The following is a 144,179-nucleotide window of genomic DNA, read 5'->3' on the forward strand; positions in this document are numbered from 1 at the left end:
ACTGTTTTTGATATTACATGTTAGAGTTGTGATATTACGTGTTACAGTTGTGACCTTATGTGTTACAGTTGCGATATTATGTGTCATAGTTTCGATATTATGTGTTACAGTTGCAATATTATGTGTTACAATTGTGATCTTATGTGTTACAGTTGCGATATTACATGTTGCGGTTGTGATATTACGTGTTACAGTTGCGATGTGTTATAGTTGTGATATTACATGTTACAGTTGTGACAGTTGTACGAGTCCTATGCCTATGGCAATACAATGATATGGACAATAAAATATAGATGTGATTGCGTGTTAATTCATTAGTTGAAAGCAGTTGTGAAAACAAATTTGTTTGGTAAAAGTAATAAAAATATTTCAAATTCTAATTTTCTCGCACACTTAAGTTAGAACTATATGAGAACAAAAATGTCCATCTTCAAATTAAAAATCCAAACTATAAATCAAATAAAACAAATATACTAGCAAACAAGAAAACAAAACAAAACACACCTACTGGCAGTGGAGAGAGGGGGATGCTGGTTTGGGGACTTAATTTACCCACGGAAAAGCTCTTATGAGGGAAGTTCAATGATTTTGAAAACTATTCTTAAAGAAAACCATTTCCGCTTACTTGAATCATCCCACTTGTCATTCTGTGATTTGGCGATAAGGTGTTTACCTTTAATGTTGCTCATAATGTAGATTTCCCCTCTAATGCTGGGGACATTTTCATAAGAGTAAGCTGTGCTTAATTGTTTATATTAAAATCGGTCATAAACCCAAAGGATCTTTTTTCTTTCTAGTTCTCTACAGATCTAAGTTGATAATTCCCCTTCTGAAATATGGTTACCACACTTAACAAGATATTTTGAATTTTCACTGCCCCCTGCAGAGCATGTTATCCCCTCATGTAACCTTGATCGCGTTCTTCATCAGAAGAGCATTTTAAATGTGTGCCAGCTGCATGGCTTTGTTGGGTTCACTGAAAAACATAAGCCATTCTCCCATGACTGGTGGTTTGGAAAATTTTTCTCATCAGGGATTCATGGGATAGATGTTTTAACCTGAATATATTTTTAATGTTATTTATAAAGTGGTAATTCAGTCTAGGGATATGATTTAAAATTTTAATTTTATCATCTATTACCTGTGACTTATTTCATACTTTTGTGTTAATTAAAAATATGAAAAATCTTCTTTACACTCAGTCAATATTTTTAAAGATCTAAATCTCATTTCCCTACTTTAGACATTCCAAACGCTCTTGCGTATTTTCTGTCTCAGTAAAAAATATTCTTCTCACATGTTTCCCAAATATTGTCACTTCAGTAGTTTCTCTCCAAATTTACACCACTCTGTAAACTGTGATTGTGAATACGGTGTAATATACAACCCAAGGAGAAATGAGGTTCGGAAGACAGTTGCTCTTAATGTAACCAGTCCTGTTTCGACAGGTCACACACGGTATTGTACGTTCTCAGAGTCCTACAATTTAAACATCTGCTCTAGAATTTCAACAAAGACCAATATTAAACGGGTCGACTGTGAGCTCGGAAGGCATTGTGTCATATGATAATTCACTTCAAGCAATAAGGTGGCTGGTAGTCACTGTACGCATTTCAGGAGCCCCAGAGGCACTGGGATCGATTAGGTCGGTGTCGGGCTGCTAAGGACAAAATGGGCCGCTCACACTCAGGAGCAGCTCCTCAAGAGAGGGAGGAGGTGGGCTCTTTCTGAAGAGATCTCACAGGCTCAGAGACGCTCGGTCAGGTTGATGAGGCAAATGGACGGATGGCATTGCATTTGATTTCAGAGATTTTAAACTTTGTGGAACTCTCATCTCTTTAATTTCTCCAAAAATTAAGGCAGGGACTCTAAAAGTATATCTAAAAAATGGTTTTAAATCTCAGAGATTTAAGATTCAAAGAACTGTACAGAATTTCAGTGCAGAGGAATATAAACTCATAAAATGTCTATACCCACAATTAGCATTCAGTGTGAATTGAAAATCTTTGAACATTGTCAGGGGGCTTGAATTCTGGCCTAGATGAATTCTTTGAAAGTGAGAACTTTACATTACTCATTTTGGAATTATCAGTGTCCAACTCAGTGTCCCGTATGTAGCAGCTGCTTAGTAAAAGCTTATTTAATAAATGGAATGTAACTCCTTTGGATTCAGGGATAACCTTCTTTAAAGCATATTAAGCATTATTAGCTTTTTTCCATTTATTAGGTCTTAATACTTTTGCTATTTATCCTTTCGCCCTGTGGTCACTGAAGTTCATTCTCTTTTATTTAAAAAAAAATCATCCTCTATTGAAAACACCCAAATGGAGAATTTGGATGGAATGACACTCAAGCACAACTAGTTGTGTCTCTCCACAATGTCAGTGTATAGTTTGCAATTTTCTCAATAAACCAAAGATTTTGCTGGAAACATTGAGTGCAAATCACCAACACTATTATGGGAATATATACAAACTCACTGGGCAGAAAAGGAGGTAGGAGTAGAAACAAAAGTCTGGTAGTATGGTTGAAGGTGGGAAGGAGTCGATACGATGGGTGATGACAGGTACATTGGCCTCAGACCACAGAGTACAGAGAAGAGGCTAGTGTCAAAGCTGCTGGAGAAGGTGACTTGGAGAACAGGCTCAGTATAAGGTGGACAAGCCTTGAATGAGATGCTGCTGCCAACTGCTCTTTCTGTTTCAATGTCTCATTTGCTCCACAACACTCAGGAGGCCTGAGCACCGATGGCCCTGGCACCTGGGTGCATACAGCTGAGTCCCACCATTGTATCAGTTCTACCAGACAATACTTGTCAATGTCTCCATAGGTTCGTGTCCTTCTGAAGTTATCAATAAAGGACTTTCTTTTCACTACCTCAGTTTGCAAATATGTGTTTGCATGTTTTTCTCTTTCTGTGAATTTTTTTAAAATACGGTAAGAATCTTGCTATAGACAACCCATGTCCCAAAGTCCAGCATAGATCACTCAATGGATGCACTGCCAGTCATTTTCTCTGTGAAGAAGTTGTATTTTTCCCCCTATTCTGTAAAAAAGTTATGTTTTTCCCCTATTTTGAACTAGCAATATCTCTGAAGTGTTGAACAAAAAAGGAATAGATGAATAAAAATTAGATTTAAGTTCAAATACTGCCTGGCACTTAATGAAAAACTCGTCAAATTATGGCTGTGTAGGACATACTCATATATTCCAGCACCGCTACACTTCCCTTGGAAAGCATTTCTCTTCTCCAGTGTAATACAGCATGCAGCACTTAGAACATGTGCGTGTTAAAGGGAAATGTTTCCAGAATACAGTTTAACAGTGAATAACTAACCTAAAACTAATACCTACTTCTACTTTTCTTTCTCTCTTTAAAATCATTCCCCCCAATAGTTTTACTGATAAAAATTCATGTATTATACACTTCCAAATTAAATTGCTTTTAAAAGATTATATATATACATATATGTATATATATATCCTCACAATCAGTTCTAGTGCACCCTCCCCAAATAATGTCTTGTATTAATTATTTGCTCCTAATTCCTCTTAACCTTATCCCTAATCCATATCCCCAATAAGCTATTACACCAATATTGTCTTTATACATCAGTTTCTTTCATGTATTATAAATTGGGTAATAAATAAATGAACTGGCACATAATAGAAACAATAAAAAACAAATACACAACAAAACAGGGGTGTATGTGAAGAAATAAAAGATCGACAGCAATACTCAAAAAAAATGAACCAAAAAAATATTTCTGTTGAGGAACAAGTGAGAAATATTTAAACCTAGAGCAAATTCAGGATGGGTCAAGGGACATCAACTGATGAGGCATCATATCATAGCATGGTTCCACCCACCATACTCACATTTCCAATCATCTCTGTGTGACAGTAAGGCTGCTCAGTTGTGGCCAGAGGGAAGTGGCCAGAGGCATAATCCAAATAGATACTGTGCAGATAGATTTGGGGCTCTCATTGTCCTCTGCAGTCTTTAACAAATTTGGTGTTCATAGAACTAATACCTACTTCTTATGGGTTGGATTGTGTGATCCTAAAACTTGTTTTGGACTCTTAACCCCGATGCTTAAGTCTGCAGTTGTTCTTGGGAATATGATTTTTTTTCTGGTGAGGAGGCCAGATCTGTGTCTGTGTGTCTCAAATCTAACTATCTCTATTTAGAGAAAAAGCACCCAAGACCCCAAAACAAACAGAAAGGGTAGGAGATAAATTCTATCTGATGACCACTGATTGGAAGAATTTATAACCTCTCAGGGGCCCTCAAGCTTGCTGGCAACTAGAAATGAAGTAGACAAAGAAGGGCTTCCCGCAGGAGCCACCGTCTGAATTCAGAATTCCCTCCTTCTAAATGGGGAAAACATAAATTTCTGTTCTTTAAAGCCACTCACTTGGAGCATTACGGTTAGAGAAACACTGGCAAAATTAAGACACTGTTCTATATCGATTTTCCTAATAGCATAATGGAATTCCCAAACATGGTTGAAACTGTGTCAGGCGTTGCATTAGGCAGCAGGGACACAACAATAAAGACTAGGTATTGGGCCCCTGGGCAGCATTTTATTCCGTTGCACATGAGGTCGCCCTGACTCAGGAGCTAACAGTGACAAGAAGCGAGGGTGGAAACCAGCACAGTTAGTATGAATTTACTATGGAAACTCTTGTATTTGAAGTGCCACACGTACATAGAAAAGGGTTACTTCTGAATGAGGTTATTGTATGCAACCATGATAGAAAAAAAGGAATTTTGTTTAGATTGAAGGAAGATTGAAGAATGACCAACTGAAAAATATATGTAGAAAAGGAATTATAGACTGAGGGAAAAGCAAGAAAAAAAACTAACAGTCAATGGTGAGGCTGAGGGTTTAATATAGACTGAGAAAAGGTGATCTCTTTGGTTCAGTATATTAGAAGGAAATACTAAACTAATAAACGCAACTCCAAACTCACCATCATCGAGTCAGTTTTAACTCATAGTGACCGTGGTGGCATGGTGGATTCCCATTGGACACCCAGGAGAAGGTCAAAACAAATCCCTCCTCAGGAGAAAGATGGAGCTTTCTGCTCCTGTAAAGATTTAGTCTTGGAAACTCAATGGGAAGTCCTACCTTGTCCTAGAGAGTTGCTATGAGTCACAATCAAGTTGATGGCATTGAGTTTGGGCTTCAAAGCCATGGTCTGGTCAATTGCCTCATATGCTTGAGAAAGCTGGACAATGATTAAGGAAGACTGCAGACGAAATGATTAAAGAATGGTGTAGGCAAAGAACATCGCAGACAGCACAGAGAACAAAAATCTCTCTAAAGAAGCCACCATGTTGCCTAGAAGTGTAGGTGGTAAGACTTTATTGTGTACTTTGCACCTGCTATCAGGATGTACCAATTCATGAGGAGGACCTCATGTTTCATAAAAACAGAGGATCGGCTTTAAAAAGCCCCATCACTGAGATGAGTTGACACAGTGGCTGCAACAATGGTCTAAAATGTAGGAATTAGTAAGAAGAAGATGGTGCAGGACTAGCCAGTGTTTGCTTCTCTGGTACATAGGTGTCCAGCATCAAAGCCAACTTGATGATATCTAACAATAAAAAGGAAAATCTTTATGTAAGCAGCTCACCATATATTTCTCTTGAGGAGCAGATGAGGAATTTTAATTGCTGACCTTGTGGTTAGTAGCCTAATATCTAACTCACAGCCCCTACCTTGCCAAAGCCCTTTCTACTCTGACTAGTCTAAAACCAAAACCAAACCCATGGCCACCAAGTCATTCTAACTTATAAGGCTACTACAGGACACAGAAGAACTGTACCCTTGGATTTCTGAGATTGTATGTCCCTTTGGGAGCAGAAAGTCTCAGCATTCGCCAGGAGAACAGCTGGAGGATTTAAACTGCCGATGTTGTGGTTAGTAGTCCACTGTGTTACCCTGCAACTGTGGCTCCTTACGTTCTGATTAAGCCCAAATGACACACTACCTTAAAATCGTTCTGACTAGGGAGTCAAAAATGTCTCAAAGATGAAAGAGTTACCCAGATTATGAAACCTTGTTGTTGATTTGCCATGAAAAAGGAGCCTGAGCAATGCTTATATAATAACCAAAATAAGAAAAGCAAACTCATGTGGTAGAGATAATTGATGGCTTACCCTAAAACACAGTTTCTAGGATGACTTTGTTTCTCTTTCTGGAAACTGACTGCACATCGATGACTCTTCAGAAATGTACAACGCCTAAGGCAAAATAGTTTTTACTAAACTCTTCATTAGACTAAGCTCTGGTGGTGTAGGGAGTTATAAATTAGCATGCTAACCACAGAGTCTGTGGTTCAAACCTACCAGCCACTTTGCAGGAGAGTAGAGACTTTCTGCTCCCTGACAGGTGTAAAGCCTCAGAAGGCCTATCCTATAGCAGCAGCTCTACTCTGTCCTCCAGGATAGCTGTGAGTCCGAATTGACTCAATGGGTTCGAGTTATTTATTAGACTATTATTTGACTCAAAGGTAACTTTAGGAACCTGTTGACCCAAGGCTCTAGGTTCAAAAGTGAATCCCCTCAACTCCAAGAACCTCAGAAATCTGGATTCCAAAATTAACTGCTTCTCAAATTGTAATGGTAGCTTGAAGAAAGGGCAGATTTGGATCCAGTTTATGAAGTCTAGCTTGTTGTTAAAGTATAGACTCAACAACAAAAAAGGAAGACCCTCAATGACATGGGTCGATACAGGGGCTACAGGAGTGAGTTCACACGCAACATCTGTGATAATGGAGCCACCCAGGGAGTGGTCACTTCCGTTGTCCATGTATGAATTGAAACAGACTTAACAGCCCCTTGCAACAATCACCACGTGCATTGTACACTAAGGAATTCAAAATTTTAGTCTGTAAACAGTAAGAACTCACCAACTATTCTGACGTAGTCAAAAGTAATAACATCTACCATGCTTTAAAATACAAAAAGACAGATTTTAGTTGATTGCAAGGATAGCTTTTAAGAACAAAACTGAATAAATATGGCATTGAAGAGAAAGAAGTTTTAAATGCTTACTAGTTTTCTTTACAGATTATTTGTTTCACCCATGAAGAAATTGTTCAAATAGAAAAAAGTTATGATCAATAGCAAGAAGGAAATCAGATTTGAGGACAAAATTAAGATTTGATTCTGTTTGTAGTAATCTACGGACCTGAGATGTGTCAAGCTCTTACAATGTCTAGATGTTACTGCCCAGGCTCTAGTTCAGTAGCCCGCTGATGGGAAGATTATGTCAATGGAAAGATGCGGAAGAACCTGGATTTCGAGCACCTCTTCATCGGGGAAAGAAATCATTTCCATTGGAATTGTTGTGGCGGCTGTTAATAATTTCAAAGGAAATAGAAAAAACAGTGAATATTCATACTCTTGAATATTAAGAGTTGGAGTTCACTAGTCACTATGCTATTCTCTTTGCTGTAAAATTCTGGAATTAGAACAATTAGGAACTAGTACAATTATTCTGCACCCACGCTAAAGGTCAAAATATGTGTGCCTTTGTGAGTGTGTGTGTGTGTTTGTGTATGTTTATGTTGAATAGGACAATTGGCCAGAATCAAGAATTATGTTTTAGATAACTGAACTTGTTACTTAGATTCTAAAGACAAAACCATTCGATCAGGTAGGTATTTATTGAAGAGCAGGGAAAGTCAAATGAGGAAAGAGTACCTTCCCTTGAGGTCATATCAGTTGTTCTAGTGGAAAGGAGATCTCGAATTTGCACATATTCCATATAAACTAACTTACGTATTGCACCTTAAACAAGAAAAAGGTAAGGGGAAAGACAATCATCCTAGGATGAAGGACGCAATCAGCATGGTGCCCAGATGGAGTCCAGTTAATTCATGGTCATGGGACTAATTATATATAATGGAAAACAAGGAAATATGGTCACAAAATCATGATTGCAATGAGATGACTTCATCACTGTCACACATGGGTCTGCAATGGCAGAGAAAAGATGATGATTGGGATTTATACACAATTGCAGACATAAATGGTTTATGAGCTTGGTTCTGGGGTTTCAATCACCTGACTATGTGGGAGTCAGGGTATGATCATTCATCAGTGAGTCATAGCCCCTGGTAGCTCAACTTTTAGAAGACAAGCATCTATAAATCATGAAGGACATGCTCAGGCAAGTTTCCTGAGGGCAAGAATGCCCCTCCCAGGACTGGGCTGGAGAGTTAAAATCTGCTTTCAAATATACTCTGCTTAAGGATAAAGTTCCCACTTTCCTGATAATGGTCAGAAAAGAAACAAAAATCCATAAAAAATGGAGTTAGAGACTTAGTGACCAATGTATTAGTAGTGTTTCCCAAAGTAGGCAATATTTTCCCCTAAAGGGGTGCCAGAATTTTGTAGGGGGGCCTACAAAAGCAGATGCCCACACTTTATCCCAAATTGTGGACTATAGTACTTTTCTTCTTTTATTGCCGGGGGTGGAGGGTGGGTGGGGGACTCTGAGTAATTGTTTTCTGTAAAGGGGTTTTCTGTAGGTTAAATAATTTTGAGAACTTATGTATTAGAGTTTAAATTGTGAGCACTGGTTTGTGAAAGGCTAAGAACGTTCACATAGATTCAGCCTTCATTGAATTCTTACATATAATTGACCAGCAATGTAAAAAGCTTTTCCCTCAGGCAGAATTTAGTTGCTACCAGGTTTCTAGTCAGTCCAGAATAACCCTCAGGAACTTGCCTAAGTAGGCCCTAGATGGAAATGGGGGTGCTGGGGTCACAGGGTTATGAGATACACCCTTACCACCTTGATCAGAGAGGTATGAACTAATCTTATGAATATTCTAATCGGGTCCTTTCTGTCATCCTGCCTGCTAATCTGATCAATTTTTCTGGCATCAGTCATGACTTTATGACTGTTTCCTTTGTTTTCAATGTCCTTCTTAAGGAGCCCTGGTGGCAATGTCAGGTAAGCATTGGACCACAAGTTCAGTGGTTCAAACCCACAAGCTTCTCTAAAAGGGGAAAGATGAGGTTACATACTCCCATAAAGATCTATAGTCTCAGAAACTCTGTACAATGTCATTATGAGTCTAGATCAATTCCATGACAGTGGGGTTTATTTTGGTTGGGATTTAACTTGCTGAAGGCACTGAAGTCTTGGAAATCTATTTTGTCCTCATACTGATGGTCTCCCTTATCCTCACAATTTGTTTTTGTCCCTGTTTTGTCTTTGTTCTTTTTAAGACTTAATAAGTGAATCTCTATAAAATATATCTGATTTGGGGTCTCCTCAGGTCCTCACCCCCACCAGAATAGTAAGTGCTTTACAATTAAGCTCCAATGGAAATAGGTTTCAGAAAGTGTGTGTGAGGAGAGGAGCCAGTCAGGATGCAGTGTAGCAACAATGAAACATACAACTTTCCTCTAGTTCCTAAATGCTTCCTCGTCCCCACTATCATAATCCCAATTCTACCTTACAAATTCGGCTAGACCAGAGGATGTACATTGGTACAGATAGGAACTGGAAACACAGGGAATTCAGGGCAGATGATCCATTCAGGACCAGTGCTGAGAGTGGCAGTACTGGAGGGGGTAGAGGGAGGGTAGGTTGGAAAGGGGAAACTGATTACAAGGATCTACATGTGACCTCCTCCCTGGTGGATGGACAACAGAGAAGTGGGTGAAGGGAGACGTCGGACAGTGCAAGATAAGACAAAATAATAATTCATAAATTTTCAAGGGCTCATGAGGGAGAGGGAAGCGGGGAGGGAGGGGAAAAATGAGAAGCTGATGCCAGGAGCCTACGTGGAGAGCAAATGTTTTGAGAATGACGAGGGCAATGAATGTACAAACGTGATTTACACAATTGATGTATGTGTGGATTGTGATAAGAGTTGTATGAGCCCCTAACAAAATGATATTTTTAAAAAGAAAGTGTGTGGAAAAGACTGGATTAAAGTATAATGTAATGTTTCCACAAATTCTCTGAGGTCCTGTAATCTATAGAGATACATATAACTATTTACTGAAGATCCATGAAGAGAGTCCCTTCTCTCAAGGAGATACTGAGCTGAAGGAAGAGACAGCCAAGCAGGTAAAACAGCCACCCTACAAGGTAGATTGACACAGAGGCTGCAACAAGGAGCTCAAATGTAACAACTGTGAGGTGCACAATGGGGTGGTATTTCATTTGTTTTACATAGGGTCTCTATGGTTTAGAACCGAGTTGATGGCACCGAACTACAACAATTCTAAAGATTAATAAAGTCTGCAGTGAGATGGATTGACCCTATAGCCTCACCAGTGGAGCCAAGTAATTGTAAGTTTCTATGGGAGTCGAAAGCTTCAACTTTCTCCCACAGAGTAAGTGGTGGTTTGGAGCTTCTGGACTTGGGTAAGCAACCCAACTGAAATAACCACTAAGCTACCAGGGCTTTTACCAAAAATCAAGGAAATACCGTGGACTGGGCAGCATTTTGTTCTGTTAAATAATAAAGACCAACCTGAATTGAAGCCACCACAAAACCACAACTATCAACAACTCTGCGGCTGACAGTATATATTCATTTAGAAGAGCTGAGTACTAAAACTTCAGCTGGATTTAAGCAGAAAATCTGCCCTGTTCACCAACATATCCCACGACCTGGAAAGCTTCATGACTCATAATATTCGCTTAATAAATATTTACTAGAAAAATAAGTGACTGCACTATAAGGATTGTGATAACTATTTAGAAGATTAGAAAAATGATACTAAATGGGTTTAAATAACTTGCTAGGCACAGGTCTGTCTAAATAAGATAGGCTGGATGAACAACCTGGAGGAGAAAACAGCAGGACTGATAGTTCCAGAGGGACATGGGAGAGGGGGAGGTGGGGGGAAAGGTAGTGGTGTTAACAAACCCAGGGAAAAGGGAACAACAAGCGATCCAAATCGATGGTGAGGAGGGTGTAGGAGGCCTGGTAGGGCATGATCAAGGGTAATGTAACCAAGAGGAATTGCTGAAACCCTGGTGGGGACTGAGCATGATAGTGGGACAGGAGGAAAGTCAAGGGAAATAAAGGAAAGAGCTGGGAGGCAAAGGGCATTTATATAGGTCTAGATAAAGATATGTACATATGTAAATCCATTTATATATTAGGCTGGGGAAATATATCTATGTGCATATATTTATAGGTGTAGTATTAAGGTAGCAGAAGGACATTGGGCCTCCACTCAAGTACTCCCTCAATGCAAGAATACTTTCTTCTGTGAAATTGGCGTTTTTGATGCTCACCTTCCCGACACAAGCGCTGAAGACAAAGCGGGTGGATAAGCAAATGTGGTGAAAAAAGCTGATGGTGGCCAGCTATCAAAAGATATAGCGTCTAGAGTTTTAAAGGCTTGAAGGTAAATAAGCGGCCATCTGGCTCAGGAACAACAAAGCCCACATGGAAGAAGCACACCAGCCAGTGCAATCATGAGGTGTCGAAGGGATCAGGCATCATCAAAAAAAAAAAATCTTACCATAGTGAATGTTGGGGAGGGAGTGCGGAGTAGAGACCCAAAGCAAATTTGTAGGCCACTAGACACCCCCTTAGAGAATAGTCTTGGGGAGGAGATGAGCCAGTCAGGGTATGATGTAGCAACGATAAAAACGTACAACTTTCCTCTAGTTCCTAAATGCTTCTCCCCAACGCCCCTCAGTATCATGATCCCAATTCTACCTTGCAAGGCTGGCTAGACCAGAAGATGTACACTGGTGCAGATAGGAACTGGAAACACAGGGAATCCAGGGCAGATGATCCCTTCAGGACCAGTAGTGAGAGTGGCGATACTGGGAAGGTAGAGGGAGGGTGGATTGGAAAGAGGAAACCGATTACAAGGATCCACATGTCACCTCCTCCCTGGGGGATGGACAACAGAAAAGTGGGTGAAGGGAGACATTGGACAGGACAAGATATGACAAAATAATAATTTATAAATTTTTGAGGGTTCATGAGTGAACAGGGAGGGAGGGGGAACAGGGAGGGAGGGGGGAAATGAGGACCTGACATCAGGGGCTTAAGTGGAAAGCAAATGTTTTGAGAATAATGAGGGCAATGAATGTACAAATATGCTTTACACAACTGATGTATGTATGAACTGTGATAAGAGTTGTATGAGCTCCTAATAAATAAATAAATATTTTTAAAAGTATGTGTGGGGGTTAAATAAATAGATAGGTGGATAGATAAATAACTTGTTAGGATTATGTGCCAGTAAGTGATGGCTAAGAATTCAAGATTAAGAACAGTTATATAAGGTTTTCTGATTCAGTCCCACATTTACCTTTTACATTAGTCACATACAAACACATTGAAGCTGATATGTGTGTGGGGGGGTGAGGTGGGGTGGAACAAGGTGTGGTCTTTACTTCATATGAGTCCATTTGTACAGTTGAAATAGAGAAAAACATTGTTCCATACATCTAAAATGCTAATTCTTTTTGAAAATAGAGCTATTAGTAATATAAATATGGATTTTCTGAGACTGTGAGAAAGTAAAAACTGCTTAAGCAAGAGTCAGTTCTTTTCAGGTAGGCTTGCCTCCGGGACTCTGTCTGGCACACTGCTCTCCATTTTCATCCCAAAGGCTTGCACAGACCCACAGCGTCAGATCACTCAATACCTGCGGTGTGTGAAAAAGTCTCTGCAGTGCTAAAACACTATCTATTGTCTATGCAAGCTCTCTCATTTTTGATACATTGATCACTATATATCAAATGGCATTTTACACTTTAATGGCCTTTTAAGTCTGGCCATTAAAAGAGTTAGAAGTCACCCACCCTCTATCATGTCGTGTGGGTGGAGGTGTACAAACTAGATATAATACTGTGGTAGAATCACCCTCTCAAGTTGAACAAGATGAAAAGTATATTTTTGTGAAGTAGATGATGTCCAGCCTAGAGTTATTTGGTCAGCATTTCTAAAAATCCATATGAAACCTGTTAAAATTTATGCTTTGAGACATCTCATATTTAAAATGAGTTATAAATTAAAAATACTGATCAGATGCTGTCATCTCCCTTTCTCTTTTCCTCTCATTTATTTGTTTTATTAATATCCTCTTGCTTCTAATGGAGTACAGAATATTTGTATAATACATCTTTCTATGATAAACATTGATTTTTAAGGAAAGAAAAATCAAGTTAAATAAATGATACATGCAATAGCATTTTTCTTGTTTATAATGTTAAGTCAGGGATACATTGTTTCTAATATTGATTTAAATGGGAATGAAAAACATCATAGCTTTCATATTGGTTCATGACTCTTATTCTTTTTACCAAAGTTAAGAATTAAAGACCATCATAAAGCTGAAAAAAAGTAAACTTCAATAAGGAATACATATAAGACATACAATGATAATTGATTTTACAATTAATTATTATATAATACTAACAATTATTATTATTATCACTACCACTTATTTTCGTATGGCCGATAAGCAGCATCATGTAGTGAAGTAATGCATCTTGTGAATGTAACAATCCTCTATCCAGGGCCAGAAAATGTTATTTCAAGAACCAAAGAGTAAATATTTTGAGCTTTGTGAGCTGCATATAATCCCTTTGATTTAGTCTTTTTGCCCCACCCCACCCCCATTTTCCTAATTTTACAACAAACCTCAAATATGTACAGAAATAATAGTTTAAAATAACAGTCTAGATCCAACCAGTGCCTTATAGTTTATCAACTCCTGTTCCATATTCTAGATTGATACCTATAAGGCAACTCTAAAACATTTGCAGACATGTTTAAATTAATGAGGAAAGGAGAAAATGTCTTCCAATAGGTGTGAAATACAGAGCTTTCAAAATTCAATTGTTTCAAATTGATTCAAATTTCATGTATCAGTTTCAAGATCTACTGTGTATTAATTAGTAAATGGTCTCAGTGCTGCCCCCAACATAATCTGACACGAAATCAGGAAGACTCACTCACACTCACACCCATTCAAATGAAGGCACCGTTTTATCAACTTTATAGTGAACCATGAGGGTGTGGGTGATGTCCTGCTGATGGGCATCTGCATGCTCATTTGGCAAATGACCATTAAATGTTTGCATGGCTCAGGTAAAACTCAGGATACAATGGAGAGCAGATCTGGAAGGCCCATGCCCCTGTGGTCTTTGATTCAGAAACAGGGAGATAGTAAATGAATCTTTCTGCAGTGAAAACAAATAAAGAGGGTCTTTTGATTTTATATTATAATACCTGGGGATAAGAGATTATTTGCTTTTTAAAATAAAACCTAAATGTCCATCAATAAGAGAATAAATGGGAAAACAACCTATGGTATATATACATAAAATGAAATACTACATAGCAGTAAATAATAACAATGAGTCTGTGAAACTTCTCATCACATTGATAAGCCTGAAAGACATTTTGTTGAGTGAAATGAGTCAATCATGAATTGATAAACCTTATATGAAATCGCTATTGTAAAAAGTCAAGAAAAGGTTTTCACATGAAAAGAAACATGCTTGGAGGATCACCAGGCATAAAAGTTGAAGGGGAGGGTAAGTCACTCACTCCATGGTAGAAAGATGTTGACTTGGGTGAAGGAGAGGACAACCTAACAAGAAGGTGATTGGGAGAAAATAACAGAAGCACACGAAGACAATGGAATGCATGTGTTACAGGAAACAGAGTTGAATACTGTTATATACACAATCCTGTAATAAAGGGCATCTATGGGTTAACCTGAAGAAGCATTGGCATGGGTATTGGAGGGAGATTAGGTATATACACACAGTTTACTTAGATATATTTATTTATATATTTGATTGAGCATATTTATGTATTTGTATTTACCTTGGCTTCAGGTATTTTCATAGATATGATGAAACATATAAGACAAAATTAGCAAAACTTCTCAGATATAGCCAACACCCTGACAAAATATGCCTAGGAGTTCAGGATCAGAGTCTCAGGGGACACCAAGGATTATTGGCCATGAAGGTTTACAATGTTCTGCATCCTGCTTTGATAAATAGTGACTGGGGCCATGAAAGCTCCTGAGCAATCATCTTAGGTGCAACTATTGGATTTTCCCTGGTTAGAGGAAAGAAGAGTGATAAAACTTAAATATGGATGCAAACAATTAGTCCAATGGATCATGGACTACACAGACATCAGTCTCTAAGACTGAGAACAGAAGAATTACATTGTGCCCTGTTACCACTACCAACAGCTATGAACTGGATTCTATTAACAGGTTTTGAATAGTGTTAGAGGAAAATGTGGAACAAACATCAAAATCATACAAAAAGATGAAACATTGTCTGAATAGAGATTGGTGGAACCCCTAAGACTATTGCCCTTAGTTGCTCTTCAAGTCTTGAAGTTAACTCACCCAATGGCGCAGTATTCAGCCAGACAAGACTATAAGGGAAATGATAATATTAGGGATATACACACTCCTTAGAATCATCATAGGATAAACAAAGGAGCAGCATTGACCCAAGGACAATGTTTAAAGGGTTAAGAAAGAAGGAGAAATGGAAATAAAATGAGGACATGGGGTAAGTGATTTTACATTGAGGGGATGGTGATGAATTAAATGAAACAAAGATGTATGAATTGTTGAATAGAAAACTGATCTCCTCTTTAAATCCTCACCAAAGGCATATTAAGTTTTTCTAAGAAAAATGCATCATAAAATGCAATATTTATAGACTAATTATTGAACTAAACTATTTTTCTTGGTCTGTTCTATTCAGTTCAACATCATTTACTCAAACTGAACCCTCACTAGGTGTGAGATTTTCATTTTCAAAATATGCACTCATTGTTTTCATTCTGAAGAATCCTTAATATAAATAGAACAGCCAGAGAAGAGTAGTGATTTGATTTTTGTTATGAAATATTGCATGACAGATACCAGCCTCTAAAGTGAAATTTATCAAGAAGAACTAACAATTGCCACGAAACTTCAATAACTCTAATAATCTGGTAACCCTCATAATTTTCACAGAAATATCACGGCAATGGTATTTGTCACCAAAAGAAAGTATAATAATAGCCAACAGGAAATTCCTTTGAGACATTTTCATAAATCTTACCCAGTGAGCCTGGCCACCGACACCATGAACCTGGATCCCAGGGACTAGAGGAGAAAAAGAGAGTGGGTTCACTGGTCTGAAGTTCATGACCTAGCACAAGGGGATACGCTTGTTATGATTATGTGATGGAATCCGGGGTCTAAAGGCAAGGCAGCCAATGGGCACTCTGGTGAGGCTAAGTGAGGCAGCCCACATTGAGTTGACCAGAACCAGAGCAGATGAAGTGAAATTTTTTTCAGCCTGTGAACTGGTGCATATTGCTGCTGACTTTTGGGATGGCCTGTTCTGATTTGACTTTGTTTATAGATGCAAACGTCATAAGATTCCAAATGGAATGAAGATTCTTCACATCCAAGATTATGATTGTCTCCGAGCACTGGTTTGATGTAAGTGGGCAGTATAGAAATTTGATACCCAAAATGGGGGGGGGGGGGGGGATAAAGGCAAGAAGTGGTTGGCTTACAGACTTTCAGAGGTAGGGGAATATATTGATAGGATTATAGGATTGAGCTGTAGGTGTTAATTAACTGAAATTGGCAGGCAGAGAGTATTGTTGTGTTGTTTACTTATAGAATATAATGTTTACATGAAGCTTTGGAACATATTGAATTGTATGCATTTTAGTTTTATCCTGCTAGGTACAGTATGATTGATTATTGCTTGTTTGATAATTATCTATGACTAAAGAGTGTGTGAAAGTGTCAAGTTGACAAGGGGTGGTCTGTTGCAGTAACATAACCTCCTGTCAACTTGTGAAGTGGTGGAGTCTATCCTGTCAATCAGGCCATAGCCAATGAGGCCTCCATGTGGGCATGGCCTTCTGGAGATTCTGGGAACTCCTGTTTTCCTCCCTGGAGGCAGAACACACACTCTCTGCTTTATCTTCCTGATGACAAGACTACAGAGTCAAGCTGATGGAGTTAGAGCCCTGGAGCTAAAGGAACCACGTGGAGAGCCGACCAGTGATGAGGTGCTCCCACAGCCACTGGATCTATAAGACTTTCCACCCACTGGCCAGTGATCTTCCTGTAATTGGCATTATTGCATGGATGAGGAAGTTGGAAGAGGAATTGATAGACTGGTAATGGGATATATGGCTAATATTAGATTTATGGACTTGATCTGGACTGGGATGGGATGTTTTCTCAATATACAATTACTCTTTGACATAAAGCTTCCTCTTATGCACATATGAGTGTCTCTGGATTTTTCACTTTAGTCAACATGGACTAAAACACTAAGCATATTATGTATATTTACCAATGCATTACAAAGCATTATACATAGTTGAAATTAAAACAGTCCCTCAAAATAAATGTAGTATATTTGATATCTGGGAGTTCACATTCTGCTTTTTCATGTTTTTACTAATCCATGATATATAATAATTTACAGGAGATCTCCTCCTCCTTATTGAAAATTAGCAAGTATTAATGGGATTATATTTTATTCACTTGCAATTAAATACATTCATCCCATGCTACTTATTAATCCTAGCATGCATTCTAAACTAATTAATTTTGTTTTTCTGTCATTATTTTACATCTAACTTTAATTAATCAAAATAGCAAGCTATAATACACATTTTTTTCTATAATAAATACAGCCTTAGGAATTTTATTGAGTTCTCAAGGTGCCTAGTTAGATTTCAAGAAAGTTTTGATAAACCAAAGAAAGAGAAATAATTTGAGGAAAGTCATTAAGATCAGGTTTTCCAGTTCCACCCTGTCCTATGGGGTCACCATGAGTCAGAATTGACTCAATGGCAGTGAGTTTTAAGTTTAAGTAATAAGTATGTAAAGGTCCATTACAAATGTCTATTGCTAAGTATTGAAGTTTTTTTCATATTGAATAATGTGGTTAGATTGCAACAAAGGCTTTAAAAAAGATTATTCAAACTAATGGGAAAGTGTGGCAATAGAATTATTTTTCCAGTCACCAAAATTTTATTTTGATAGTAACAATAAAAATATATTAGAAGCTGTGTATTAGCCTATTCATGAACAGGTGGGGAGAAAATGGTAAATAATCAATTCCTACCTCTACTTATTAAGGTAAATGAAAATATATCTATTCCTTTAAAAAAATAAGGTTTTACAATGTAGTCTTTGAGGGCAAATCCAAGGATTCAGATGGTTTAAAGATACAGGAGTCAGATCTTCTCAAATATAAGATTGTTTGCAGAAATATAATTCTATGAGTCACAAAATTTAGGTTTTGATTACAAATAGCTCTTTGATATAAAGTGAGTGGAGGATAGGGAAATTGTATCATCTTAAATATATAAACTACTTCTATGTGAATGCTAAGCAGTAGAAACAAGATTCAATTCCTGTTATGGAAGCATTAGCATAGCAGACGGTCTTCTTTGACCTTCGGCTTTGCTTTCACAAGGAGCGAGTTTACAGCGGAAGTCTCTCAATGTGTCCCTCATTAACGGGGCTAGTCAATCTCAGTGCAGAGACCATTCAAGTGCATGAGAGCAGTTTTGTTTCTGGTGTTGGTTTGTGTTTGTTTTTAGCAGTCTGACTTTGAGAAGTAGGCATTCTTGCCTCCTCGGCACAGTTAGGTCACAAGGGCAGGGGAAATGTAGAAAGTTTCTGGTGGTCCAGCACTGTCTGTGACTGAGTGTATAAGTAAGTGTATTATATTCAGGGTTTATATATTAGTTAAACTTCCCAATTAACTCCTCTCCATCTCTCTGTCTTTTCTTCCTCAATTTGTCCCTTACTAATGCACACAGAGACCATTTACTTAGTCCACTGTTTCGTATACTTTCTGTATGCTCTTAAATCATATCTAATTTTGTAATGTTCTTAAAATAATTGTGTAAATGACTACACAATTTGCAGAATTAAGCTGCACAACTACACAGGATGATTCTTATTAGGCAGAGGTAAGACATGCTTCCAATCAACTTCCTATATCCTCCTCTGACACCAACCAACCATCCTTCCCCACAACACTCAACTTTTCTGTTAGGTTCCATGGTCCATTGCAGTAACTACACGGAACTCACAGACAGGACTAAGAATCATGGAGGTTGATTAGAGAAGCTAACAGGTTACAAGTCAAAGTCAGAAACAGAGAACACAGTTCTTTGGTCACAGCACGTTTTCTTGGTCATGCTTGCAGGCATAGCTTTCTCTCTCTGGGCCTTGGCCATGTGGATGGGCCCTGGGCTCAGGCCAGTGTTACAGAGCTACTGTAATGAAGATAAATTCCCACAGGGCATTGACTCTCTAAGCCAGACTCCTACCAGAAGACAATCAGTTTTACTGGTCCTGTAGGCCAGAAAGTCCACCTCTTTTAAACTGGTAACTGCTGGTAGTCTGCCTGGTCTCCTGGTCTTGGTGTTGCTCCTCTGCCCCTCCGCTGTGCTGGGATCCCAGGTTATCTCGCTCCTGGTACTGATTTCTTGGTAGCCAGGACATTCTCTGTGCATCCCTCCTAAAGGGCTCACTTTTCACCCAGCAGAATGGCAAGGTGAAGTGGACCAATGCTTGAATTGGATTGCGAGTAGATATTTTCTACTCCCGTAAAGATTTGCAGATTCATAAAGCCACAGGGATAGTTTGACTCTGTCCTTAGGGTTACTGTAATTAGAATCAATGGGATGGCAGTGAGTGAGTGAGATGCCTACTTTTTATGCTTCTACCCAGTCCATGGGTATAAGTTATAAAGGCTATGGATATGAGTCATGCCAATTAATTTCACTTCCCAACATAAGTATGCTTCCATAATGCTTTTACATCATTACACCATTTTAAAAAATGCCTTTAAGTAAAATGTATCAGTTAATTATAATGTGAAGCTGTCAGTAGAATATTTCTGGAAATATATTTGTATAATTATATTTAACCATTGACTATGTCAATAGAAATTCATAGAAATTTGTTCTAACCTTGAAAACATTATATTGTAAGGATGCGATGCATGTTGTAAATAACTTCTTTAAATTAGGCTGTATACCTGCACTCTGTGACAACAAAATATAATATTAATCCAAACTATAAATTAGCAAACAATAAATGTGTTATTAACAATACCATAATTTTTCATTAATTAACTTGGCCTTGAAGCATGCAGTAAGCAAGAATATAAATATGTCATATGATAATTCTCTGATTGGCAATAAAATATAAATTAATAAAAAATAAAGACTTCATACAATAATTCTTTAGCCAGCAACAAAATATACTAATTATAGTTGAACATGACAACTCACAGGGTATATAAACCTACAAGTTTATGCTACATTTTGGAGAAACAGAGAGAAGCAAAGACTTTTCTCTAATTTCCTGTCTGAAAACTGAGAGTCTTGTTGAAACCCAACTGACCCGAAGCCGCTAGGACCCTTCTCTGAATTGTAGAAGCAGTCAAATCTTCTTCCAGAAGTAACTTTTAAAGGTAAAAACCAGTGTCTAAATATTTAGACTACAACATTTAAACTAAAAGTATAACTGTTAAATGAAAGCCTCAAATTGCAATTTGAACAATTCTATTAGCAAATGTGAATGGTGCAGGTATCATCAACAGAAGATGGAAAAAATACACAGTCACTGTATAAAAAGAATGAGTCTATAATCCAACGTTCCAGGAGGAGCATATGAGCAAGAACCAATGGCGCTGAAGGAAGAAGTTCAATCTACACTGACTGCATTAGCCAAAGCCAAGGCTCCAGGAATTGACCAATACCCATCAAAATATTTCAGAAAGCTGAAGAAGCGCAGGGAGCACTCCCTTGTCTATGCCAGGGAATTTGGAAAAGAGATACCTGCAAGTACCCATGCAAGTGCTTTGCAATCTATAAATGCCATGCTACCAGCAAGGAAGAATGAAAAGGTAACAATAATTAGAGAATTAATGATTATGTTAAATCTAAATTATTCTTAATCTTTAACATTCAGTTTATGTGTGCAGAAAATGAAGACTGGGAAACGATCAGAAATGGCCTCTTCTGTAGAAAGAACGTAATGCTAGCAAAGACGTGCTCCCTGCAGTTACATGAACAGAGAAACCCTTATCAGCTCTGTCCATCGCAACCTGCTTATTAGATGTATTATTCTACTGACCCAGTTTATTCTACAATTCCATTCATTCTTATTTCATGATATTGTTGAAAAGATTATATTTCATACATGTACTTAAAAAGTCTGATTTATCACTGTTTCTCCCTATGTGTTAGTTTCATCCTCCCTTGCCCTTCACCATCATCTAAAATCATCTAAATACATCTACATTGAGCTTTGAGGGTACATAGTTGCCAGATAACAAACCTGGGAAGATCTCTTCGGCAACCTCCCGTGAGATTCCTCTACGAGAGATATCCTGAATTTCCTGGCAGTAAGAAATTCAACTGAAACGCGAAGTCCACCCACGTTTCTTGAAGGAGGAAAGCAGCGATGCCTGTGGACAGACTCCACTTTACCAGGGCCGAAGGTGCTTCTGGGAGCCCACTCCTCACCCGCAGAACAGACTTTTCTTGGCCCCTAAGGCAACTCAGCCAGCAGACCTCTAACCCCATTGGCCTCTCAGGACTTGGTGGATGGCAGATTCTGTGGGCAGCTTATACACTCCCAAATCAATTAAAAAACAAAAACAAAAAACCTGGAGCCCTGGGGGCATAGCGGTTTTGCATTGGGCTGCTAGCCACATGGCTGGCAATTCTAACCTGTCTTCCTTCTTCATGCTTTGTTCTCTGGTCCCCTGCACCCACATTCCACCTCCCTCAAGTAGCACATATATATAGACACCAACACATCAAAAGAGCAGAATCCTCACCCACAGGCGGTTTTTAAAAAATTTTAATTTTCTGCCCTTTTTGTATTTTTGTTCAATTCTAATATTTCCTTATTATTTTTTTCTAGTTTTCTCCAACTTCCTCTTCTGGTGTACCCTTCTTACATAACCTCACCCTCCTGAGATTACCTATCCCCCACACCCCCCAACCCCATCCCCTAGGAAAAAACAGGCAGGCCTGTAGATTCCAGCACACCAAGGCAAACAAGGGCTTCCCCCCTCCCATGCTGGGTCTGCAGACATGGCCACATTCTTGCTTCCATAGCAACAGAACTTCAGCATCCACACTCAAGACACACCTAAATCTTTTGTCTCTAATTTCTTACTTGTACTTCCTTTCCCCTGTAAATCCACCATCTCTTTCTGCTCTGTTTTTCCTCGTGAAATATATTTCCATTAAGCTCATTAATTCTGATGACCCCTCTTAAAATACATTTCCATTATTTTAGAATTCTGTTAGCCTATCCAGACAACCACTTACTACTTCTATCAGTTGCTTTCATTTTATTATCTCTTTTCTTCTCTTCTTCACCTCTATTTTCCCAACTTACCCATGTCTCCTTTTCTCCATCTCACTGGCATGTGTTTTCCAGCTACTAGACCTTTCCCATATCACTAGACAGAGCCGACAACCTCTACATGACCCAGTGAGAGTGTCATGGGGATCCCAAGCTTGCAGTTGATTCCTAAAGTCTTAAGACAGACTTGATAATCTAAGGACTGTGTATTTTAACATGTGAGATATAACGTAGGACATGATAACTAAATGTGGAAGAATAACTGCTGCTTCCAGAACAGAAATAGAGCAGAGAGGGACAAAATTGACAATAGATTGATTAGGATTTTCCCAGAAATCCCTTCCTAAATTTGCTATAGAAGAGCCATATGACTGTCATTTCCCCAGTCCATTGAAGCAACATAAGAAAAGAATAAGTTGTTTTGCAGTGTTTAATTCCTGATGAATTCTGGACTGGTAGTGAAGATTCCACATAGTGAGAGAATGTAGCCACAGATCAGAAGTTACCATAGGGATACAAGAGAAAAATAATGTTCTAAGTTGGGACACATTAAAACAACAATTTACCATTTGGCTGTTCCTATGATCTATTTACATCTAGAAAGCTACAATAAGTTTTAGGGAATTAAGACAGCAGCAACATTTATTTTACTCAAAAATCTGAATTTTTGTCATAAATCTCTGTTTAGCATCAGTTGAGGCGGTTGAAAGGCTGAGGGTTAGAAACAAATGAAGGCTCATTCATTTACTGCCATTGAGTTGATTCCAACTCATCGCTTGACAATCTAAAGTCTTGTTGAGTCGTCTGGTCTAATGATAAGCAGTCTAACCCGCTAAGTTGATGTGCTTTATTTTCTCATTCTTTTTATTTTAAAAAGCATTATATGTAAACAGACTGAGGTGCATATAATTTGAAATCAAGCGAGAATTAAAATGTTTCTATGACTCCAAAGATAATATCTGGTTGTCCACTACCCATCAGGGCCCAACATATAAACATATATAAAACATCAAATTGTCTACTTGCTCACCATCATTTAGGTGAGTAATTTACCTCAATCAAGCATCCTACAAAGGCCATGCAAAGATGTTCTGCACAATAGACTAAAGAACCTTTGCTAGCATTCATCTTAATCTGAGAGGGCTTCAACAATTTTGTGGAAAAATGAAATGAAAATGTTTGAAATGCCCTCATAGGTCTCACGCTGAAGGCATCTTGCCTCTGTAATGCAGCACTGAACACAGACGTTCAACCAAAGACCCTTTGAAATGCGTTAAAAGATAAAACACTCCTCTGTGTGAAAAAGATTGGCGTCACTTTTAGCTAACCCTGTTTCCACAACGGAAGATGAATAGAGTTGACCTTCTGTCTGGGTGAGAATATACTTTTCCCTCTTAAACTTTTCTCAATTCACTTACCAACGTTCCTTCTTAACTTTCACTTTAAAAACAACATCCACTATCTGAACTACAAAACCTTGTGAGAATGCAGTCCAGAGTTAACTGCCACCCAACATAAGCCAAAGGCTCAGCTGTCTGACGGAAGCAGTCCAATGGGCATGTGAACTCTCCCTTCACTTGTCTCCCAGCTCTGTCCTCACTACCAAGTTTAACCATCAGAAAGCCAAGTCCCTTGGCCACTTCCTCTTATCCCCTGCAGAACAGCCTTCCCTGCATACAGCGTAATGCTATGTTCTCAGACTGTAAAGTGAATCGATACCAGAACTGTCCACTTCAACAGCGTTTTTGTTCCTTGCAGACTTTGTCTATTATGCTACTCACCACGTCTTATACCATGAACCACATGATACATTTCTTCTTAAATTTGGTCCTAGGAAATGTTTTGTTTCTATAGAAGATTGTTTTTATTTTTCTTTGTCAGACAGCAAAAAAGAAACTGTGTAAACTCGTGTGCTTGTGTTCTTGTCTTTGCTGTGGAGGAAGATTAGCGCCTTAGGGAGTGCCAAGTTATAGTAATTCACTTACATCCAGTTTCTACTGGCATCTAATTGTTCTTCTTGTTCCTTTTGGGGGAAAATATATTCTCATATCTTCCTTTATATTATGTTGTTGTTGTTGTTGTTAGATGTTATTAAGTGGATTCTGTCTCGTAGAAACTCTATTACTACAGCACTAAACTGCCCAGTCCCGGGCCATCTTCAAAATGGCTGTGCTGTTGGAACCCATTTTTCACTCCCTGTGTCAGTCTGTCTCTTTGAGGCTCTTCCTCTTTGTCACGGCCTTGCTATGTCATCAAGCGTGATGGCTGAGTGTTCTAGAGACCAGCCTTCCTGATAGCAAGTGTGGGAGACTGAGTCTAGTGAACCTGATTTCATAGGAGGATCCTTGCTCTCCTTCAGCCAAGATAGTATTGTTGCCTCTTCTGGCAGTGTGGCATGTATCCCATATTCTTTGCCATTAGCAGAATTCAAGAACATTGATTCCTCTGGCCTCATTATGTTTTAGGATAAAAAATGGATTAAAATGTACTCATATTAAAGAGAGGGTAATTTAAAACACCTCCTAAGAATCACTCACTGTATTTTGGGATTTTTTTCAATAAAAGTTGCACTAACAGCATTTACTTATTTGTTCTAGCATTCACGCATTCGAAACTCAGAAAGTCTTTTTTTATTCAAAATTACCCCTTTCAGCTCTTATCAACACATTAGGGAAATCATGTCATTGTCAAGTGTTGCTGTCAATCATTTGTCAGTTACCAAGGAGATGGTAAATAGTGTAGTCATGTCACATCTGCACTACTTTTAGTCTCTTTAGTTCTGTAGCCCAATCACGCTGGCTTTACAATAAGTATTAGACTTGTCTTCAAATACCACTAAGAGGATTCTGGGTAAGAATGAATTAATAGTGCTGACACCTAGATTTTCATAACAGTAATATAAGGTTAACTCTGCTTTAGATACTTCGAACCTGTATTAATATCCATTTTAGTGAACACGAGAGCACAGCAGTTAGTGGCTAAGGGTGGAAATTAGACATATGCCAACATTATACTGAAACATGTCGACACAAACTAAAACTACCGCTGAATCCTTTCACACTTGACTAATTTGTGTCAGTACTATAATTAATAATTTGCCTACTTGGTTAATAATAGTACATATCTTTGGTAACCAAATATTTTTCATCACTGATACATACCCTCCTGCAACAAACATTTTCATAGGTATGATCTTTCGGGAAGCTCTGGTGGCACAGTGCTTCATCATTCTAAACCAAACGCACTGCCATCAAGAGGGTTCAGACACCTCTTGACGCTGTACTAACAAGAACTGCCCCTGTGTGTTTCTAAAGCTTTCCAAGAGCAGAAGGGAAGCCTCCTCTTCCTCCCATAGGTGGCTGCTGACTTAGAAATACCAATGTTGTGATTAGTCGCCCCATGTGAATCACCAAGGCTGCTTGGTTAATAATGAGGCTACTGAAATTAAGGTTGACAGTTTGTACCAACTAGCCACGCCCCTTCTGTGGAGATCCCAGCAGAGGAAAGCCTTTGGGGCACTTCTGAGCTAGATGGCCCCTTGTTTACCTTCAAAATTTTAAGACCCCAGAAGCTATGTCTTTTGATAGCAGGACACCATCAGCTTTCTTCACCACATTTGCTTATGCACCTGTTTGCCCTCAGCGATTGTATCATGGAGGTGTGCAACCAATTATATGATCATGCCCTACCAGGTCTCCCACACCCACCTCACCACCAATTTGGATCACTTGTTGTTCCCTTGGCCCTGGGTTTGTTAATACCACTTCCTGTCCCCCCACCTCCCCTTATCTCACTTCTCCCCAGAACTGTTGGTCCCATTGTTTTTCCTCCAGATTGTTCATCCAGCCTATCTTATTTAGACAGACCTATGGAGATAATAACATGAACAAAAACAAGACAGAGCAAAACCAAGCAACAATATACAACAAAACAACAACAAACCACTGACAAAGACCAAAACAAAACACAACAAGAAAGAAAAGTTTGTAGTAAATTCAAGGATCATGTGTTGGCCTTTAGGAGTGTTTTCAGTCCAGTCTGTTGGGGCACCACGCCCTGGCCCCAAAATCCACCTTTAGCATTCCCTGGGGACCTTGCCGCTCCATTCCCTTGCTGTTCCGTTGCATTCCCCCAGTGCTTTGCCTCGGTGTGGTGCGATCAGGTCAGGTGCAATTCCCACACTGTATCTCAGGTGCTGTCCCCCGCAGGGCCATGGGTCAGTGAGGGATGTCATGTCTCATAGTGGGGCTGGCCATGTGATCCTCTCTGTGGACTGACTGCTCTAATTGGGTCATTCTCCTCAAGGCCTGTTGGGTCAAGATGTGCTCTACTCTCCTCCTCCCCCTTCATCTGCTCCCATGTGCTCTGATCAGATATTTCCCTATCCCTGAGCTGCAGATTCAATGCCATCCTTTGAAATATATTCTTCTGAGGGGAGGGGCAAGCATCCACTTAATATTTGGTACTGGGGCTAGCACCCCCAGACCTCTCCTTTCTAAGGAGTGTTCTGGTTGTACTTCTTTCAACACAGATGTAATTGATCATCTGTTCGTCTAAAGAATATTCAATATGTTCACCCACAACACAATGCAAAGACATCAATCCTTCTTCCATCCTTATTCATTGTTAAGCTTTCAAATGCTTCTGATGTAACTCAGAACTCAAACTGGTTTGGGTGAAGTGTACCTTCATTCTCAAAATAATATTTGAAAAGAAGTTTTTTGCAGCAGATTTATTCAATGCAGCATATCATTTGAAGTCTTGCCTACATCTCCCCCAGTTCATGCGATGGGGAATTCACGGGAAACAGCTTCACTCTTCATTTTTCATGATGTTGCTTATTTGTCCAATTATGAGGATTTTTGTTTCCTTTCGGTTGAAGTATAATGTATCCTGAATGTTGTGTATTCTGATCTTCATCAGTAAGCACTTCGAGTCCTGCTTAATGTCCGTAAGCAAAGTTGTATCATGGATGTATCATAGGCTGTGATGGGTCTTCTTCCAGTATGGCTGCCACATCATCTTCAGAAATTCCAGTTTCTCAGATTGCCTGCTTAGTCTACATATTGAATAATATGTCCAAATGATGCAACCTTTCTTGATGCGCACCTGCTTTGTGGTACACCTTTTCTGATTCGGAGCCATGCTGAATCCCTTTGTTCTGCTAGAGAGACTGCCTTTTTATCTACAGACAGGCTGCAAATGAACACATTGAAGCATTCTGAAATTCACATTCTTCACTGTGTAATCTAAAATTTCCTATAAGCCACAAAGGTGAGTGACTTCCACAGTGAATAAAACACAGGGGCACCTCTTTCTGCCCCCAAAGGAACACACACATGTACAAGGGGACATAGAAAGTCCATGGAGACTCTCCATTGTCTTTTATTTCCATTTCTAACAGGCCTCTCAATGGCCTTTATTGATGGAAGTCTCAGATTTTATAATATTTAAATTAGATGTCCGTGAGCAGTATATAGCCCTGGAGTGTCTGCAATGTTTTCTCCTCTCCTCCGTGATTATCGGGCACATTATCTACAGAGTGGCTGATTCCTTTGTAGCAGACAGTCCCTGCCACACACAAAATGAAGAATTCCATTTTTGTCCAAAATTCTCATTAACTGAAAATTCATATATGTTGGCAAAGGTATATTTAGCATGAATTATAAAATTGATGCCTAGTTGTAAACCACTTCTCTACAAACCTAAAAGGAAAGTGGTATAAAGGAAGTGTTTTAAACAAACCAATCATTCTTTCCTTTAAAGCTCCTGGAGGGACCCAGAGTTCTACAGTGCTCCCTCCCAAGACTCCAAGAAGGTACTTGAATAACACAGGTATGTGAAAGGGTATTGTTTATGCTCTGGCTGTTTAAAGGCTAACACTTCCTCCCAAATTACTTTTTAGAGGTTAAGCTACCCTAAGTACTAAGCTTAATTTTATTACCGAAAATGAATCACTGTATTAAGGAACAGTGAAAATATGCACTCTAAGAATTTCACACTAATAGTGTGTTGAATAGCATATTAAAAATAAAGGACCCACTTAAGATTTGGTACTGGGGCCAGCCTCCAAGTATTAAGTGAATGCCTGCCCTCCCCCCAGAAGAATTTGTTTTAAAGGACAACATTGATTCTGCAGCTCTAGGAGAGGGACATATCTGATCGGAGCACACGGGAGCAGATGAAGGGGGAGGAGGAGAGAGTGGAGCACAGCCTGGTCCACCAGACCGTGAGGATGATGTTCCTGATTAGAGCAGCCAGTCCACAGAGAGAACAACATGGCTGGCCCACTATGAGACATGATGCTCCTCACTGACCCATGGTGCTACAGAGGACAGCACCGGCGACACAGTGTGGGAATTGCGCCTGACCTGATCCCACCACACCGAGGCAAAGCACTGGGGGAGTGAAGTGGAACAGCAAGGGAATGGAGCGGCAAAGTCCCCAGGGAATGCTAAAAGTGGGCTTTGGGGTCAGGGCGTGGTGCCCCAACAGACTGGACTGAAAACACTCCTAAAGGCCAACAAATGATTCTTGAACTAACTACAAACTTTTCTTTCTTGTTGTGTTTTGTCTTGTTCTTTGTCAGTGGTTTGTTGTTGTTGTATACTGTTGCTTTGTTTTCCTCTGTCTTGTTTTTGTTCATGCTATTATCTCCACAGATCTGTCTAAATAAGGTAGGCTGGATGAACAATCTGGAGGAAAAACAACAGTTCCAGGGGGACTTGGGATAGGGGGAGGTGAGGGGTAAGGAAGTGGTGTTAATAACCCCAGGGACAAGGGAACAACATGGGATCCAAATTGGTGGTGAGGTGGGAGTGGCAAGACTGGTAGGGAATGATCAAGGGTAAGGTAACATAGTGAAGAGGTATAGCTATAACCCAGGTGGGGATGGAGCATGATACTGGGGCAGGAGGAAAGTCAAGGGAAATAGGGGAAAGAACTAGGAGGCAAAAGGCATTTATAGAGTTCTAGACAAAGACATGTACATATGCAAATATATATATGAGCATTGGGAAATAGATCTATGTGTCTATATTTATAGGTTCAGTATTAAGGTGACAGAAGGACCTTGTGCCTCTACACAAGCACGCCCTCAATGCATGAATACTTTGTACTATTAAATTGGCATTCTATGATGCTCACCCTCCTGACACAACCACTGAAGCCAAAGTGGGTGAACAAGCAAATGTGGTGAAGAAAGCTGATGGTGCCCGGCTATCAAAAGAGATAGCGTCTGGGGTCTGTGTGATCACATGGTTCTGAAGGGATCAGTTATCAGATATCAAAGAACAAAAAATCATATCATTGGGTACACACCTCCATGATAGGATCGCTGAGGACAAAAGGGTGCATAAGCAAATGTGGTGAAGAAAGCTGATGGCGCCCGACTATCAAAAGAGATAGTGTCTGGGGTCTTAAAGGCTTGAAGGTAAACAAGCGGCCATCTAGCTCAGAAGCAACAAAGCCCACATGGAAGAAGCACACCAGCCGGTGTGATCATGAGGTGTTGAAGGGATCAGATATAAGGCATCATAAAAAAAAATCTTACCATAGTGAATGAATGGGGAAGTGCAGAGTGGAGACCCAAAGCCCATTTTTTGGCCACTGGAGATCCCCTCACAGAGGGATCTAGAGGAGGAGATGAGTCAGTCAGGGTGCGATGTAGCACTGATGAAGAATACAGCTTTCCTCCAGTTCCTACATGCTTCCTGCCCGCCCACTATCATGATCTGAATTCTACCTTGCAAGTCTGGATAGAGCAGAGGTTGTACACTGGTGCAGATAGGAGCTGGAGGCACAGGGAATCCAGGGTGGATGATACCTTCAGGACCAGTTCTGTGAGTGCCTATACTAGGAGGGTAGAGGGTGAGTGGGTTGGAAAGAGAGAACCTATTACAAGGATCTACATGTGACCTCCTCCCTGGGGGATGGACAACAGAAAAGGGGGTGAAGGGAGATGCCGGATAGGGAAAGATATGACAAAATAATAATTTATAAATTATCAAGGGCTCATGAGGGAAGGCGGAACAGGGAGGCAGGGGAAAAAGAGGACTTGATGCAAAGGGCTTAATGGAGAGCAAATGCTTTGAAAATGATTATGGCAAAGCTTGTACAGATGTGCTTTATAAAATTGATGTATGTATGGATTGTGATAAAAGTTGTATGAGTCCATACTAAAATGTTTTAAAAAATAAAGGACCCATTTAACAGCAAATTACTTGATTCTATAGGAGCTTACCCTTCACACACACACACACACACACACACACACTATCACCAGGTGATTTTTCTTTCTTTTATATATTTTTAGAACCAAGTTTTATCTGCCAATAATTTTTGCATTTGAAATATTCTTTCATGGCACCCTTTGTTTGAGATCTTTACAATCACACAACTGCACCCAACCACTTTGGGGCATTTCTTTCCCTGTCTACTTTGCAGAGGCTGCCTTGCTCCCCTAGTTCTTTCCACCCTCAACCTTAATGAGATTCCTTTGGTGTCCAGCACACAGGGCCTCCATTCACTTGACAGCCACAGGCCCGTCACAGTTGGGTGCAAGCACACATGCATTGGCTTGACGCATGATAGCTGGGTGAATCCCACCTGCGTGCCCATCGTGGAAGAGGGAGTGTTCAGCAACTCTTGGAAAACAGTTTTAACATCAAGGCAAGGGCAGTGGGTCACAGGTGGGACTGAATGTTCAATGCACCTGGTCCTCTGCCTCCTCACAGCTTGGCAGGGACAGAGAAAGAGCCCAAGTGATTTATAGTGACTCTTGCTGGGTCTCCCGGGCTATGAATCTTTATGGGTGTTGAGCGCCTAAACATTGTCTGGAGGAGCCATTGGTGAATTCGGACCTTCAGCCTTTGTGCTAGCAGCCCAGTGCTTCCGTGGGCATCTTACATCTTTTAAAAATAAGGATACAATTGTTTTAAAGTTTTAGAGCATATGCTACACTAGAGAAAAATAGCAATGTGTTTCTGTATTATTTCACTATGGGCAACAAAACATGAATTATATCCTGGCCTCTCTTACAAGTGTGAGGAGATCAAGTCCCAAGAATCTACCTTCTCCTTTGCCAGATGATATTGATGACAGTTCTATTGTTGCTGCTGTTGACGGTGATGGCTGTCCTGTCAGTCCTTGCCTCAAGTTTACTCTGCGTGTTACAAAGTACAGCTGCTCTGTCGGGTTTTCTAGCGAAGTGGTTTCCAGGCCTTTCTTCTGCAGAGCTGCTGGGTGGAACCACCAGCCTTTATGCTACTAGTCTATGGAGACCTGCTTGGGCCACTCAGGCTCCGGGGATGGCAGTTCTAAGAATACAAGTGATTTCGTTATATTCATTTTCCTTTCTGTCACTCACTAACGGTGGTGCTAAAGTTTAAATTCACTAATCCTTAAATGTAGGGAGACACGTTTCCTTCCCATTTAATGACTATAATTTCTTAGGGTTCGTGTAAATCTGAGCACAGCACTCACTACTTTGGTGAACATTTTGTTACTTTTTGACAAGTATGTCCTCATTTCTTGGCATTACATGACCCCAGCTCAGGAAGTGTCGCAATCATAAAGAAAGATATAAACAAAGTTAGAGATACACTCCTTTATTTCTACAAAGTTAATGGAATCTGACATGGGAAAAGGGAAGTTTTTCTGGAGCACCTTTAATGACTTCAAATTGAAAGCATAAAATGCATTTTCTTTCTAGAAATTTCAAAGCAGAAAATATAACTCACAATACACTTTTCACATAGAATTTCTCTGAGGCATTAAAATATGATTGTACATTAAAATGACAAAACATTACAAAATCAGACATTAAGAAGACAAAGAAATCATAGAGGTCTATAATGATAAGACTTAATGTTTAATGAGCGCTCATCATGGGCCTGGAATCATGAAGCTGCTTTCACAGGGCTAGCTCCTTTAATAGGCATAAGAACCTTAGAGGAACGCGTTAGTCTCCCCCTTTTACAAAGAAGATGCCAAGACCAAGAGAAGGACTTCTGGCCGCCCCAGGGAGAAACACTTGACTGCTGACAGAAAGGTTGTCAGTTCAAGCTCCACAGCGGCTCCTCGGGAGAACAACTCAGTCCTAGTAAAGCTATTGAAGCTTAAGAAAGTCCTGAAAACCAGTTCTACTATGTCACTATGAGCCAAAATTGACTTGGCAGCACCTAACAGCAACAAAAACAAGAAAGCTTAAAGAGGTCCTGTAACCACCTTGCTTACTGAGTACGAGGACGACCTGAAACACTTGCTGATGAAGATCAAGGTTTGTGGCATTCGATATGGACTACAACTCAGTTTAAAGAAAACAAAAATCCTACAACTGGATCAATAGTTAACATCATGATACCAAAAAGACTGGAGTTGTCAATGATTTTTTCTTGCTTGTATTTATCGTCAATGTTCTTGGAAGCAGTAATCAAGCATTAGATAAATGAGCTGCACGAGACCTCTTGTAATGTGTTGAAATGCAAGGGTGTTATTCTGATGACTAAGGTGTGCTTGACCCAAGCCATGTATTTTCCATTGCCTCAAATGCATGTGAAATGTGGACATAGAATAAGAAAGACTGAAGCACTGGTGCGTTTGAATTATGTTGCTGGTGAAGCACATAGATTGTACCGTGGACTGCCAAAAGCATAAACATCTATTTTTGAATAAGGACAGCCAGAATGCTCCTTCAATTAAGGTTCAATTTTGTCTCATGTCTTTTGCACATGTTATAGGGACAGGATAGTTCATAGAGGTCACCATGCTGGGTAAAGTAACTGAGCAGTGAAAAAGAGCAACTGGCACAGTGGCTGCAACAAGGAGCTCACACACAAGAACAAGGGGGAAGCTGGGGGAGGACCTGCTGGTGCTACTTTCTGTAGTGTGTAGAGCCATTCTGAGTGAAGCCCAACTCAAAGGCCCCTGACCACCACTACCTCCACCGCCCCCGCCACCAGCACCACTACTACCACCACCACCAACCCTACCACCACCACCACCACCAACAACAACAACAACCCTACCACCACCACCACGACCACCACCACCACCTCCACCACCAACCCTACCACCAACACCACACCACCTCCACCATCACCACCACCACCACCATCACCATCACCATCACCATCACCACCACCACCACCATCACCACCACCACCACCACCACCACCACCACCACCACCACCACCACCACCTCCACCACCACCACCACCCCTACCACCACCACCACCTCCACCACCACCACCACCCCTACCACCATAGCCACATAGCTTCCCGGAATGGTGCTCAGAAAAGCACGCCAAGTCTGGCTCCAGTCAAAAGACGTGCGGTCCACTCACCGTAAAGGTGCGTGAGGAGACAGCCCTTGAGAGCCCTTTCCCACGAAGAGCTTTGACAAGGCTACTCGGCCCCCTGGGGGTTTCCATGAGTTGGAATAGACACAAGGGCCACTCGTTTTATTTTCACTGAGGCAGAGTAGGGAAGCAGCACATCCAGGGGCCCGTTAGTCATTCAGTGGCGCAATCCAAACTGAAATAAAAACCAGATTGGTGCGCATGCACGCACCCATACGCACACACACAGGAGTGTCTAGAAGGTTCTGGGAAAATACTGACAGGTAGCTAGATTAGGGATAGAGGAGGATTGTTTTTGCCAAATGCCCGCGCTAGTGGAAATTGCCTGGCAGACCCACCAGAAATCAGACACCTGTGGAAAACGACCAGCCACCAGCGATGTGACATCATACAGGTACACCTGGGCACAGCCAATAAGGTTGGCCACTACCCTCAACCACGCCCCCTCCAGTAATACAGCAGGATTAGGATAAAGGCTGAGGCGGGATTCACTCTCCTGGCTCTTGGGAGATTTCCTGCTCTGGGCTCAGCGCTCCTGGTCCGGTATTGTCCGCACGTGGTTTTTCGCGCTCCCCCGAAGTGGCATCTACAGCGGGGAACGTTTGCTCGCTTGCCAGAGATAGCGTGTGCACCTTTGCGAGTGCGCTACCTAAAACCCCCTGCCCCATACAAGTCACTTGGATTTACTAGGTGCTCTGCTGCAGGAATTCTTTCAGCGAAGAGAGAAGCAAGAAGCCAGGTAAACCACGCCGGAAGCCGAACAATTCCATTATTCTTCCATCCTATTTCCCACGAAGTTTTTGTGTGCGCATATAATACGTGTATTATACACAGTGACCCCAGGAATAGCAGAATGAAATAACACCCGACCTGCACCTTCCTCACATGGCTTTTATGTCTGAGCCATTGTGGCAGCCCCTTGTCAAGCCATCTTCCTCTGCGCACCCCCTTCCCGCCCCCCACTTCCCCTCTACTGTACCAAGGAGCCCTGGTAGTGTAGTGGGTGTGTTCTGAGCTCTCAAGTAGTCAGCAGTTTGAATCCGGCAGCCACTCCGTGGGAGAAATATGAGGCTTTCTACTCCCATAAAGTGAGCGTTAGGGTTACTGTGAGAGAACTTCTTCACCTTGAGGAGATTGGTAGTCCAAATCCAGAGCACGGGCTCTAGGAGAACTGATGCGGTGGCAGGACTTTACATACACACGTGTGTACACACACACACACACATATGCAGATATATATACATATATTCCATTCATTTTGTGGCAAAAAAAGCAGAAGCGCCCCTGAAGCAGGAGTGTGTGGTTTTACCGTGCCATTTGAAGCAGTCAACCACTCTAGTGTCCATCCTCCTCCCACCCATTTCCCTTGTATCAAATCTCATATAGTATTCCAGGGAGGATTACACTGGCCAAGTTCACCATTGCAAGGCTGGGCTAGTGAGTGTAAATTGCTTCTCAGTGGGTGGCTATTCTATTTATATTGGTTTAAACTGTTTCCATTGCCAATCCATTATGCGGAATCCCCCCTTGCTGAGGGCAGCTGTGTTATTCTTTTCTTTGACTTGAAGCCCAAGAACTCTCTCTCTCTCTCTCTCTCTCTCTCTCTCTCTCTCTCTCTCTCTCTCTCTAACTCCTTGGGAGCCCATGCTTTAAGAGTAAACATCTTGAGCTAAGGGGGCCTTTCCTTATCCCACTGCCACTTGCTACATCAGAGCGCTGTCCCATGGCCTCAATCCGTTCACGTCGCTCATTTTTCAAGGAGATCAAATTTGGAACGGAGTGAGAAAACAATGCGATGCCAATTGACACAGAAAGCCAAAGGAATGCCGCTGGAGCAAGAATCTGCTGCCCTGGGCGACGAATGATTTAAACATCATCGCTCGCGATCACCAACGAGGGTCAACATGCCCAACTCTGTCCAGATGAGCTCCATTCGAATCAAACGGAAGTGTGTCTCTCTGACCTTTCTAAACTGCTTCTGCCAGCATGTATTGGTGCATGCCCCAGTATTGAATATATATTCTTAACAGGGTCATCTTGGTGTTGCAAACCAGTGCCTTAAGTCAAGAACTAACTGAACATCAGCAATATGTATTTTTATAGAAGCCACTTCAACTAAAGGTCTAGTAGAATTTGGAATTACATTTAAGGACTTAATTGTTGCCCTGAGTGCCAATTTTAGATGTACAGGCTGGAGACGGTTGATTGCCTCACCCAACTGTCTTGTGAACCCAGACCCATGGATTCAGGTGAAATAAGGTAGGCAATTAGGATACATTAAATTTTTAGATGCGTACGTAAAGGCAATCTCTCCCTCATTCTTATTTAAAATCTCATATTTATGAGTGGTTGCTGGTAAATCTTTGAAGGGAAACTTGCTACGAACTTTGGAGGCCACGTGAGACCAGGAAGGGTTTCTTGATTCAAGAGCACCACGCTCTCCCATTCAGATTGCCAGCTGCATCGTGTAACCCGACTTCTGCTTTAACCAAGACCAGAGTCAGACACGAAGTGCTTGTTCTGCTTTTGCTTGTATGAGTAATGTTCCTTGAGTAGATTAAAGCAAACAGACATTGCCTTGTTATACCAAAGTCTCTACAGCAAAAACAGTTTTCAATAGTTTATGAAGAAAGCAGATATGCATGTTACCCAACACCCTCTCCTTTGGTACCAGCTGAGAGACAGAAACTAGGAGAAAGAAAAAGCGGAAAGCTTTACTTTGCTTCATCAAGCCAGGAAAAAATTAGGGCTAGAGTTGCCAAGCAAGTTCCACCCACCAAATAGGGTCGACAGGTTTATACTTGTACACCAGGAAGTAAATTGAGGGGATTATAAATATGTAACAGGGTTCACAGAAAGGGTCATGAATATGCATTGAGATGTCATGAGTCTTGATAGCCTATGGTCTATGGGAACCCTGGCTTTCACAAGGCTTTCAGTTGGTCTGGTGTGGTGATGTCCTTCCGGTAATGCTTGTTTCCTTAAGGGAAGAATTTTCATTTCAAGGTGACCTGAAGGCTATGTGCTTTCTGTCCACGTTGGAGGCCAGACAGACTACCAGGAAGGAAAATGCAGGTTAATTATAGGCAATATATGAGGTATATTGCAAAATCCTGTGACAACCTGTCATATCCTAAGGGTAGGCTCCTTGGGAAAGCTGTGGAATTTAGGACATTACACTGGGCTAAATGGGAGAGGTCTCAATATAAAGGTAGAGATATTTTCAAGGAAATTTTAAAGAGGCAAACATATCTTACTATTTAGCCAAAATTCACATGTACAACAAATTGTAATAAGTTAAAATATATCTGAAAAAGATTTTATACTTCTTATACTTAAAGTATATTGTATACCAGGGGTTCTCAAAATTCATTGACTATTAGAAACACAAAGGAAACTTGGCAAATGCAGATTCACAGGACCCTCCCTTCATTCCTGAAATTTTAGATCCCTTCATGTGTAGGGAGGCCCTTAACCCTTCCTTATACAGAGACGCTGGTGCAGGTGACCCGGGAGTCCCTATTGAAAGCAACAGTCATCTACTGCAATTAAGTAGTTCTGACTCAGAATGACTTTACAGGACACTACAAAATAATTCCTTAAGAGTTCTGAAACTATTAATTGTTTGTGTGGGAGCAGATTGCCTGGCTTTTCTCCCTCAGAGCTGCTGGTGGGTTTGAACCCTGGGCCAACCTTGCAGTTAACAACCCAATGCTTAACTCACTGGGATGCTATAGCTCCTTGCGAACATACAGTCCAGATCTAGTTATTGGAACGGAAATGAACCTAGTTTACTTTTAAAACCATGCATACTCTGAATGATTGATGTTTAATACACCAGGGAATAAAGAATGCAAAAATGAGAAAAAGGAAGTCCAGAGTGATGGACTCCCAACGCACAGAATGAGTGTTTTGGAGGCAGGCTTCTTTGGGCACTGAATTGAGGAAATTAGGTTTCTTCCCCCCTGGAACTAGAGCTGAGGGTCTTCTGGTTGAGGTTTACTGGAGTTGGATGCCTCTGGGCACTGAATTCAGGGAGCTGGGTTTGGTGACCCACAGAGCCTGAGCGGAATGCTTTCACGTTGAGGCTTGCAGCGAGCAGGGTGCCCATTTGAGCATTAATTAGCAACCCTGAGAGAAACACTGCCACGCGTCCTGATGAACAGCTCAGTCCTACTGAACATGTCTCCCTGGCATTACAACTTGTTAACTCCCTGAATAAACCCTTGAATCATAAATTTTTTCTGTGAGTCTGTGCAGCTACGGCAATGAATATTAGAACCCAGAGAGATTAATAGAGAATATTAATTTAAACAACACACCAGGGAATAAAGAAGGTAAAATGACATTAAAATGACAAAAGAGATATATGTGTACATATATTGTGTTAAATATATACATGCATGTATATATTTAAAATTCCCTGCTGGAAGTATTATAAAACAATATGAATTTGAGTTAACCAATCTGCACAGAGCAGTCAACGTGCTCCATCACTGGAGAGAGTTGTATAACCATCCCTGGAGAAGCTGTCTTGTGAGATCCCTGGAGAGTCCATGAAGCAAGGATTTCTATGAGGCAAGTTCAATGGGAATTACTTTGGAAATTTTTCCTTAGAGGCACCAAATTTAAACTTACACCACTAAGGAAAGATTAGCACTGTTGAACTTGAACTCCCTTGGTGAGAGTTGGAGCAGAACAGTATCTCCTGTTAAACCTGCTGTCGAAATCCAGCTAACTCAATCTCAATGTCTTTGCTTGCTAAAGCTCCCAAAGCTTTATAAAAAGCCACTGATATTCTTTGTCTTATGACACAGATCAGTGCTGTCAGAGAGGAAAGCATTCCTGAGTCGATCTCCATCTTTCCAATATCAGCAATGCCCCCCTTCAAGATCTCAAAGCAGCAGCGTCTCCATTCAGGGACTTTACTTCACCGTGTGCTTTACTTTTCAGCCTAACAATCAGATCAGTCCGCTTCCAAAACAAAATAAACGAAACAATACAAACCTCCCAGAAAGCCAGGGCAGTGTGGGTGTCATTCCCCCTTTTTTACTTTCCCTCTGTCTTGAATGACTTGTATCCCGGAATCATTCATTTGCCTCTTTATTTTCTGTGATAACCATTATGTAAGCTATTTTTATCATTGCACAAACATTCCATTGCTTTTCTTTTGCTAGTGGTTCTATTTTCTTCTGGTTCTTTTTATGGGTCTTTTTCTCCTATACAATCCGTTCTGCCTATGGAAGGAGTTCTCTTATACATTCTACTTTTACAGCCCGGCTTTCTTGCCCAGGAGCCCTGGCGACTCGGTGGTTACCGTTTACGGCTGCTAACTGAAAGGTCAGTGGTTGGAATCTGCCAGCCCCTCTGTGGGGACAAACACACATGTCCGTCTGCTTTCGCAAAGACTTGCAGCCTCAGGAACCCTCGGCTGACAGTTCACTGTGTCCCGCAGGTTCCTGTGAATCGCAATCAACTTAATGGCAGTATTTTATTATGTTTTTTATTCTTTCTCTCCTCCATATCATTTATCGTTACTCCTTCTTACACATGACATGTGTACCCTTTGTTAGTATCTTTGCTCCTCTACTTTCTTTTCCTTTCCTTTTTTTTTTTTGACAATTTGTGGTTTATTTATTTGAATAGAGATTTTGGTTGCCTAGTAATAACTCTATTAGCAATGCCTGATAGTACCTAGTACTAAAAACAAAACAACAACAAAAAAACACCCCATAAACCTCACTGTTGTAGCTGTGTCAAAATGTTCAATGACAACACTGATTTCATCACTGTTCCCGAATGTTCAGCGCAGCAGGCATCGTTCCGAGTTTCTCTCATCCTCTTCGGTCACTTAGCTCCTTTTCATTGGTCCATATACAGAATATTCAAGAGTGCTTCCTTTGCTCACAGCCTTGTCTGGTAGGTTTCAAATGGTTCTGGCCAGCTCCGATGTTTTGTCTCATCCTGAGCAGATTAAATTTCAACTTTTTTCATAGTTCATGTTTTAAGCAATATGTATTCTTATACCCAGACTTTGCAGTCAATCTCAAACCAAGGTTAGACATCTTTACTGGAGAAGTTGGCCTCCGCTTTCTCCAGAGTAGCAGCTAGTGGGTAGACTCATCGCCCTGGCAGTTAGTAGTTCATCCTTACCCAGGTAGACTTTGAGAAGTGTTTTATAAATAGATATGATTGTTTTATTTTCAGACAAATCACTGTGCCTTTCGTGTATGGTATTTTCACTCCCACAAGTCCTTGGGAAACTTAAACAGTTTGTATTCAACTGTTAACCCAAAGGTTAGCCATTTGAACCCATCAATGACATTATGGAAGAAAGGTCTGACAATCTACTTTCATCAAAATGACAGCCAAGAAAACCCTGTGGAGATCATTTGTGTTCTGTACCACACGATCTGTCTATGAGTCAGAATTAACTCCATAGAAATGTGTATTCCCACCCCCTCAGCCTAGGCTCTGCATGTTAAGCAGGTAGTCAGGGCTGGTTAGGTGCTGACGTCCGACTCAGCACTCAGCCAGGAGACTGTACTTTCTTGGAAGGGACTGAAATTGCCTGTGTGTTGTAAACATAATCGCATACTCCGATTGGAGATATGTATGAAAATATAAGAAAACGCACTGTGCATTCACTTCTACCCATAAAACTTGAGTTCTAGGAATTCACCCTAAGGAAAGACTCTTCAAATAGGCCAAGATATGTGTGGAAACATGTTGTTTATAATAGGAACAATTTGGAGGGGAATGGAGATAATTTAAACATTTGTTTAAAGAGTCTGTTTAATGTGCTGTCTGTATGGAAGGAAGGTAATCGAGCTACTTATGCTTTTAGCAAGGTTTTATTCACTGATTCTGGAATAGATGCATGCTGCAGCGTCTGCCATATCACAAAATTTTCCCTTGTTAACAGTCCATTCTCTCTCCCTCATTCCATAAAGAGAGCCATTCAACAGAGATGCCAATAGGGAACAGTGCAAACCATGGTCATGATTGTAGATGACTGCAGCCATCCTCTATTTTATAATAATACCAGTTTCCACATAACAACATGCTTTATGATGGTTGTATTTTCTGTCAGCTTGATGGCATCTGAGTGGAGGTAGGAGTGGAAACCAACCTGTCAATCAGGTCACAGACCAATGATGGCTCCTTTGCAGGGAGAGTGGGGGACTTTTTCTTAGAGAGACAACGAGAACTTCTTTCTCTCTCTGCTTCTTCATCTTCCTGTTTGACTGGGTCCTGGGTCCCACATGGGGCCAGGGCCCATGGGACCTGCCGTGCCTGGAAGCTGTCAGTGCCCTGCCATATTACGGTGGACTTTGCATCCGTGTATCCATGTGACTCTCCTTCGCTGGCCTGTGATCTCCTTACTTCCTGCTCTGCCTTCCTCCTGCTTCACCCCCTGGCAGTTGTGAATCTTAGAGCCTCTGGCTAGCATCAGGCCCTTGGGCTGAGTTGCACTCAGCTTTTTTGATGTAAAGTCCCTTCATATGTGTGTGTGTGTGTGTGTGTGTGTATACACATACCACTGGTTTTGTTTCTCTAGAAGACAATCTAACAAACGATCTTTGTAACCTAACCATGTCCGTAAGTGAGGAGGAGTGGATACAGAGATTCCTGAAACTGTAGCATATTCCTGGAACTACCTTTAGTTCTTTAGGCCGACACGGTTATATAGATGATATTGCATAATGCAACATAATGTTGCAGATGTGAGCCTGAGTATTAGCTGTAATCATAAACATGGGAGGATTTATCACTTATGCCAATTATCATTAAATATGTTAAGTACATCTGAAGCATCTGGGAAGTATGAAATGGACATTTCTAATTTTACAGTGCACATTTTTACCAGTGATATTGATGTAAGAAGTTGTGGTCCACAGTTCGAGAGGTTCTGCCATCGATGGAGGCTAGCTTAGGAAAGTTTTAGTCAGGTGAGGAATGTATCACCTTTGTGTTCTTCGAAGAGCTTTCATGTAGAAACCATTACCAGCTTAATTGAATGTGTTACGCTTCATAGAGGCCTTTTGTGTAGCAGAGTAGGATCTGCTATCCATAGGTTTTCAATAACTGAGTTGTTTTGAAGAAGCTCACCAGATTTCTCTTCTGAGGCCCTTCTGAGTAGACTCGAACTGCTAACCTTGCATGTGAGGCCCAAGGTACAAATAGTTTGCACCACCCGTGCACTCGTTGGAAGACATATTTGGCATAGAGTCCACAGAGTGAACTGGAATTCGGGAGAACCAATAGGAGGCGACCGGCATAGTTCAGCAAGGAACTAATGAAGAGCAGAACGAGAACACTTTTTTCTAGATCACAAACGTGGCTTACCGTCCCCCTCTGGGGAAAAAAAGTTACTGAGCACCCTCCTGGAAATTAAAAACATATGTACAATGGTCATAATCTAGGATAAAGCACGGGTTTCTGCTTTTGCCGCCTTTGTATAGTGTTCCAGCACTTCTCAGGGGGCAGTGTCGCCCATCAAAGGAAACACAGGTCTAGAGGGCCATGTGAAAACAAGATTTCAAGAGCTTTTTAGGGCTTCTCAATCCTCGCATGACATGGAAGACTGAGGATGGGGAGAGGTTTGGAAGTCTGACTGGAATTCCTAGATGGACCATTGAGATGCCTGTCATTCATCAGGAAAAGACATACTAAAGGAGAAGTGAACAATTATTTCCCCTTTCAATCCGTAACATGATGAATATGTTATTTCAATAGCCTCTATTGTTAGCTTTTTTCAATGTATCTGCCCTTTCTGACAGGCATTGTCAGAATATGAACCGTGTGATGGTAAACAGAAATATCAAGAACTACTGTTACCTTAAAGATATTTATACTCTAGCCCATGGAATAACCTGTTTAAATTATTTCCATTTCTTTTCACAAAGTAGAAAAACATATTCCCATCTGAGGAACAAGACAGCCCTTTTCCTCCAAGTTTCTACTGCATGCGGCTGAGTTTACTTCTCTGAGAGAATACAACCACGGAGCGGATTCGAGTTAAAGAATCAGAAATTGCAGCCGCATCCACTGGAAAAGGACACTATGCCTGGTCAAGTAGAGGGTTATCAAAAGGAGGGTGTCCTCTAAAAGATGGCTTGCTACAGTGGCTGCAACACGAGTACAAACAATGGTGAGGATGACCCTGAACACCATCGTGCTTTGTCCTGCGGTACGTGTGGTCTCCAAGAGTCAGAGCCAACTGAAGGGCAGTTAACAACCATCCACCCCTAAGGATTAGCAAGAAAGTCCTAGCCCCTCAGAGATAATGAATAAAGACACTGAAAGCAGAAACATGCCTTACGGAGTCATTCAGAGCAAGGAACAGAAGAACTTTTGGGGACACAAGTAAGAGGATCCAGTCACACCAACTATTAAATTAACTCTCCTCAGTAGTGATGAATAGTTATTACTTGTCCCTTAGGACTATTTGAGTAATCAATATTTATTATACTGGTTTTCAATGTTTAACTACAAGAGAATAGCTGTCATGATGGAATGAAGGCTCAGTCATTCCACAGGACTATCTAAAGAGTTCTCCATGAAAGAACCTGTCCAAATTTTGTTTACTAGACATTCTGTGCCTGGGTAAGTCCTATGGTTTTTAAAATATAGATTCTGATATTTAGAGTAGGCAAACTGAGAGAAGCACCCCACCTTCCACAAGTTGTATGCATGTGCACTTCCCATACTAAAGCATGCACTTCAAAAATAAATTGCATGAATGGAATAAACTTTGTTGTGGAATTTCTAGTCACTACAACCCCAACAATAGAGACTTCCCTTACACTTGTAGAGAGTAACTGGGCAAGATATGAAAAGTCTACCATCTCTCTCCGTTAGTGTTTGATCTCTACTGAGAATATGGAATGAAATCGGAACCCAAATTTCCATGGCGTTGTGGCTTACATTTTTCCATGACGACAAAGTGCTGCCTCTTAGTGTAGAATACGCATAATATTTTAGGATAGCGTGGTATTCCAATGTGGCTGGTATCTCTACTGTAATTCAAGATGTCTTCACCTTAGAATCAGAACTGATCTGGAGGTAAAGAAACTTAAAACACTCATTCAGTGCAAGGACAATAAACTAGCACATACAATTTACTGTGACTGGTTTTTGGAAACCTCAAAAAACTCACTGCCATCAATCAGTGACCCCATGGGAAAGGGTGGAACAGCCACCCCTGTAGGTTTCTGAGCCTTTAACACTTTATGGGAGTAGAAAGCCCTGTCTATTCCCTTGGAGAAGCTTATGGCTTCAAACTACTGACCTTCTGGTTACTCAACAAATAACCACTATATCACAAAGCTCCTGACTGACTTCCAGACATCCACAAAATCCTTTCTGAATATAGCTCCAATATCTATACTAAAGAATTATTCAATCATATCTCAAAGCAGAGAACCAACAACAAAAGATGAGTTGTCTATGCCCACTGGGTATCAGAGAATGACATATTGGCTGTCCCTAATTTGTGTGGAAATACATGTAAATAGTGAGAAAAATGACAGCAATGCCAGGAGGGCAGGGCTCTTGTTTCTGCATTAGAAGCAGCTGCAGCAACAGTGATGCTTCTCAAGTTTTGGTAGTGAGCTAATGATGTGAGGATGAGCAGTGACTGGACCCAGTGGGTCTGCAAGGCAGAGTTGTAGAGGCTGAAAATGGCGGACTTTCTCTCTACTCACCCTTCAGTCTTCCTAATTGTTTTCTCCCTTTTCTCTGATTTTCCAATATTGGAGTGAAGGAGGATTTAGTTGTTAGACCTTTCATAAGGACCTTATTTACCCCATACACGTTAACACCCAATTGATGGCTTAAGTATTTCACATCTCAGTTATCTCCAAATGCAAGTTTTAGGTATCCAGATTTATAAATCCAAACATATGCTTGGTCTTTCTATCTGGATATTCAATCACCATTTCAAACGTTCTTTCTCTTTTCTAATAATTTAATTGGGGGGCTCATACAGCTCTTATCACAATCCATACATCCATCCATGTGTCAAATGCATTTGTACATATGTTGCATCATCATTTTCAAAATGTTTTCTTTCACTTGAGCCATTGGTATCAGCTCCTGATTTTCCCCTTCCCTTCCCCACCCGCCTTTCCCCATTCACCCTTGACAATTTATAAATTGTTATTATTTTTGCATGTCTTACACTGACAAATGTCTCCCTGCACCCACTTTTCTGTTGTCTGTCCCCCTGGGAGGGGGTCATATGTAGATCATTGTGAATCATTCCTCCTTCCTTCCCCCAATCTTCCCCTTACCCTCCTGGTATCACTGCTCTCATTAGTGGTCCTGAAGGATTTATGTTTCCTTGATTCCCTGCATTTCCAGCTCTTATCTGTACCCGTGTACACGCTCTGGTCCAGCCAGATTTGTAAAGTAGAGTCGGGCTTATGATAGTGGGAAGGAGGAAACATTAAAGAACCAGAGGAAAGTTGTATGTTTCAATGGTGCCATACTGCACGCTGATTGGCTAGTCTCTTCCTAGTGACCCTTCTGTAAGGGGATGTCCAATTGTCTACAGATAGGCTTCCAGTGTCCACACTCTGCACTCCCCCTCATTAAAATTGATATGATTTTTTTTGTTCTGGGTCTTTGATGCCTGATACCTGATTCCATTGACACCTCATGATCGATTACACAGGCTGGTGTGCTTCTTCCATGTGGGCTTTTCTGTGTCTCAGCTAGATGGCTGTGTATTTATCTTCAATCCTTTAAGACCCTAGACACTTTATCTTTGGATAGCTGAGCACCACCAGCTTTCTTCACCACAAGTGACTATGCACCCATTTTGTCTTCAGTGATTGTGTAGGGAAGTTGAGCATCACAGAATTTCAGGTTATTAGAACAAAGTGTTCTTGTGTTGAGGGAGTACTTGAGAAGAGTCCCAAAGTCCATCTGTTTCCTTAATACTTAACCTATAAATACATGTACATAAATCTATTTTCCTGTTATTATATATAAATATATTTACATATGTGCATGCCTGTATTTAGACCTCTATAAATGTCCTTTGCTTCATAGTTCTTTCATCTATTTTACTCTTATTTTCCTCTTGTTGTACTATGACATTCGGCCTTCATTCAGGTTTCAGTAATTCTTCTTGGCTACATGGCCTTTAATCAAACCCCACAAGGCATCCTATGCCCTCCTTTACATTGATTTTAGGTCACTTGTTCCCTTGTCCTCCCCTCTCCTCCTTTCCCCTTTCCTGTGTCCTCCAGGCTCTGTCAGTCCTGTTGTGCTCACCTCCGGATTGTTTATACCATCAATTTTATCTAGATAGACATACACAAGCAATAATAAGCACAAAAACAAGGTAGAGCAAAAGAAAGCAACAAAGAAAACAACAACAAAAACACCTACAAGAAAAAAAAAAAAGCCTATCAATATTACCAGGTCTGTTTGCTGACCTTCAGGAGGGTTTTCCGGTCGAGTCTGATGGGGTGCATTTTTGGTATTCTCCGGAACTTCATTGTTTTTCTCCCCTTGTTGCTCTGTTGCATACCCTTAGCATTTTGCCCCAGTGTGGCAGGGTCATATAGGGCGATATTTCAAATTTTATTTTCATACATAAAACCAGACCATTGACTTTTTTCTTCAAACTTCGTCTGCTCACATTCTTTTTTTCTCCACAGTGACACCACCATTTTTCCATTTGCTAAGATCAATAATCATACAGTCACCCTTGATTCCTCTTTTTCATACCTTCTATCCAACCCATTTGGTTTATAATTAAATGTAAAGAAAACATTCACAATTTGACCAACTGGTACCATTATGATAAACAGATAAAAGTTGTGAAGTTGTGAAGAATATATCTTAGTTAGACACACAAACAATGCTCATGAAAGTAGTAGTGAAGAAATTACGTGACACATTGCATCAGGCAAATATGATAATATGATGCACAAGAACTCTCTAACGTATTGTGGAGAAAAGATGTTATTTTGTGGACTAAAATATGTCTCACTCATCTTTCGGTGTTTTCAATTGTCTCATATGCATGTGAAAGCTGGTCATTAAATAAGGAAGACCAGAGAAGAATGGATTCATTTAAATTATGATGCTGGCCAAGAATATTGAAAATATCATTGGCTACTGTGTTAGTCCAGGTAGACCAGAGAAACAAATTTATGGAGACAGTCATATGTGTATAAGAAAGAGATTTATATACAAGAGCAATTGAACATTGAGAAAACATCCCAGTCCAATCCAATTCAAGTCCATAAGTCCGATATTAGCCCATATGTCCGATACCAATCTATGAAGTCCTCTTCAGACTCACAAAACACATGCAATGATGCCAAATGCAGGAATATCACAGGCCAGTGGATAGAAAGTCCTTGGATCCAGTAGCATTGGAAACACCTCAGCACTGGTAGGAGTCTCTGCATCAGGGTGTATCCTTGTGCTTGTCAGATGCTATGTCTCCCAGGGTGTGAGACAGAGAGAATCTCTCCTGCCTCCAAGGAGGCAAACCCCAGATTTCCCAGAATTCTCAGGACAAGGCCCATGCTCACACAGAGGCCTCATTTGCTATGATCTGACTGACAGGCTAGACTCCACCCCTACATTCTTAATCCTCAAATTGACAAATGAGTATATAACTATCATAGTTACCAAAGGAATTTAAAAAACTGGTTTGAAATAGGTATAGTGAAAATGATATTACAAATGAAGATGACTTATAGTCATTTACTTTGTACATGTTAACCAGAGAAGCCAGTCCTTGAAAAAGGATAGTATTGGTAGAGTAGAAAGGTAATGGGAAAAAAAAGAGAAAGATCCACATTAAGATGGATTGGGCAGCAATGGACTTAAACATAACAATTGTGAGGAGGAGACAGGACTGAACAGTGTTTCACTCTGTTGTACATAGCGGGCTACTCTGAGTTGGAACTAAAGACATCCTGACGGAACTTGATGACATCTAACAACCACAACATCAAATTTGTCAGTAAATCAACTAAGCTTTATCTTCAAAATCCATCTAGTGGCTACACCATTTCCATGCTTCCACTGTATTAGAAACACTCCATCATGCCTTCCCTGGGTTGCGAGCTTCGAAAGTGGTCACTCCACCTTTGACTCTCAATATAACAGCCAGAGTGCCTTGGGAACTCATGGATGAAGTCACTCCCTGGCTGCCTTCTAATCAGACAGAAAGCCCAAGGCTGCACCCTCGAGGCCGTTCCACTTTCCCCTGCAGGCATTGGATCCCACTGGAGATGTTTTCTCCAGTCGCGCTGGCCACTTGCCAATCCTGAAGCACATTTCACTCACTCCCCACTCAGGGTTTGCTTTGCATTGCTGTTGATATTAGGGACATTATTCCAATAAATATTCACGTGGGTTTTCTCCACTTTTTTCCTATCTGTCTAAATATCACATTATAGAAGAGGCTTTCCCTGAGTACCCTGTTATGTTTTTGCTTGTTTGTTTTTTGAGTACCCTGTTTTACAAAAGCAGCAGAAGAAGAAACAAACAAAACAGCACTGTCCCCACGTTTACTTTTATCTCCTTTCTCCATCATACCTGTCACTACTTGATTATTTGTGAATTATCTTTTGCCCTCAAGAATAAAACTCCTAACAGGTCAGTCTTAGTTTTCTTTAATCCTCTATCTCAATGGCCTAGAAAGATATTTACCTATAGTGTATCCACAGTATATGTTGATAGAATGACCTGTAGACATAGAAGAAAGGTTTCCAGGTCTAATTGACTATAATATTGATTCAGGGATTTAAGATATGCATATTCCTGGGCCCAGTCCCAAACTTGCTAATTCAAATTTCCCAGAAACCGTCTAAAATTTTCTATACATATTCAAGGAAAATATGACAATCATTGAGATATTAAAAAAAAACATAACATTCAAACTCTCTAGTTCTGAGAGCTACTGGGAAATAATAGCTTTGAGAACTCCTGAAACAATTTGAGAAGAATTTGAGGAGGATGGAATTCCCAATGGTGGGTCGGGCCAGAGTCAGACAGATACGGATTTACAACTTTCTTATGGCCCTGTTCTAACTCCAGGCTGCCGCAGCATGGGAAATGCGGATTACAATGAAGAGTGCTCGATTCAGATTTAACATCAGTGTTTGCTAAGAAACTTCAGGCTATCCTTCTTCTGCTTTCTCAAGGGACACCAAGATCACCCACAGACATGAAGGAAATCTAAAAATGTTCCTGATTTGAAGTTGTATAGAGGAAGAAGTTACAGTAAAGCCTTGAATGTCATATTCCTAAAGGCAAAATCTGTGGGTTGAGATCCACAGGAACAAAGGGACATCCCTACCACTGGCTGTGGAATTGACACAGAGCTGAATGGAAGTCAGGACTCTGAACCCAGACTCCAGCCCCAGATCTCTCCCTAATTGGGGGTGTGACCTGCAGCATATTACTGAATAACTCTGGGCCTTAATGCCGTGCTTGCTAAACGGAGGTTCTGTCTGACTCCATTGCATAATGTCCAAATCTCTATCAGACAGTCATTTAAAATATTACTAATATGTCCTCTCTTCCAACAACAACCACAAAAAAAAAAACAGGAACTACTTAACAAATAATCCAAGTAAACTGACTTGACTTGTTCTTCAGGAGCTGGAAAAGGAGCCAAGAAAACAAACACGCACTCCATCCTCGGCCTCCTGCATCCCTGGATGGAGGCCCAGTGGGAAAGGTCCAGGACCATGAAAAGCGTTGCTGTCATTTTGCTGTGAACTAAATAGACCAACTGCATGAAGAGCGGGCCTATGGAGTGTGATGCTGTTCTTATCCACAGCAGAAAGAGTACCAATTATGTTCAGGGTGAGGATGACTCCAACAGCTGTTATTATAACACCAGTTTACTTAATCCTGAAAATAGCAGTTTCCCATCTGAACTCAGACTGCACGGTAAACGATTTGCTTTTCTTCTCCCTGTCCCCGAACCCCACCGCCACCCCCACCGGCCAGCTCGACAGAAGTGCGTTTTCACTGTGCTTCTCTGGGGTGGTGATGTGTACAAATTTATTCTGCAAAGTTCTCTTCAAGTCGATTCAGGGAAGGGAAAAGTTTAACACAGAGACTCAGCAGTTCTATGAGGATCTCACTTGCAAACAACCATGAAAAAAAATTATATAGGAGGGAATGGGTTGATGCTCGCTGTCTGCTGCAGGGCACCCCGGGAGCAGCAAAGAAAATCACAAGCCTGGCCAAGCTTGTTGTGTCTTAACTAGCTTCCCTGGGGAACATTGCTCCTGATATTATCGGTGAATTGGATGGAAAATGATGAGTGCGTAGCATAACACTCCTTAACAGGTATATAGCGTTTTTCATATTCAGAACTCTTTAATGTTTCCCTTGGGAGTCTTGGGAGATAAGAGAGGAACTGATTATGCCCTCAGTTTGTGAAAGGGAGAATCAAAGCTGAAGGGTCAAGCAATTTGCACAGAAAATAATTGGAGTCAGTGTCCACCCAGCATCAGGCCTCAGGGGCTCCCAGTGTTGAAGCCAGAGCTCAGAAAAATGAGGCCCAGCGCCCAGGACTGAAAAGCTTATATCAAAGAGACAAGTACCCAAGCATGGCCTGGTAATTACAGGTGATTGGACAAGACTCAGTCCTGGAGCAGAATGGCACTGGCGGATTGATCATGGAAATGGCAAGTAAGTGGCACTTCACTGGAAGTTAAATGGAAATTTCAGAGCTACTTTCGGCAAGCATGTTGGCATTTGATTTACATCAGCTCTGAATTCACAAGAAACCTGAGATTAGAATCAAGATTCTCTCTGGATTTCTGAATTCATCTCTAAGGAATAGTTAACGATATTTCAGAAGAGGCCAAAGTTAATAAAAGAACAACTATTACGTTTCCTTCCTCCATTTTTGTTTGTTGACTTTTTGTTTCCTGCCATTCAGGTCTTTGTTTCTCTCACTGCTATTGGGAAGAAATAAAGAGGAAATACGGGCAACACGGAGCTTCCTTTAACGCATACACTGAATGACATGTACAGAATGTAGCCCAAGAATCCTGTTTTCAGCTGTGAGCCAGCTTCATCAGTGGGCAGGGATGTCTGCAGTCATGTTTCTCTTGACGCTTGGTTGAGAAGAAGAGGGTCAGCACTGGAGGATTTCTGGAGCACTGTAACCACAAATATTCTAAATAAAGGCACATATGCTGGCTATGACATTTTCATGCATTACACACAGTTAGTGCCTTTAGATAACACACATTTACTATCTCACAGGTTATAAATTTGACAAGGGTCTCTTTCGGTTAAAATCGAAGTGCTGGATATGTATTGGCCTCGTAGAGATGCTTCTGCCGTTGTGAATGAGTGTTATTACAAGTTTTGTCCTGTCACCAACCCCCGTTGTTCTTGTAAATAGTTTGCAGTCACTTCAGAGTCTAATCTATACAAATCAACAATTCCTGCATTGTGGTCTAAAGCTGGTTTATACTTATGTAATTTCCTTTTCCCGACAATCTTTTAAATTCGGTAGCATTTCTAGATTAATTACATTATTAATAGAATTACTTTATGCCCCAGTGAGGATGATTTATAATATTTTCTACCTCAAAACTATAATGATGTCTCTAAAATGAACCAGAGACATATATAAACCTCAGATGGGCAGATGGGTTTGGGGCTCAGACTTAATTCTAGCCCCGATCCAAGAACAATTAGTTCTTTTTTTTTTTCCACGTCACGAACAATTAGTTCTTATGATACAACCGTGCTCAATACTCACCCTCATGAAGAGGCTACTGAAGTAAAGTATAGTGAAGAAACCAAATGGTGCCTAGCTATCAGAAAGAATAGCTCCTTGGGTCGTAAAGACTTGTCTTCAAACAAGCAGCCATCTAAGTGAGGCATCAACTAAATACACATAGAAGAAGCACACCAGCTTGTGTGATCCAAGGATTCCAATAATAAACACCAAATCTGAAAGAGGGAATGACATCAGAGCTTAATTTGTTAACACCCAGGTTGCCGAGGTTATGAATGATTGTGGAAGCCCAGCATCCATTTGCAGGGTCCCCACATAGATTAAGTCTTCTGTGAGTCCCCTCTGACCCATGGAGGCATGTGAATGTCTTGCTATCAGACAGAGAGCAGTGTAAAGTTAATTATAGCATACATAATAAGATTAAAAATGCAATACCTTATCCTTGGATCTCCCTTTTGACTCACTGAAAAGATTCCATTTTTAATCATTTCTGTCTTGTTTCCAAATGAGGTATTTTTTATTTTGTTTCATCATTTTTATTCTGTTGTATGTTTGCTTGATTCTTGTTTATGTCTTGAATAAGTTATATATACAACATTCAGGATATGTAAATCTATAGTGACAGCAAGTGGATTAATAATTACCTAGGGAACAGTAGGGGGATTTAGGAGGAAAGGAGGAGCCATCAAACTATTCTGAAGTTGATCACAGGGGTGATTTCATGACCCTTCTTTGTGTGATCTAACAATTAAATTGTATGACATGTGAAGTACATACCAATGGAGCTGTTAAAAACAATAATACTTTTGAATAAATGAGTGAATTGCAGCATTTTAAACAAGGAAGGATTGAAGATAATAAATGTGTGTGATTATTTAAATAATCATTGTTACAATGGGGGGGGGGGGGGACCAACAACACTGTCAGAGGGCTGTATTACTTTTGGAGACTCTAGTGGAGAATCCCCGCCCTTGCCTTTTCTAGCTTCTGGAGCTTGTCCACATTCCTTTGTTCCTGGACTCCCCTCTCTCCAGATTAAAGCCAGCGCTATGGCTCCTTTCTGTGTCTTTCTTCTGAAGTCACTGAGACCTCCTTCTTATACCTCCTCTTCGCCTTTAAGCACCCTGGAGATTATATCAATGATAATCTTCCTCGTCTGAAACTTCACTAATTCGAATGTTGTAGGATTAATAGTGGCACCCCAAAAGATAGAATCTGTAGATGTGATTTTATTTGACAAAAAAGAAATTTGCTGATGTGGTTATATTTGAGAAGTGACGATGAGCCTGGATTACACAGTTAGACACTAAATATAATCATGTGTCTGCTGGTAACCGGGAGGCAGAGAGAGACTCCACAAGTACAGATGACAATGTGACCAGAAGGCAGAGATTAGAGCTGTATAGCCCTAGCCAAGTGTAGCTAGGAGCCCCAAGAAGCCAGAGAGGCAAGGGACCAGTTGTCTTCTAGATCCTATGAAGGAGGCATGATCCTGGTGGTTTTAGTTGATTCAATTGGTTTTAGGCTTGTAACTAATGATGACTGTTTTAAGCCACAGAATTTGGGGCTGTATGTTACAAGGGCCATGGGGAAAAGTACAGCAAACTTAATTCCACGTGCAGCTGACATTCTCCCTTGCTCTGTAACATGACGTGACATTGGCACACACTTTCATAGGTGGGGAATATGTTTATAGACTGATAGGATTGTGGTCTGGGTCAGCAGTTCTCAACCTGTGAGCTGCGACCCCTTTGGGGGCTGAACAGCAATTTCACAGGGGTTTCCTAAGACCATATTTCCGATGGTCTTAGGAACAGAGACATCGTTCTATCCATCTCCAGGTGGGTCCTCCCACATGCAGATACACGCACAGACAGGTCACCACTACCTGAGGGACTGTCTTAAAGGATCGCTGCAGGAGGAAGGTGGAGAACCACTGGTCTGAGTGTTCACATACTGAAATTGTCAGATACAGAATAGTTTTCTTTTTTCACTTATATAATATTACATTTTAATAAGGCTGGCACCATTTTGAGTTGTATGTATTTTTTGTTTTATCTGTTAGGCAGAGATAGGATTTTAGTGGTGTTTTGTTTAAAAATTGTGTGGCTAAAAGTTGTATAAAAGTGTCAAGTTGACAAGGGGTGGTCTGTTGGTAGTAAGATTATCTCCTATCGATTTGAGGGTATTAAGAGAGACACCATGTGGGAATTGTGCCTGATCTTACCCCACTACACCCAGGCAAAACATTGAGGGTGTGCAACAGAACAGCAGTGGAGCAAAGCAATGAAGTCCCTGGGGAATTCCAAAAAGGGGCTTTGGGGTCATTGCATGGCACCACAACAGATTCCACTGGAAAACACTCCTGACGGTCAACAAACAGACCTGAAAATATTGATAGGCTTTTCTTCTGTTGTTGTTGGTTTGGTTTGGGGTTTTGTTGTTGTTGTTTTGCTTTTTCTTGTTTTGGTGCTTATTATTATCTCTGCATGTCTATCTAGATAAGATTTGCAGGATAAACAATCCAGAGGAGAAAACAACAGACATGGGAGGGATAGGGGGGAAAGAAGAGTGTATCAACCAACCCAGGGACAAGGGAACAACAGCTGATCTAAAATCGATGGCAAGGAGGGCATAGAATGCCTTGTGGGGCTTAATTAAGAGAAATGTGGCCAAGAGGAATTATGAAACCCAAATGAAGACTGAACATGATGGTGGGACAAGAGGAAAGTAAAAGGAAGTAGAGGAAAGAGCTAGGAGGCAAAGGACATTTATACAGGTCTAAATACAGACATGTACATATGTAAATATGTTTATATATAATGACAGGGAAATAGATCAATGTACATATACTTATATGTTAAGTATTAAGGTAGTAGGTAGACATTGGGCCTCTACTCAAGTCCTCCCTCAACACAAGAGTACTTTGTTCTAATAACCCGGCATTCTGTGATGCTCACCTTCCTGACACGATACCTGAAGACAAAGCAGGTGCATAAGCACATGTGGTGAAGAAAGCTGATGGTATCCAGACATCAAAATATATAATGTCTGGGGTCTTAAAAGGTTGAAGATAATTAAGCAGCCATCTAGCTGAGAAGCACAAAGCCCACATGTCGATGGGATCAGATATCAGGCATCAAAGACCCAGAACAAAAAATCACATCAATGTGAATGAGGGGGAGGGCAGAGTGTGGACACCCAAAGCTCATCTGTAGACAATTGCACATCCCCTTACAGAAGGGTCACAATGAAGAGACAAACCAGTCAGGGTGCAGTATAGCACCGAAAAAGCATACAATCTTCCTCCAGTTCTTTAATGCTTCCTTCCCCCACCCCCGACTCCCCCCACACTATCATGACCCCGATTATACCTTACAGATCCAGATTATGCACATTGATACAGATAAGAGCTCACAACACAGGGAATCCAGGACAGATAAACACCTCAGGACCACTAATGAGAATAGCGATACCAGGCGGGGGAGAAAGGGGGGACAGACCACAATGATTGACATATGCCCTCTCCCAGGGGGAAAAACCCCCGCTGAGTGAAGGGAGACAAAAGTCGATGTAAGATATGAAAATAATAATAATTTATCAAGGGTTCATGAGGGAGGTGGATAGGGGGAAGGCAGGGAAAAATGAGGAGCTGATACCAAGGGCTCAAGTAGAAAGAAAATGTTTTGAAGGTGATGGCAAGCTATGTGCACAAGTGCTTGACATAATGGATGTATATATAGATTGTGATAAGAACTCTAAGAGTCCCCAATCAAATAATTAAAAAAAAGAAGAGTGAAGGGGTGGAATTTAGCCTGTCAATCAATTCGCAGCTTGGTGATCTCATTTGGAGGCACGATGGATTTCAATAGCTCATTGGGGGCAGGACACACACTCTCTCTTTGCCCTCCCTTTCCTGCTGTTGAGACACTCAGAGAGCTGGAGGAGCCACATGAAGATCCACGCCAGCATTGAGATGCTTTCACCACCACTGGATCCACAAAAATTTATACCCACCGGCCTGTGATCTTCCCGCATTCCGCATCATTGCATGTGCTTAGTGAGTCTAAGGAGGATTCTATGGACATATGTGCTAATATCAGTAATTATGGACTTGATCTGAGTGGGCTGGGATTCTTGGTCAATATAAAACTACTCAATGATGTAAAGCTTTTCTTCTACACATAGAAATGTCCCTGGATTTGTTTCTCTAGACAACGCGGCCTAACACATGGGTCTAAACACCGACCTTACAGTTAGCAGTCAAATGCTTTAACCATTGTGCCATTAGGGATGCTTTCAAGGAAACTAGTCCACGCTTATTTAAAAAGAAGATTCAAGATAAAGCTTGAGTCTTGTGGTCTAGCCTAAAAACTCCCACCGTCAGTTTTGCCAAGTCCCAAATCCAAACACCAGCTGAATTCAAGGGTGGGTGGCAAGATCGATGCTTTCTTTAGATGCACACAGACTGCAAAAACTCACTTTGCAAAAAGAATGCTGAGAAGAATCTGTATCCATTTTTGTTGTTGTTGTTGTTGTTGTTGTTTGAAATCTACCACTCTCTTCTTCAGGAACATAGTCGTGGGTTTGAGTTCAGCAAACGCCCGGCCCTTAGTAAATCTTTCAACCTTCAATATAATAACGTTTAAGACCCAACTACCTATCAAACACTGTGACAGAGACACTGTGAGCATAGGATGGTGACTGAGACGTGCTCTCTTTCCTACAGAAACCAGTTTGTAAAACAAATTTCCATCAACTGACGATTGGATTAAAAAACTGTGGTATATACATACAATGGAATACTACGCATCACTAAAAAGCAGTGATGAACGTATGAGGCACATAGCGGCATGGGAAGAACTGGAGGAAATCATGCTAAGCGAAGTAAGTCAGGCACAAAAGGACAAGTACAACATGAGTCCGCTGAGGTAAGAATTTAAAAAAAAATTTTTTTTAAAAAAGCAAAAGTGGCATAGGGAAAAAAGCTACTGTATACAAACATTTTAGGGGTGAAGACGATGTAGTATGGAAGAGACCAGACCAAAACCAGGGATGTACATGGTAGACAATGGTGGAGGAGGTGGGGAAAGGAAAACAAAAAGATGAATACAAGGAAGTAAAGGGTATTGGGGTCATGGGGCATTAATCCACCCAAGGGGAGGGTATTGTTTATATCTCCACAGGGAAAGTGGGAACAGACTTCAACCCAGTGTCCCAAGGTGTGAATGCACTATCCGGGCGTGGAGGAGGGAACCGGTGGAGAGGTCTGGGAGGCTGGCCCCAGCACCATAAATTAAGAGGATTCCTGCCCCTCCCCCAAAAAGAATTTGTTCCAAAGGACGACATTGACTCTGCAGCTATGGGAGATGGACATATTTGATCAGAGCACACGGGAGCAGATGAAGGGGCAGGAGGAGAGAGTGGAGCACAGCCTGGCCCACCAGGCCGTGATGATGATGTTCCTGAGTAGAGCAGCCAGTCCACAGAGAGAACAACATGGCTGGCCCTACTATGAGACATGATGCCCCTCAGTGACTAAGGGCGATACAGGGGACAGCACCGGAGACACCGTGTGGGAATTGCACCTGACCTGATCCCACCACACCGAGGCAAATCACTGGGGGAGTGCTGCGGAACAGCAAGGGAATGGAGTGGCAAGGTCCCCAGGGAATGCTGAAAGTGGACTTCAGGGCCAGGGCGTGGTGCCCCAACAGACTGGAATGGAAAACGCTCCTAAGGGCCAGCAAACGATCCCTGAACTAACTACAAGCTTTTCTCTTGTGAACTGTTTTATTCTGTTCTTTGTCAGTGGTTTGTTTTTGTTGTTTTGTTGTCTGGTTGTATACTGTTGCTTTGTTTTCCTCTGTCTAGTTTTCGTGCAAGTTAGTGACTCCACAGGTCTGTCTGAATAGGACAGGCTGGATGAACTATCTGGAGGAAAAACAACGGGACCGACAGTTCCGGGGGGACTTGGGGTGGGGGGGTAGGGGGGGGTAAGGAAGTGGTGTTAACAAACCCAGGGACAAGGGAAAAACATGGGACCCCAAATGGTAGAGAAGGGGGAGTGGCAGGCCTGGTGGGAAATGATCAAGGGTAAGGTTGCTTAGAGAAGAGGTATACTCTAGCCAAGGTGGCGATGAAGCATGGTAGTAGGGCAGGAGGAAGGTCAAGGGAGATGGAGGAAAGAGCTAGGAGTCAAAGGGCATTCATGGAGGTCTAGACAAAGACATGTATATGCAAATATATATAGGAGGATGGGGAAATAGATCTATGTGTCTATATTTATAGGTTAAGTATTAAGGTGGCAGAAGGACCTTGGGCTTCTACTCAAACACTCCCTCAATGCATGAATACTTTCTTTTATTAAATTGGAACTCTATGATGCTCACTCTCCCCACACAACGACTGGAGCCAAAGTGGGTGAACAAGTAAATATGGTGAAGAAAGCTGATGGTGCCCGGCTATCAAAAGAGATAGTGACTGGGGTCTTAAAGGCTTGAAGATAAACAAGCGGCCATCTAGCTCAGAAGCAACAAAGTCCACATGGAAGAACACACCAGCCTGTGTGATCGAGTGGTCCCAAAGGGATCAGTTACCAGGCATCAAAAAACAAAAAATCATATCATTGACTGCACACCTCCATGATAGGATCGCTGAAGACAAATGGGTGCATAAGCAAATGTGGTGAAGAAAGCTGACGGTGCCCAGCTATCAAAAGAGATAGTGTCTGCGGTCTTAAAGGCTTGAAGGTGAACAAGCGGCCATCTAGCTCAGAAGCAAATAAGCCCACATGGAAGAAGCACACCGGCCAGTGCGATCATGAGGTGCCCAAGGGACCAGGTATAAGGCATCATGCAAAAAAAAAAAGATATAAGTGTGTGTATGTATGTGTATATATGTATATATATATCATATTAAATGAAGGGGGAAGTGCAGAGTGGAGACCCAAGGCCCAAGTGTCGGCCAATGGAGATCCCCTCATAGAGGGGTTTAGGAGAGGAGATGGGTTAATTAGGGTGTGAGGTAGTATCGATGAAGAACACAGCTTTCCCCCAGATCCTGGATGCTTCCTCCCCCCAACTACCATGATCCGAATTCTACCTTGCAGGGCTGGATGGGACAGAGGCTGTACACTGGTACATATGAGGGTTGGAGGTACAGGGAATCTAGGGTGGATGATACCTTCAGGACCAAGGGTGTGAGGGATGATGCTGGGAGAGTGGAGGGTGAGTGGGTTGGAAAGGGGGAACTGATTGCAAGGATCCTCATGTGACTTCTTCCCTGGGAGAGGGACAGCAGAGAAGGGGGGAAGGGAGACTCCGGATAGGGCAAGATATGACAAAACAACGATGTATAAATTACCAAGGGCATATGAGGGAGGGGGGAATAAGGAGGGAGGGGGGAAAAAAAGAGGACCTGATGCAAGGGGCTTAAGTGGAGAGCAAATGCCTTGAGAATGATTGGGGCAGGGAATGTATGGATGTGCTTTATACAATTGATGTATGTATATGTATGGATTGTGGTAAGAGTTGTTTGAGTCCCTAATAAAATGTAAAAGAAGAAAAGAGAAAAAAATGATTAGGGCAAAGACTGTACAGATGTGTTTTATACAATTGATGTATGTATATGTATGAACTGTGAAAAGAATTGTATCAGCCCCAATAAATTGTTAAAAAAGAAAAAAAACTTGAGCAATATATATGACTTACAGAATTGGCATGAGCATGAAAAAGGTCACACCTGCCCAGTGTCCAGCATGAAGTGTGGCAGCATCTGCTATATAGTAGGCACTCAGCAAAGGAGGGCTACCATCATGATTCAATTTTCACAAGAATGTCCACATTTCATTTATAAATGGGTATGGCAGATGCGCAATCCAAGGCCTTTCATCTTTGGGGCCCATGGGGTGAAAATCTGGGATGTGCCCTCCTTGAAGGGCTGGAATTGATTTCATAGCATTGAATCTCAGCCATCTTTTAAGTAAACATTCACAATCAAGACTAAGAGTGTGTGCTCCCCTTCAGATTTGTTCTATAAATATAATAGTATGCACATAATGCACTAATTCACTCTTAAATAAGGAAAGGTGGTTAAATGCATTTCACTGTCCAGGGAGTGGCAAAGCCTGGATAATAGCGTCAGTCTCAGCCACAGCTTATTTTTTGTTCAAAAGCTTATTGCAAATCCTGGTGTCAGAGCCAGGCACTATGAAAAGAGAAGGGACCTGGGAGACAGGCCACCTGGCTTAGAGGCCCAGCATTAGCACTAACAAGCTCTGCGACCTAAAGTAAGCTATTTAACCCCACACAGCCTCCATCTCTTTTGTGCACAGTGAGATGGAAGAGTTGAGCCTTCACCCGGTATTCCATATTGCACTGGGGTAAAATGGGCCTGCAGCAGGGATGGGAGAGCTAGACAGCTTGAAAGCCATGCACATTAACATCAGTTCACCACACCTTGCCTTCTCCAGCCAGTGTGCAAATCATTTGAAGAAAGGATAGACTGTAGGGGACTATACACACACACACACACACACATATGTTAAATATATATATAAAATGTTGTAGGTCCAAGGATTAGATCAGAGAGCTGCAGACTTGAATGCGGATCTTGTTAAAATTTATACTACGATTCAGTAGATCTTGGACAGAGCATGTCTAAGACGCTCACAGGTGGTGCTGTTGCTACTGGTCCACAGACCAGACATTGTATAGTAAGGAAACCAGACTATAAAGCAATCTTTAAGGCCAAGTTCTTCTTTTGCTTATGAAAATATTTTCAGTTCACATACATGAGCATCAACCTAAGTGAATGGAGCCTTACAATCTCATGGAACCACCAGTGGATAGATCTCCTGTTAGAAAAGCTATCCATTGGAAAAGGAGTGGGCCTGAATTGTCTTGGGAGGAGCAGGTAGCCTGGGTGGACGCAGGTGAGGCTTGGCGATTCCTCACCCTCCAGTCAGTTTGAGGTTCAGTGGAGCTCTATTACCTTTCCACCGTTCTTTTCATGGGCTCACGCCTCTGCCCTGCCTGTTTCCAGGCGAGAAGGGAAATAGAAGAGAACCAAAAGGCCAGTAATAAGGCAGGATTTTCTTGCAGTATTTGCAGTCCAGCTGGAATTGGGAAGCAACAACAACAACAGAAATCTCACAAGCAAAGCAAATCTGAAGGCCATCCAGTTTGGCAGTGGCCCCAGCGGCTGACTACGAGTCTAATGGGGAGGACACCTAAAGTTTCAGGCCTCTAAAGGTGCCCCATCACTCATTTCAATACCAGACATGCTCCAGTCCCTACAGCTCTGGGTCCCCAACACGTTGGGTAATTAGCTAGCTACCTGCCCTGTCAGAGGACTAGTCTTAAAGCGCTCTTATGTTCAAAGGCACAAGCCTCCCTAATGAACTATATTATTAGGGCTTGCAAAGATAATCCAGAGACGGATAGTCTGGAAAGCCACAAGGAAACAGCAAAGATGAATCACATTACATTCATAAAGACGACGGAAGAAATTGGAAATGAGGCGATTTCTTATTCAAGATTTCCTCCGCATTCTGTTGGAATGTAAACACACCATTCTCAGCGAGTATGGGGTCACCTGCTGCCTGAGCAAAGCAGCGGGAATGGTATTACCTCGGTGATCCCGGCAGCACACACACGTCAGGAGGCAGAAGCCCTGCGCCCCGTTACTTCGTCTCCTGTGCTGGTTTCAAGCTCTCATAACATTTTAATTAAATTTGGGCTTGTCTTTCTCTCTCACCTCACTCTTTGCATCAAAGGAGAGGCTTTTTCACTTGCTGCCTGGCTGGGATCCCTGCAAGTCTTCCATTCCAAAACGCAGGCTTCTTTGCCATACAAGTAGAGTAGAACTGAAATCAAAGCTGGAGTAACCTGCAGTTTCTCTGAAAGATGGCTGGATATAACTTCAATGTGACTTATATATAAAGGTAATGGATTCTATAATGCAAATTTACATATAGGTCAAATAAGGAATGTCTTTGCATTTGATAGTACACTGGGTATTAGGCCGTTGTCACACAATAAATAATTCATCCTGCATAACCACTTGCTATGTAAATGATAGTCTATGTATATTAACGCATTTAGCACTTAGAATAAAATGGACAGCTGGGGCCAAATGAATCTCTCTCAGGACACATCACCATTACAGCTCCCCAGTGAGTTTAACCCTTCACTTCTGAGGATGGTAATGAGGATATTAATTGAATAAGACATGGAACTCATTTTGATGAAGCCAGGGTTACACAAAAACAGGTGAATACTTTAAAACATCTAAATGATATCGACTTTGGCACAATTTGGGTTATCAGTAACGTGTCATGAATCAATCTGGTGGGGATTCTGTGGAATTCACGAAAATGGCAAAGGTAAGCTATTTTCATAGGACAAAATTCTTCACATTCACCTACTCTGAGTGCCAACTGGATGCATGGAAAACATATCTAACCTTCTTTCGGATCATTCAACCAGATTTCTTCTAAAGTAGTTTTTTATGGACCGTCCACAATAAGATGAATGTACATGAATACTACTTCTATGCCTAAAGTCTCAAACATATGTGAAATTCAAATGGCAAAACCAAAAATGTTTCTTACCTTTGAAGATATGCAAAATTCCTTACTTGAAAGTGATTTGAGATGCAAATATGTCATAGATTTATTACAAGGAATAGCTTACGCAATGTGTGAAGAGGTGTTGGAGAGGACAGGTAAGAAAGGACAGAGGTAGAATGTCAGGGAAAAAGTGATGAGCAAGCAGAGACCCCCGGCCATCCACAGAAGCTTGTTATCTGTAACAAGGACTGGAGAGTTGAGCGAGGGAGACCAGCCTCAACCATAGGCTCAACAATTGTTTGGAATCTCTAAGCTCTGAGAAGGCGGACATGCACGTTGGAAAGCCTGTCCCCTTATTAGGCGTGCCTGCACAATGGAATCTCTCTTTTGATGAGTATGAAGTCCACTGTGGAGACAGCAATCACATACACAGTATCACTTCACAGCAATGCCCCGGATAGTTTTGGTGGCCACCCCTCCCTTCCTCCAAATATGCAGAGACAGTCTCTCTTGTGGCACATGTTAACCAAAAAATACTAGAAATACAATTCTGAGGATGGTAGTTCAGTCTAGTCAAGTTGACAAACAAAATGTTATCACATAACTGATATCAAAATTTGTGTATGTCTGTCATCCCTGACAGCCATACGCCTTTTCTTGGGGAGAATTAAGTGACTGCAAAACTGGAAGAGTTGTATTACTAAACATTATAATACTTTGGAGCTCAAGGAGATCTGGTGGCATGGTGGTGATTGATTAGACTGCTTATTTGTAAGGTGAGCAGTTTGAAACCACCAGCCACTTGCTGGGAGAAAGATGAGACTTTCAACTCCTGTAGAGCGTTTAGGGGTGACAGGTTAGAAAACTCACAAACAGCCCTTCTTAAGGGATTCTATGAGTTGGAACTGATTCAGTGGCAGTGACTTTGGTTTGGTTTGAGCTCTGAAATGTTTGACTGGGAGCTCATGCTACATTAACCTCCTGGGCAATTAACAAGGGACATTTTCCTTCTACCGTTCAGAGGTAATTGTCATATGAGCAGACCCACTAAACTCTAATTTCCCTGACAAGTGATAGTAGCAGCAACAGCAGTGGGGAATCATCTTTCTTTCTCAGTGTGACTCGTCTGTGGAAGTGATGAGGCTTGATCAATAAAGATGGATGATAGGCATATGTAAGGACCTTTAGGTTATTGAGGCAATCTCTGATCGTGTGTACAGCACAAAGCACTGGACACATGGAAACCAATTGCATGCAGGCAGGTATGGATCCATCAGGAACCGAATACTAATGTATCCGAGATTACAGTTCTATTCTTCAATTAGTGATGCCTTATATATTGATCTAAATCTTTCATATTTATATGATATACCAAGTGCCATATTTATATGATCTATCAAGTGCTGTGTAATATTACAGAAACACTCAGAAACTAAGTCAGGATCCAGTCTGTAGCCTGGAAGACTACAGCTGATGGATAAGCAGTCATCATCAGGTTGTCAGGGAGAAGGTAAAAGCAGAATTAGAATCTCAAGATAATTCAATCAAGGAAATATGAAGTTTTATTAGAAACACGGTACCATTTTGAAAACAAATTAAGAAAAGAGTATGTAAGAATAAATAAGCTACTCAACAGTCAACAAGCAAGTCACTGAAGGTCCAGAAAGCAAGCTGTATGTACGACAGCGTCCTTTCAGCTAGAAGATAACCCTTGTTTGCTGCTTCCCCTGGCTCCCCAGTGGCCTTGTAGTCAGAGCGCACTGACTGCGAGCCCCAGTTGCTCTTCATGTCAGAGGGCCTGTGAGCGCTTACTGCAACTTTCAGGGAGAAACAATCAACTCAGTCTTCCCCGCAACCCTTCCCCTGTCTCATTCTGTATATAGACCAATTATTAATTGAAAATAAATAAGATAGTTCTATGTTTCTAACATGGAAATGAGAAATTCAGAATCTTTTAAATTTCTTTCTAGGAAAGTAGACACGAAAGAAAGAGAAACCAAACTATAAAAGAAGTTTTTAAATGTAAAATGGGGGTCAGAAAATTCCACCTAGAATTCACTCAATAAAGTTGTATGACAAAAGCAGTCGGTATTATATATACATATATAATTAGTATTATGATAATTATAAGTTTATACTTATATATAATACTAGACATATCATATTATATATATAATAGTGCCTGAAAATAACAGAAAATGAACAATAAATTTCCATTATACATATATTTTATATTTATATGATTTTGTATATATTTATATATTTTCTCTAATGGAAAATTGTTTTCATTCCAGAAATTTTGTGAAGCCCTTTATATGTACACTATATAATATCTGTTTAGGCAGCATCTGACTGCATGTATGTTTATGGTTCCACAGAGAGAAAATCTAGTTCAGAAATCCTCATCAGAGAATTGGATGTAGCGAATGCAAGTATCTGAATGCAATTTGTGAGTCTCATAACTAGTCTACATACAGCAATTGACCTCCTAGGTGCATCTACATAACCTGTACAATATGAGATCTATGCCTTGAGAGTCATAATAAATCCCTATGCTACTACTTACTGGCTTATATATTACTGTGCCATATTTTCTATCTAAAAATAATGTACTAAAAAGAATGAATGCTTTTATTTATGAAAAACATCATTCAATTCATGTATCTCTTGAATGTCAGATGGTCATTTTCTTAATTTTCAAAATATATCACTGTGAAGTGCATCATGGTTCCCAAATGCAGCAAAGTCGGTGTTAACGATAGTAGCAAAAAAAGAGAGAGTATTGACTTGGAAGTGAAACAGAATGTTATTAAACATGAAGGAAGGAAGTCAGAGAAGGCTCTTGCTTGCCACGTAGGCATGTTGCCCTTGACAATGACAGTGACCCTCAACAGCAGCCGGTAAGGAATCAGCGCCCCGGAAACCACAAGGCTGGCAAAATCACAAGAGGGACCTCTATCAGACATGGAGATATTGCTAATGATGTGGATTAAGGTGCAAACACAAAACACAAATTCCTCTCAGCACTGTTGGTGATAATGATGAAGCATGAAGCATGTTCCAGATGCATAAAAACAAAGCAAGACCGTACTGTGATAGTGTTCACACAGTGTTGAAATCACATAAAATCCTATTTCCTGTAACAAATAATGGCTGCATAATCTGATATATAACAACAGGCTGTATAAAAGAATTGCTGGTCATACACATATACCGAAATTTGTAGCATGCTTTACTTTTCTTTTGTTAGTTGTGTGTTAGGAATCTCTGGGTGAAGTAAATGGTAATGTGCTCAACTGAGAGGTAGAAGTTTGGGTCCATCCATAGTGTCTTCAGAAGAAAGGCCTAGTGATTTACTCATTAATGTTGAGTCAATTCAAACCCATAATGACTATCTAGGACCAAACAGAACTTCCTCACAACTGTTTCTCAGGCTGCAATCTTTATAGAAGCAAACTTCCCCATCTTCCTCCTGCCGAGTAAGCTGGTTCCTTCCCACTGCCCACCTTTCTATCATTAGCCTAGCACTTAACCATTACACGGACATAGCTCCTTGCCTTCCAATCGACTTCCAAAAACATAAAGCTAGCCACTAAAAACGCCACAGGGCACAGCTCTGTTTTGGTGCACATGGAGCTGTACACGTCCGAGTGAGCTGGACGGCAATTGGTGTGTCTCATAGCTACAGCTGTCCTTGGGATGGGGTCAGAGGATGTAACCTATAGGATTAAAAGACGGAGCTAGAAAGGAGAAAAGAAAAATCTAGAAGCGGTCAGAGGTGGGCCTGTGAAGAGGTGGGAGAAGTGGAAGGGAAGGTGACAAAGAGATGGGAAGGGAAAATCACAAGGAGAGCTTAAGTAGAGGAAGTTACAAAATGCAGAAAAAGCAAAAGATGCTAGTTAAAAAGAACAAGAGACACACATGGCTGAAAACACTCGCAGAGAGCTCCATTTTATGAATGGTTATTCTGTGTGCCTGGGGAGGGATCCAGAAACAAACAAAGAAGATAAAAAGAAAGGTAAAAGTGAAGCAAAATAACTCGCTCGATATGGATTCATAGTGACCCCAAACGGCAGGGTAGAACTGCCCCAGTGGGTTTCCGAGTCTGTGTTTGCAGGACTAGAAAACCCCCTCTTTCTCCGTGGAGTTGATCTCACCCTCTTCTAATATATAGGCTTGATCGATAGTAATTGAATGTATGCCTCGCCTGTTAGCACATAAGACCAGATGTTGCACATTTTGCTTGCCAGAGTCAATATAAATAAATGGACCATTTAGGCTAGAAATAGAACTTGTAAGTAGAGGTAAGTATGTCCACTGTCCAGGGAGTTGAGCAATCTTCCCAAAATTCATTGGCTGTGGTTTCAAACTGCTGACCTTGAGGATCACAGCCCAGTGAATAATCTCTATGTCACCGGGACTCTTCAGAGAGAAATAAAGTGGGCCGAATTTAGATTAAGACATCTCTGCGATGAAACTTAATATTAATGAAAAAATAGCAGGAACCTTACTAAACTCTTTAGACCTTTAGATATAATTAGAAAGAAGCTCAAGAAAATGTCTAAGTTGAATTGAACAGAGAAAGGGGAGGACTTTAAAATTAATTGCGATCCGCAGAAATGTCCCCCTTCTGCTTTGGTGACCAAGATAAACCATCCTACTTGCTGGCTCTAGGGCTCCCTTCTCAAGAGTCTCACTCTACTAGTTTGCCTCCTTCCAGCATCTTCAACCTCCCTCTCGACCACATGTCTCCCTTTAATGGTCACACTTGGTCTACCACATTCCATTCCCACACTCTCCAGCTAGTGCAGTGTCTCTCCACTGAGCAGTAGGCAGAGCAAAGGGCTTTTTAAGAAAAGTAGGTCCGATAGTGCTACTCTTTATCCCACACCCCCTCCAAATTTTCCATGTTGTTCTCCATTTCCTTAATAACTCCCTTAATCTGCACAGTGTTTCTTGATCCTGCCCCCTCCCCTTCCCGGCCCCCACGCTGCTAGTGCCAGCTGTCGATTCTGGTTCATTGCCACCCATGTGTGTCGGGATGGCACTGTGCCCCACAGGTTTTCAATAGCTACTTTTGCAGAAGTAGTTTGACAGGCCTTCCTTCTAAGGTGACTCAAGGTGAAGTTGAACCTCTGACCGTTTGCGCTAAGTATATTAACATTTTTCCCTACACAGGGATTCTGGCCTTTACCTGGCTTCAGTCATTCATTATGGTTTAGCCACATGGGCCTTGTTTAGTGTCTGTAAATACGCTAGTACCCTGTTTAGTCTTGCTTATGCATGTTATCCCCTCTGTATGAAAATTTTACCAAGATTTTTCACATGTTGTTCTCGAACTTAAATTTACTATCCACAAAGATGTCCTCTTCGCTGTTAGGAACTAAACTACTCATGTCCCAATTCACAGTACTCTGAAGTGGTAATCTTACCCTCTTCAAATATATAAGCTTGTGTACGGACTGATCAGTTAAATATGTTCCTCTCCAATTAGCATATCAGAACAGACACTACACATTTTGCTTGCCTGAGTGTCTATGAATGAATGGACCACTTAGCGCAGACGTAGACCTTACAAGTACAGAGGTAAGTGTTTCCATCATGGGTACAAGTAATTTAGCAAGCGCCTCCAAATTCATCCTCTGCGCCAAGGTTTTCATGTAAAGGTCCTGATGATGAAGAAAAGTCTCCTGCCAACAAGTTGATCCCAATTCATGGGACCCTAGTAAATATATAAGATTTTATAGGCCCGATGACAGTTCTGCCTGGATGACAAAAGAAGACGCAGATATTATGCAAATAAATGAGCGTGCTTGTGCGCCAATAAACTATAATGTAAATTTTACATAATTTTCACATGGTAAAAAAATATTTATCCTCATTTTGATCTTTCTTCAATTTACACTGAGACCATAAACAACACCACCACCAACAAAACCCGAGAAGACCAGCTCCAGGTTGTGGGTTGCTGTTCATAACGCACATAGTTCGTAGACCGTGATCAGTGATAGCCATTTGCCATCTGACACGCCACTCCCTTCCCTCTCGACCCGCCCCCTGGCCCCGACTCTAAACAACCCAAAACTTACAGAACAACAATGGCTAGAAAACCCTTGCAGCAAAATGGGATTTTATTCTAAAAGAAATGGGAAGTAATCGGAGGGATTTAAAAAGAATGAGTGGCATGATCAGATTATGGATGTTTTGTTTCTCTGGGAAAAGGACAAGGTAAAACACGCAGTGGCGTCAACATGCTCCTTGCACAAGAAGAGGGAGAGGCTCAAGTCACCAACTTGTGCAGTGAGCACGTTGCCCTATTCGGCGCTGCTCCACCTCCAGGCCCCCACATGCGCTGGTTTTACCTTGTCCTTCCCAGCCAATAGTCGTTAGCTCCTTGAGCAATCTTTCCTTTCGAGTATGGGACGAGGTGGCTTCGCTGTGCTGTGGGCACCTATTTTAACCTCATGTAACTGAGAGTCTAGATTGTAGCTACTTGCTCTCCTCTTATCTGGGAGGCCACTCCCACCCCATGGAAGGGACAGCAACTCTCTTTCCAGCTCCCCAGAACCCTAGTCTAGACCCACGGAACCTAGTTGTGATCAGAAACGTGGGTTAAGCCATAGCTCCTCGTCTTACCATGCTGATGCCACTTCCTCTTCATCCTCGGCTTGAAAAATTAGGTCATAACACATAGAATTTATATAGTGATTTTGAAATTTTAGAGTATCATATATCATTTGAGCTTTAGAATAACCCCAAGAGACAGATAGAGAAGGTAATCATTTCCTTACTTTGAAATTAAGAAGACATGCCCTAAAATGTTAATGTCTTCCAGCAAATCCTTAAATCAGTAAGTGATTAAAGTAAAGCCTATCTTCTAGCTTCCGACCTAGGACCTTATCTGGTCCCTCATTCCGCCAGCCCCTGAATACCACTAAACTTGACTGACCAATGATGCCATAAACCAGCCATTCATCTCTCATTGTGCGATGTGATGCTATAAGGAGAAATTCTCTGATACTTATTTATCCAGCAACAGGTAGAGCACATCTATTTTAGGTATATTTATATTTATGTATGTACACACACGCTAAAAGTTGGTGGAAAATGAAATTTAATTATGATGAAATATTTGCATGAGTGCTTTGAAGCCCCCCATGAGTGTGTGTGTGTGTGTGTGTGTGTGTTGAGTTACTTAAAAGTAACCGATAGAAGTAAAATGCCATTACTTTAATGCATTAGTGTAAAATTAGATACAAATGCCATTAGAAATGACAGTGGGTTTAAATAGACCAGTGATTGCTGCAGGATCAGGTGATGTCCCACTGCGAACAAGGCTGCCATAAACTGGAGCCCACTTTACTGACAACACAGTGTGTGTGTGTGTGTGTAGCAATCCTGATCATGTATTGCAGACGTGTAATTTTGTCACATATATTTTATATATATAAAGTGAGTATATGTATAGAGAAAGAGATCTATAACTAGATGTAAAATGAGAAAAAAGTATTTGTAGACAATTTAGATTTTGAAAATTAAAATTTGGTAAGTTAGAAAGTTCATAGAAATTCTTTGTATTAAGGAATAATTTGTGTGAGTCAATTTAAAGAATAGCAGATTCCTTTCAAAGCCAACAACAACAACCAAACTCACTACCCGTGAATCCCTTCTGACTGATGGCGACCCCATTCGATAGACTAGAATTGCCTTGAGTGGGTTTCCAAGCCTGTATGTAATCTTATGGCACTAGATAGCCTCATCGTTCTCCCAATTAAGTCATGTAGGGAATCAAAAGTTTGTTTTGGTTTAACTGCAGATGATATTTGTGTGTGTGGATTAAATTTTGAGGAGACCTATGTGAATATTGAGGTGAAGCTCGTCACCCATCCTCTAGAGACAGGGAAGAGCCAGATACCTTGTCTGAACTGTATGGGACCCTCACTGAGAATTGTCTTCGGCAATCTGAGAACGTGTTCCTCAGGAGACTTGACGCCCTCCCCTGGGTAAGTGGTTGGCCGATGTTTATCAGATGCTGGGATATAGCTTCCTGGAGTCAGTTCAAGACAATTTGCCTCAATTGAGGACAATTTTTAATGTCACCCAAGCTCCAGAGCTTCCTGATGTATTTGCTGAACCTCAAATTGCAGAGCAAAGCAGTTCGTCTTTCCTTACTTGCTTATAAGGATGTCTCTAGAGAACACTCCCCAACAAGCCTTCCATAGGTAATTCTCCCTCTCAGTGTGTTTTCAGGAAACCTAATGTAAGACAAAGGTTAATTCTGAAGAAGCGGAGCATTCATATATACATTTTAATCTACTTGGCTCAAATTTATATTTCTCAAGAGTTGATTAAAACAATATGGGGGGATTGCTAAACTTAGATTATTTTTTAATAAACTTTCACGAAGGAACTGGTTTTGGTGTGGAAGGTTATGAAAACTGTAATCTTCCATCAGAGATCTTAAGTAGTGATTTTTGAACTAGTAATAGAGAAAAAGGATATTACTTCTGAAAGTACAGAATACTAAAAATAATCCCAATTAAGGATGAAGTATATTACATGAAAAAGAAGCAGTTTCACAAAAAGCTGCGATGATTTTATCTTTATGAAACATATGTAATGAAGCAGAGGACCACACTATAAAGGCACATAGAAAATAAATCAGGAAAGATTAAGCTGTGACACACAAATGAATGATTGAAATGAAACAAAATAAAAATATTTTTGGTTTAATTTTCTGTACTGAACCTGGAAACTCGACAATCTTTCCAACATGTCCTTTAGTGGTTATTTCTACATGTATTCAGTTCCTGAAGTTCAGAAAATAATAACACCAAATTAAAATAAAACCATTTCCATTAGCCAGTTATAGCTCATGGTGAACCCATATATTACCTAATAGAACTGGGCTTCAAAAAATTTCAACGTCTAATCTTTATGGGAACAACTTATAAGTGTTCCTCCTTAGAAAACAGAGCTCATCAAAGTGAAATTTATTCATCAAGAAAAATATTTGCTTTTGTCGATATCTCTACTGAATATTAAGCTTTCCTTTTATTTAAATTTAGCTTGCATTATTTTGTAATATTTTTCTAATACCGAAAAAGCCTGCATCTTTTGCCTTTTGCATCCTCAAGACATCTACAAAAGTCCTATACATTCTACTGTCTCAATTAATATTTATTAGCCAGGTGAACAAGAAAACAATGTATTATTCATGACAGCTACTTTCAGAAAGTTAAGTATACTCTCTTTAAATTTATACAAGAAATTCACCATCGATTATAATAACTATGTGTTATGGCAAGCTTTGCTTACCAGCTCTTGCTAATTTATAATAATAACAACAACATTATTTTAACCCTTTCATGATCCATGAAACCAATAGTTCCTACCCCTCTTTCCAGTCTCTAGGATTTAGTGGGAAGCTGATATACCAATTTTAGTGCATGCTACCATCTGGTGGAAGCTTGTGAATCTGAAGAAATAGCCTCATCCCAACAAGTCCTATATAGACCCCTCTGGACATTATGCGTCTTAAAAATTGTATCAAAATCCATATTACCCATTCCATTTTTTTTCATTTCACTTTCAATATCTTTTATTACTAAAAGTATTTGTATAGACAAAAAAAATCCCAAGCAGAAATAATTTGGTTCTGAAAGGATTAAGGTACGTCTTAGTAGGTTGTTGTGAGATGTTGTCCAGTCAGTATCAACTCAGCAGCCCTATGTACAACAGAACAAAGCATTGGCTGGTCCTACCCCATCTTCATAATACTGTTTTATCTGAGACTACTGTGGCAGCCACCTGGGGTCTAACAAGCATAAAGCCTGCTCAACCCCCCAAAAGCCAGGAAGACATTTATGACCCATCCAACCAACTAGCCAACACACTGCCCTCTAGCTGATTCTGAGCATATAAGGGTTTCAAGGCTTTAATTGTTTATGACAGCAAAAGATAACCTTACTCTCCTTCTATTGAGAGGTTGAGGGGTTGAACTAACAATCCTGCGATTCACATTCTAACACTTACAGGACACTTCCATTAATGCCTCCCTTTCTAGACCCTCTTGAGGGTTTTAACTCTGTACCATGTGTTGAGTAACCCACAGAGCCACTTGGCGCCATTAAAGGCAGAGATACAGTCTCTCTTTGAGAAGAGTAGCTATCTTATCTGAAGGCAACATACAGACTAAAGTTACTGCACACTTATCATCAAGGGAGGACAATTATTCAATCCCTGTTTCCAATGACATTGAAGGCTGATGCGTCCTTTCATTATGATTTTACATCATAATTAAAACTTATAAATCAGAAGATCTATGCTTTTTCTGTCTTCTATCTTTTTTAACACAATACAATATTTAGGAATCCAAACTACTAACAACATGTAACAAGCATTGGCAGACTATGGCTCCTTACTTAATGATCAACTTTACAGCAAAAGAAGAATATATTAATGCAATAATTGTTCATTGTTGAGACATCATTAGCCAGTTGGGTCTCTGGCAGAGATTTAGACTTAAAGGTCAAGAGCACAGTATTTAGTCCATTAGAAAGAATAATGTCCTAAATGATCTTGATGACCTATAACAGTTAATGTGTTTCCTAAGTAAGCATTTTAGACCATTGCTGGTGGTAGAAACAAGCCTAATAATGTATAGCTAGCAGAGCATAAAAAATTTTAAAGATGTGTGTTTTCCTAGAAGCACAAAAGGTTAATTAAGTGACGATCTATTGAACTAGAAACAGGAAGCTTTCCTTTAAAAGCAGTATTAAGCATAAATTGTTAGCATACCATTCCTAACCAATGCCAACAAATAACTGAGGTGCCCAAACAACTCCCTGCTGAAGTATCCAGCTTAGAAGAGCGGTTTTCCAGGCAGTTACATTTCTTCACGTAGGGATTTATGAGCATAGGTCAACACTGGGAACTATACTTAGCAGCAACACAGGCAGACTTCTAGGTAAACTAAGAACATAGACCTTGATATAATCAAGCTTTCAATGTGTACTGGATCCAAACAAAGGGCATAAAAACATGCAAAGCAAGTGAAGAAGACAAATGTTAGCAAAACAATGTGGCATAGCATCAGTGGAGTCCAAGTGTGAGAAAATGTTCATACTTCTGAACTTCAAGAGACAAAGGACTTGGTCCATGAGGTTGTTGAGCCCATAGTTAAGTCACCCTGGATACTGATTTTTGTCCTGCTCGTTGGTATTAATATGCCTCTCCCATTCATCTCTTGCTTTACTTGTAATGCGCAGTTTTCGTGGACTCACTCTTTATCTGTTTAAGTCTTATGTTTCACAAATGTTCTGTTGCTATTTATTCAGTTGGTTTTCTTTTCTTTCTTTCTTTTTTAAATTTTATTGTGCTTTTTACTAGTTTGGGAAAATTTTTATCTCTACTCTCATGAATCCTTTCTGTATTCCATTTTCTCCAGTGTTTGTATTCTCTAACAGCTGACTCTTCTGGCATCTTCTGAACACTTCTTATCAATGTAGTCTCACTGACATTTAGTGATAATGTTTTATTAAATGCTACATGCAGGCTGAAATCCCCCACAGCAGGTAGCCTAGAATCATTACCAGCTTGAATATTTTTTGTACCAAGATGATAATGATAAACACAAAACCTCAGTGGGAGGCTTACCACTCATTACTTAATCCACAAAACCCCTGTGGGTATATTTTGGTGTCTTCAAATGCCCACCCAAGGGTTGTACAAAAGCCTAAAGCTAAAATACATAAATGGTTTTTAAAAGGTCTTATTATACAACATCAGCTTTTTGCTTTTGAGAGATTGTTATCCTTACAAGAAGCCCAAACGAACCCAAGTATTAGGCAAAAGCTGCGCACCATGAAGTGCCCTGTAAGTATTTTGAAAACCGTACCTAAAATATTTTTCTTATTTTGACTATGGAGCAGCTGAAATACTTCAAATTGGCATTTAATGAAATATTTAGATAGAGACAATGAAAGAGTTTTTGTAAGAAGAGCTGTCGCCAAACATCATAAATTCCACAAGTCAAACTGACTGTACATTATTCAAGTGAGAATGGGGACCGCTTGCTGGGCACAAAAGGCCAAAGGGCTTGAACATCACCCTAAGCAAAATGATGGGGAAAACACAAAATGTATATTAGACTACAGTATTTGTATTCTTAGCAGCACTAGTGTCTAAGCTGCAAAGTAACATAAAATCCATTTCTCATAATATTATGCAGACTTGGCAGGAGTTTCTTTTGTTTAAAAATACATATATTTGATAGGTAGATAGGTTTTAAGATCAAAACAAAGAGGTGAATGATCAGGTACAGACATCAGGGTAAGTTCCAGAAGCCCAATTCTTCTTGCCGATGCCAAGGAAAGTGTAAAGATAGCAATCCACAAAGTGAACAATTTAATCAACTGGGAACTGGAAAACAAAATGCTTTCCCAATTTAAATTCCATTTTCAGATTACTACACGAAGCAGGTTTCAAAAATCACTTTTGTAAAAGGCAAAGCTTTCAGGTCCAAGTAAAATGTTTATGCGGGTTCAGCTACAGCTTGCTTCACAATGATAGATAAGCCCTGCCCAGCTTATCCTCGGGGAATTAGAGTGAATTGTGGGTGATGCACATGGATACAAACGGAAAATGACCCAGGCCAGGATACACTGGTGTCATTCATTCTGAAGCAAAATCCACGCAAAAGGGCTAGGAGGTGTCTGGTGCTGTGCTATGGAGCTGTGCGGGACATAAGGGAAAACGAAGAATAGGGTCTGTCCATGCCAAATTGGTGACTTGAAAGGAAGAATTTTCTTGGAGAATGAAAGAAGGGTGAGATCTGAGGTTACTGTGTTACAAGCTAGGAGAAGCACAGTTTGAAGAGAGTAATGTAGCTCTCCTTCGCCTAATAAACACACAAAATGGCATTTGATCTAGATTTGAAGCAGGAGTAAAAGTTTGTTCTTTTAATATACTTTAATCTATTTCACTTTGTCTCTGTTCCTCTTAACACAATAAAAGCAAATTCATGGTAAGAACTTTGGAAAATAGAAATAAGCAAAAATAAGAAACGAAACAGCATGCGTAGCCAGCGTTAACACGTTGGTGTATATATTCAAAATGTGAAAACTTGGTTAAATAAACTAGACAACACTCCTAAAATTGAAAAGAGTCTACCCTTGAAATCATGCGTCAGAATCCACTCAGTGGAAACAAACAATGATGATAACCGTTAAAACCAGTAGGGTGGTTACAACCGACGGGAAAACAATTCGCTGGGTCTCAGAAAGTTAAATAGAGAACTACCCTGTGGTATATACTCAAGACAGAGTCATATATACCAATGTTGACTGAAGAACTATTCATAGTAGCCAAAATGTGAGAGAAGAGAAAACTGGATAAACAAAGTGTGGTAGATGAGGGGATTGCAAACATTTCATGGGAAAACGGAATGAAAGATAATAAGTTTTCCCCAAAAGCTTTTCAAAGCTTCTTCATATCCATACGATTGAAAATTATTCATCCAATAACAGAATGTGGCCTTTACCCATACTACAATAGGAATGAACCTTGAGATAATTATGCTGAGTGAAATAAGTCAATAACAAAACCAGAAACCTATTGTTGTATGACCTTATTTACATAAAACATTTAAATATGCAAATGCATAGAACATAAAGGATTTTAGTGGTTACTAGGAGCAGAACGAAGGGGAAAGTTGGCATCCTTGCCTAAGGGAGCCATCATTCTCTGTTTATGGTGATCAGTAATCTCGCAGTGGGTATCGATGATGGTTGCAAAGCATGATTAACATGGTGTCACTGAATTGCACACATGGAAAATCTTCAGTTGGCAAATGTCATATGTATCTTAAATTCAACAAGGTACAATTTCATTTTTAAAATGAACAATGGATTAGATTTTCTGAAAGAAGCCAGACCAAAAACCTGGTAAATGTTTTTCAGTTGGACAGTCTCAGGATAGTCAGATGAGTAGAATTCACAGATTAGTGAATTTATATAGATATATTTACAAATACATACAAGACTTCAAGAAATAGAAGCAAAATCATTTATGTGTGCATGGATGCACACACAGAAATGAAATATACTTGCTATAAGGCAATGAAGTTTGAGTTGTATTTTTAAATTCATGATAACAAAATTTTAATTAAAAAATCCTAATTGTCATTCCAAATAAAATATCCATAGTTTTGTATAATACTTTGTACTTTGCAGTGGTGTCTTGATTGTTTCAATATAAAACATCACTAAGGTAATATCTACTGCTTATCAGAGTTGGTGAGCTAATTTAACCACTGTCATGGATAGAATTGTGTACCTTGAAAACGTCAACATGGCTGGACCACATTGCTCTAATTTTTGACAGTTATATAATGATGTCACTTGACAGATATTGATATAAACATCTTTCGTGGTGTGATGTGATGTTATCAGCCTACCAGTTGTAAAGGGTTTAATATGGGAGGTAACATACTTACTCAAGTCACGGCATGTAAGGAGAGTTTCCTTAGGGTGTGTGGCCTGGATCACTTTTTATCTTTAAAGAGTTAAAAAGATGAAGAAGCTAGCAGAGAAGTATTGACCTACTCCTACCAAAAAAGAAGAGCAGAGAGCCTCCTTCAGACCTGGAGTCCTGGTTCTGAGGATCTCCTAGATGCAGAGGAAGATTAGCATCAAGACACTTAGGGATCCTCAAGGAACGCTAGACCCACAGATGATCAAAAGAGACAGGGAGCTTCCTTCAGAACCTGAGGGGAAAAGCCCTTCTCGTGGAGTCGATGTTCTGAATCCAGATGCCTAACTTTCTCAACTCAAAGAAACTTGTGGGTTCCCTAGATTGTAACTCTTTACAATAGATAGACTCATCTTTCTCCCACAGAGAGGCTGGTGATTTTGAACTGCTGACCTTGGGACTCGAAGCCCAACTCATAACCCCTATGCAACCATGACTCTAGTACCACATCCTTAAGTGTGAGAGAATAAATGTAAATTTATTAAAGACATTCACCTGTAATAGTTATACTGTAGCAAATGCTGGATAACTAATCCACCATTTGTCTGTCCGTTTGTCTTACGATGGTGTTTTGAATGTGGCTATGATGCTGGACGTTATATCACTGGTATTTCAATGGTTACAAGGGTTATCTAAAGTGAACAGGTTTCAGCAGAGCTTCTGGAATCAGAGTAGATTATGAGGAAGGAATTGGCTGCCCACTTGGGAGAAAGAAGCCAGTCACAGAAAGTTTTATACATAGAATGGAAGCGTTGTCAGATACTAAAGATGTAACAAATGGAAGCGGAACATTGTCACAGATAGTGCGGGAGGATGGGCTCTGAGGGTCAGAAGTCCCTTGATATGAGGCTGATGAGGAACAGCTTTCCAAAAGTAGAGTTGATCGTGGTAACATGAATGGGGTAAATCCTGAGGGAAGAAATCCTTCAGCATCTTCATTTACTGCTGAAGTAGAGCTCAAGGTAGGAAGAAACAGCTACAAAAATCTACAGATAGTTGCAACATGAAATGTACTAAATATCAATCTAGTACATTTGGAAGTTGTCAAAATGAAATGGAATGCATAAAGATCAGTATCCTAGGTGTTAATGAGCTGAAATTTAAAAAGAAGCTGCTATTGGCTTTTTGGAATCAGAAAATCATATGGTTTACTCTGCTGGGAATGACACAAGATGGGCTTATGTTCATAGTCAGGAAGGTTAGATATCTAATTTTTTATTGGTATGCAATTCACATATTATAAAATTCAATAAATCAATCATATTAAAGAGAGCTGTACAATCATGTCCCTGGTCAATTTTAAAACACTTTCTTCTTTCTTGTACTGTTATCAGCTCCCCATGTCCCCCCTAAACTCCTCTGCCTGCTCACATCCCAGAGGGACCAGAGGGGATTCAGCAGAGATTTAATCCATGTGTGGACCCTGCATGTATAACCTTCTGTAACTGGGCACTCATGTATGACCTTCTTCAAAGTGGGTGCTCACTGTCTAAGCTCTGATGCCATATGTGGATTTGTACTCTTTATGAGTTTAAGTCCAATGTGACTTGTGATGAGATAATATCTGCCGTCTTGGGAATCCAATAAGACAATTATTATTCAAATTTAATGAAGAAATAGAAGATTTCTACCAACATCTTCAATCTGATCAAACATGCGATCAAGATTCACTGAAAATTTTCAGTGATTGGTATGAAAAAGTTGGAAGTACAGCAAAGGGAACCTTAGTTAGAAAATATGGATTTGGTGATAGAAATGTAGCAGGATATCACATGATACAATTTTGCAACGCCAGCGACTTCTTCATAGCAAATACCATTTTCCAACAACAAAAATGGCAAGACTCTACACATGGTCTTTGCCAGCTGTAACCCACAGAAATAAAATTGACTACACCTGTGGAAAGCGATGCTGGAGAAGTTTAATATCAGTAGCCAAAACCAGGCCAGGGCAGGCTATGGAAGAGACCATCAATTGCTCAAATGTAAGTTTAGGTTGAAGATGTATAATATCAAAAACACATTCACAAGATGCAGAATATAAACTTGAGACTATCCCACATGGATTTGAAGAACATCTCAAGAACAGATTTGCTCTATTGAACACTAATGAAAGAATAACTGATGATCTTTGGGTGGACATCAAGATCATCATTCATGGGGAAAGTAAAACAATCAAAAAGAAAAAAGAAAGAATTAAGTGGAATGTCAGAAGGGACTCTGAAATTTCCTCTTAAGTAGAGATGGCTAAAGTAAATGGAAGAGAAGGTTAATTCAAAGAGCTGAACAGAGGTTTTCAAAGGGCAGCTAGAGAGGACAAAGTCTTACAATAAAATCTGAAAAGACATGGAGTTAGCAAGTCAGAAAGAAGAGCTTGCTCAGCAGATCTCAAGTTGAAGAACTCAAGAAGAATTCAAGCTTCAAGTTGCAATACTGAAAGATCCTTTGCACAAAATATTGAAGCCCGCAGGAGACATCGAAAGAAAATGCACTTGCTGATGAATATCAAAGACTGCAGCCTTCAGTGTGGATGACAACTCCAGGCAAAGAAAAACACATCCTCACAAATAGCCCAATGGACAACACATGACAGACAGAGAGAAAATTGAAGTGGTTAAGGATTTCATCTTGCTCTGATACAGAACCAGTAAACATGGATGCAGCAGTCAAGAAACCAAATGACCTCTTGTATTGGGCAAATCTGCTGTGAGGCTTCTTTAAAGAAAAATTATGTCACCCGGAGGACTAAAGTAAACCAAGCCTAAGCCATGATATCATCAATCATATCATATGCATGTGAGAGTTCGACATGGAAAACAGCAGAAAACTGATACATTTGAATTACGGCATTGGGGGAGAATCTTGAAAGTTCCGTGGCTGGCAGAGAAGTACAGCCAGAATGCTCCTGAGACGGCATTGGCTGGCAAGGCTTCACCTCATGTATTGTGGACATGTCACCAAGAGAGACCAGTCCCTGAAGAAGGACATTGTCCTGCTTGGTAAAGCCCAGCAGCAATGAAAACGAAGAAAGCTTCAACCAGGTGGATTGACACTGGCTGCGGACGGGGCTACAACGTGATAAACGTTGTCATGACGGTATAGGCTTTATTCTGTGGGGGGAGGGTCACTGCATTCCTTTCAAATGTTCTCTGGCATTTGGTAACAAAAAGACTCTCTGGGGGAGCAAATTCAGGATTTTAGGATAGGTAGGTGAAAATTTTCCAAGGTTATTCTGGTAGGGCAGCCTGTGTTCCCCTCCAGGAATAAGCAGATGCGCTGTCATGCTGGGGAGAAATGCCTTGGTGAAATTTTTTATAACCAATACAGATTGCACATTTTTAAAAAAACTTCTGCATAATAAGTCCCATATAGTTTCCATGTGTCCTTTGAGAAAATGTACCCAGTGACCACGTGGGACCACAATCACAATAATATTCTGAGCTGAACTCTGTCCCTTGAATCTATTTGGCCCAGAGGATCCCCACGTACTCCACTGTTTGGGTTGATCTTTTCATTTAAAGGAATCTAAAGGAGACTTAGGCAAGTGTATTGATGATATAAGTTATCTGCAGCCATCCACTCATTCTGTATAACAAGTTTTATGAGGTTGTGTTTGGTATGGATGAACTAGAACCCTGTGGCAATACTCACTGACTTACTCACTTATCTGTAGTCTCAAGATTTTAAGTCAACAATCCTTAGGAGGTGGTGGAAGGTGGCACTGATAAGTAAGCTTTGCACTGCTAATAGCAAGGTCAGTGTTTCAAACCCACTAACCACTCTATGGGGGAAATTTGCTCCTGTAAATACAGGAGCTATTTGGTCCTGTATAGATTTACAGCCCCAGAAATCCCATATAAGGTCACTATCAGTAGGAATCCATTTTATGACATTGGGTACTATGAATTTTATAGTAAAATCTTTTGTCCTTTTGAGTAAAGGGAAATAAACTCAACTTTATGATGACAAGGTATAGGAAGAAGTATAGATTAATGTAATATTTATGGTAATATAATGCAAATATTCTTTACCCTTGTTCCTTATCTTTATGAACAAAGGGTAACAGCCAAGTCACGTCATTGCTTCTCAGGGATCACAATATAAACAGATTCATAAACTGAAAGCTTTTTCATAAGCACCATTTGGAAATCTTAGCATATGATTTTTATTAAGAAAGAATCCTAATATTGGGGGGTTTGTAATTGTGTGTTTCCATAACCCATATTGTTGAATAAGCTTATGTTTCATTTACTAATATAGCAAACACTTCTACCAGTAATCAATATAATTTTTAATGACTGCATTATAGTACATTCTAGGTCTACATTATATTTTCATTAACCATTACCATAATTTTGGACATCACTAATGTTCTTTTTTTTTATTAACCTAAATAATGCTTCTAACTTGTTCTGTTATGAAATAGTTTCAACACATAACCATATACATTTTTACTTACTGACTAGAAGAACAGATTTGGGAAACAATGGATATACTCATTTTAAAGGTTATGCCCAAATATTTTCCTGAAGACTTGTATAAATGTATCTATTATAAATCTCATCTGTTGAGTATAATATTTTCCAATTTTCCACATGCCTCTTTAAACACTAAATATCACTTTTCAAAATTATTTCCCACAAGAGAAAAGTGGTTCTCAATTTTCTTATAAACAATATTTGATTTCTTAGTGGGGCATCATATTTTTAGTATATTTTGGATCATTTGGATTTGTATGTGATTTTCAGGTACTGAAAAATTGGATTATAGCCAAACATACCGCCATTAAGATGATTCCAACTCATAACCACCTATATAGAACAGAATAGAACTGCCCTTGTGCGCTTCCAAGACTGTCATTCTCTAGGGGAGTAGAAAACCTCCCCTCTCTCCTGTGCAGCAGCTAGTGGCTTTGAACTGCTGCCCTTCTGGTTAGCAGCACAATCTGCAACCCCACTATGCCACCAGAGCTGTTACTCCATGTTCAGTGCCTCTTCCTGAAGGTTCTCCCTTCATGGCATCAACATTCTACCAAAGCAATACAGTAACGGAAAGTAAATTATAGGACATTCACTCTGTGTGAATAGGTGATACAAATGGGTAAGTGCTGGATGACTGGCACAACGTTTGGCAATTTGACTCCACCCAGAGATATTTCACATGTGCACGAGAGAACTGGAAATGTCGTGGAGTGGATAACAGCCTTGCTTCTCAGTACTCTGAAGAGATCTTGTGTAGCAGATTTCCCCAATGCAACACTTCTTTTGATCTCTTGACTACTGAAGAAAGTTGACAGAGGCCACTTCCCCTAAAGAGAGCAGCTGATTTCTTCTTCATAGTCTTTTCTTAGTCTGGAAGCTCCACTGCGACTTATTCATTTCTGGTGACCCTGCTGGCATTTGAAATACCAGCAGAATAGCTTGCAGAATCACAATAACACACAAGCCAGCACAGTTTGATAATGTGACAGACAAGTAGTGGTGTTTTCAATGACCTCATATGCATGTGAATACTGGACATTAAATAAAGAAGACCGAAGAACAGTTGATACATTTGAATTATGGTGCTGGAGAAGAGTATTGAAAATACCTTGGAATTCTAAAAGGACAGGCATATCTATCTTGGAATAAACCCGGCCAGAGAGTTCTTTAGATTCAAAGATGGCAAGAGTTTGTCTTAAATCCTTTGGACACGTTGTCTGGAGAGACAGGTCCCTGGAGAAGGACATAATGATAGTTAGGGGACAGGGGACGTGTAGGAGAGGAAGGTCCTCGAGGAGAAAGATTGACCCAGTGGCTGCAACAATGGGCTCAGGCTTAGGAACAATTGTGAGGCTGGCACAGGACTTGCAGGTGTTTCTTTCTGCTTTGCATAAGGTTGCTGTGGGTCGGAACGGACCGATGGCACCTAACGATGACAACAACAGAAATGCTTCAGGAGACAGTTCCTGTAATCTGCGCCTGTACGGCATAATGTTGAAAATCCTATGAAGTAGTTCTACTTTCTACTGTGCACATAGGAGGTAGCCATGAGTCTGTGTAGACTCCACAGTAAGCAAGAACAAAAAACACCAGGGCCAGGAAATAGTTTAAGAGTAAACTGTAATCAGAGTTGGATGATCTTCATCAGGACATGTCATGGTGAAGCAAACTCAGAAATGAACCCAAGTAAAATAAAATATAGCATATGCGTGTGGAAGCATTTCATATTAGTGAAGACAAAAGATTATTTGATAAATAATATTAAACATCAAAATAAGTTACCTAAATTGCGATTTTGTTTCCTTTATCTGTCTTTCATCTGTATAATATTTTAATGTTTATAAATTTAATGCATAAGATTTTAAAGTCTTATAAACTGATATATTCTCATTATAAAAACCATTACTCTGATTTTGAAAAATTGTATTGGCCATTCTCATTTACTCATTCTTATAAATTAACTGAAAATGATTTTTGTCAAATTCAAAAAATTCATTAAGAGGATTACTTCCCATACAATTTATCCATTAATTGGAAGAATTGACATCTTTAAATATTTAAATTTCTTGTCAAGAAAGATTAATTTCATTTTACTAAATTCTATCATCTTTTATTTTCAGCCTTAGTAGAATTATTTATTTTTATGTATATGGAAAAATTTAAACAGCTATAGCAATTTAAATAACTGAATCCATTATTTGTCTAAAATTTGAACATATTTGTACTTTTTTATGTAGCATACTGATGTCTTCTCAGGTATTTATATTTTTCAATGAAATGTTTTAGATTTTCATTTAGACCAATATCATTAATTAGAAATCATATTTCATATTAATTTATACAACAGATACAGTGCAGTGGCCACACCTCACTCACAGACAATACTCACAGTTACAGGGTTTGCTTATCAAGAAAGCTATCAGATTAAACATGTTCTGGAAATAATTGTTCAGCCAGGAAAATTTCTCAACAGTTCCCGCTGGCAGGCCTTTCTCTGATCTTTAGCTTCTGTCCTGCTCATGCAACATTACAAAGTGTTTCCAGGGCTGTCACACCACAGCACTCCCCTAGATCGAGCCTCACCGCAAAGACGCTCAGCTCTAGCTCTGTGGGCCTGCAAATCGGCCCGCACTCCACTGCCAACTAAGTGCCTAGAGGCACCCTACTTCACAAGCCAGCCTCCTGCCACAAGGCATTCAGCTCAGCCATTCCGCAGCCTGGCAAACACCCGGTCTAGCTCACGCCTTGGCTCCTGCTCCTGCAGCTGCTGCTCTGCTTTTCCTCTGGGGCCCCAGCTGTCTCTTGGCTCATGGAGGCTTAATGCACATCCATCTCAGGGTCCAAAAACAGTTCCCCTCTGACTCTTCCCTATTGCAGCTATTAAGATTTCACCCCTCTCCCCCATTGTGCTCATTTTGTACCTAGCAGGATGGTGATCACAAGTAACCCTGTTAACAATCACAATTGAAAAATGTGATCCAGCCAGAATCTTCTTACCCAGGTCCATCAGGATAAAAGGCGTTTGGTGGGAGTTAGCAAGGCTATGGCTGAAAGATCCATATTAAATAATTCGCCACACTGTAGATATTGAAAGTCATTTTGTTTTTAAAATAACTATCTAGCACTAGAACATATACCCTGAGGTTTTTCAATCAGTAAGAGATACTGAAATTTTCAACATTGAACATAGTATGACCCAGCAAGTGATTATATTAATTGCATTATGATATGTCTTCATGTTATGCATTTCAAGAACAAATCCAGTTGACTATAATGTGATTTGACTAATACTCTACTGATTTAATGTGCTATATTTTGTTTGGATTTTCCTAATTATTTTGAATATAAACATCATGAGGGCTTGAATCTACCAGTCCAAGGATTTTAAGTAAATATATTTAGGAGGTTTGTGTCCATTTTGTATTTGCTCTTATTGCCAAAATGGCATTATTCCAACAAATGAATTCAAAGAACCTTCCTGAATATGGCAAGTTAAATTGATATAAGTGATTTCACTCCCTATCCCTTGCTACAATATTTTTTAAATGATTTCCAAAATAAATCATTTAAAAATAAATAAATATCATTCTGTTTTAAAATGTCATGCTGTCACAAGAACATTGTAACCGTTTCAAGGAGTAAGAAGAGAAAAGCAAAGGCACTGCCGTGAATCTGATAACAGATTAAATGCACACAATATGGGAAGAGTAAGCCACACACACCAGGGCAAAGGACACTCCTGAAAGGTGCGCAGCCGTAAAAAGTGTAACGATGGGAAATATGACTCTCCTCCTAGATGGAATCCTGCAATAACTGTGTTAGTAAACAAAGTATGATAACATATACTGATAATTATGGAAGCTGATCAGGGGTGGGTGGGTATATACATACATAATAAGCTTGACCAAAAAATAAACTTAAAATTGCATTACATAAATACATATTTGCACCTGCTGCCAACATCCATGAATACTTGTATAGCTAGGGGCTACAAAAAGTTTATAGCAAGTGGAATTAAAATATAATGAAAATTTTCATGAACTCTTTGAAGTCATCTTTTAGGATTGATTGCATATGAGGCACTCTTAACCATAACTGAACACTGCCGGGAACTGAAATACAGGCATTGAAGGCAAAGGGTCAGGGATCTAGATAAGTAGGCAGAAAGACAATGCTCTGCTTCCTACTTTAGTGAGTGGAAACTAGGGCCTTAAAGCTTCCTAGTGATCCTCTAAGTTACAACCATTGATCTCATTTAGTCCAGAGCAAAAACAAGAGTGAAGAAAACCAAAGAGTGGTGGAAGCAATTGGTTCAAGAATGAAAGGATAGCATGAATCACAGCCTGAGACCAGAAGAACGACATGGTGTCCAGCCACTACAAGCAACCTTTCTACCTGGACCAGCATAGAAGTATCTAGGTAGAATAGGAGAAAGGGGTCAAAGAAAATTCAAATTCATTTAAAAGAGTCAGACTTACTGCACTGAAAGAGACTGGTGGAGCCTCCAAGAATATGGCCCTTTGAAGCCATTTTCACTTGAACGGAAGCTACTCCCAGAGGTCCCCTTTTGTAAAAGACCAACCTATACAGTGAAAGAATATAATAGAGATGAAAAATAAAAAGAATACATAGAATAATTGTACTGAAAAAATCTAGTCAACATCCAACCATTTCGAGAGGTAGCATATGAATAAGAAATGATACTGAAGGAAGAGTTCCAAGCTGCAAGGAAAGCGTTCACCACAACCCAGTCTCCAGGAATGGAGGGAACACCCACTGCCATGTTCCAGCAAGCTGATGAAGCACCGGAAGCACTTAGTGTTCTGTGCCAGGAAATTTGGAAGACAATTTCTTTGTTAACTGACTGCAATGGATCCATATTTTCACCCTTCCAAAGAAAGGTGACCAAGTAGCATGCACAAGTTATAGAGAAACATCATTAATATCACATGCTAGTAAATTTTTGCTAAAAATCATCCAACAATAGTTGCAGCAGTACTTTGACAAGGAGTTGCCAGAGATTCAGGTGAGATTCAGAAGATGATGTAGCCTAAGGGATATCATTACTAATGTCAAATGGATCTTGACTGAAAGCAGAGAATGCCAGAAAGATGCACACTTGTGTCTCATAGACTGAGTCAAGGCATTTGTCTGTGTGGACCATACGTGAGAAAAATGGTATTTCCAGAACCCTTCATTGTGCGCATGCAGAACTTGGACATGGATCAAAAGGCAGGTGTGTAAACAAAACAAGGGAATACTGCCTGTTTTTAAATCAGGAACGGTGTGCATCAGTGTTGCATCCTCGCACCACACTTATTCCATCTGTATGCTGAGCAAATCATCAGAGAAGCTGGATTATATGAAGAAGAATGTGGCACCAGGATTGGATAAAGACTTATTAACAATCTACGATAGGCAGAAGGCACAACAGTGTTTGCTAAGAATGAGGAAAACTTGTAGTTCTGGCAGATAAAAATCAAGGATTCCCGCCTTCAGTATGGATTACAACTCAACATACAGAAGACAACAATCCCCTCAGTTGGGTCAGTAGGTAATATCACGGTAAACGATGGAATTTCCAAGGATTTTGTCTCATTTGGATGCAAAATTAATGCTCATGGAGGCAGCAGTCATGAGATCAAAGGATGCCTTGCTCTGGGTGTATTTGCTGCACAACACCTCTTTTAAGTATTGAAAAGCAAGGAGATGTGCCTAACCCAAATCATGATATTTTCCATTGCTTCATTGTGTATGTGAAACTTGGGCATTGAATAAAGAAGAAGAATTGATGCATTTTAATTTGGTTCTGTCAAAGAATATTGAAAGTACCATGGACTTCGAAAAGAACAAATAAATCTGTCTTAATAGAAGTACGGCCAGAACGCTCCTTTGAGGCAAGGATGATGAAACTTAGTCTTACTTACTTTGGACATGCTGTCAGTCCTTTGAGAATGACGTCACGCAGATGGCAGAGGGACTGCAAAAAAGAGGAAGACTTTTGATGAGATGGATTGACACCGGAGCTGCATCTATTGGCTCAAACATAAGAACAAGTGTGAGGCTGGCATAGGTCAGGACATTACATGATTTTGTTCTGGTGTACAGAGTTGCAATGAGTCAGAATTGACTTCTTGTTGGCATCTAACAACGACAGCTAACACTAACTCCCAGGAGGAACCTGTTTCTCATGATAATCCGTCAAAGAGACCAAAAGAGCAGCATTTTCCCAACAGAAAGTTAAGAAGGGAGAGAGAAGCAGGAATATTGGACAAACAAAAATGGGGAGCCCAAGGTAGAAATCGGGAAAATGGTGACACCATATGAGATTGCAATAAAAACTAGGAGAAAATCTGCATAAATTGCTGAATGGGAAAGTAATTGGCTTTGCAAATTCTAACCTAATCCACAAAAAGATTTTTCTTTACACAGAGAAAAACAAGTTGTATGACCAGTCACAAAGCTTTCAATGACAGAATGAGACCTTAGAGGTTGGGGCTGGGCCCTGAAACCTAAAGGGATTAGGAGACGGGGTGTGTAGCCAATGGGAGGACAGGAGTCAGAACTGATCCATCTACAAAAGTCACAATCATGCAAATGCTGCTTCTTATGTTATAAAGGTATAGTAGAGAGAAAGGGGGTAGAACATATACCTGTTTTAGGTGTCAGGGGTAAAAAGAAAATAAATTTGAAACCATAGACTCATTGAACTCATGAGTAAAATTGAAATTAGTGACACCTTTGTGATTTATCTCCTAGTGAAGAAGTTAATATTATAAACTGGACCAGGGTCACTGTAACCCCAAGGAGAAGGCACAGGCTTAACAGTGCACTAAAGGCAAATCACACCTCAAGGACCATGTAAAGGTCACTGGGGGGGGGGGCGGGGCATTTACATCGAAATGAAGATTTATAGAACAGGACCTCAGAATAGAAACACCAGAAATACATAAGAAAGAAAATGTTTAATAAAATTGCCAGGTTCCATAAGCAAGATAATTGGCATATGCTAAAACTCAGATTGCAGAAAAGTCAGAAAGTGAGACAATTACTAATATGAAAAACAAGAAATTCAAAATTATAATGAGCCTGGCACAATTAAGAATATAAAAAGTGCATTTGTAAAATAACTGCTCATAATTTCTAAACATGGTGAAGATATTAACTCCAAAAACAAAGCAAATTGGATAAATATATAAATAGATACCTTTGAAAAATAAATTAGCAAATTCTTATGTATGCAACTATACTTTAACAATATTATATATATAAATATTATTAGCAACATTTTTTGTATACAACTATAACTATACACACACATAAGGGGACTTCAAAACAGTTATGAAAAATTTTTATTTTCTTCCATTTTTGTACAAAGTTTGAAGCACCCTCATTAATTCTGATATTTAATTTTCAGTTATTCTAAACTGTTATTATTCATTTTAGTTTTCATATAAATATCACTGTAGAAAATAAAATAGTTAACATTGTGTTATAAGTACTTTGATAATATATGAAAAGTACCTGACATTTAGAATATGACTTATAAATGTTTGCTACCATTATTATTCAAATTTTGACACCAACTACTAAAACTAAAATCAAAACCATAAGCCATTGCCATTGACTCTGATTACTGCTCACATCCACAGCTGTTCATCTTCATGGGAAAGGATAATCTCATATTTCCCTCTCAGAGGAGCTGGTGCATTTGAATTTGCTCTTAGGGAGTCCAGCCTAATCAGACAGTTAGTGAGAAAGAAATATAAGAATCTTATGAAGCTGATAACATTTTCCTTAAGAGGTATTAATAATTAAACCAGCCAACACACGTTTTGGTGTCTCAAATGTAGACTTGCTTATGGGCATATGTGACGTACTGATTCAAAATGTGCGCCAATTTTCCCCTTTCAGCTCTAGTTTTTGATAGAGAACCTATGCCATATACCACACTTCACTCTGCTAACCCATTAAAAAATCAGGCTATTACCATGTGTGTTACCTCGCCTGCAATGGAAGTGCACACTGGCTTTACACTTAAGGTCATTTGTGTTGTACTAAATATTTAGGCCAAAATAAACTTCACACGGTGTCCTTTGATCCAAAGATATACTTGAACAGTACAAATTACATGAACTTGGAATTTTCCCCAAGTATCACTTCACCTTCATTAGAAACTGAATTGTAGGCAATTCCAATTTGTCATCTTAAAGAGAGGCCAGAAATAAGAGTTACTGGTGGGCTTTTTACTCTTGTAGAGAATTACAGTCTGGGAAACCCACAAAGGCAGTTCCACCCAGTCCGATGGGGTCACTGTGAATAGGAAGTTACTGGATGGTAGTGTGTTTCAGTTTTGAGTATAACAAACATGGAGCCCTGGAGCAAAGTGGGTTGAGTGTTTTCCTGGTAACCACAGGATGGACCGTTCAAACCCACCAGCCACTCTGCAAGAGAAAGACGAGACACGCTGCTCCCATTTACCGCCTCAGAAACCCCAACGGAAAGTTCTATTCTGTTATAGGGGTCACGATGTGTTCTGTTATGGGGGTCACTGTGTGCTGCAATCCACTGACAGGTAGTGAGTTGGGAACCATATAGAGATTCAAATGTCCTAAAATCAAAAGGGGACTGTCGGAATTCAAACTCCTTTAGAAAAATTAAACTGTTCCAGTCGTGCTATACGATGGCACAGCCTCTCCACTTGTGCACAGAAACTCTTAAAAGTTAGAACTTTTCTTAAAAAGAAGCTTGGAGTCAACAATCACTGAAATCTTTTCTATGAACTACCCACTGACTTTACATGCTAAAATGTATTTTGAAGTGTGTGCAGCATAATTTAAAGAAGAGAATTTTAGATCTTTAAAATATTAATGACAATTGTTGTGAAGCCTCATTTTCAACACTAAATTGCCCTCACCCTTTCCACATAGATGTCGTTTCAATGTTCTTTTTTTTTACTATCTCCTCTTCCCAAGCTGTGTCTGGCTTTTCAGTCTACAACTTGTAATCTATGTCTAAATGGCACAGCCTCCCACACCAAAAAGAAAGATGTGCTGCCCTCGAATTGAGTCTAGCTCATAATGAACCAAGAGCACAGAGAAGAACTCCTGCTTTAGGTTTCCAAACCTTTCAGTCTGGAAAGGCTGCAGAATGGATGGTGGGTTCAAAGCAGCTCAGTGTGTAACCAACTAGGGACCATGTGTCCGTAGAGAGCATCCCTTGCAAGGCCCTTAATTCCTAAGTCTTTCCTCAATATTTTTTACTTTTTGTTTTATGCTATAATTTTTGCACCTAAATTCTTGTCTTATTTAAAACTAGGCTCATAAATTAATAAATTAGTATAATTTAATAGCTGAAAGTATAGTATAACACCATATCTAAAAAACTAGAGTTGATGAGGTCCATACCATGTAATTTTTTTCTGAATCAGCAGCTGAAATAATCCCAGAGACAGGCCTGAAAACCAAGACACCAAAACACAAATTTTCCTGTTAGACTGGTTATTTGTGATCAAAATGTGAAAGCTGGAAACAGGGAAAATATGGTTCTGGTGATAGGAACAAAACTAGAGATCACATGACAGAAATTTAAAACGCCAGTGGATGCTTTCATTGCAAATTCCTTTTTTGAACAACATAAACAAAAGCCATGCAAGTAGATCTTGCAAGATGGATTACAAAGGTATCAAATTTCTTTTTTCCCTGACCAAACTCATTACCAAGTATGATGTCCTGTTCTAGGGATAAGCCTCTCCTGATAATGGAGTACATATGATCAAGTTGCTCCCTACTCACTTGGAAAGAGCATTCTGACTGCTCGTCTTTCAAGAAAGATTTGCTCGTTTCTCTGCAAAAATGTACTTGGCTGTGATATGACTGATATTGTTTGACAGTTTCTCAATTCTGTCGGTCAAGTTTCTTCAGAATTGACATAAATACAAATCGCTTCCAATTGGTCAGCCTGATAGCGGGATTTTTCCTTTAGTTCTTTCAGCTGGAGAAATACTGAAGATGCTCTTCATCTTTCTAACTCTAAATGCTTGCACATTTTTGCTGTAATACTCTGCGTTCCCAGTCTTTCCTCTGAGATTTTCTGTTTCGCGCTTTTAATTCATCTTCTGGCCTTACGTAGTTTGGGAGCTCCACTGAGACTTTGTCGCCTTGGGTGACCTTGCCGGTTTGGCAAACAGCAGTAGCTAAGTGACGAGCATCGTAGACACACTCAGGTCAGCACGACGCAGCTAGCAGACAGAAGAGAAGTGGGCAAGGACAAGGCGAGTTATAACTCAAAATCGGCCCTCTCCACAGCCTCTGAGTCAGCTTCAACCCATCATGACCCAATGTGCACATAGCACAAAACAGTGCCTGGGCCTGAGCCCGCTGTTGTAGTCACCGTATCAATCCGTCTCATTACCGCCCTCCTCTATATGGCTGCCCTTCACGTTACCAAGCGTTATGTCCTCCTGTGGGGTCTGCTCTCTCCTGTCAACATGCCCAAAGTATGTAAGACGGCGTTTTGCCCTCATCCTTGCTTCTAAGGAGCATTCTGGCTGTGCTTCGTCCAGGACAGATGGGCTTGTCCTTTTACCATGCCATACTACTTTCAACATTCTTGTCAGCATCACAATTCCAATGTACCCATTCTTCTCTGGTCTTCTTTATTCAATGTCCTGTATTCACATTCATATAAGCCAATTGAAAGTACCGTGTCTTGGGTCAGGCACACCTTAGTCCTCGCGGTAATATTCTTGCTTTTCAATACTCTAAAGAGGTCGTGTGCAACAGATTTCCTAATGCTACATGTCTTTGGAGCTCTTCACTGTTACTTCCATAAGCATTGATTCCGCATCCAAGCAATCAATCCTCGACAACTTCAAACCTTTCTCCATTGGCGTGATGTTACCTATCGGTCCAGTTGTGATGACTTTTGTCTTCTTCACAGTGAGTTGTTATCCATACTGAAGGCTGCAATCCTTGAGCTCCGTCAGCAAGTGCTTCAAGTCCCCCTCACTTTGAGCAAACACGACTGGGTCATCTGCATCTCACGGGTCATTCATAAGCATTCTTTTTGATTCTGGCGCCACATTCTTCTTAATGTAATCCAGTTTTTCTGATTACGTCCTCAGCATACAGATTGAATAAGTATGGTGAGAAGATACAGTCCTGACACCAGCTTCCCTGATTTACAACCATGCAGTATTCCCTGGTTCTATTCACGTAACTGTCTCTTAATCCATTTACAAGGTCTGAATGAGCATAATACAGCGTTCTGGGATTTCCATTTTTCTCAAGGCTATCCATAGTTGGTTATAGTCCCGCAGTCAAATGCCTTCATATAGTCCGTAAAACACAAGTACACATCTTTCTGTGTTCTCTGCTTTTAGCCAGATCCATCTGACATCAGCAATAATATCCCTTGTTCCGTGTCCTCTTCTGAATCTGACCTGGACCTCAGGCAGTTCCCTTTCATCGGACTGGTCCAAAGTGAGACAGAGCATTCCCGGCCTGAAAGGAACAATGATTCTTTGCAGTGAGGGACACACAGCATGGAGGAGGAGCAGTCACATGTCCCAGCTTTGATTGATATTGAAGTCTCATACCGTCACTCTGTATGTCAAGGGCCTGTTTAAAGAGGAATGATATTTTACCTTACATTTCACAGATATCAATTGTAGCACATTGCTGTTTAAAGAGTTAATTATACCAGTTAGTAGAAATGGCATTTTGTTTTGTGTTTTGGATTTTTGTCATTTTTTTTTCATTTTAGTTTTTTTAAGAGAGACACATTTGTCTTAAAAATTACATTTGTACATAGCTTAAGTTATACCTAATTAAATATTTGATACATGCTAATAAATATGCTTGTTTATTCTTAGATATTATTAACTCAGACTTTATTTTTTAAAATTCAATGTAAAAAAGATACCAGATGTGATGGTTAGAGTTTATATCAAGGAGACACTCCTAGGCGAAGCTAGAGGCAGAGAGCAACCTGTCAATCATGTTACATCTTGAGAACACCTCCTTGGGGGTGTGGCCTCTTGTATAAGAAAGAGATCCTGAGCAGAGCCGACTCCTCTTTTGTCACTCATCTTCTGCTGGACGGCCTGTATCCTAAGGAGATATCAGCAGACTGCTCACTTCGGATTCATTTACCGCTGCATCCACTAGCCTGTGGCCGCCGTGCTTTGTCATCCTGCAGCTCCATGAGCCAGTAGAAGCTTCCAGTTGACAAGAAATGACATTGTAAGAAACATTTTTTTTCTAATAATCAAATTACATGATCAGAGATTTAGATATTTCAGGACAGAAGATATGGTACTTATTGAATAATGCCATGACAAATGGTTTTAAAATAGTATCTAATTTGTTTGTATTTAATTCTTCAAAAAATCATAAACTTTATGACCTATGTAGTGCAGAGAAGATAGCTGAAACTCAAAGCATTAAGTGCAGTCCAAGAGAGCATATATAAATCAGCAGAGAATAGATTCATTCAAGTGAAATGTAATGATCTTTCAGCAATGGTTGCAGCAGTACATCAACAGGGAGCTACCAGAAATTGAAGCTGGATGCAGAAGAGGACATGGTACAAGAAATATCATTGCTGACCTTACATGGACCTTGACTGAAAACAGAATACCAAAAATGTTTACATTTGTTTTATTGACTAAGTGCAGGTAGTCAACTGTGCTGATCATAACAAACTATGGGCAGCACTGAGAAGAATGGGAATTCCAGATACTTTATTGTGCTCTCATGTGAAACCTGTTCACAGACCAAGAGAACACCATTCAAGTAGAACCAAATAGGCATAGTTTGAACCTAAGAAAGTGGGCATCAGGGTTGTATCCGGTCATCATACTTATGAAACTTGTGTGCTGAGCAATAATCTGAGAAGCTGGGCCATATGAAGAAGAATGCAGCACCAGGGTGGGAGGAAGGCACATTAACAGCCTGCAATATGCAGATGACCAAGCTTTCGTGCTGAAAATGAGGAAGATTCAAATCACTTCCTGATGAAGATCAAGGATGGCAGCATTCAGTATGGATTACAACTCAGTATGAAGAAAACCAAACTCCTCCCCACTGAACCAATAGTTTACATCAAAATAAACAGAGAATATAAAGTTGTCAAGGATTTTCTTTTGCATAGATCCACAATCAATACTCATGGAAGCAGCGATCTGAGATCAAAGAACCCATTGCATTGGGTGACTCTGCTGCACCAGATCTCGTTGGAGTGTAGAAAAGCGAGGATATTACTTTGAGAACTTAGGTGCACCTGAATTAAGGCATGGCATTTTCACTTGTCTCATACGCGTGTGAAAGCTGTACATTGAAAAGGAAGTCCAAAGAACAACTGGTGCATTTGAATTACAATACTGGCAAAGCATATGGAAAGTACCTGGACAGGCGGAAGAAGAAACAAATCTGTCCTCAAAAATGGACAGCCAGAGGGCTTCCAAGCAAGGATGCTGAGACTGTCTCATGTACTTTGGACATGTTATGAAAAGAGATCAGTCCCTGGAAAAAGACTTCATGCATGGTCAAGTAGAAGGGCAGCTGAAAAGAAAGACTCACTTTTTTCCTTTTTTGAATAAATTATTTTATTGGGAGCTTGTACAAAACATATAACAATCCATATATACATCCATTGTGTCAAGTATATTTGTACATTTGTTGCAATCATCATTCTCAAAACATTTTCTTTCTACTTGAGCCCTTGGTATCAGCTCCTTATTTTTCACCTCCCTCCCCCATCCTCCCTCCCTCATGAACCCTTGCTAATTTATAAATTATTATTATTTTTCCATATCTTACACTATCCGATATCTCCCTTCACCCACTTTTCTATTGTCCATCCCCCGGGGAGGGGGTTATATATAGGTCATTGTGACCATTTCCCCCTTTCTCCTTCACCTTCCCTTTACCCTCCTAGTATCTCTACTCTCATTATTGATCCTGAGGGGTTTATCTGTCCTGGATTCCCTGTGTTTCTGGCTCAGATCTGTACCCGTGTGCATCCTCTTGTCTAGCTTGGTTTGTAAGGTAGAATTGGGATAATGATAATGGAGAGGGGGGTGGGGGAAACATTAAAGAACTAGAGGAAAGTTGTATATTTCATCAATATTATACTACACCCTGACTGGCTCATCTCCTTCCTTGACTTTTCTGTAAGGGGATGGATGTCCAGTTGCCTGCAGATGAGCTTTGGGTCTCTACTCCTCACTCCTCATCATTCACAATGTTATGATTTTTTTGTTATTGGTCGTTGGTGCATGATACCTGATCTTATCAACACCTTGTGATCACACAGGCTGGTGTGCTTCTTCAGTGTGGGCTTTGTTGCTTCTCAGCTAGATCGCAGCTTGCTTACCTTCAAGCCTTTAAGACCCCAGACATTATATCTTTTGCTAGCCGGGCACCATAAGCTTTCTTATGCACCCACTTTGTCTTCACTGATCCTTTCAGGAAGGTGAGCATCATGGAATAACAGTTTAATAGAACAAAGTGTTCTTGCATTGAAGGAGTACTTGAGTAGAAGTTCAATGTCCATCTGCAACCTTAATACTAAACCTATCAATATATGCCGCTGAATCTATTTCCCCATCATCATAGTTAAATATATTTACATATGCACATGCCTGTATTTAGACCTCTATAAATGCCCTTTGCCTCCTAGCTCCTTCCCCTATTTCCTTTTACTTTTCTCTTGTCTCACTATCATGCTCAGCCCTCATTTGGGTTTCAGTATTTCCTCTTGGTAACATTGCCCTTGATCAAGCCCTACCAGACCTCCTACACCCTCTTCGACATCGATTTTAGATCATTTGTTCTTCCCTTGTCACTGGGATAGTTAACACCCACTTCCTTTCCCCACTTCCCTCTCGCCCATGTCCCCCTGGAACCATTAGTCATGTTGTTTCCTCCTCCAGATTGTTTATCCCACCTATTTTATCTAGACAGACCTGCAAAGATAATAATATGCTCCAAAAACAAGACAGAGAAAAACAAAAAAAAAAAAATAATAACAACAACAACAAAACCAATGACAAAAAGAAAAGTCTGTAAATAGTTCAAGGTCTGTTTGTTGACTTTTAGGAGTGTTTTCCGGGTGAGTCTGATGGGGAGTCATGCCCTGGCCCCAAAGTCTATTTTTGGTATTCCTTGGGGATTTCATTGCTCTGTTCCCCTTGCTGTTCTGTTGCACATCCTTAGTGTTTTGCTGCGGTGTGGTGGGGTCAATCTAGACACAATTCCCACACTGTCTCCAGTGTTGTCTCCCATAGCGCGATGGGTCTGTGAGGAACATCCAGTCTCATAGTGAAGCCGGTCCTATGGTCTCTGTGCTTTGGCTGCTCTGAGCGGGAATATAGTTCTCAGGGCTTAATGTACCAGGATGTGTTCCACTCTCTCTTAAGAGGAAGACTCTTAATGCAATAAGCTGATACAGTGACTGCAACAACGTACTCAAACATAACAGTAATGCTGAGGATGCTATAGGCCTCTTGAACACGGGACAACTGACTAGATGGCACCTCCCCAAAACCGCAGATTCATTTGGGATTTAAACACAGATTGACTACCTCCAAAATCAGTTTTGGAATGAAACTACAGATATTTCTGGTAGAAAGAGTTTTAGAAAGCCACAGGATAGAAAGATGTCTGGGCAGAGAGGAAACTGTGTCTGACTTAACTAAGACATAAGAGGAAGCAGCAGCAGAAATGGGTCCTAAAAACATTAGAACTCTGTAGTCGAGTCAGAGCAGACTCTGCACTGAACAAGGTAAGCATAGGTTTACTTGAGCTTACTTACTGATCTAGAGGGAACAATTTCACATGGATTTTTATCAGTTCTTCTACGTAGTACAAGTAAGCATAAGTACCACAAGTCTGTGTTTACCTTGCTCTCTGGGTGTTCCATACCCATAAGGGACTGATTACGTGTGTTCACTTGGGAGAAAAATGCATGTTAGCCATACCAGAAGCAGAATCTTTGATGTGAAAAATATGAAATTATTGGTTACAAATTAGGGGTACACAAATAAGCCCTCACTCACAATGTTCATTGGGTGATCTGAAACTGAGGATAAGGAAATATGAGGTTATCTCAACCACAGAAGTAGCATGTTTGATCAAGAATCTTTTGCACTTTTTAATAGAAATTACATTTCTGTGATTTTCACAATGTAATTGCTTCTGTGTGTGGTTCTTTTTCATGCTAAATTTCGCATTTCCTTGATGTGGTCAGTTTCTATGGCTTCAAATCAGTGGAATTCAAACAGGATTGAATTTCTTTCATCTGAATAATTTATCTTAAAAAAATGGATGTGAAGAGGGAGACTTAGAAATAGAAAGCACTGGATACATAGAATCCGCTCTTGATTTCCAGGAGTATGGAGGAAATTGCACAATAAATCAAATTTTATGGATGCTATTGACTTGCAACATTCACTGCTTTTAAAAATTAATAGGTGAAATAATGAGCATTCAAAACATCTCTTCACCATCAGTTTGATTAATTCCTTGATATGAAGTGCAGATGACAGATGCAATATTTGAAACTAGATTTTCCTGCAGTTGCGTGAGAGAAAAGCAAGATAGAGACCACAGTGGGCAATATCGTCTTTTAATTTTTCTCAGTTAATTTGTGAAAAAAATCTCTTTCCATAGACATGCCCTATCTGATCAAATGAAAGTTTAATTATTTGTATAAATATTATTGTAAATACATAATAGTACCTCTATAGTCCAAGTGTCATCATTTTGTATTAATATTACATTACAGTAAAACTGGTAATAAGGTAGTGCTTGAAAGAAATTGTGCATGGGATTTTTAAAATGGTGTTCAGCTAGCAGACAAGTTTATTAAAGCTACTGAATTATGTAGTGGAAAAATGGAGTTACTTAAATTCTACCCAAGGCATCTGCAACAAAACCAAGACAATAAAACAGTTACAAGAAATTAGGGGCCAAATTTTGTAATGTTTATGATGATATGAAATCTATGAAGAGCTTCAGATTTTTATAAACCATGTGTCGCCATCCACAGTAGTTTTTAGTAAATTCATGCAAGCCATGAAAGCAAATGATAACAGCGTTAGAGTGATACCAGAAGAGCAAATGCAATTGTAACTATAGAAACAAGCAGGCAAAATACAAAACTAAATCAAATATATTGCTACAAAATCATAGAGACTCTTAATAAACAAAAGCATCAAACTGAAGTTACTATTTCTTGATAGATCCTTCATCTAAGTCTATACACTTCTGAAGGCAATGTTTCTGTTTCCCCAGCACTTTCCTAAAAGAATTCTGCACATCTTTATTAACACCAGGTGCAAATGGCTGTTTGGGCATTCTAGAGGAAATTAAGTTGTATTCCTCTTCAATGGTCTTTGAATTTGGGGAAGAAAAGACGAGGGCTATAAGGTAGATACAGTAAGATTCCTAATACAATTCTCAGAGCACAGCCCTTGCCCCATTCCAAGAATAAGTAGATGCATTCTTATGGTGGGAAAAAAATTCTCCCCTGGTAACACTTTCCAGGCCTTTTTCACTTCAATGAAATTTTCTAAAACCTTCTTCATAATAAGCACCCATGATTTTCCTGGGTCCTTTGATAAAATCTTCTAAGTAAGCATTGGGGTCATAATATTTGGAGCTGCCTTCTCTGCATTGAATTTAACTGACCCAGCAGATTTCCTCAAAAGTCAATACTCTGCTGAAGGCATTCTAGCTGGACTAGGACAAGTGTGTGACTGATCACTCTCATCTGCACCCTACACTGACGACAGAGACGTGCTTCCATCGATGTACTTGGATTGGCACAAGCCCTTGCATATATGAGTTGTATCCTCCTAGCATCACTTTTTGACTTCTCTGCGAACAGGCAGAGCTCTTGGAGTATCTTAAATAAAATCATAGGCAGAGGGAAACGACAAGACAGTATGCAGTTGTCATTTAAATCTTATCAAAAGGGCACATGTCATTCATCTCCTAGTACATGCACTTGAATGGCTGACATACCACTTTCCAGACCCCTGCACTTGCATTGAGTTTTGTATTGTGTAATGGGAAGCAATCTCCTTAGAGCACCTGGGTGAATGTGCAGTTTATTAAAGTTCGGCTAGTATGTCATTTGGTGAATGAGAGGAATGTGCAGTGGTTGGGAGGATGAGCTTTGGAGTCAGCCGAGCCAGGGTTTGGGGGGAAAGATGTACTATCACTTAGGACAGTGGTTCTCAACCTTCCTGCTGCCGTGGCCCTTTCATGCATTTGCTCATGCTGTGGTGACCCCCAATCATACAATTATTTTCTTTGATACTTCATAACTGTAATTTTGCTACTGTCATGAACCGTCATGTAAATATCTGACCTGCAGAATGTGTTTTCATCATTAAAAATTGGACATAATTAAAGCATAGTGATTAATCACAAAAACAAAATGTAAATATGTATATTTGTACATTGTGAAATTACAAATAAGTGAAATTTTGTCATGAAGTATGATATAGCATGGGTAACAGTCTTAATATAACAACAGTAAACTACATTGTTACATTTTGCCTTGGTATGCATAAAAAGCCAATGCCAGCACAAAGGTTGAGATAGCTTCTTTCTCACCAGTCAGAAATTCTCCTGGCAGTCTTTGCAAAAGCACAACAAAGATCATCTTCCACAACAAGTCTACCTCTGTATTTAGATTTGATAACCCCAAGCTGGAAAACCCTATTTCACCCAGAAATGTTGTTGGAAATGGAAGAAGAAGGCACAACACAGCCTCAGACAGAAAAGGATATAATTGCAAACACTCAATCCAGAATTTTGTACCTGGCATTGTAGAGAAATCAGTTCTCGCTGCATCGCTGTTAATAAGTTCAAAGAACTCCTCTTGTGCTGCTTCAGGATCATCTTCAACTTTGACTGTGAACGGGTGAGGTAATTAGTTTGTGTGCCAACCTGGCTGATAAACACATGTGGGGTTAATTGAAGGGTGGAAGGATAAATGGCTCTGTGAGCCTCACCCTTCTATTTCTCGGATCTCTTGCTTTGTGATGGTTGGACTAGGGTGCAGCTGCCTTAGTCAGTTCCCTGCTTCAGGGGGCAAGGCCCACTTCCTGAAAGACATACATTCCTGAGGAGAAGTCACATGGATCTACCCAGATGCATCCCTGGGTGCTGGAGCAATCGCGTGGAGACTCCTGCCAGTGCTGAGATGCTTATACATTCACTGTATCGGCTTTCCTCCTATAGTCGGCATCATTGTGTCTGTTTTGTGAGATGGAAGAGGACTTTGTTGATTGTTTTTGGACATATGGGTTAATGGGTTAATGTTGGACTTGTGGGCTTGGGCAGCACTGGGTTGGGATGTTTCCTTGATGTGCACTTACCCTTTATATAAAACTCTCTCTTATAAATATGAGTTTCTGTGGATTTGCTTCTCTGAAGTACCCAGACTAACAGAGTACGGTGCCTTAGGAGTGGAGTACTGGAGAAACAAATCACAAGACGGAGAGTAGATGTTTGGTAGACCTCTGCCTCAATGGAAGCTTCTCTTCCTTGTCTAGCCAGAGGTCAGGTAAAGCCACACTATTTACTCGCTTGTTTTCTGGTGAAAATATGGGAAGTAGGAAAATAGAAAGTTTGTAAGCCCACTGGCTTTCAGTCATTAAAATTTGGTCTTTACTTGGGTTTAGACCATGCCTGTAAACAAAGCTTTGAAAATGTATGTCCCACCCAGTACTTTGGAGTACTCAGGAACTACTAGTCATTGTCAGAAGCTGGAAAAAAAATCTGGAATCATGAAGAAAACTCCTCCCTGGGACTGAATATTAAAGGGAGCCTGAGAGCAGGCTGAAATGCTTGCTAGGTGACCACCTGGATCTACTTGAGTGGAAGTGTGAGAAATGCAGCAATAAAGGACGGGTTGAGTTTGGCCACTGACACCTGTGGACCTGGTTAAAGGGAAATTAAAAAAAAAAAAGGAGAAGACAAGAGCAGGTTGAGTGGTCTAAAGTTCATGACCTAGCTTGAGGGAGCTAGGCTTGTTGAGTATTGGCAGGAGCCCATGGTCCAAAGGCAAGGTGATCAATGGGCACCCTGTGGAGGCTGAGTGAGGCAGCCCACATTGAATTGACCAGAACCTGGCCAGGTGGAAATTTTTGAGCCTGAGAACTGGTGCATATTGTTGCTGACTTTATGGATGGCCTGATTTGACTTTGCTTATGGGTGCAGACTTCACAAGGGTCCAACTGGAATGATTCTTCATGTCAAAAAATATGATTGTCTTCTCAGAGAACTGGGTTGATCTAAGTGGGCAGTATATAAATTGGATACTCTTAATTGGGGGGATAAAGGCATGAAGTGGTTGGCTTACAAACTTTCATAGGTGGGGGAACATAGTCACAGGATTATAGGATTAAGGTGTAGGTGTTAACTGAAGGGCATAGGGATAAATGGCTCTGTGAACCTCGCTTTTCTAGTTCTCAGGTCTCTTGCTTTCTGATGATCAGAGCAGGATGCAGCTGCCTTAGCCAGTTCCCTGCTTCAGCTTACAAGGCTCACTTCCTACAAGACATCCCTGAGGATAAGGAGCATGAACCTACCCCAATGCAGCCCTGGGTGCTGGAGCGCCTGTGTGGAGACCCCTGCCTGCACTGAGATGTTCACATGTTCACTGAATCGGCTTTCCTCCTGCAGTCAGCATCATTGTGTCTGTTTTGTGAGATGGAGGAAGACTTTGTGGATTGTTGTTGGACGTATGGGTTAATGGGTTAGTGTTGGACTTGTGGGCTTGGGCAGCACTGGGTTGGGTTGTTTTCTTGATGTGCACTTGTCCTTTATATAAAACACTCTCTTATACATATGAGTTTCTCTGAAGTACCCAGACTAACACAATGGGATTCTGGCAAGTGCAAATGGGGTGTCAGGTAGATTTGGAAAGTATGATGAAATTTTATCTCCAAGCATGTGCAAGTGTTCTTTCACAGAAATTAAAAAAAACATTAATTTCTTGTCAACATGTTCTTTCACATGCTCCTCAGAAAGCAGATAAGGCTGGCAACATGTACATTTTATTTTCTGATGATCCACCCTTGTGTTTTCACTTGTGCTCACTGGGCTTGAACCTTTCCACAACTAGCAAACTCTCAAGTAATTTCCAATATTTTCTAGTGCCTATCAAAAAGAAAAATAGTTGTATGTCTAAAATTTAGAGCTCTCATCAAATTTAGATTGACAGGCTAATCGTCTTATATAAATCCTTGGTTCCCAGCTTGGGCCTGCTACAGCTGAACATCTGCAGTGAATAAGGATACTGCAGTCAGCATCTTGTATCTCTTCAATTCTGTCCTAGACATTGCACTTCCAAAAGAGTGTGTTCAGGAAGGAGAGCTGGCAGGCAGAAAGAACACTAGAACACCCTCTATCTGGTATACTTAGCAAAGGCTGTCAGAACGCCGCAGGCAGCAAATGAACAGTTGGTCATTCTCTCTGGGGTTATTTTGGATGAATAAAAGATTCTCTGGCTTGAAATGTCCAGCTTCAACCATAACTTCATGTAAGCAGGCAATATTGCTTCTTACTGACCACACTCAGGGGAGTCCATGGGCGTTCAGCAGTCTGCCCCATTGCTGGTCCCTCCCCACCAACCCCTCCACCCCCACCCCTGGTATTTCTTGGTTTCTATGAGTCAGAATTGACTTGATGGCATTGAGTGATGTGGAGTTATATATACATATGCACACAGATATATTACCTTAAATATATCACCTTACATTTGAAATATATGAGATAGATAGATAGATAGATAGATAGATAGATAGATAGATAGATAGATATCACTTTATAGATTGGTGGCACAGGATATTAAGTATTGAGTTGCAATCCAAGAGGCTGGCTGGGAGAGAACCGGTCTGTATTATACATATGAAGGCCCTTCAAAAAGTCATGGAAAATACTACTATGTTTCAATTCCATTTTGATACAAGCTCTTTGAAGCCACTTTGTAAATGTGTTGTGGTTGTAAATGAAGGAACAGAGAAACAACCAACACCCTTCTCATGAAGAAAAAAATTATTCAAATGTACTTACTATCAATGATTATGTCTTAAACTTTATTACAAAAACATAAATATTACTGTAAATGTTTTAATTTATCAATTAAAATAAATCCAGCTAAATCTATATTTTAAAAAATGATCACTCAATTTCACATACACCTCTTGAATGCTTTTGACATAGAAAATAACTCATGTTTCTGTTTTAAATAACCCCAGCTGGTTTAAATAGAAGGAATTTAATAACTTAGAAAAAAGGTGGAAGGGGCTGGGAAGTACAGTGTAGACGAGTTTGAAGGAATAACTTCTAGAACACCTCTTGTCGATCTACAAGAAAACTTCTACCTTTGCCCTGAGGCAGAGAAACACAGGATCTGTGAGTAGAAAAGGTAGCTACTTCTAAGAAAAGCACCTTCTCCAGAGGGCAGAATAAATGCTCAGACCCTGGCTCCTTATCATACACGGATTTAGGGCTAACATGGAATTCTATGAAGTTCTTGGTTATTCCAGTGGTTGACATCCTTGGTTGCTACATGACGCATTGGAGACTTGAGTCTAGCCAGCAGTGACTCAGAAGAAAGGTGCGACAATCTGCTTGTCAAAGTTAGCCACTGAAAGCCCCAGGAAGCACAGTCCTGCTCTCACCCAGGTGGGCTGCCGTTATTTGGGCTCAATGAAAAGGCATCTGCTGTGTTTGTTTGGCCGAGGACCTCCTCTACACACAAAATTGCCAACCAAACCCATTGTCATCAAATTGATGCCAACTCATAGTATGATCTATAGGACAGGGTAAACTGCTCCTGTGGGTATCCAAGACTGTAACTCTTTATGGCAGTAGACAGCCTCATGGTTCTCTCGAGGAGCTGCTGGTGGTTTTGAACTGTTGACCATGCCATTTGCAGCGCAACGCATTACCGCTGTGTGACCAGAGTTCCTCTCCTGCATGCAGTTCCTACCGAATATCCCTACCACGGTGGTCATCAGCACAAATAGTGGAAGCAAGGGAAGCCTGGCCTCTTCCTCAGGTAAGTGAGTGGGGTTTCACATTTCAAGATGGGTATTTTGCTTAGTGGGAACTCCAGATGTCCAGAACGTGTTATCACAGAGTCTGAAAATGTAGTCTGCTTTCAGCCTTTAGCTTATTATTATGTTGCAAGGAGTAGAAAGAAATAGCATGAATTAACCTACTCTTACAGGTTCTAACTCTGTGAGTTAAAGGAAGCAGTTGTCAAATAAAATTGGTTTAAATGCTTTTCAGAGAGGAACACATTATGACTGGAAACCTACAAATAGGGGCTGGTATTTTGAATGTGGGTTTTCAATGTGCCATCTTTCTTTTTTTAATCATTTTATTGTGGGCTCATACAACTCTTATCACAATGCATATATACATCAATTGTATAAAGCACATTTGTATATTTGTTACCCTTATCATTCCCAAAACATTTGCTCTCCACTTAAGCCCCTGGCATCAGCTCATTTTCCCCCTCACTCCACACTCCCCTTCCCTCATGAACCCTTAATAATTCATAAATTATTATTTTGTCATATCTTACGCTGTCAGACATATCCCCTTACTCACTTTTCTGTTGTTGGTCCCCCAGGGAGGAGGCTATATAGGCCATATATAGAATCCTGTAATTCGTTCCCTGTATCTACTCCCACCTCCCAGTATTGCCACTCTCACCACTGGTCCTGAAGGGATCATCTGTCTTGGATTCCCTGTTTTTGCGGTTCCTATCTGTACCAGTGTACACCCTCTGGTCTAGACAGATTTGTAAGGTAGAATTGGAATCATGATAGTGGGGGGAGAGGAGTGCATTTAGGAACTAGAGAGAAGTTGTATGTTTCATCCTTGCTACATTGCCCCCTGACTCATTTCCTCCCCGTAACCCTTCCATAAGGGGATGTTCAGATGCTTACAGATGGGCCTTGGGTTCCCACTCTGCACTCCCCCTCATTCACAATGATATGATTTTTTTGTTCTTTGATGCCTGATCCCTCATCCCTTCAACACCTCATGATCACACAGGCTGGTGTGCTTCTTCAATGTGGGCTTTGTTGCTTCTGAGCTAGATGGCTGCTTGTTTACCTTAAAGCCTTTAAGACCCCAGATGCTATATCTTTTGATAGCCGGGCACCATCAGCTTTCTTCACTACATTTGCTTATGTACCCGCTTTGTCCTCAATGATTGTGTGGGGAAGGTGAGTATCATGGAATGCCAGTTTAATAGTACAAAGTATTCTTGCATTGAGAGAGTACTTGAGTGGAGGCCCAATGTCCATCTGCTACCTTAACACTAAACCTATACACATATTCACATAAATCTATTTTCCCATACTCATATATAAATATATTTACATATGTACATGCCTTTATTTAGACTTCTATAAATGCCCTTTGCTTCCTAGCTCTTTCCTCTATTTCCTTTGACTTTCCTCTTGTCCCACTATCATGCTCAGCCTTCATTTGGGTTACAGTAATTCCTCTCGGTTATATTACCCTTGGTCACACCCTACCAGGCCTCCTAAACCCTCCTCACCACCGATTTGGATCACTTGTTGTTCCCTTGTCCCTGGGTCTGTTAACACCACTTCCTTCCCCCCACCTCCCTCCTCCCATGTCCCCCTGGAACTCTTAGTCCCGTTGTTTTCTCCTCCAGATTGTTCATCCAGACTATCTTATTTAGACAGGCCTGAGGAGATAATAACATGCACAAAAACAAGACAGAACAAAACCAAGCAATAAAAGAAAACAAAAGAACAAGAACAAAAACCAATGACAAAAGAAAACAAAACCACAACACATCAACAACAAAGAAAAACTTGTAGTTTGTTCAAGGACTGGGTTTGTTGGCCTTTAGAAGTACTTTCCAGTCAAGTCTGATGGGGTGCCAGGACCTTGCCCCAAAGTCTATTTTTAGTATTCCTTGGGGACTTTGTTGTTCTCTTCCCCCTTTTGTTCTGTTGCACACCCTTAGTGTTTTGATCTGATCCTTGGTGGGATCAGATCAGGAGCAATGACCACACTGTGTCTCCAATGTTGTCCACTGCGGGGCTATGGGTCAGTGAGGGATGTGGAGGCTCCCATATGGTCTTCTCTGTGAATTGGCTGCTCTGAGTGGGAATATCGTCGTCAAGGCTTGGTGGGCCAGGATGTTGTCCACTCTCTCTTCCTCCCCCTTCATTTGCTCCCGTGTGCTCTGATCAGACATGTCCCTCTCCATGAGCTGTAGCTTCAGTGCTATCCTCTGGAATAAACTCTTCTGGGGGGAGAGGCAGCTGTCCACGTAGTTGGAGTTGGGGTCAGCCCCTCAGACCTCTCTACTTGTTCCCTACTCCATGAATGTGGCATCTTTCTTCAGATGGCAGTATTCCTCCTATTTGAGAAAGTCTTGGCATGACAAACAAGGAGTTTTCCAATGATGTCAATTACAGCTCTTTCCTCCAGGACCCTTGAATGGGTTGTGCTATGACTGATTATTTTTCCCAATTCAAACAAATAATTAATTATATTCATTTTGGGATGTTTTTGTCTGGATGAATAATATAACTTTATTTGGAAAGTCTATTTCCCTTTGTAACTGTATCACTTCCACTCCTCGTAACAACTTGTAAAAAGAGGGACTACCAGCCCGATAGGAGAGCTGAGGAATTGAAGCTGAGAAAAGTGAGGACATTTGCCCAGAGTTATACACCTAGGGCGGAAAGAAATCATGTTTAACTTTGGTTTGCCTGACTCTATTTCCCATGTTCTTTAATTCTAGGAAATGGTCACACACTTGGTGCTAACGTGACTATTTAATAACTGCCACCTTCTTTTCTTCATGCCAGTGTACTTTCCCAGCCTTCTATGTAAGTATAATCGCTATTATTCTTTTAGTTTGATCATTCCGTTGATCCTGCCAACAACAGAGGCAGAAAGTCCCCCCAAGGAAACTGAGTGGGTGATAGCAGAGAAAGAGCTATGGTGATATTAGGTCGAAAAACTAGTGCTGCCTTTACAACTGGTGGGACAGGGGTCAATGGAGCATGGGACATAAAGGACAGAAACCCTTTGGAGCAGCAACAGCTGAGAACAACAGAAAGATGTGATGGCAGCCAGGAGCGGAAGCCCAGCAGGACCAGGAGACAAGGGAGACTCTAAAGCAGAGTAGACAAGATATGCTTGTTCATGGTAAGACCAGAAGCCAGTTATATGGGCAGGCGTGAGCTGTCTAACAATAGTGAAAATAAAATGAAAAAGATAATTAAATCATGATTTGGAATCACTTGCTGTTAAATATGGTTGAGTAGAGTCTGAGTCGTAGTGTTCCTTTTACAACACAGGAAAACATCACTTGGTCCTGTCTCATGGTCTCGAGCACTTCTGTGTGAAAGCCCATTAATGCATCCACTGTGCACATCCCTCTTGCTGAGGGTCTTCCTTTTCTTCACAGACCCTCGACTTTACCATTCTTTCTCCAGGGACGAGTTCCTTCTTGATAACTTACCTAAAGTGTGCGAGACAATAAGTCTCAGCATCCTCACTTCTAAGGAGCATTTTGGCTGTGTTTCTTACAAAACAGATTTGTTTATTCCTCAGGCGGTCCAAGATGTACACAGTATTTATTCTTCACTCACCCCATTATTCAAAGGCAATTGACGTGTTCCATTCAGAAATGCATGACTATCTAATCACTCAATGACTTTGCTTTGTCTTATATTATAGGTACTCTGGATTTTTACAGTATTACACCCGCTTAGTATTTATGTGTTATAAAAAATTAGAAGTGCACATTCCCTGAGTGAGATAGTACCAACTTTCCAGTCCACAGGGACAAAAATCTCCTCGCTTTCAACATTTCAAACACTCTCCCCAGGTAGAAATATCTGATCATTTTGCCTTTGTATTTTTGTTGACATTAGTAATGCAAATAAACTTATATTATTACATTAAACTAGTGATTTGCATGTAACACCCAAGAGTAGGAAATATTCACCTAAAAGTTGAAAGAAATACTCAGTGGAATTTAACTCTTGATTTATTGAATAATTTATTTAAAATTTTTTGAAGGGCTAGCCATTTTAACATGAAACAGTGGATCGTTTAAAAGAAATTTCATAACACAATAGTTGGCATATTTTTAGAACCTCTTAAGATTTTTGCAACTTAAAATTATTTGTGTTTGAAACCTCTTATAATCACAAGTAATATCAATCTTTATTTCAAATTTTATATAGCTCTGAAAATCAAATATTAGTTTTAATGACATGAATCTATTTTACCAGGTGCCTAATTTATTAAATATTTGATAACTCTAGTTCTTTAATCTTTCCAGAGGAAAAGAGTAAGTCCAAAATAACTATGCATCTATACAACAACTCTGGATATAAATTGAAAACTAACCAAGACATAAACTGAAAAGTTATGGATATCGAATCTATCTGTGGGGTGTTATTATTACATCCCTAAAGGTCTCATCTATAAAAGTGCAAACATCTTCCCAAACTATAATGAGACTCAATGTAAATCTCTTCAGGGTCATGTTTAACAGTGTATGCCTATGGAAATCATAAGATTATCTGCAACATGGCTTTGTTTTTTTCCTGTTTCTAGCTAAATTAATTCTGCTCTATTGCACAGTTGAGCATCTGAATGATTTCTAAAAACAATAAATATGATGATCCACGGGCTCTGAGAAGCTCACTTTAACTTTCCTGAAACTTGGAAAAATAGTTTATATTAATCACAAGGGTAAAAAGTCACTAGATATTCCCTGCAATGAAAAATATAGGCTACCATATTTACAAATCCTTCTGTATATCACATTGATTCAAAGACTGGCTCCACACTCTTCCACAAGAGAATTAAAGTTTAAAACAGTTATTTATAAAGCATTACTTAGCTTTTTCTTCTAGGAAAAATAATGCTAAGAAATAAAAGGCATAAAGTATATTTATGATAATAATGAGGTAAGGAAAGAAAGCAAATAAAAAGGAAGAATTACACTTTCTCCCATAATTGATATGCAAAAACTTACAAAGGTAATGAAATGCCTAGCATGAAAGTTTTGTGCCTATCTCCTTTCATACAATGAGAAAGTTATTGAATCAGTCATGGGAGACAAGTGAGAATTTGATTTTAAATGATTACACCTAGAACTTGACGACTTAAGAAGGTATCTGAGGATATGGAAGACAGCAGTACTAATTTTGAAGAGCAGTTGATAGGCGGACAAATGAGGTCTCGCTACATCTATGCCCCAGATTTTGTATTAGGAGAGGTATGATTCTGACAAGACTGTGATGGTCGTTCTGCGGTATTTGGGTTCTGTTTGGTACATCTCAGAGGTGTTATGGAGTGGGGATGTTATTAGCAACATTGCTCTCTTTCTTTCTGTTTCTACTTGAAGTGGTGAGATAGGATTTTTAAGTAAGTGAAATGCAGGATTGATGAATTTATAGGAACAGCAAGTAGAGCAAGAGTGTCAGGAGGGGGTGCAGGAGACAGGGAGCTGATATAAGGCATATGATGTCAAAGTACCCAGGAAGAAACGGGATGTTTGGGAACTGATTGTGGAAGCAATGACATGACATTTGGGTTCATTCCCAAGTAAGAACAAAGTGAAAGCACCCAACACAAATGAGCAAACAGGTCCAGGAATGGCTTGGGGCTCACGCTAATCCCCAGCTCCAATGTAAGAACAACTCGTTCTTCCATCAAGGCCCTGACTGATACTTTCCGCCAGGCAGGGAACACAAGGAGACGGTGCTACAGCGAAATATGGTGAGGAAATCAGACGGTGCCCAGCTACCAGATAAAGCAGTGTTTGCGATCTTAGAGTCTTGTCACCAAACCAGCAGCCAAGTCAGTGAGATGTCAACCAAGTCCACATGGAAGAAGCACACCATCATCAGTCAGTGAAGGACTGTGAAGCACATAATCAGAAGTTGAAGGGCGGGATTAGTATCAGAGGCTAAGTCTGAGAATCTGGTTTGCAGAGAGCTGGATGATGGTGGGAGCCCGAGACTCATTGGTGGAACTCCACAGGACATAACCTCTCCCCCTCTCCACCAGTGAGGGACAGGAGGAAAGGGGTCACTACACAGAGTGCATTGGTGAGTGAAGTGTGGAAGGTCAAAGGCAGAAGCCTGGCTTGAACAGTTAAAACTTGTCAGCAGACTCCCCCCTAGGATGCATGCAGGACCTCGTCTGGTTTCCAAAACAGTATGTGTTTTTGGTGTTGTATTGTTTGGATTTTATTGGACATATTAAGGGGTATCTTGGGAATGTTATGTCACTGGGGGGTCACTCTCTTGAAGTTACAGTGTATGTTTATCATTTTGGGGCATATGAAGACCAGGAATGATGAACCTATAAAGTCATTAAATGGAATAAAGGTTTTATGGGGAGGGAGACAGATATGGTGGTGGGGTGACAGGGTGATGATGTCAAGGGGTCCAAATAGAAAAAGAATGTTTGGAAACTGATTGCAGTAGCAAATTTAAATTTCTGCTGGACATGATTGAACCATGGGATAATTTGATATATGTATTAATCTCAATTAATAATAAATAAATAAAATTATTAATAGACCAATAGATTCTATACCAGGAAAAAAATGTGTTCAGCCATATTAACTACGGAGCCCTGGTGGCATAGTGGTTACATGTTGGGCCGCTAACTCCAAATTCAACAGTTCGAAACCACCAGCCATTCTGCAGGACAAAGATGGAGCTTTCTACTCCCCTAAAGACTTAGAATCTCAGCAACTCAAAGGGGCAGTTCTACCATGTTCTATAGGATTGCTATGAGTCACCATTAACTTGACGATGGCAGTGAGTTTGGTTTTATTGTTTATATATATTAAATAGAAGTGTTCAATTAACAAAAGTACAAAGAATATTTTTTCAAAACCATTTTATTGGGTGCTAGTTCAGCTATCACACCATTTCATAATTGAAGCACATCACGCAGTACTGTACAACTGCTACCACAATATTTCAAAACACCTTTTTCCTTCTTGCACACTTTGATATCAGCTCCCTTTCACCTCCTTGTCCCTCTTCCCCCAACTTGCCCCCCCAGGAACCCTTATTCTACTGGTCACCTCTACGGGTTCATCGATCTTGGATTTTATATACTGAAAAACAGAAAAATACATAACAAAGTTTCAACAAGGCTACCCACAAGGCCAAAATATATTAGAGATAAACCTCTATATGAAAACATACACACACAGAGACAATGTTGAAAACCAGATTAGGCCCAACATGTATCAGAGGAGGGATAAAATGATAAGATTTTTATCTTTCAAGTCTATCCTTTCTACTTCCTATACTTATCTTTCTAATACTCTCTGTTTAGTAACCATTTACTCCTACTCCTCAATTATGGTTAGACCAGTGGTTCTCAACCTCCCTGATGCCGTGATCCTGTCATACAGTACCTCATGTTGTGGTGATCCCCAACCATAAAATTATTTTCGCTGATATTTCATAACTGTAATTTTGCTATAGTTATGAATCAGGCGACCCCTGTGAAAGGGTCGTTTGACCCCCAAAGGGGTCTCAACCCACAGGTTGAGAACCGCTGGGTTAGAGGGAAATCACCGCAGGCTTATTTCCTGTGTAGACTCAGAAATGCATCTGTGGCTTCCTTTCCTTCAGTATAGGATTATATAATTTACAATCCTTGGGTGACGGATGTTGGTGTGCTTTTTCCACGTGGGCTTAATTAGCATCTCACTTAGATAGCTGCTTGTTTGAAACAAGCCTTTAAGCCCCAGATGCTGTTCTATCTGGTAGCTGGACACTATCCCATTTTTTTCACCACACTTTGCTACAGCACCCATATCATCTGTGTTTCCCGCATGAGAGCGAGTATGGAGCAGGGCCATGTTGTAAGAACTAATTGTTCTTAAATTGGAGCTGGGATTTAGTGAGAGGGCAAAGTCCATTTCTGAACCTATTCGTTTATCTACCTGGGGACATGCATTCGTCTTCCCGAGATGCGTCTGCCCGCTTCCTCCTCTCCTGACTCGGCATTCCATCGGTTTCCCTCATCCCTCTGATAGGCATTTCTATCTGTCCAGGGACCTCATCATAAATTTGCATGGCAGCCAATTCTTTTTAATAAAAGATCCCGACCCAACGTTGGTCAATTTTTTAAGAAGCAAAATTGTTAAAGGAATAAGTGTAGCATAAAGAAATATATGTTGAGATTATTCTTATAGTCACTGACAAATTACTTAAATGAAACATCATCAATAATTTGCAAAAGTGAAGACAATTTTATTTTCATTTCATGCCTTCTAATTGGACTTATTCATGAAATATTTCAGATGGGTGGAAGTAAAGACTGAAGTAATTTCCATAAAAGCGAGGTCCAGCTCACCAGGTAGCATATTCTCACAACTCTGACTCAAGTGGCAACGCTGATCTCTCATACAATATGTGCTATACTAATCTCTATTTTCTCAACATGAGATTTCAAATAATACTACCAAACTTTTTTTCCCCAACAGATGGTCTAAAGATAAACAGATAAAATTTTCACTAAATAATGTTAAGAGGTTAAATCTAAAATAATGCAATTGCTTTGTAGAAACTCGCAGTTACAGTCAAGTTAGTTAAAACTAAATCAGTTTGTTTATTGCTTTGTTATTCACTTTTAGCATAAGGTCGAAATTCTCCCAGAAAACTACTTAGAAATGTAAAGTTTTATTTGATTTTTTTCATTTATTTCCCAATCCGCTAGTAGTTTTGTCATTGGCATGGTATGTTGAGTTTGCAGGGGGGGAAATAATGGTGATTAATAACTTGACCTGAAAGGTCAGAGCAAGGGGGAGAAAAGAGGATTGCCCTTGGAGCCCAGGTTTCAGATTCACTTGGACATCATTAGCGTTGTCTTAAGAATCTGAGTCGGCCTTCTTACCTCCACCCTGACAGTGACAGTGACAGTAGCTCTCTCAAACAGTTGCTGTGAAGGAACTAATACCCCAACCGAAGCAAAATCCCTTGCTGTAGACTTCCTTCCAACTCGCAGTGACCCCCCTGTGTGACCACGAGCCGAAGCGCAATCTTTGCTTTGCTGGGTTCCACTGTTAGGAACCTTTAGCAGAACCGCAGTTGTAAGCCACCTGGCCTACCAGGAATCCTGGAGGTAGCGCAGGTGCCCAGCAATCCCTGGCAGCCGTATCATAGGTGTTAGTTAAGTGTGAAGGTCAATCAGCAGTTCATAGTAATTGTCATTGTCAGAAAATGGAGTCTGTGGTTTGAATTTTCTGCCTTACAAAATAATGTATTAAAATTCCTATGTAGACATCTTAGAATACATCTCTCTCATTTCACCCCCTCCTTCTGTTTGAAGCCTGTGATTTGACTGAAAACAATCTATGATTTTTTTTCAAAGTAAATCCAAATAAAAAATGTAAGTTAAATTACTATTGAGAGTGCATTTAAGATTTATATTAAGTCCTTATCTGGCAAGGTATTCTAGCTTAGATAGCAATGTGTGAACACAGCTCTCAAATGATCAAGGGAAAGGAAGTAGGGGGAGTGAGGTACAAAAATATTTGCATTGGTCTGTCAAAGATTTTATTCAGAATTCAATCCATTATCATTAACAGGAACTCTGGTCAGTATTAGTCTCAGGAAAATTTGCAAGCATTTTCCTTCTTGTTTAATAAGAAATGCTATCATCACTAGGCCCACCACACCAACATGAACCCACTGAGATTGAGTAGCTACTGATTCATAGTGAACTTATAGGACTGAGTGGAACTATGCGATGAAAGCAGATTATCACATCTTTCTCCTGCAACCTGGCTGGTGGGTGTGAGCTGCAGCAATTGGCACTGATGATTTGAATTCCAGGTCATGAAATTTGAGCAAGCAGCCTGCCATCTTGCCTGTTAATCTTTGTATTTTATTTATTTTTTTGCCTTTATAATCTTTAGAATAAGAGTACTGGTACTCTTACTTCATAGTCTCTATTTTAAAAATCCATCAAATTACATATTAAAAAGAATAAATTAACACCTAAGTTTTTCTATACTTCAATTCAAAATGCTAAATGTTCATTTATGCAGCTTCTACTTTATATGTTAATGAGAGCTGTTAGCTTTGGAAAGTGCATCCTTGATGTAAAATAGAACATAAAATACAAAGCTAGTTTGGATATGCAAACAATTTCATTTTTTAATGGCCAATAATCAAATTAAAGCTTGTTAGTTGCCAGTTTAAACATGGGCTAATAACTCATTGACTTGGAAGTTCTCTCAGTGTCGACCAGCACACATTGTCTTTGACTACACAGGAGTGGTAAGTATATGGGACAGGAATCATGGTTACACATTGGTTTAACCACAAGGCATCAGTCTCCCCACAAGATAAAGACCTGTAAAGAATCTTAGAAACCAATAAAGTAAGTTCTCTCTAGCCTGTCCTCTCAGGTCACTATGAGTTGGAATCCATGGTAGTGAGTTTGGGTTTTGTTGGTACACCGGAACATTTGTAGTTGAGTTCAAGTTTGAGATCAGTTTACAGGACTCCCTCCACACTCCAATTTCTGGGACTAAGGGCAATGTAGTTACCTGTTTCAGGACCCAGGGAAGAATTGCTGGGTTACCACCCAAACAGGTAAAGGCATTTGTTATATGGAAGTAGAGACATGATCCTTTCATTTCCAAGTTACTCCTTAATCACAAAACCCAGCATATCTATGATGGACGTGTACAAATTTGAGTGTGTCTCTCAATTCCTGATTATGTCACCCTTTAACATATATTATTGAACATTCAAAAATCACATAATGAATTAAGTCAACATTAATACCGTAAGGCACCTAGAAATTCAGAGATGAAATTTTAAGGGAATAGCATTCTGTTTGGAATTTTAAAATAATTCTTTCTAAGTGAAAGATTTACAGTAAGTGAAAAAAATCTCTTCATTGTTGCTATTTTGAAACTTCCACTCAAACATATAAAAAAAACACTTTAACTTTGCTTCAAGAACACAAGTAATGTCAGTGGATATGACCTTTGATAAGACAATAGATCTGGAATGGTTTTATATTTGGGCATTTTGAACACCTTAAGTGGGCAGTAACAGGAAAGGGAGAAGCAGGTATTCAACCCTGAAAAGAAAACAAAACTAAGTCTTAGAACCAGAGAGAACAGGCTCACTTAAATTTATGACTGGAAAAGCAAGCAGACTGAATCCAATCTTTTCATTAAATTGCCTAACTTCAATTACTGTAATTGGGTTCCAAGTGCCCTAAATATATTTGAATAATGACTGCCAGCTCCTTGCTGGCAATCCTCTTGGCCAATGTGTTCCCAAGCCATTGCCTGTGTGGCGATTCCATCCAGGACATGGTGCCTCACAGAAGGGAAGAAAGGGTCCGTTTCCCTCACCTGGCTGCAGCTTCATTGACAGGAAATGGCGACAATATTAAAACCAACTATAGCAGAGCTGTGTCTAAAAGCAATAAGACGCTATTTAATGCAATGTCTACAAATGCTCTAAAGGACTTCAAAAGGTCTGTATGATCTTATTCTCCAGATGATAGGAAAATGTATCTACTTTGCCCACAGCGGTCACTCTCTATTTTCCCATGAACTGTGATAAGTGATCTGTATATGAATAAGGCGCCGGCGATCCCCTGGAAAAGGATTGTTTGTAATCTAGTAAAAATGGTTCACATTTTTACGCAAAATAAGGCGCCTGCTCTGTCCTTATAAACCTGATTCACATGAGCTTTTTTATGGGTCTACCTGTTCATAGGCAAGGCGCAGAACCTATTTGGCAGGAGGCACTGACATTTTGATTGTAGGAAGAAGGAAATGGCAATAATTTCTCAGAAGCTGGGCAGATTATAAAAGAGATATTGAAAATGCGACCCAGGCGGATACAGTAGCACTTCTAAAACACAGAGAGTCGGCAGCACTCTGATAAGATGTCCCCCACTGAATAAAAGTACAAGGATGGAATAAATCAAATGCCCACCACGCTGAGCCAGCAAGCCCGTGGAACCATTCCCCTCCTTGTTCTTGATGGGAAACAAATTACATGACCTCGGGCAAGAGGAGGAATCTGTGTGTGATAACCCCCCAAAATTCCCTAACCTTTTCAAATTCAGTAAGGTACTTTATGATAACAGATCTCCGGCTAGATATATACAAATTGCCTGCAGCACCCAGTAATTGTTCTGACCAGCGACATGCTTGCTCGGTCCTCACAACCCTGACTTTTAAACAACATAGGCTATATTGATTCTATATAATAAACACACCAACCAAATAAAACCCTTTGCCATCGGGAAAATTCTGGCTGATCGCAATCTTGTAAAGGAAGGAACGGGCCTGCCCCGATGGGTTTCCAAGGTTGTAAATCCTTACAGGCATGGACTGTCACCTCTTTCTCCTGACGCTGACCTGTCCATGGGCAGACAATTACTTTAAATACTGGTCCACCAGTACATCTTATAAGAAGAGTTTCTAGTACAGGCCTCCTCTATTAAAACAGGAGATGGTGGATCAGACAACAATCATTTACTGAGGTTGTCTCAAGATAACAGTAGAATGGTGCCATATGTATTACATATGGCTAGATATCTTGCCTCCTATTTTTAATAAAAAGAATCCACACGTCTATGATGCTTATACTCCTGTAAGAAGTGAGACTCTAAGAATCTCACAGGGGCAGTTCTACCCTATCCTACAGGGTTGACATGATTGAGGATTGACTTCATTGCACTAAGAAGTGTCTTCAAATTACATTCTCCATAATCCTCACTTTGTTGCTTAGCCCAAGTAGCCATGAAAAAAGCAATCAATATATCTATCAAGCACACTCGAAAGCCTAACAGTGTTAAATTCGAATTCTAGTGTTGCTAGTTGCTGAATAGATGTGGGTACATTCCTTAGCATCGCCTTGTCTTAACCAGTGTGCTCTACTTTATCTCAATGACACACAAGACCATTAGTGAGGATGACACAGAACCAGGCCATGTTGTGTTCTGTTCTAAGTGAGTCTGCTATGACTTGACAGCACCTAACAATAGCTGCAATACTCCCAGACAAAATCCACGATTAAAGAGTTTACCAAGAAGCTAACTGGTTATAATGGCAGTGAGAGATGCTCAGGATAGAGTTGTTTATCAAGACATGTGACAAAATTCTTTCAAGTCTGCTAATAATTGCCCAAGTATGCTGGAAGCCTCAACCCCAAGGCATTCAGCTCAAGCTGGGTGGATCAACAAACCCTGCTCCTGGAATTAAGTACCCACATTCCAGGAAGCCTCAGCCCAAAGGCAGAAAGCTCCACTTCTGTGGATCAGCAAGCCTGGCTCCCCCAATGAAATGCGCAGAGACATCCCACTCCGCAAGCCAGCCTCCTACACAAAAACACTCATTTACCTGTTCTGTGGGTTGGGAAGTCTACCATTCTGTTCCATGCTCTGGCTCCTGATCCTGCTGAAGTTCCTCTGATGTGAACGTGTCTTCTGATTCCAGGTAGTTCACTGCTCAGGGATCTTGCATCCAGAGGACCAGCTCAACTCCAGGCTTTTGCTGGTAATAAGATCCCTCCTCCTGCTTCTCATCAGGCTCCTTTTATATGCAGCAGCAGGATGGCATTCCAGGTGAATCCTATCAACATTTCCCTTCAAACGGATTGCCAGACAAGGTAGGAAAAGGTAGTTTGTAGATGATTAAAGGCTTTGGCTAGAAGAGCCACATTACATAATTCACTCTCCCGCAAACATTTACAGGCTTCAATGTCTGTAAGATGGAACTAATATTATCTACTTCATGGGTTTATTGTGAAAGTAAATGAAATATTCAAAGTGAAGCATAGCACTAAAGAGTCTCTATAGTAATATCTCAATAAATATTACTTATCCTTAGTAGTTGGTTAATGAGTATAAGTCATTATCCTTTATCACAAATTATGCATATTTGTAAAATAAAATATTTATCCGACAAAATTCAGGAACTTTGAGTTTGTTCTTTTTTTCTTACTGTGGGAGTAATAAAAACATCTAATTGAAGTAGCAGTATGTTGTAGATCTAGCTGCAGGCAGTGCTAGAAACTTCTTAAATGAATGATGAGGGTAAACATACTTGATCATCGTAGTTTCTTTTAGAGCCCTTGCTGCTAAGAAACGACAACATTGGGACATACAGTGCTATGGTCACCATGCCACCATAAAGCCTTCTGCCACAAAACCAGGCAGCATAGGCATGTTTAGAAATGAACTAAACTCTCCTCGTCTTTACTTCAGCCCTCTACTCCATAAGCTGGGGGCATTTCAGTAAGTTTCACTCTCAGGAATAGTTGAAGGAGAATAATGTGAATGAAGGAAACCATGGGATCTGGAATCAATGTGAAAGCAAAACCAAACCAAACCAAAGCAAGTCAGTAGTCGGATTTACATCACATTTATCCTTTATAAAGACAAAATTACATGAATAACAGTTCCACAAAGTGACTAGACAACATCCACAGCGTGTAACACCTAAGAACTTGGAAGCTATTTAAGCAAAAACAAAAGTCACATATCTGTCCAAACAATAGAAAAAAGAAAGAATTAGAAACTCTGGAACTCATGAGCCAAATAAAACCTACAATTAAACTCTGCTTTGTTGTTATCGTCAACTACCTCCTCCCCTCTCCCTGGACTCAGGGTAACCACATGCACACCAGGATCAGGTCATTGTGATACAGAGGTTGCCATTGGCTGATTTTTGGAAGTAGACCATCAGACCTTCTTTCAAAAATATACTACACTCGGGCTTTTAATTAATTAATGATGCCTATGGACTCCTGTCGCAAGGCCTGGTTGCCTAGTGTGACCATCAGGCTGCTAACTTCAAGCTCAGCAATTGGAAACCACCAGCCGCGCTGTGGGAGAAAGGCAAATCTTTCTCCTCCGGGAGGGAGTGACAGTCTCAGAAAACCACAGGGACAGTTCGACCATGCTCTGTAGGGTCATTGTGAGTCCTAACTCAATGGCAGAGGTGGTTTTTTGTGTTTTTTTTTTTAAGAGAAGATAATTCACTTGAGTTGAACTTGACAGACAATACATAATTAAAAGTAATTTGTAATACTGAATAGGCAAAAAGATTTACAGTGGGGCACGGTGCTATATAAACCTTTACTTTTGAAACCAAAGGTCAGCCTTTAATCACCTCATCCTTCTCTTGCTTCACTCACTCAAAATTTTATTATGATATTCAGTTATTCAGTGAACCTGAACCAAGAAATACATGTTTCACTTATTTATTAGCATCTGTCCCTATTCACTTTCAAAATGCTGCATAAGTATGAGATATAAGCACTAAGTGAGGCAAAAGCCCATTATATTTTCAAAAAGAAATCAGTATTACTTCAATTGCCTATTCAGTGATAGACAATTTATAGTACTCAAGTACAAGAAGGTCAGACTTTCCTCCCAAATAAGACACAACTCATTGATTCCTCTTCCTCTTTCCGTTATCACTGTCTTCAAAGACTATTTATTTACAGAAGAAAACAATGACTCTGCCTTGATTCTGTGTAAGCACCGCAGCATGCTGCGGACAAACTAGATTTTCACAGGATGTGCATTGATGTCTCTTAAAAGCAGACATTTTTAAAAGGTTATAGGAGATAGTTCACATTTGAAATGACATTCATTCTAACATAACGTTTAAGTTCCCGAGCTGCTGCTATTGGGTCAGATTGTCATTGACGCCACAAAGGGCGTCTCCTCCGACCCAAAGAGCAGTCTGCTTCCTTCCTCTTCCAGGTCTCAGTGATCAGCTAATGAAGACTCTTCTTAAGGAAAAACAGACCCCCAGAATGAGAGCACGGTAGTTGCAGTTGGTACTGTTGGCATGAGCTGTGCCATCGGTACCTGTAAAAAGGACTTCACAGATGAACTTTCCCTTGTTTATGTCCTGGGAGATAAATTGGAGGAAGGGGTGATGGATGTCCAATGCAGCTCACATATAATGTGACTTCAAACTCCAAGTTGATTATTATCACAGCCAGAGCATGTCAGCAGGAGGGAGAACACGGTCTTAATTTGGTCCAGTGCAACATGGACATCTTCAAATTCATCCTTCTTAGTATCGCAACGTATAGCTCCAAACGCAAGTTGTTCATTGTTTCCAATCAAGTGGATACCCTTAGCTACGTGGCTCAGAAGAAATGTGGAGTTTCCATGAATTGCATTATTGGAAGTGGTTGCAATCTGGATCCCAGGTGGTTCCACTATCTTATGAGGGAGAGGCTGGGAGTATACGTATGGATTCTTGAGGTGCATGGAGATTCTAGTGTGCCAGTTTGGCCTGGAGGGAATGTTGCTGGTGTCTCCCTGGAAAACTTGCACTCGCACCAATGGACACAAGGAAGAGCGGAAAGAAGTTCCCAAACAGGTGGTCCACGGTGCTTATGAGGTGATCACACTGAAAGGCTCTACTTCTTCAATCACAGGACTACCTGTGGCCTGACGGCTGCATCCTGATGGTGAATAGCACTAATCCTGTGTTGATCTGAGGTGGTTAGCATAACCTTGTCCTGCCACCTCGGAGACACCACTGCCAGTGTTTTCACTGTGTGTCATGTAACTCTGGGTACCTTCTCTCAAACATCCCAAGCCCAATATTTTTTTTCTCCCAATCACATCCTGGGCTGCAAGGTGTCAATCCAATATTGCATTTCTTGTTCATAATTGTCCTAATGGATCTTTTGTTGTGTACAATATTTATCAAATTAGTGTAAATTACCATATAATGTAAAAGATCTACTTATAAACAATGCAACTATCTGTTACACCAACTAAAAAGTCAAATAAACCATGAACAATTGATAGAAAAATAAATAAATAAAACAACCATCCCTGGCCAGTATTTTTATTATTAATAATACTAGACAACATTTGTATAGTATATTCTTTTAAAATTCACAAACATCTTTCAAGTGCATTATCTTAGGCAATTTCACAAATACTTTGCAAAATTGGCATTCTATTCCCATTTTACAACTGATGAGACTGAGACTCAGTAAACACTTTTCTATTTCTATGAATTTTAATTTGAAAAATGAGATTGAGGCACAGGGGTGCTAAACTTCAGGAGTTAGGCTGTGTAATCTAGAGAAACAATTCAAGTGGTACATAAGAAAGAACTTTATACCAAGAAGTAATTTTATATCAAAAAGGTGTCCCAGACCAACTCTTGTCCTCGTGTCCAATATTAAGCAGAGCTCTCTTCAAAATTATGTACCTGTAGACCAGTGATGGAGGAAGGTAAAGGGGAAGCGGGAAGATTACAGGACAGTGGGTGCAGAGTCCCATGCAACCAAGTAAGGCCACACCCCCAAAGAGGCACCATGAAGCTGTGACCTGATTGATAACTTGGACTCTACTCCTACACTTTCACCCACACAGTTGCTGCAACAATGGGCTCTTTGCTCTGTTGTACATAGGATAGGGTTATTATGAGTTGCAACAAATTCCATGTCACTTAACTACAAGAAATAGAAATTACAACCTGAATACTTTATAAATAAAAGACATGTAAGTTGGGTTGAGTTAGATAGTGAAATAAAAGTGCAATCCAGAACAGATCCTTCTGTTTAAAACTGCAATTGTAATAAACTAGATAATGAAATATTACATTCAGAATTTAAATATGAAGAAGTGAAATATAGTTACACATATAAACAAATGAATGGCAACATAAAGCTTCAGGGCAACATATATCAATTTAATCCTTAATTAAAATCTACAAAATACTATATTCTCATATCTCTGTGAAATAAATTATCATGTGGGTGATCCTGGAATTAAAAATTATTTTCTGAATTATCAGTGATTTTTTTTATTTGATTCTCAATATCTTTCTCTGAGAGTTCTATAGCTCAAAGATTGACTCTGGTTGAAACTTTTAATACAGTTGTTTCCTAACCATCTTCCCTATCTCATTTCATATCAGCTATTCTTCAAAGGCATGCTTCCCTGTTTAAATCTTTTATTTCATTTTTATTTTTATTGATATAGTTCACTCATTCCAAACTATCCCTTCCCTTCTCATCCAGTTCTATTGTTCAGTCCCATGAGGTGGAGCTATGACATCATCAATGCCATCACTTTTCCTCTCACATTTCCTGTCCCCACCCCCAGCCCCACTTCCCATGCCCTTGGGAACCCTTATTCCTGTCAGTGTCTCTGAGGGGTCATATATCTTGACTACCGTGTACTGAGTGATTTTAAATGTACAAATGTACATAAGCAAAAATCCTCAACCAAATTTTGGCCAATAGAACACAAAATAATAATCCAACATGACCAAGTGGGATTCATAGCAGGGATGCAGGCAGGGATGATTCAGCATTCAAAAACTATCAACATTATCTGTCAAATTAACAAGAAAAAGGACAAGAACCACATGATAATATCACTAAGTGCAGAAAAAACATTTGACAATATTCAACACCCAGTCCAAATTAAGACACTCAAGAAGATAGGATTAGAAAGAAATTACCTTAAAAAGATAAAAGCTATATACTAAAACCACCAGCCAGCATTAAAATTAATGGAGGAAAACACCAAAAACATTCCCACTGAATAATAGGATATGACAAGGATGCCATGGTCCCCATTTAAAATAAATAATTTTATTAGGGGCTCAAACAACTCTTATCACAATCCATACATACATCAATTGTGTCTAGCACATTTGTACATTCATTACCCTCATCATTCTCAAAACATTTGCTCTCCACTTAAGCTCCCGCCAAAAGCTCCTCATTTTCACCCTCCCTCGATGCTCCCCCTTCCCTCATGAATCCTTGATAATTTATACATTATTATTTTGTTATTATCTTACAGTGTGCTACGTCAGCCTTAACCCACTTTTCTGTTGTCCGTCCCCCAGGGAGGAGGTTATATGTAGATCCCTGTAATCGGTTCCCCCTTTCCAACCCACCCTCTCTCCACCTTCCTGGTATTGCCACTTTCACTACTGGTCCCGAAGGGATCATCTGTCCGAGTTTCCCTGTGTTTCCAGTTCCTATCTGTACCAGTGTACATCCTGTGGTCTAGTCAGATTGGTGAGGTAGAATTGGGATCATGATAGTGCGGGTGGGGAGCTTTTAAGAACTAGAGAAAAGTATGTTTCATTGTGGCTACACTGCACCATGACTGGCTTGTTTCTTCCCCGTGACCCATCTGTAAGGGGATGTCCAATTGCCTACGGATGGGCTTTGGGTCGCCACTCTGCCCTTGCCCCCATTTCTATTCGACATCTTCATGGAGGTCCTAGCTAATAATATAAGGCAATGGAAGAATATCAAAGGGATACATTTGGAGAAACAAGTAGTGAAATGATCATTATCTGCAGATAACATGCTTTCATATTATTGAGAACCCCAAAGATTCCACAATGAGATTGCTGGAAATGACGGAGTGACAGGATAGAAAATCAACAGAGGCCAATGAAATTGCTATGTGCCACGGATGGGATTACAGAAAAAGAGATCAATAGTGTAGACCCCTTCACAATAGCCAAGCACAAATGGAAATATCTAGAAAAAACAAAGGATCTGTATGAGGAAAACTATAGAACATTATTACAAGAAACCAGAAGGAATTTTCACAAGAAGAAGAAGAGCCCATGCTCATGGATTAGAAGACTCAATATTGTAAAGATGTCAAACCTGCACAAAGTTCTATATAAACTCAATGCAATTCTGACACAAACTCCAGCATCACTTTTTTCAAGGAAATGGGGAAAAAAATGACTACAACTATATGGAAAAAGAAGAAGCCCATGATTGGCAAATAAGGCTTCAAGAGTAACAAAGTGGGAGGGCTGGCATTACCTGACTTCAAAACTTATTACACAGCCACAGTTGTCAAAGCAGCATGGCACTGATACGATAGATAAAAACAGTAGCATTTGACAGCTGATCTTTGACAAAGGCCAAAAATATATCAAATGGGAAGCAGAAGCCCTTTTTCAACAAACGGTGCTGGAAAAACTGGATATTAGTCTACAGAAGAATGAAACAAGACCCAAGAGGATTAGGACAAAGATAAGAACCTTAGCAGAGGGAATACATGGCCTATCAGAAATTAGAAAGGATACACACCCAGAGGAAGATAAAATAGATGAGTGGGACATGCTAAAGATAAAACACTTGTGCACTGCAAAAGATTCCATCAAGAGAATTATAAGAGAGCCCACAGATTGGAAAATGATATTTAGCACTGACATATCAGACAAAGGGCTTATTACTAAAATCTACAGACTTCTGGAAGCTTACAAGAAAAAAATGAATAGCCCACTGAGGAGATGGGCAAAAGACTTGGGTAGATGATTCACAAACGAGGAACCCCAAAGGGCCAAAAAACATGTAAGAATATGTTCTCTTATCCTTAGCCATCAGGGAAATGCAAATCAAAACTACTATGAGATACATAGCCAAATTTTAAAAATAAACAGAAAGCAGTAAATGTTGGAGGAGGTGCAGTGAGACAGGAACTCTCATTCACTGCTGGTGGTCTTGTACATATATACAGCCACTGTGGAAAGCGATTTGGCAATAACTAAAACAGATGGAAATTGAGTTATTATATGATCCAGCAATCCCACTACTGGGCATATACCCAGAAGAAATAAGAAACAGACCATGACCAGTCATCTGCTCCCCAATGTTCATCGCTGTGCAGTTCACAATGGCAACAAATTGGAAACAGCTGAAATTTCCATCAATAGACAAAGGGATTAAAAAACTCTGGTATATTCAAAGACACTCCATCCTGAAGCCCTTCTTTCTGGCTGGGTTCTTTCTCGGCCTGGACTGCTCTTGTGTCTTAGTGGGTTACACATTAGGCTGCTAACTACAAGGTCAGCAGTTCCAAACCACTAGCTACTTCATGGGAGAAAGATGAGCCTCCCTACTCCATTAAAGAAATACAGTTTTTGAAGTCCACAGGGGCAGTTCTACCTTATCCTCTAACACAGTGGTTCTCAACCTTCCTAATGCCACAACTCTTTAATGAAGTTCCTCATGTTGTGGTGACCCCCAACCATAAAATTATTTTCGTTGCTACTTCATAACTGTAATTTTGATACTGTTATGAATCGGACCCCTTTCAGAGGGGTCACGATCCACGCTGTTCTAAGGTAAATAAGAACTGACTTGATGACAGAGAGTTAGGTCTTGTTTTTTGGAACGCTCTTGCCATAAATGTCTACATAAGTCACCTCTCTCAACTCTTTTAAGTCCTTTCTCAGATCACACGCCGTCTAGGAGGTCTTCTCCTCCTATTTAATACAGACCCTATTTAATACAGAAGTCTGACTGCCGACTTGGCAATCCCCTTCACTTTACCCTACTTTCCAATTTTCAGTGCTATTGATTGTTGTTGCTTTTGTGAGGTGTCATCAAGTAGGTTCCAACGCATGGCAACACTATGCATAACAGCATGAAACATGGCCTGGTCCTGTGCCATCCTCACAATCGTGCTTATATTCGAGCCATCGTGGGTGCCACTGTGTCAGTCTACCTCACCCAGGACTTTCCTCTTGGCGGCTGGCCCTCTACTTTACTGAGAAATATGTCCTTCTCCAGGGACTGGTCTCTGCTAACAATAAGTTAAAAGTGTGTGAGACAAAATCTTGCCATGTGTGTTAGTCTGGGTAGACTAGAGAAACAAATTCATAGGCACTCATATGTGTGTAAGAAAGAGGTTCATATACATAAGCACTTGAACATTGAGAAAACATCCCAGCCCGATCCAGATCAAGTCCATAAGTCTGATATTAGCTCATATGTCCAATGCCAATCTACAAGGTCCTCTTCAGCCTCACAGAACACATGGCATGATTCCGAATGCAGGATGATCACAGGCCAGTGGGTAGAAAGTCTTTGAATTCAGCGGTGTTGTAAGCATCTCTACACTGGCAGGGGTCTCCATGTGGCTTCTCCAGTTCCCAGGGCATGGGGTCCATCAGTGTAGTACCATATATCTTGTCAGTAGAACATCTCCAAGAGAGTTAGAAGAAAGTCTCTCCCGCCTCTAAGGAAGAAAAACTCATTCCCCAGAATTCTCAGGAGAAAGCCAAGCCCACACAGAGGCCTCATTGGCTATGATCAAATTGGCAGATGAGGCTCCACCCCTTCACTCTTAATCCTCTCCAGTCCCAAACTGACACCAGATTATGTAATTACCACACCATGCTTGCCTCCAAAGAGCATTCTGGCTCTACTTCTTCCAAGACAGATTTGTTTGTTCTTTTGGCAATCCCTGGGAATTTCAACATTCTTCACAGCACCATAATTTAAATTCTCTATATTTCCATAATTATCACCGTAAAGCAACACTATTTATTAAATTCCAAGGAGCCCTAGTGGCATACTGGTTATGCATTAGACTCTTAATTGAAAATTTAGCAGTTTGAAAACACCAGCCGCTCAACCAGGAGAAAGATGGGGCTTTCTATTCCAGTAAAGAGTTACAGTCTTGGAAACTCTAAAGGGCAATTCTACCCCTGTTTTATAGCGTTGCTATGAGTCAGCATCTATTCATAGTAGTAAGTTTGGGTTTTGATTTTGTAAATACTGTATCGTTTACTGATTAAGATTGTTTTCTTTATGCTTACATTCAAATGCATAAAGAGACTTTTGCTTCTTCTTTTTTCTTTATTGATAAGTTCCAAGCACTCTTCATAGAAAAGTAGATCAAAACATACACATTAAAATTTAAAATTGGAAACAGCCATCCAGAAATCAAAATGAGTATTGCTTTAGTTAAATACGGTGCATGCTATCTCTTTAAAATTTTGGAAAATAAGGATGTCACTGAGAACTAAGGTGTGCTTGCCCCAATGCATGACATTTCCGATGGCCCCATTTGAGTGTGAAGGTTGGGTGTTAAACAGAAGATAGAAGAAGAATGGATTTGTGTGAGTTATGATATTGGCAAAACACACTGAAAGTCCCATGGACTGCCAAAAGAATAAACAAATCTGTCTGGGAAGTACTATGAACTGCCAAAAGAATAAATAAATCTGTCTGGGAGGAAGTACAGCAAGAAGACTCCTTAGAAGTGAGGATGGTGAGGTGTCATCTCATGTGCTTTGGACCTGTTATCAAGGACAACAGTGCCTGGAAAGGGACATCATCTTGATGAAGTAGAAAGGATAGCAACAACAAAAAGCCAGACCCTCAAGAAGAAGGATTTACACAGTAGCTGGAACAAAGAATTCAAACCTAGCAAGAATCAGGAATCACACAGGACTGAGCACTGTTTTGCTCTATTGAATTAGGTTTTCTGGGAGTCGAAACAGACTTGACTGCACTAACAACAACCAAAAATGTGTCCAGCTCCAAATTATTTTGTATCCTTTCACTGTCTGCATATGGATTTTCCAGTAAGATGCAGGTAGCTAGTCTCTCTGCTTTTGAGGATCAAATAATCCTAATGGACACAAGAGTTAGCCTGATTTGTTTGTTGTTGTTAGTTGCCATGGACTAGATTCAGGGTCGTGGTGAAACAGAATGAGGGCATACAGCATGGTGTCAGATCGGGATACAGTTATGTGTCAAGATTGTAATCTCTCATCGTACTTATTCAATCTACATGCTGAGCAATATTTAAAGAAGCTGGGCTATATGAAGAAGACCTGATATCAGAATTGGTGGAAAACTTGCTACATGCAGATGGCACAACCTTGTTTGCTGAAAATGAGAAGAATTTGAAGTACGTGCTGATGGAGATCACGGAGTGCAGCCTTCTATATGCATTGTAACTCAATGTAAAGAAAACCAAAATCCTCAAACCGGACCGATAGCATCCACAATCAATGCTCAAGGAAGCAGCAGTCAAGCAGATTAACAACAAAATACTTTGGATAAACTGTTACATGAGACCTCTTTAGGGTATTAAAAAGCAGGATGCTTCTCTGAGGACTAAATTGAAGCTGGCCGAAGGCATGGTATTATCAATTGCCTCTTCTGCATGTGAAAGTAGGGCATTGACCCCGAAGTCTGAAGAAGAGTCGGGGTACTTGAATTGTGGTGCTGGTGAAGAATACTGTGAGTTCCACGAACTGTCAAAAGGACAAACAGATCTGTCTTGGAAGAAGGACAATCAGAATGCTCTTTAGAGGCAAGGGTGGTGAGAATTTGTTTTACATGCTTCAGACATGTTTTCAGGAGAGATCAGCCACTGGAGAAGACATCGTTTTTCGTAAAGTAGCAGGGCAGCACCCAAGAGAGAGGCCTTCAGCAAGATGAATTGACGGAGTGGCTGCCCCATGGGCTCAGACATAGGAGCGATGGCGAGGATGGCGAGGCTCGGTTTGGTCTGTTGCACAGAGGGGTCGCTCTGAGTCACACTGACTACATGGCGTCTTTCCCCCAGGAACCCCAGCATCAATCTTCTTTCAAGAGCTCTAAGATCACTCTTCTTTTTCCTACTGAAATACATGAATAAATAAGGGGATTGATTTTACCTTACTATTATGGGTGGATTTTAAAAATAATTTCAACAAAGCCATCTTCTTTGTAATATTATTAATTGAATTTTCTTTTTTTTTTCATTTTGAACCGAAGGGAATAGTTATATTGTCTAAAAAAAAACTCTAAGCTCATTACTCATGCCTATATTTAGTGAAAAATGTGAACTTCATCTTCTGCTTTTTTAATCTGGATCTTAACTTTCAGAAACTTGAATTTAGTCTCTGTTCCAACTCCTGTGCCCTCAATAATCGCACTTCTCAGGACCTTTCGCCTTCAGGCCTGCTTTTCAGCTCCTTAATAATCCTTCTGCGTTCCCTTGACCTCCCACTAGAGAGCTTCATCCGTGATCATTTCAATTTTGCAACTACTGTTCAGCCCCGGCTGGTGGCAAAAAAGCATTTTTTCCTCATGAGAACGCAATGTATAGATAGCTACATTAAGGTGAAGCACATTAAAAAAAAATCTTATCTTTTCCTCTAAAAGAAAATTTCTGGAATGGTATTTTTAATAACAGAAATAACAGACTGCTTCAGTCTACAAAATTGGTAATATAATGAGAGTAAAACAAAAATAAATCCATTATACACACACATTCAAATGAACATTCACACACATGCCTTAAGAGAGAGTGAGCAAGGAAGAGAGGAAAAAGAGAAACAGTATCCAGGTAGTATTTGTCACTAAAACATGATATGTTCATATTATCCATGGTGGAAGGATTTTCTTATTTTAATGAACAAAGCAGAATAGAGAAAGAGCAGGATTTTGGAGTTGTGATTTATTTCTGAAGCAGAAGGGTAATACACTCTCTAGCCCAGTAAATCTCAGTCTTAGTTGAGCTGCAAGCAAATACCGACAGGAGCAACGGAGTAGTTGCATTCAGGCAGTACAAATGATAAGGAAGACATTTGAATAAGAAACGATTATCCTTAAAGATTTGAGAAAATGAACATGGCAGTGTGCTAGCAGAAACATACCATCAAACCCATGAGCTTCCTCAAAGCTCAATTGCTTGGTTGTTACTTGACTGCTTTTCATACTGATAGATGTTTTGCCCTTGGGGTGCACTGCTTTGCACATAAAGAATGATTTTTACTTTGTTCCCACTAGTCTGAAAGACAAGACAGTGACACTGTGCCAAACACAGTCCAGTGTGAACACTGAATTCAGAACAAACCCACTTTCAAAAGGCCTATTCCAACGATAACGAAACAGATGATTTTATGTGCGTGTGTGTGTGTGTCTGAATTTGTGATCCCCGCAGCATGAGGGAAAGACGTGGACGGTGTCCCCTGAATAACAATGAAGTATTGGAAAGCAATGACATTCTAATCACTGCTTCAAATGTCAGTGCCAGGATGCTATGGGTAGCAGCCCCAGAACACAAGTTAACGGCTTTACTGTAAAACCACAAGGGAGCAATTAATGGGAAACTGTTACTAACCTTCATGCATTCTACTGCTCAAGTGTCTAGAGAAAAGGTCTAATTATATTTCTAACCTTTCCCAATGGGGCATGAATGACTCTCCAAATATAGGCTATTGTGTAAGAAAAACTAGGATGAAGATATAGGATTGACATATAATTGAAATTTCTGATCTAATACACTCAGAGTAGAACACCAAATTATGTTGATAACTAGATTTTCACCAGTTTTTATTAAAACAGAAACACTAAACTCTCCCAATTCTCTTGAATTGGGGAAAATATAACAGTAAAACATAAAATTCCATGTTAAGGATATCATATAGTATTAAAATAATACATCATATCTCATCTAAAGGTATAATTTTTTTAATTAGATATATTTGATGGAAGAACTAGGAAAACTTTGGAATGTCATCCAGTGACCCATTAGTGACCTTTTAAATGTATCCCGCCAGTGACCCATTAAATGATGGTGATAAAGGAAAACCAGTTGGTAAGCAAAATATTTCTATTTCACAAAAATGTTCAAAAATTGGAAACTATGAGCAATGCAAAATTCAATATGACTTTTGGGTAGGCACATTTAGGCATACAACCATTCATTTGTACTTCGTTCTAGGTAAGATACACCTTGCAAGAGATCCTATTCATTAAAAACAAACATTTATTGACTAACTTGTTCAAGATAAGTATATTAAGGAGGATAATACAAAGTTACTGCCTTCAAGACACAGTAAGTACATAGACATTTGAGAGAATAATAAATAAATAAAGCACAAGATGTGAGAATTGTATGATGGCCTAGCAAATAAACTGATTTTTAATCATTAAATAATTTTATTGAGGGCTTGTACAACTCTTATCACAATCCACACATACATCCATGTGTCAAGCACTTTTGTACATTTATTTCCCTCATCATTCTCAAAACATTTGCTTTCTACATGAGCCCTTAGTATCAGCTCCTCATTATTCCCTCTCCATCTCTGCTCAGCCCTCCTCCATGAACCCTTGATAATTTATACATTATTATTATTTTGTCACATCTTACACTGTCTGATGTCTCCCTTCACCCACTTCTCTGTTGTCCGTCCCCGTGGGAGGAGGTTATATGTAGATCTTTGTAATCTGTTCACCCTTTCTCCCTAACCTTCCCTCCTACCTTCCCGGTATTGCCACTCTCACCACTGGTTCTGAGGGTTCATCTGTCCTGAATTCCCTGTGTTTTCAGTTCCTATCTGTACCAATGTACATCTTCCGGTCCAGCCAGATTTGCAAGGTAGCATTAGGATCATGATAGTGGAGAGGAGGAAACATTCAAGACAAAGTGGGTGCATAAGCAAATGTGGTGAAGAAAGCTGATGGTTCCCAGCTATTAAAAGATATAGCATCTGGGGTCTTAAAGGCTTGAAGATAAACAATTGGCCACCTAGCTGAGAAACAACAAAGCCCACATGGAGGAAGCACACCAGCCTGTGTGATCATGAGGTGTCGAAGGGATCAAGTATCAGGCATAAAAGACCAAAAATTAATCATAGCATTGTGAATGAAAGGGAGTACAGAGTGGGGACTCAGGGTCCATCTGTGGGCAATTGGCAATCAACAGACATTGAGAAGAAATTCAACAAGTCCTGAGATAGGTGATTCAAGAGAACTTCCAGGAGAAGCTGGGGGTGATGGCCTTGATGGCCATCCCAATAGGACTGCCCATTCCCAGGGCATTTCTTACTTTTGCTACTACTTGACTCTGAGAGAGAAGACCATTGACTCCCAGTTTCAGTCAAAGAAAAAGCTAATGATCTCATAACACCCAAAAGGCTCTACATGATCTCCCTCTCTATTTCTTCTTCTCCTCTCTGACCTCCTCCCCCTACTCACCTCTCTTTTACTACTTTCCCCATTGCTCACTCTTCTTGAGGTATATTTGTCTTGCTCAAGCACCTCATTATCTTTGGATATTTGCATTTTCCCAGCCGGTTCCTCCTTCAGACATATGCATGAACACTTGTTGCATCAGCTGAACCCTTTGCTCAAACATAAACTTCTCAATATAATGCTCAATGACCACTCTATTTGAAGTTGTCACTCCTGAATCTACACACTCTCAGCCTCCTCTACTTTTCTTCCTTTCCCACCCCCAGCATTTATAACATTCTAACACAAATCAATATACATGCACACACAAGCATACACGCACGCATTTTATTTTGATTGTTGTTAATTTCCTCTGTTTCCTCCTCATGTAAGTGTCAGATGATCTAAAGTCTTGGTTGTTCACTGATATATCTCAAATGCCTTGTACAGTACCTGGCACATGATAGATGCTCAGTAAGTGTTTGTTGATTAAGAGGCTTGAAAGAAGAAAAGTTTCCAGTATATAAAAGGGAGGAAACTAAGCAGAAATGAAACACCTGTGGCGTGTGCTTTAGAAGATATTGAATTTATCCAGAAAGATGAAGAAGATGGATCATGAACACCTATGTTATCCCTCTAGCCCCACTGCAACCTCAGGCCAAACCACCAAAGTAGCCTTCATATTGATCCCAAAGAGCTCCTTCTACCTCCTCGATCTACTTCCTAAAGAATGATCAGAATACTCCGCTTGGTTGGTTGTCTAACACAGATGAAAACATGCCTCTGCACTGCATAAATGCTTTCAAAGTTTTCATTGAACATGAGATAAAATACAAAGCCTTTACCATGTGCTAAATGGCTTTTCCTAATTTGTTCATGGCCTTCCTCTCAGTCTTCCTTCATATCACTTTCTTTCCGCTGTACTTTCTGTGATTGAGTAACTATGGGAGGAAATTACAATATGGGGGCTAAAGAGGGCCTCCTCTGGTAACTGAAGACAAGCTGGTCCAACTCCAAGTGATCCTTTTATTAAAACCATTTTATTGGGGGTTAATACAGATGTCTTATCATTCCATAGTTCAATCACATCAAAAAATATTGTACAATTGCTACCACAATCAGTTTCAAAACTATTTTCCCTGCATTTTTATTCGCCAGTAATTTACCTATCATTGAATTCAATAGTTCAATCATCCAATCATATCACGGAGAATTGTACAATCACCCCACATCAATTGTAGAGCATTTGTATGAGAAAGGGGTCAGATGCCTTTACTCTCCAGCCTCCGTTACCCACTTCTAACACCAGCAACCCACCCACAGTCCTCTATGTCTCTGTTCAATCGGATTCTCCTTTGAAGTAGCCATACCCAGTTCAACAGACAAGAGTCATGATGGGGGGGGGGGGTATTGAAAAAGCTAATAGGTTACAACAAGGTAGGATAGGAAAACATTAAGTATATACAGCTTCCTTATCCTAAGTGCCTGTCCTCAGCCAGGCCCACAGACATATCTCTCTCTTCCTCACCACTCATGTGTAGGTTCCCTTGGCATTGTTCGGCTCAGGTTAATGTCGCAAAGTGCATGCATTGACAGGAGATCAAAGAGCATCCCACTCTGAAAGCCAGCCTTTCTAAAGCCACTTCTCTTTATCCATTCAGTGGACAGGGAAGCCTGCCACTCTGTGACTGACTCAATGTCTCGGTGCTATGCCGTCTCTGATGCCTTTCAGAACAGGGATCATACCAGGCACAGTGGCAGCTGCCTGTCCCAGCTACTCAGGAAGGTATGGCTGGTGGAAGGCTTGAGCTCAGCAGTGCTGAGCTATAGCGCACTATGCTAATTTGGTATCCACATTAAATTCAGCATCAATATGGTGCCCACCCAGACGTGGAGGACCACAGGTTGCCTAAGGAGTCCTGAACCAACCCAGGTTGGAAACGGAGCAAGTCAAAACTAACTCCCATCTCAAGAATCATGGGAGTATTCCATTTGTAGCTCTCCTTTCCTTAGATGGTGCTGAGATTCTTCGTTTCTATTTCTTAAATGACCCACGTAATACACAAGGGAAGGACAAAATTGACCAATTCTTGAATGAGAGCCCTTATTTTCATACTCCCACCCCAATTTTGGTGGGAATTATAAAAACCATGGCTAGAAGAAGCATGCCAAGTTGTATCACTCCACCTTGTTATGTATGGTTCCGTTCCACCTTAAATGCATCGTAGATAGTTATAATCTCTGAAGCACTCTGCGCTACTACCCAACCTTACACACCAGATATTTCATATTACTCACTCCTCATTTCATCATTTGTGTTTCAAATGAAAACCTTGAAGACCTTTTCTGGTACTTTTCTGAAAATTCTTCTCCAGTAACATTGTATTCTCTATCTCTGTATGTTATTTCCTTGATAACCTCATTGTTTTGCGTGAGGTTTTGTTTGTGTGCTTTATTACACATTCATGGTCATTTCTGTCTAAAATATTGTCACGAAATCAATTCCTGATCCTAATGAGCCTTTGCTCTCTATTAATTTGTAATTCCCACGAGGACAAAAATAATGCTGGCCTTATTCACCATAACCAGTTCTATACTTATGACAAGGCTTGAAAAAGCACATACATTACATAATTTTAATATAGATAAAATTATGGTGCAAGTTAATTATATATTCATATGAAATGTATTCTATATTATGAGTATGTCAGTAATTATGAAAATATTACTTGTATTTTTTGCTACGTAGTCAAATGATGTTAGAAACACTATGCGTGGAATGCCTTGGTGGCATGGGGGGTGACCCGTTGGACAATCAAGCACAAGGTCAGCATTTTGAAAGTGCCAGTCAATCAAAGAGCAGGAGGATGCTTTCTAATCTCATAAAGAACGGCAGTCTAGCTAACGCACAGAGGCAGCTCTGTTCTGGCCACCAGGATCACTATGAGTCTCAATCAGCTCCTTGGCAGGGAGTTGAGATAAGTGTAGAAGAATATTCTAGAGAAACCTTTAACAGTATGATGGGGGTGGGGGGCAGGCAGAGATAAATTGACTCAGAGCACCTTATATAGGCTTTCCAAGGCTATAAGTCTTTATGAGAAGAGAGAGTCTCCCCTTTCTCTCTGAGGGGTGGCTGGTAGCTTTGAACAGCCCACTTTGCAGTCCAGTGCTTACTGGACAGCACTAGATGGACTAGGGCATAAAATATTGATTCCTCGGAATGTCGGAAGAGTTTATTATCCCAAATGGGTTTCAAGCAATTTCTTAAACGCAGAATATATTTATGTAAAGAAATATTCAGACGAATGTAATTTTATAGGAAAAATATCGGGGTATAAATGAAAGTCAGTTTGCAACTCCCTATTTCATAAGACTCTATTCTTCAGGGATTTTTCAACTTCGTTTTGCAGAATCAAGTAGCTCAGTTATTTTGAGTAAGCATAGGCACTTTTAAGTGGTTATTCAAACTGAATTGCCTGAGTCTTTTAGGGTTTAGTGCTTGCTAAATGTTATATAGTACAAGGAACAACTGGATAATAAAATTGCAGAGACTCACAAAATTATTAACATTTTATTCTACAGTGAGCAAGAAAATAGCGTCAAGTATATTTATATAAGGTAGAAAGATGTCTTAAGATATATAAGTCATCCACATGCCTGAAGTATGCTCAGGCATATATTGAAAATGTGGTTTTGTTTCTGTTGACATATCATAGAAGAGAAGATTAAAATAATGTTGACTGATAAACAAGGGGCTTCATTAAATAGGGGGCCTAGTGGCCTAAAGGATCTTATGACTGCAATTTATTGCTTAGCCAATTAAAATTTTTCCAATAAATAGAAAATCAAAAACACCTTTAAGACTTATTTTTCCACTAATTTAATGTGCAAACATGTAGAAATTCAACCCCAGGGATTTACTTATATACAAAAATACTGCAATGATGATAATAGAAAGATCTCTTTCTAAAGAGACCTAACTGTGTGACTAAAGTGATGCAAAACCAAAACAGCAAACAAACTCACTGCCACCAAGTTGATTCCAGCTCATAGAGACCCTATAGACTGCACAGGGATCAAAAATAATATAAAGGGGCTTCCAACGGATAATGGAAATTATTCCATGTGCTCTTCATTCCATTTGCCATGAATGAGGTATAGCTCACAGACAATCTAGTTTTGCCTTACCCACTAAAATAATATTTGGAGATTTCAGTTAAAGATATGATGTCTTTTTTGTGACTCAAATGCTTTAAAAATAATCAAAATGTTAGAGATAACAGCAGATAAAAGGCATACTCGTGATGGACCAATTGTCAGGTATTGTTCTCCTCATTTCAATCTCCAACATATTTTGATATTAAACCCTTTCTTGGTATAACCGTAGAAACATTTAAACTCTTTAGGCTTAGCTGAACTTTAACATAAAGATTGTGTCTATCTTATTCACCATCTCGTGTGCAATTTCTAGCCATATAAGGCATTAATAAATATTCATCGTTTAATTTGAAGAAGCACAAACACGCGCGCGCACACACACACACACACACACACACACGCACAGTGGAACAGGTCCCTTAAGGAGATTCTAAGAGTTATGTCAATTTTGATCATTAAGGCTTCCAAAGAAAACGTTGACGCTGCTATGGTGCATTATCAATCATGCACTATCGCCGACATCCTTTCAGAGCTGTGGCCACAGGACTTTTTGGTTCTATCTTGTTGCTTTTCTCTTTCAGGCAATGACTCCCAAATCAAGGCAGACAAGCAAAGGCCAAGATAATCTCTGTGGTGAAGTACATGCCAACCAGCAGTGGTGTCCACCAGGTGAACTATTCCCCAGAGAGCCGTCGTGGGTAGAGCAGTCCCTTCGGGGTCATAGGAAGCCTACCACTTTAACCCGACCAATGCCAGTCAATTATAGAGAGCCTCCCTGAACGAAGCAAAAGAAAAACAAAACCAAAAAGCAACATTAGTGAAGGGTCTTGGTTTAGCAGGAGAGTATGTTAATTGAATGAAATGTTTTCGCTTCCCTTCAATCACAGCTTCCAGACTGTAAACATTCAAACTAACCCAAAATCCACCATTGATTGGTCAATTCTATCTCACAATTACTTTTAGGACAGGGCAGCGCAGCGCCATTGGGTTTCCAAGGCTGAATTCATTACAGAAACCAATCACCAACTCTTTCTCTCATGAAGCCTCGGTGGATTCAAACCAGCCTTTCAATTACCCACCAAGTGCTTCATCCCTGTATCCGCAGAGCTCCTCGACAGAGCTCTCAGGAATCAAGCTCTGGACTTAAAAACAAATAGATGGAAAGGTAAGAAGAGATGATCATGGGCAAGATTCGATAATTGTAATGGAAAACAATGAACAATGCAGAAAGATAAAAGAGGGAACAAAACTAGTATTGGAGAGCATATCAATTCTGGATGTATGTGAAACGCTTATCTCTCTGTCATCTCATGAATCCTCACAAGGGCCCTACCAATTGCAGCCAGCGCTGACGACAGAGACATTGAAAGAAGCGAAGGGGAAAAAGAAATCTATTAGGTGACCGTTCCAGGCATCAAACACAGTCTTACAAAAGCAAACTAAGTTTCTTCCACAACCACGTCAACCTTCCTATTTCACAGGCTGTGGTCAGAGACCAAAGACAACTTTTATGGTTCTGAGAGTCAATAGAAGAGGGATTTTTATTTATGTCATCAGTGTCTAAAGCATTAATTTACCTTTAGTGCTTCCCTTACCTACATTCAGTGAACACAGTGGAAAAATGATTTTTATTTAAAGTAAAATAAAATATTTTGGGCAGAGGTGCTATAGTTTCTGCCTATAGACAAGAAGCTTGGGTACAGGGCTGGTTTCGTTTAAGAAGCCCTGGTGGTCAAGTAATTAGCATTGGGCCGCCATCTGCAAGGTCAGCAGTTTGGAACCACCAGCCGCTCCTCGGGAGAACAGTCTCGGAAACGCACAGGGGCGGTTCTTCCCTGTCTTACAGAGTCCCTGAGAGTTTGCATCAACTCAATGGCAGTGAGTTTTTGGTTTTTTATTAGATTTTACTTAGACAGCCCAATCTTTAAACTTAAACAATATGATACCTAACATCTTTGAGACTATACGATAATCCCTTTTATGTGTGATGCTAAATCCAGATTTCAGGGGGGTTTGCCTTACATTTAATTTCTTATGACCTTAGTTTGTGTCCCCTAGTCCTATGTCTTCTCCCACTCAATCCTCTGTAGTTTTCTTTACCGAAGTAACAACTTCTTCACCTTCGCAAAACTCTAGTTGCTTTTCCCTGGACGGAGGAAGCAGCAGGCAGTTTTACCAGCAAGTGAGGTGGAAATTTCATGTGTCAAACAGGCTGGTGGGAAAGGCCCCTGGAGCCAGAAGAAGATGAACGATGCCTCTGTGTTCACTGCCTTGCTTCACAGCAGTTCTCGGAGTAAGCATTCATTTTCTTCAGGGGCAGTGCTACAAAGCACACTTCTGGAACATTCTTAAGCGTTCAAGTCAAACCTCAGTCTTCCAGCATGTCTCTCTCAGGAGCACAGAGATGAGCTTAGGCCCTGACAAGCAGAAAACTGACTTTGAAGCATTCCTCACATTCGCTCTCTCTATGTCCTTATTTGTGTTTTTTGAAGTGGAAAGTAAAAGGGAAGGGAGAGCAGTGTGACTCTTACACGAGAGCTTGGAGAAAGAGCATCTTTAATGGAAGAGACCCTGCAGGTAGGCAAAGAAGGCAACGCAAGTGTTAACGCCTGCAGTCACAGGCTTGCTTTTCGTCCTACCCTGCTTTCGGCAATGACCTTGATGGATATACACAGTCTAGATGCTTTAGCTGGCCTTTTTTGGAGGGGGTGTAGGATATGTTGACTTTTCCAAAATACTTTCCATCTAGTTGGCAGAGATGTCAGAATGATTAGTGAGATGGAGTAAACTTCAGAAAACACTCATCTTGCTGCCTTGTAATGACAGAATGAGTATAATTGAGACAGTATCCTGGGTTTTCATAAAATCCTTGTAGAGTTTTACAACTTTAAACTTTAATAACATAGATTGTAGTTTTGATTGGCACAGATAGTAGATGGCATTTAAAAGCAAATTGATTTTTTTTCACCCACATTTGGAAAATCTGAACGTCATTTGTTCTGGTCAAATGTAGTTATTTTTTCATTTGTCATAGAATCTAAAAAATAAAATGATTTGTGCACAATTATGTAGTGTCATTGCCCTGCACTTTAATGCATCTGTTTTGAAGTCTCCTTTGGATTTCTTTTTAATCATGCCTCAATGTGTTGTGAAAGGTGAGTGGCATGCATGATTTTGTGAAAGCCTTATATGTGAAATGTATCATTTTGAAATGAGTGTATGTATTAGATAAAATGATAATGGAATCATGTTTAATGGAACATTAACACAAAACATTTTATGTGTTACTCTAATAATAATTTATTTATGCTATCTAAACTATAAGTCAACAAAGTAATTTGGACATCTGGATTGAATGTGTACTATCCTCACCACTTGCTACTATAACAAATTACCACAAATTTAGGAACTTAATACAATTTTAATTTATTGTTTAACCATTCCACAGGTTAGATATCTGATAGAAATCTCACTTGTATCAGACACCTGAATTTCTCAAAAGTTTAAGGAAAAATCTTTTCCAGCTTCAAAAAGCTACCCATATTTCTTGGTTCATGGCCCTTTCCTCAGTTTTCAAAGCCAGCAATTAGGAGTCCAGTGTTCTCACGTTACCATTTCCATAAATAGCTCTTCCGCCTCTTCTATTTTTATGCACCTTCGTGTCATTTATATTTGTGTGTGAATTACAGAGTCTATACCCTTTTATATGCTATATGCAAAATTATGTAGGCAAAGTTATTACTTTGTATGCATATATAACTTTGTCAGTATAGTGTTTCCCTCTTCCCAGTCCGCCAGATAGGGCTTTGCCCACGGTGTAAAGGTAAGGACGCCGGGACTCAGTGAACAGGGAAGTCAAGTTTGAATACTGACCCTTTCGCTGTCAAAGTCCAGATCCTTCGCTTACATCACCCCGAGTCCCAAACCCCAAACCTCTGCATCTCAAGGAACACATGATACTGCAGGAGACAATAATTCTGAGTTTAAAATAGGTAATATAGTTTCCAAATAACAATTAAATGCAAGCGCTGTGTCTCTTGCGGTCCTAGAAGTAGAGACTTCTAGGAGAAAGGCTCCTGAAGAGACCTGTAAGTAACAAGACGAGTGTGGTTGTCCAGTGCCGCCAGGTGCTGCTCAGGAGAAAGGTCTGCACCTGTCTTCCATAGACGGCTTGCCCTCCCTGCTTAGGGTCACTCACAATTGGAAATGACCCCACGGCTATTTATCGGTTGGGTTTTGTCCTTCCGAATAATATGTTGAAAATTAAGGTGACCAGACATCCTGCTTTTGGCGGGAGAGTCCCGATTTCTAACAATTTTTCCCGTGTCCCGGGGCGTTTTAAAGAAGTCCCGACTTTTGGAAAGAATGCACGACAAGCTAGGGTAGACGGTGTTCGGCTGCCATGTGGCTATTTCGCCAGGAAATGAGTTTTATTAATGGTGTCCCGCTGGTGTCCTGCTTCACCAATGTTAAAATCTGGTGACCAATTTAAGAAGCACCTTAGCTTTACTTTCTTAGATCAGATTTCTCCATCTCTGGCAGTCCATAGTATATCAAAGATTCCTTGCCCACACCATAATTCAAAGCCATCAATTCTTCTGAGGTTTGTCTATTGAGAGGTCTCCTTTCTAAAGCTTATGAGCTCATTGACATGTCACGGCTTGGGCGTGGCACACCTCAGTCCTCAATGGGACAACTTTGCCCCTCCGCGCAGTAAAGAGATCTTTTGCAGCAGACTTGCTGAAGGCAAGAAGTTAGGGGACTGTGACTGCTGAGCCCGTGGCCATCGACTAGGAATCCAGGTAGAACACAAGCCTCGGCCACGTCACAAGCCCCTGCATTGATCATGATGCTGGTGACTGGCCCACTTGGGAGGAGTTTTCTTTTATTCGCATTGAGATGAAATCCCCACTGAGCACTGTCGTTTTTTAATCGTCATCAGTAACTGTTTCAAGTCCCTTTTGCTCTCAGCCAGCCAGGATGTGCCTTTGCTTAGTCAATATGCCACAGGTAAGTGTTTTCCTACTATTCTTTCCTTTAAGCAAAACTCCACCTGAAATGATATTTTTTATTCCACATCCTCTTTGAAATCTAGCTTGAATTTCTGATGGTCCCCTATCGATGTACTGCTGCAACTGTTTTTTTTCCCCATACTTTTCTGTAAACCTCTACTTGCATGCAATATTAATGAAACTGTTCAATAATTTCCACATTCTGCTGGATTATTAAATATCGTGCTTTCTAAAGTGACTCATACGCGGCCATCAAATCAATGGTTAGTGAAAAAGAGAATAACCCTCCAGGATCTGACCTGGCGTCGTGCCTGTAACACCAGGCGCAGACCTAACAGTTAGGGTGAGGACACAGAACCAGGGGACAGGCCAGTCTTTACACCGAGGGCTGCTGGTGGTCAGAGCTGACCTGAAAGAAGGCACCAGACGACAATAACAGCAGCGTCCATTAGAGTATCTGAGTGGGCACAACGCAGTCACACGGTTGTTACCCTGCCTCAAGGAATGTGGGTACTTTACAGAAACTGATAAATGCAAGAAAACACATTCTTCCCGAGAGCCTCCAGAGGTAAGACAGCCCTTCTGATACCTTGATTCTAAACCATTTCAGACCCATATCAGGCATCTGCATCCAGAAGTATGGTAAGATACAAATCAGGCTTTGTGGTCATTTGTTACAGAAGCTACAGAAAGGAATCTCGTGGGCATCCATCGGATTCATTGAGAAATAAAATAGCTGGCCACCAGAAAGGCAACTTGGGTTTGTTTGTGTCTGTGGCTGACAGGTTCGTCTGGGAGGAGAAGAAGGGCATGTACTGAGAGTTCTAGACCTAGTGGATGGAGAAGAAAGGAGAATATTCAATACTCAGCTTTAGATATATATATATATATATATATATATATATATATATATATATATATATACATACATACACATTTCATTTTCTTTTGGATTTTGGATAATCTAATACCTTATTTCTTTAACAATCCCAATATGGAGAAACTGGCATTTCTTTCACGTTGTACATGATCAAATAGTAAAATAAAATAAGGTTTAAAACGAGATGTTTCCGGTTCTGGTCTAACCCTCAATGGGAAAATGCTGGACAGAAATGTCCAGTGGGCTGAAAAACAAGCATCCCATTAGTGGTGGGTATAAGCCCCTCTCTAAAGGTAAATTCTCTCCCCAGGAAGACCTTGAAATTCTTTTTTTTTATTATGTTGAAAAGAAATTATTTCACATTAAATTGTTCTTCCTCCCAATAGAGAAAGAATGGTGGAGTGAGATCTACATCTAAAACAGTGGAAGTAACACTGGTTGTCTTCATCCGGACACTTTCATCGGTGGAGGTGACAAACACACCAATGCCTAAGTATCGAAGTTCAGCAAATAATGATACACTTGTGGCAGATCATTGTTGAAAATAATTGAAGAGGAAAAAAGGGGGGAGCTTTTTAAAACAAAAGGCAAGTTAATGCAAGTGGGGATGTGGGCTAATGCCCCGGGGGAGATGTATCTGGCAGTGCTAACAAATACCTCCACAGCCCTGATTTCCCATGTGGTGATCTCTGAGCGCTGGGCCTGGGCAGCTGAACCAAAATGGATGGCAATAATTAGATTCTGATGAGTGAAGGGCCCACACGAGGGCCAATGTTTCTGGAGAAGTTAATGAAAGGAGAGGAAAGAGCAAGATTTCACAAAGGAGGAAAATGGAGGCAGAGCCTCAAAGAGTTTTCTCGATGGCCGCCTTCCCCACTCACTTAATGGCACATACAGAGAAGGGACAAATCTAGCACATAGAAAATTGATCACAACTGGAGAATTTTAATACGTGCACACTTGCAGTAGTAAGATACAGGGTCACCCGGAGCTATTATTCAAAGTCAGTGTCAGGCCATTTAATTTCCTGCTTCAGTTCCTTTCCGCTTCTCCCCCTCCAACCCTGGCCTAGCGGCCGTACCCTGTCTTCTCTTTTTTGCTGTCCTTCTGCCTATTTTAAGCCTTGTTTGTGCTCTGAATGGAGTTTTATGACTGACATCTCCAGGTACAATATCTGTTCTCCTTAATGAAACTCTAGTTGCAGTGAGGGCTAATAGCTCAACAAGCACTTTATAGCCCTTATAAAGAACACGTGAAGAGAAGACTCAGATGTACTTAGCGCTCAGTTTGGTAAATAGAAAAAGGGACAGGGACAGGATAGTCACAGCTGTGAATGATTTGCAGTGAGTGTCATGTCAGCTGGTTTTTCTCTTTTGTCCCTTACTGAAAGACCCAGAATCCATTTTAAGTTAATTCCAAAAGCTAAGACTGAAGCAAATTGTATCATGACAGGTGAAAAATGTAAGTAGAAAAATGCTGCCAGGGCCTATATATAGTATGCCAATGTGTTAATCCGCTTGGACAAAAGACAATACCAAACGCCTGCAAATAAACCAGCTCGCTTTTAACCGTTAGGGTACGTTTTGCCTCTTTGGGTTTTTATGGCTATTTCCTAAGTCAGGCAGTCTTCTAATAGCTTTCTAAAACCATCATCTCCTCTCCTCTACCCATATTAATTTCCAAATTGAAGAGATTTATCTTTTCCATATATTTTCCTCATCCATGACTTCAGTCTCTGAGTGAACACTTGTGTAACAAACTCGTTAGCTAAAAGTGGACAGAAACTGAACTAATAATAAAAACATCTCTTTCTGCCATTAGGTCAACAGCTGCCTCAAGCTCCTGAATAAACCTTACAAGTTTAAAAAGTAGTTGAGAGCGAGGAACAGAAAGGAATGCATGTGTTTTTCAAACTCCTGTTGTAGAAAATATTGAATAGGGAATCATTCATCAAAAGAAATGTGGTTGGCACTTGTCTTAGGCTGGGTTCTCTAGAAAAACAGATGCACACACATTTTATGTATAGATTTGTGCATGTGCGTGTGTGTGTCTATCATTTGTCATATTTTGGTGGCTTGTGTGATGCTGTAATGCTGGAAGCGATGTCACTGGTATTTCAAATACCAGCAAAGTCACCCAAAGTGAACAGGTTCCAACAGAGCTT

The 144,179-nt window shown here is 40.2% G+C and overlaps 1 pseudogene; it reads left to right on the forward strand.

Moving 5' to 3' along the window:
• Nucleotides 1-20,723: 20,723 nt before the first annotated feature.
• On the forward strand, nucleotides 20,724-120,663 carry LOC142452406 (L-lactate dehydrogenase A chain pseudogene; annotated as a pseudogene).
• The last annotated feature ends 23,516 nt before the right edge of the window (nucleotides 120,664-144,179 follow it).

This window comes from Tenrec ecaudatus, chromosome 7 (assembly GCF_050624435.1).
Source record: "Tenrec ecaudatus isolate mTenEca1 chromosome 7, mTenEca1.hap1, whole genome shotgun sequence".
Taxonomy (NCBI): Eukaryota; Metazoa; Chordata; class Mammalia; order Afrosoricida; family Tenrecidae; genus Tenrec; species Tenrec ecaudatus.